This window comes from Peromyscus californicus, unplaced genomic scaffold, assembly GCF_007827085.1.
Source record: "Peromyscus californicus insignis strain IS unplaced genomic scaffold, ASM782708v3 Scaffold_4__1_contigs__length_199733344, whole genome shotgun sequence".
In the NCBI taxonomy this organism is placed as follows: Eukaryota; Metazoa; Chordata; class Mammalia; order Rodentia; family Cricetidae; genus Peromyscus; species Peromyscus californicus.
In genome coordinates, this window is record NW_026294562.1 from 149,363,832 (window position 1) to 149,467,577 (window position 103,746).

Here is a 103,746-nt window from a genome sequence, read left to right on the forward strand (position 1 = left end):
GGGCGCTGGGAAGGATGCAGAGAGTCTTACTTTTAAAGACATTTTTGCCAAGCGGTGGTGGCGCACGCCTTTAATCCCAGCACTCGGGAGGCAAAGGAAGGCGGATCTCTGTGAGTTTGAGGCCAGCCTGGGTTACAGACCAAGTTCCAGGACAGCCAGAGCTGTTACACAGAGAAACCCTGTTTCTGAGAGGTGGAGGTGGGGGAATTAAAATTACTTATTCAAGTGTGTGAATTCATTTGAGAGAATGAATTCAAAGGAAAATCAACTGGACAAATCTCAGGCATACAAGAGAAAAAAAACTTCAAAATGTTTTTCTATGCAAGTGTTAGAATTGGGATGAAAATAAAATGTAAATATCTCCTTTAATAGTATTATGAACTTAAATAAATGTTTTGATTAAGAAAACATCATTTAGCCAGACAGGTGGCATATGCTTTTAATCCCAGGACTCAAGAGGCAGAGGCAGGCTGATCTCAGTGAGTCTGAGGCTAGCCAGGGCTACCTAGTTAGATGCTGTTTCAAAAATGGCATCATTTTTAACAGAAAAGCCACGCCAACAGAAATACATCCGTTATAATAAAGAAGTCAGATCACAGATTTCATTTCATTATGTGCACGTATGGGGTATGTTGACACAAAACCACAGCTTTTATCTTAAAGGGAAGAGGATGGTTTATTCTGGAGCCATTTTGAGCCGTGTCCCAGGAACGCAGATTTGGGTCACCCCAGATTCCATCTTCTGTCAGTGTTCTGAGATATATGGGACAGTTGAAGAAAGAGAGTCACTCCAAGATGAATTTAGGCCTCACAGGCAGCAGGGAGGTCCAGCCTAGACGAACTGAACCTCAAAGGGCTGTGCAGAGCATAAAAGTTGTTTGTAGAGTAAGACAAGTTCCTCATCCCAAAGGCCCTGATCTAATCTGTGTTTTGTGAGGGAAAGCATCACACCCTGCAGCTTTGGTCCTTGTTGTGCACTGTTTGAAGTATTCAACAACGCCAGACGTTCCAGGGCCCTCTTGTGGCTGAAGTCATGCAATGGCTGTAAAGGTCCTTCAGAAAAACAGCGCGATAGATATCAGAAAACGGTCACTGTTTTCTACGGTGGTTTCTTCAAGGTCTAAATACCGCCAACAAACAACTATTCATTCTGATGTTGGCCCTAGACACAATTGACTCTGCTAGATTCTCACTACGGTCTTCCAACATGCAGTTTCACGAAGTTTTTATAGTTTTACAGAACAGAGAAAGTCATAAATTAAGGCAAGTTTAGAATATGTTGATGAGCATATCAGAGAGGCAGGTGCAGCAAGATGGAGGAGTCTTTCCTGTAGGCCCAAGATGCTATCTGAGGACGTTCTTCAGCACAGGGAGGGGGAAGGCACAGGGGATGGTGTGGCTGTCCCAGAGGGCCAGAACTAGCCCAAGATAAGGCCATTAGCCTCTGGGCCTGCAACATTCCAGTCTCTCCACTACTGACATTCTAACCAGCCAGGTTCTTTCCAGGAGTTTTTGTTCACAGGTGTACACATGCATGCAGAGGGCAGAGGACGGCTCTGTATCATCCTCAGGAAGGTGGTCCACAGCCTCTCATCGTTCTGAAGCTTACCCATTAGACTAGACAGTGAGCCCCAGGGTCCTCCTGTCTCCACCTCCCCAGTGCTGGCCACCACAGCTGGCATGGTTCGGGGATCAAACTCAGATCCTTAGGTTGCCAGGCAAACACTTTACTGACTGTGCCATGGGCCCAGGACACTCCCTCAGCGCTCGCCCCCACCCACAACCCCTTATTCTCTGGTTACACTGGTACTTCCTGTGTAACCCAAGCAGGGCTTGAACTCATAGAAGTCCTCCTGCCTCAGCCGCATGAGTGCAGGGATTGATTATAAGCCACATTCAACGTGCACGTGTACCAATGCTGGAAGTGTCTTTAGGGCCTTGCTAGGCATGCACTGAGCTATTTCCCCAGCCCTTTTAAGTATTTTACATTTTATTTTCAGACAGTGTCTAAGGATGTTCAGGTTGCTTTTGAACTTGCTCTGTAGCTCAGGCAGGCCTTGAACTTGTCTGGCTAAAACAAGATTTTGTTATAGAATTAAGGTGTTAATGCAGGAAGGAGAACCAAATAACACATGTCTAAAGGGCTTTTTGAAATTACAACTGACTTGTGAAGTATGTGAGTCAGAAGATTTGGGACTTGTTGACTACGTCAATCAACCACAAAGCTCTCAGTTGTTGACACTGAATCTGAAGTGGAAAGCCCGTCTGGGCCGCTGCTTCCAGAGGCTGCGCGGAGTCCTCCAGGACGCCAGAGGCGCAAGCGGCCGCGACTCCTGGCGGAGCGTGCGTCGTGGCGGTCTTTCTTGGGGGGCGTGGCGCAGGGCCGCGGCGCGCCTGCGCGGAGCGGCGCCGGGGCGGGACCCGGGCTTGTCAGGCCAGCGAGGAGGAGGAAGGAGCCGGCTGCGTGCGGTGTGAGGGGCGGGACCGGGCGGGCTGCGGAGGGTAGGCACGCGGAGGCCGGGCCATGCGTGCGAGCCGGGGTGCCGCGGAGCTGCTGCTGCTGCAGCTGCTGCTGCTGCTGAGCGGCGCGGGGCGGGCGGGCGGCTCCGAGGACATCGTGGTCGGCTGCGGAGGCTTCGTGAAGTCGGACGTGGAGATCAACTACTCGCTCATCGAGGTGAGCCGCCGCGCGTGGCGGGGCGGGCTGTGTGACCCCGGGCCAGGCTCTCGGTGGCTCTGCACCCTTCCCCAGCCGCGCCGAGGGGCGGCGACGGAGAGGGCCTGCTAGACCCCGGCTCCCCCAGACCAAGACCCCTGAACTTCTGATCTGCCCGACCCATATTGTAGAACCTGGAAACCACACGTGTCACTCTCTAGTCTGCAAACCCCGAGGTTGGGACCCATCGTTCCTTCATCCTTCCTGGGGTGCCTTTAAAGAGGATCGATTCCTATCTCCAAGTCCTGACATGGAGCAGTATAGCAACCTCTGGGGCTGTGAAGCCGCTTCCCCTTCCCCACCACTCCTTTCCTTTTCAAAGTGCAGAGTTGCTGTAATTACACTAGAGGTTTGTGAAGCTATTTTTGACTGAGTCGAAAGTTCTGTGAAATGGTTATCAGCCCAGTGGGATTCTGACCCAGAAAACCCGTGAGAAGAAGAAGGGGGTGGGCAGAAGTAGACATAGGGGACCAGAGAGAGAGAGAGCTAAGCCTGGTTTTCCCAAGAAGACTGGTAGTGGGGCCGGAGAAGGGAGGGAGAGGGGAGGAGGTAGACAGGTGCCCATCCAGGAGGAGAAAAGAGGGGGTGCCAAAGAGAAGGGTATGTGAGGCCCCTTTGAGCTGTCCCAGTGCTGGCAATGGCCACCTTTAACATATCACTTAGGACTGGGGAAAAGGTGAGAAGCCGTCCCCACCCTGCCTTCCCTTTGGTCTTTGTCCAAACCCCAGTCTGTGTAAGATGGTGTTAGAAGTGGTAGAACCTAGAAACATGATTTCCTAAGGCGGAGAATCAGTTGTCCTCTTCCAGGCTTTCTGTGTGTGCCTCTCTAGTTGGTTGGCTGATTTATATTTTATTTTCCAATTTTTTTGAGACAAGGTTCTCATATAGCCCAAGCTGGCCTCAAGTTCAATATACCCAAGGCTGGCTTTGAACTCTGGACTTTCTTGCTTCCAAAGGGCTGGATTACAGGAGTATGCCCTGGGTCCTTCTACCCAGGGCTCCTTGGGAACTGCTGGTGACGTGTTACCAGGTGCCACTGCCACCTCCTGGCTTTGTAGCATTGAGCATCTCAGAAGCTGCTTTGGATAAGGCTTTCCAGTTGGGCCTCCTGCAGCTTTGGGAGGAAGGAGAAGGCAGTGGGGTGCCGTCACCACCATGCACTAACAGGGATAAAGAGAGCAGAAAATGGGTTTTGTGGCCCATTGTGAACTGTGCTTCTCGAGGCCTAGGGTTCCTTGTCCACTGTGTCCCTTGTCCAATAATGCCTTGAGCAACCATCCTTTTGCAATCTCTGCTTACGACATCAGACATTTCATGTATGTAATCCCCACGTAGATGTATGTTGCCCTTTTCTGATCTGTACTTTATGAAAGATGTACTGTATGGTCCAGAGAGTGAAGTATGGCAGCCATACTTTTGATTTTGAATGAATGGGCTTCTTAAATACACAGCAACTAGCAGGTAGCAGGTGCACAGATAGCAGTGCGTCCATCATTAAATGGAGCACTTAAAACATCTGGCAGAAATTGACTGAGGAAGTCAGCTGGAGTCCTCAGTACAGTAAAAGAACATTACACCGTATAGAGATGACACCGTCAAGTCAAGGGCTTACAGCATCCATCAGAAACGGACTGGGGAAGTTGAGGCATCAGCTGAGTCTTGCTTGAGCTTTTTCTCCATGTTTGAGCTTCCCATAGCTGAACTTGTGACTTCCCCAGGCACTTTTGTGTCATGGGGTGGACAGTAGTGACATCTGTTAGGAATAGTTCACCTTCCAGCTGTTCTCGATGACGTGATGTTTTACTCCTGGGGTGTTTTGCTGTTTTCTTCCCTCCCTGTCACAGGGATGGGACCAGTCCTTGGAAGACACCTTTAGACAAACATGATTAGGTCTGAAATGGGGATGGGACAACACTACTCCCAGAGCCAACTTCTCAGTGAATTCAAACAGCACGTGACAGTTGACCCATACAATGTATTTTATAACATGTAAGTAATCTGGGTTTTTCAGTCTCCCCTTTTCTCCTCCTTTTTTTTTTTTTTTTCTTCTTCTTTTGAGACATGCTCAGGTGGTCTGGAACTCCTGATCCTCCTGCCCTGGCCTCCCAGATGCTGGACCTGCAGAGGCTGCAGCCACACCTGGCTGCTCTCTCATCCTTCTTTCCAGCCTTTTCCCCTCTGTTTCTGCCCGGGGTGCCTTCCTTCAAAGAAACTATGTACTGAGCATATACTGAAGGCTTGTCTCAGATCGGGGGATCTCACTGCAGAGAAAGGACCAGACAAAGCCCTGGACTTGACATTCTGACCTTTAATAGTAGCCGCTACAGCTGACAAGAATTACAGGGGCTGGAGAGATGGCTCGGTGCTTGAAAGTACTTGCTGCTCTTGTAGAGGACCAGGGTCAGTTCTCGGCACTCTCACGATGGTCTACAACCATCTGCAATTCCAGCCCCAGGGGATCCAACTCCCTCTCTGGCCTCTGTGGATATCAGACACCCATGTGATGCACAGACATCTATACAAAACACTCATACATAAAAATAAATAAATCTTTTAAAAAATGATACGTTCTGGTGGTTTAACAGTCAGAATTGACATCAAAACCAGGTTCTTGGACTTGGGGAGGAAGGTTCAGTCAGTGAAGGGATTGCTGTGCAGCGTGAGGACCCGAGTTCCCTCCCCAGAACCCATGTGGTTAAAAACAGGCCAGCCTAGCCTGCTTGGTGAGGTCCAGGCCTTCGAGAGACTCTTGTCTCAACCACCAAAGTGGACAGCTCCTAAGGAGTGGCAGCTGAAGTTACCTTTGGCTTGTACACACACACACACACGCACATACACACACACACACACACACACACACACACACACACACACACACACACACACGCATGCACGCACCACACCCACAGTGTTTCTCCTGATAAGCAGCCATCTTCAGGTTGCAGGGCATGGCTTACGTGGAGCAGGGAGGCAGCGACTCTCTTGGCTGCTGCCTCCCTGGTCCTCTAGCTAGTGTATATGCAGTGCATGCGTCTGGATTTCTTTATGGCCTAGAGCAAATTTGTTTTCACACTTAACTGACTAGTCGGACTCTAAAGTCAATAAGTCGGTGTCTGGGCTGTGTGGAGTGTAACCTGATTATTGCCCATGAGTGCTACAGTCCATTCCCTACTTCACACTGCCCGTTCCAAAGAGTGCTGCTTATGTGTTTTCTAAGACTCCACTGGATCATATCTGTATTTTTGCCACAGAATACTCTTTTTTAAAAAAATGCGTTCATGTGTATCTGTATATGGTTATGTGCACATGAATGCAGTGCCCTTAGTGGCTGGAAGAGGGCATTGGATCCCCTAGAGCTGGAAATGAACTCTGGTTCTCTGCAAGAGCTGCAAGTGCTCCTAATTGCTGAGTTTCTCTGCAGCCCCGACATTCATATTTTAGAGGTGAGGCTCTTTGATGTCATCTGACCCGAATGTGTCTTTGCAGATTGGGACACTGAGGTTGAGAGTCATTGAGCCACGCAGGCCGGCTTAGGGAGTTTGCCTGTGACCCTCTGGTGTGTCTCTGCCTGATGGTGCTGAGTGGCTTTCCTTCAGAGAGGTGTTACATAGAACACTCTTCTTTTTGAGTGTGTACTCTGTGCCTTCTGCTTACCACACCACTGTGAGTAAGCACAGCCATCCCGAAGCAGGGTGTCTCTATTTTACCATGAAGAAACTCGGCTTCTGGAGGTACCATGATTTTGTCAAGGTCATCCAGTGTAGGGGAGTCCCTGATACGGCTTTGTGCCTTTCAGCTGAGAGGTTTGTGTCTGCAGAGGCTTAGGGTGCAGCAGTTGTAGCGGGCCTTGGAAGTGAATGCATTGGATGTCTTCCACATCAGTCTTGGTTCTGATGATGGCAGTGGAGGGCTTTAGGGGAATATTCTTCTAAGCATCTAGAATCATTTGGGGCCCCAGTGCTCATCCTAGACCTGGGTAAAGCCTTTGGGGGGCAGCTCAGGAATCTGCCTCCTGACTTGCCTTTATGTCTAAACTGCAGTGCTGGGGGAACTGAGGGGCAGGCAGTCATGGGTTTAAACACATATTATTGTGTGTGTCCAGGGTTTAAACACATGTTATTGCGTGTGTCCACGCGTGCTGTGTGAGGTCTGAGAGCGACCTCATGGAGTCGGTTCTCTCCTTCATCCTTGACGTGGGTTCCAGGACTTGAGTGCAGGTCTCTAGGCTTGTGCAGTAGAGGTTCAGCCTGTTGAGCATCCTGCTGGCCTGGGAATCTGGGTTTTCACTGGTGCCTTGCCAACAGCAAAATTAGAAAGTTTTAGACTCGGAAATTTACACAAACTAAAGCTGCTACAGCTACTTAAGCAAACTGAAAAGCTTCAAACAAGAAGACTTTGGGGGTAGGCTGAGGTGGTTTCAATAAACGAATCATGAATAACATTATTTTGGGGTGCTTGGTCTTCTTCCCCTCTGTCCCCAAAGCTGTTTTAGCAGCTAGCGTGTAGCAGGCACTCAGCTAACACGGCCGATAGACTGCATTCAGGTGTCACATGCTGACCAATTCTCTAGACAGGATTAGGACTTTCCCTTCCTTGCTTTCCAGATAAAGCTGTACACCAAGCATGGGACTTTGAAGTATCAGACGGACTGTGCTCCCAACAACGGCTACTTTATGATCCCCTTGTACGATAAGGTAAGAGGAAGAGGGACTTCAGTCTCCATCAAGTGGCTCTTATGATAGGAAGTAATTAATTAGCATCCCCAAATGACTGTGGTGGCCAGGATCGTGGCCTTCCCCCACGTGCAAACACTTACTTGTATTGTAATGATCAGTGGAATGCAGATTTCTCACGGGTGGGTGGATTCAGTGGGCCACATTTGGCAGTATCTCCAGACATTCCAGCCCTCACAGCCTCACGGGGATGCTGCAGGCAACTTAGCAGAGGAGGGCAGGAGCGAGCTGGACGGCTCTCCGCGCTGCGCTTTACTCCAGCCGTCACACGGGCCAGGATCGAAAGGCTCGGACCTCATAGAGCCTTGTGTTTAATTTTCAGAAACATTTATTTTCTGTGTAGGGTGTGTGTGTGTGTGTGTGTGTGTGTGTGTGTGTGTGTGTGTGTGTTTAGATCAGAGGACCACCTCTGGGAATCAGCTCTCTCCTTCTACCTTTTTGTGGGTCCCAGGAATCGGGCTTGCATGGCAAGCTCTTTATCCACTGTGATATGTTGCCAGCCCAAGTCTTTACAACTCACAAATGGGCTTCCACATTGGCAGTCTCCTTGTTGCTAGATGGAAATTTCTGGGTGTCCAGCTTCAGCTGGCTGCCCCTGGAAGGGAATCCAGCTGCCACCATTTAGCAGAGCCTGGTGTAGGGTTTGTTTCAGATGGCGCTGTTCAGGTAAAGTGATCACAGTATACTCCATCCTCCAGGCCCTTCAGGTTTCCTGCCTTCACCTTTCATGGTTTGCCTTGTAGGGGGATTTCATCCTGAAGATTGAGCCTCCCCTGGGCTGGAGTTTTGGTAAGTGAGCTGAGTAACAGAACACTTTGCAGGGGGACCACACTGCACGCTGACTATCATTTTCTTAAAAAGGCATCCTTTGTGGTCTGTACCTCTTTCTGGAAAAGCTGCCTTGGCAGCTTCAGTTCATTACACAATCTAGACAAGAACTGGGGCCTTCTTCCTGTCCCAGGACCAGGGCTATTTATGCTCTTGGGTCTCACTGTGCAGCCCAAGCTAGCCTCAGACTCAGCGTCTTCCTCTGTCAGCCTCCTGCAATCGAGGCTACAGATGTGTGCTACAGTGTCTGGCTCCCTCCCTCCCTCTAAAATAAGGGAAGTGTTTAAACATTGTCAGATTTGCCATCAGAATCCAGATGTACATGGGACTGGAGTTGATGGCTGTGTGGAGGGGAGACTTGTCCTGGGGCAGTGGATGAGCCTAACTGTAGCCTGGGCACGAGAGTGGCACCTGAGGGCTTCCTTACCATGACAGAAGGGCACCTGCAGCTCCTTTTTCCAGGGGAGCCCTATTTCAGGAAAGTTGGGGCACCGGTTGCTGCATCCCAGGAAACTGGAGGGGACCAGCCAGCCAGATGATGGGAGCAGAGGTCGCTTTCCTGGCCTCTGAGGCTTGTTTCTGCTCCCTCCTGTCTGGGCTTCTTACTGGACTATGCTTCCAGATACGGGCAGGGACTGTACAGAGTCACTCAAGTTTTCTTCTCTCTCTCTGTTTTTCTTCTTCTTCTCCTCCTCCTCCTTCTTCTTTTTTTTTTTTTTTTTTTTTTTTTTTTGAGACAGGGTTTCTCTGTGTAGCCCTGGCTGTCCTAGAACTAGCTCTGTAGACCAGGCTGGCCTTGAATTTACAGAGTTCCACCTGCCTCTGCCTCCCGAGTGCTAGGATTAAAGGCATGCCAGCTCTTCTCTCTTTTTTTTTTTTTTTTTTTTTTTTTTTTTTGGTTTTTCGAGACAGGGTTTCTCTGTGTAGCTTTGCGCCTTTCCTGGGACTCACTTGGTAGCCCAGGCTGGCCTCGAACTCACAGAGATCCGCCTGGCTCTGCCTCCCGAGTGCTGGGATTAAAGGCGTGCGCCACCACCGCCCGGCTCTTCTCTCTTTTTTTAATGGAGGGCGTTTTTACAAAGTGCACATACCTGCCTAGTTACCGGATAATAAGATAGAACTGTCAGACCCCGGAAACGTGCCACAGTGTCCACCGACCTGCAGTGCTCACCGGTGAGCATGTCCTTACCTTCCAGAAGGACGGGTGCTCTGTTTTCTGTGTGGTAAGGGTTGAACCCAGGGGTCTTGTGTATAGGATGTTTCCAACCCTTTAACAGTTTTGCTTTCTCTCTCTCTGTGTGTGTGTGTGTGTGTGTGTGTGTGTGTGTGTGTGTGTGTTTTCATTTTGCTGTGGGGTGACACAAGTTTTCCAGGCTGCTCTTGAACTCTTCATTGCCCATGCAGGCCTTGATCTTACAATCTTTCTGCTTCAGCCTCCCAAGTATCTGGGATTAGAGCCTGAACCCCCATGCTCTGTGCATTTTGTTTTGAACTTGAGCTAAAGGAAGTCATGTAGGCTGCTTTTCGTGTCTGGTTTCTTCTAGTCTTGTTTATGATATCTGTCTTTATTGTGTGTGGCTCTAGGTCATTTCCTTTGCTGTATAGAATTCTTTTTGTATGTGTACCTGAGTGTCTTAGTTAGGGTTTCTACTGTTGTGATAAACACTGTAACCAAAGGCAACTTGGGGAAGAAAGGGTTTATTTCAGCTCACACTCTCAGGTCAATACTTCACCACTCAGGGAAGTTGAGGCAGGAACTTGGGGCTGGAACTAAAGTAGAGACCATGGAGGAAATCTACAAAACGGCTTGTTCTCTGTGGCTTGTTCAGCCTGCTTTCTTATACACCCCAAGACCATCTGCCCAGGGGTAGCATCACCCACAGTGGGCTGGGTCCTCCTGTATCAATCATTAATCAAGAAAATGCTCTACAGACTTGCCCATAGGCCATTTTGATGGAGGCATTTTCTCAAGATTCCCTCTTCCCAGATATGTCTAAGTTTCTGTCAAGTTGACAAAAACAACCAGTAACCCGTGTGCAACTCCCCCCCCCCCCCCCCCCGTGTGTGTGTGTGTGTGTGTGTGTGTGTGTGTGTGAAGTCCAGATGTTGACGTCAGGCGTCTTCTTCAGTCACTTCCCACCTTAGTTTTTGAAGCAAGGTCTCCCACTGAGCCTGAAATTCACTGGTTTTGCTGATCAGGCTGGCCAGTGAGCCCCAGGAACCCCGCCTCTGTCTCTTCAGCTCTGGGGTACAGATGCATGCTGCTGTGCTGCTTCGGGGTCCTCGTGTGTATGGCAAGCGCTTCGCTGCCCTGGCCGTCTCCCCAGCCCTTTTCTTGTGTTCTAAAAACTCAGCTTTAATTTCTATCGCGGTAAGCCTGCGGTTTTCTCAAGAACACGCATTGGGTTGATAGTGAAGGACCACATGGTCTCCCTCAACCCCCAGGTTTGTGAGGGAGGGGTTGGGAGCGAGGTCAGACAGGTCGGTGGTGTGGTGGTGAGTCAGGGCTGCCTTTCCCCCTTGCCATTGTCCCGTGGCCTGCAGTGCTCATGTCCTCCCTGTGAGCTCCTGTTGCCGTGGAGGTGATGGTCCTCTTTAGATCTGGAGCTAGTGTGTGAGACTGGAGTTGTGTCACACACTCTGGAAAGAGCCTTAACCTTTTCATGACTCAGTTTCCTTCTTGGTAAATTCTTGTATCTTTGAAGAATGCACTGGACTTGGTGCCTGGTCCATAGTGAATTCTTTGGGGTTGGAGAATGACTCAGTGTAGATGTAACAGTCTTATTAAATAAGAAACACAGAGCCAAATGCAGAGTCAAAAGCCCAAGAGGTCAGAGCAGTAGCTGAGAGCTGAGACTAAAAAACCTTTCTTACCCTTGGCTGCCACTATCGTCCTTCCCCTCAGCAAGAGACCTACTTCCTGTGTATCTGTCTTTTTATTGACTTTCTGTTCTGCCTTCTCATTGGCTGTAAACCCAACCACATGACCTCCTCGTCACTGCCTGTCTGTACAGACCTCCAGGTCTTCTATGGTTGGTATTGAGATTAAAGGCGTGTGTCTCCATGCTGGCTGTATCCTTGAACACACAGAGATCTGCCTGTCATGTGATCAGGATTAAAGGCATGCGCCACCACAGCCCGGCTTCTGCTATGGCTTGCTATTAGCTCTGGCCCCCAGGCAACTTTATTTATTAACATACAAATAAAATCACATTTCAGCACAAATGAAATATCACCATACCTCAGTTGGTAAAGTGCTTCTTGTGTAAGCCTGAAGATCTGAGTTCAGGTTCACGTCAAAGCCAAGCGTGGTGGTCTGTGTCTGTAACCGTAGAGCTGGGTGTTAAGAGACCAGAGCATCCCTGGGCTGCTGTTCAGTCAGCCAAGACAAACTGATAGGTCCAGACGCAGTGAGAGGCCCTGCCTCAAAAGTAAGGTAGGAGCTGTGGAGGAGGAGAGCCAAGGTTGACAGCTCGCCTCCACATGCATGTGCACTTACCCACAGGATCATGGACCACAGACACATACATGCACCAGCAACACGTCTGCGCTGCGGTACTCGGGAGCCCGTTCCTTCCCCGGCAGAGTGCTGGGGGGCAGGTGGGGTAGGGGGAGACTTGTACCTTTATTTTAGTTCTGATCGTGTAAGGGCATTACATGTAGAAAACACTAGACGCCGTCTGACTGGGAGGTGTGTTCCCAGCCCTCATGCTGCCTGTTGTCTCTTGTCCGATTTGCCCCAGAGCCAACCAGTGTGGAGCTGCACGTGGATGGCGTGAGCGACATCTGCACGAAGGGCGGGGACGTCAACTTTGTGTTCACCGGCTTCTCCGTGAATGGAAAGGTGTGGCTCCAGGCTCTGTCGTGTGCCACCTCCTCTCAGCCGTACACGAGTGGGGCTCCTGTGCCCTTAGGTCACCCACAGTGAGCTTCAGGGGTCTGGGCTGTGCGGAAGCCTGGGGTCAGCTTGCTCGTGGGGAGTGGCCCGTGGTGGGGGGCAGGAAGGGAGGGGCGCGTGCCCAGGACCTGAGTTGTTGCACTGCTGTGTGAGAGCTAAGTGCAGTCCCTCGAGGGGGGCTCCTGCCAGAGGGGCCTCCTCCTCCTGCGGAGTCTCTGTTGTTAGGAGCTGCTGGGGAGGGACTGGGGACCAGGTAGTGACTGGGGTGTTGACGGAAGAGTGCCTGCCCCCAGCTCCGTTCTCATTAGAGCCCTCAGTCTTCCCTCATCCAGCCCTCAAATAGAGATGAGGTCCTGTGCTGGTGCTTCTAGTGTGTGGACTTACAAGTATGCTTCTGTGCCGAGAGGGAGGCCACCAGCTGTTTCATGTGTGGGTTTCTTACCGGAAGACGGGGTCTTGGGTAGTTTTCATTCTTAGAGATTTGTAAAATAGTGATGTATTTTTAAAAAGATTTATTTTATTTTTAACTATGTGTGGGTATGTATATTTGAGTGTGGGTGTCCTTGGAGGCCAGAGGCATTGGATCCCCCCTGGACCTGGAGTTAAAACAGTTACAGGCTGCCTGATGTGGGTGCTGGGAACTTAACTGCAAGCCTCTGCAAGAGCAGTGTGTGCTCCTACCCAACCGCTGAGCGGCCTCCAGCCCCATTGTGATACATGTTTTGTCATAAATTCAGTGGTGCAGTGTTTGACTGTCCCTCCCCACCCAGCCCTCCTCAAAGGTCTCCTGACTACATGGTCTTCAAAGAGGCCCTGGCCCAAAGGAAAATGTTGTAGGTGTCACTTGTGGGCAGAAGCGTGAATAGAAACTGCCTGAGCTGCCCGTTGGGTCCTAACGTCCTCCTCCTCACAGGTCCTCAGCAAAGGGCAGCCCCTGGGTCCTGCAGGAGTTCAGGTGTCCCTGAGAAGCACAGGCACTGATACGAAGATCCAGTCCACAGTCACGCAGCCTGGCGGAAAGTGAGTGCTGTCCTGGAGCCTAGTCTGGCTGCTAGGCCAGGCTGTGGCGGGCATGGGGAGCTTGGGTTGAGGGGGCTGGGCTCAGATCCTGATCTGGCCTCTTAAGCAAGTTCATGCTTTCTGAACCCATGTTCCTCTTGAAGTGGGAGTCATCTGACCCATGGTGCGGGAGGTGGGTGATTAATTACCAGCTGCTATCTGTGAAGGTAGCGCTCCAGGCCTGGGTTTGTTCCAGGCCTGGGTTTGCTCCAGGCCTGGGTTTGCTCCTTGGCTTGGGGGGACAGCTTACTTTACCCTTCTGCTTGCCTTTCTAATTGACAGATGAAGGTAATTAGAGGTCACTGGGAAGATCAGTGTTTGCTGACTACAGGCTAACACAGTTGGGATTAAAGACGGCATTTTAGCCAGGCGGTGGTGGCGCACGCCTTTAATCCCAGCACTTGGGAGGCAGAGGCAGGCAAATCTCTGTGAGTTCGAGGCCAGCCTGGTCTACAAAGCGAGTTCCAGGAAAGGCGCAAAACTACAGAAACCCTGTCTCGAAAAACCAAAAAAAAAAAAAAGCATTTTATCATTTACATGGAAACCATTTAGTAGTTGGACCTGATGGTTGTTTAGTTAACCTTGCAGAATGAAATATAAGGGGCTGTTTAATTGAACTGTGCAGTCGGGAGAGCTCAGCTGTAACTGTTAGCATATATATTGGGATAATACCGGAATAATCAGAGCTGATACTTTTGAAAACATTTAGAGCATTATTGCTTCAGTACACAAAACCTAACCAAAATGGTAACTGAAGTTGATAGTCAGCTCTAGTGTGTTATCCAACTTAAAAATTACTGTTGTTGACAGGGTTGTGCTTCTTCCTGGCCCAGCCCAGGCTGAGTGTCCTTCAGCCAGATTCTTGGGACCAGAAGGGCCTCAGATGTGGGGTTTTCCACAATTTGGAATGTTTTCATACATGCAGTGTGTTAGCCTTCATGTTTCTGGGCCCCCTACCCCAGTGAGGCACTTCCTGCAGTGAGGCCCTACCCCCCACCCCAGTGACACACTTCCTGCAGTGAGGCCCCCCCCCCCAGTGACACACTTCCTGCAGTGAGGCCCTACCCCCCACCCCAGTGAGGCACTTCCTGCAGTGAGGCCCTACCCCCCACCCCAGTGAGGCACTTCCTGCAGTGAGGCCCCGTCCCCCACCCCAGTGACACACTTCCTGCAGTGAGGCCCTACCTCTCACCCCAGTGACACACTTCCTGCAGTGAGGCCCTACCCCCACCCCAGTGAGGCACTTCCTGCAGTGAGGCCCTACCCCCCCCAGTGACACACTTCCTGCAGTGAGGCCCTACCCCCCACCCCAGTGACACACTTCCTGCAGTGAGGTTCCCCCACCCCAGTGAGGCACTTCCTGCAGTGAGGTCCCATCCCCCACCCCAGTGACACACTTCCTGCAGTGAGGCCCTACCCCCCACCCCATTGAGGTACTTCCTGCAGTGAGGTCCCATCCCCCACCCCAGTGAGGCACTTCCTGCAGTGAGGTCCCATCCCCCACCCCAGTGAGGCACTTCCTGCAGTGAGGTCCCATCCCCCACCCCAGTGAGGCACTTCCTGCAGTGAGGCCCCATCCCCCACCCCAGTGAGGCACTTCCTGCAGTGAGGTCCCATCCCCCACCCCAGTGAGGCACTTCCTGCAGTGAGGCCCCATCCCCCACCCCAGTGAGGCACTTCCTCCTGTGAGGCTCCTCCCTCCATGTTCCCTACTCCCTCCCAATAGTTCACACTGTCCTGAATCCATCAACAGGCTGATCTGTTGGTTAGGCCAAAGCCCTCCTGACCCAGTCACTCCCCAGAGTTCCACCTCTGAACACTGTACCGGAGAACCAAGACTTCAACACATGTGCCTTCAGGGATGGGACTCATATCTGAACATGAACTTCACTTATGTGTGCTCCGTATCTTAAGCATGCAGGCTGAAAGTACTCATACAGAATTTTAAATAATTATCACACTGAACAGTTTCATGGTATAGAGTTTTCCACGTTTGCGGCATTAATAACTCACAGAGTTCTAGAGCGTGGATTTCTTATGTTCAAGGAAGGATGCCGCAGCTGTTGTTTGCTGCAGACCTTGCCAGGAACTACCTTGATCCTTCTGAGCTGCTTTGCTCAGAGCACATGTGGGGCCCCGGGGAGTAGAAAGGCTAAACTACCAATGCCAGAAGCCAGTGGTCCCGTCAGCTCTGTTGTAGCAAAGTGGTTCTGAAGCCCTGTCCAGACAGCATTTGAGAGACCGCGGGAGAAGGCAGATACCGCCCGTAGTAAGTTCCTGTGGCAAAATTAGCTTTGGATTGGCAGGTGCCTTGTTCAGGTTGAGCCTGGTAGGGCTCTGGCTGTAGTGTTTGCAGCCCCAGCTCAACTGGCCATGGCCTTAGCTTACCTGGAGTCTCTAGAGTCCTGTGTCTGTATGGGTGCCTTGCTTACATGTCTGCCTGGGCAGCACATGCACGCTTGGTGTACGTGGGCAGCAGAAGAGGCATTGGATCCCCTGGAACTGGAGTTATCTACAGTTACAGAACCAAACCTGGGTTCCCTGGAGAGCAGTCAGTGCTCTTAGCTATTGAGACATCTCTCTAGTGCCTACCTTGAGTTTTTAGCTCTCCTGTCTCAGCCTCCTGAATACAGGAATTGCAGGTGCATGTCGTCATGCCCGGCTTTAGGGTCGTTCTATGTGAGCCATCCGCCCCAGCCTGGGGCTTTGCTTTCTCCTCCCACATAACTCCTCCCTTCCCACTTCTCAGCTTGTAGCTGTTTTTTTTCTCTCCTCTGCTCTTCTTCCTGTTCATGCCAATCAAACTGCTGATTGTGAGCGTATGCCAGGACTCCTGGAGACGCTGGGCATGTTGGCCCTCTGTTTGCCAGCAGTGTGCACAGTGGCTCCTTGCTTCCTGGCACATGGGGAGTGTTCAGGGAGTGGGTTTGGACAGAATTGGATTGAGTAGCTACTGGAAGCCTACCATAATTCCCACATAATCCCTGTCTAAAACCTGGTTAAGTGATGTGCTGTTTTGTGTTTCTCAGGTTTGCGTTTTTTAAAGTTCTTCCTGGAGATTATGAAATCCTTGCGACTCATCCTACCTGGGCTCTGACGGAGGTGAGCTTTGGCCCATGTCTGTGTGTGTGTGCTATAGTTTGGAAACAAATGTGGAGATGAATTTAGGATGTGAAATGAAGTCACAGTTTCTCCAGATTCTGGGAGAACTGGGGTGCTGAAGTGTAGGTGTTATTAGGGTGAACTCCCCGCCTCAGCAGATGCTTCTGCTGCTGGTTTCTTCTTTAGGTGAGGGTTGTGAAGTCCTCATCCACTATCACCATATTGAGCTAAGTCAACACCAGAAATTCCCAGTGAATTTATTCTTTTTCTGTCCCAAACAGAAAACTATACATATGCTAATTCTTCTAGAGGCCTGTTGCCCATGCTCCCTGGGGATGGGAGATCTCAAACAGCCTTGTGATTGTTAAGGACAGAATGGGCTGCATGCCATCACATCTGAGTGTCAGGAGCAGCAGTGAGGCGGCTGTGCAAGCCAGAGAAAACTCCTTGTTTCAAGGAAAGAAAAAGCAGTGACTTCCTTTTTGGTTTACATTTTCAACTTTATTCTGCTTTGTATTTGAAAATTTAATCAAACGTGGTTGAGTGGTAGCAGCGTTCATTGAAAGAGTGTCTGTGCAAGGTGTGATGACTTGTACCTGTGATTCTAGTACTTGGGATGCTGAAACAGGAGGATTGCTGTGAGTTTTGGCCAGCCTGGGATCCATAGTGAGTTCTAAACCAGCCTTGGCTATAGAGTGAGGCCTTATCTCAAAACAACAATAACAAAAAAACAATCAAAAAGCCCAAAGACTGTTTAAAAGGTTATAAACGTTTGAAATGTCAAAGAGTGATTTATAAAATATTATAGTAATTAAATATTCTTGAATACAGACAAACAATAAAGCAAAGCGTGGTGTTGTAAGTGAGGCTGACAGTCATTTGGCAGGGGTCAGTGCCTGTGGCCCTGGTTCTATTTTGTCATCGTGGGGTGTTGGTTACCCTGAGGGAGCAGGGGTTCTGGCCCTCGCTTTGTGTCTGTCAGGTTTTGTTAGCATTGGCATTGCTCGGTTTCTGGGAATTGCATTCTGTAGAAAGCCGCACTGCAACAAAAAGGGGGAAACGGTTGGAGGGGCCAGAGAGAGGCTCAGGGTGAAGGTGCTTGCTGCCAAGCCTAAAGACCCGAGTTCAATTCCTGGGACCCACGTAGTGGGAGGGGAGATTCCTGGTTGTCCTCCAACCTCCATGTGTGCTCTGCATGGCCATCCCTCAGTAGATAAATATTTCAGATGTAGGAAGGCGGACTGTAAGAAGAACATGAAGGAAGGGAACTGTCGGTGCCGAGTTGCCACACACACAGGCAGTTACTTCTATTCCCCCACACTTCTTGTCATCCACTTTGCATAGGAAGAAGCATTGCAGGGCTGGGAGATGGCCCAGTGGGTAAAGACTTGCCATGCAGACCTAACAATTTGAGTTTGGATCTCAAAACCCACGTAAAAGATGACTGGTGGGTGTATGTAATCTCGGTGCCCCATGGGGAGATGGGAGGCCAAGACAGGAGCATCCCTCACAGCTCCTGGGCACCAGTCTGGTGTGCACAGCTGGAACCACAAGCCACTGCCTCAGACAAGGTGGAAGGCTGGGACAGACACTGGCCTTGGCCTCTGGCCCTCCACGCGCACTCCATCACATGCCTGTCTGCATCTCCAGAGCAGCTGCAGCGTTCTCTGCAGCCAACCCTCCTTGGCCAGGGGCTCTGTGTTCATTGCTTCAACCAATCTCAGATTCCACCAGCTGTGGATTGGACATACTTGTGGGCATTTTTCTTATTCTTGAGTCCTAAATGGTAAGTATTGCTTGTTTAGCCTTGGCTTGTGTTGGGCACGGTAACTATGGAGGTTTAGTCTTCAGGGGATGTGCATAGCCTCTGCACACACAGTGTGCCATGAGATAAAAGAGACATGGGCACCTGAGGATGTCTGAGTCTGGAAGTCCAGGGTCAGTTCCTGTGGCTCTGGAGGGATGCCTGTGTCTGTAATTTTATTAGGAACTGTGTGTTCATACTGCTTTCTTAGTTAAAAATGTTAGCATGTCCTTGTGCTGTTGGATATTCTGAAAGGATTTATTTATGTCTATTTCTTTTTGAGATTGTCACACTGTAGCCCAGACTGGCCTCAGATTCACAATAATCTTCCTACTCTAGCTTCCTGATTGCTGGTGTAAGCCACTGTGTCGGGCCGTCAGGGTTTAGTGTATTGAAGCTAAGACCTCTTCCTTTTTCTAGGCAAGTACCACGGTGCGGGTGACGAACTCCAATGCTAACGCAGCTGGTCCCCTCGTAGTGGCTGGCTATAATGTATCTGGCTCTGTCCGCAGTGACGGGGAGCCCATGAAAGGGGTGAAGTTTCTTCTCTTTTCTTCTTTAGTGAGCAAAGAGGTAAGCAAAGAAAAATGAAGAGCCAAGATCGGGGGCGGGGGCGGGGGGGTGAGGTGTTGGGGAGTGGCAGGCTGGGGCTTACTGTTGGTTTGTGACCTGGATGTTTAAGAGCACAGTCTCATGGACTGTCTTCACCACGAGGCTGTGGATTAGGGAGATGCTCAGGCTTTTACCAGGTTCACACAGTATCAGGTTCTAACACCTGCTGCTCTGTGGCTTCTTGGGGTGTCACTTCTCTTCCTTGGCCAGTTTTCTTATTGTTGGAGGGAGCCTCACCATTTTTCCTAAGAAGAGTGCTCATTTTTAACTCTGAGGCTGGGTGTAGAGATTTGGGTTCCGTTTGCCTTCATTGACCCCCTGCATTGACCTTGTAAGAAACCCATGCATTGACCTCTGCAGGTTGGCCTGGCCTTGTGTGTGGCTGTTGGGTAATCAGAACATGGAAATTTCTTCTTCCCCGACATAGGACGTCCTGGGCTGCAATGTGTCCCCAGTGTCCGGGTTCCAGCCCCCGGATGAGAGCCTGGTTTATCTGTGCTATGCGGTCTCCAAAGAAGATGGCTCATTTTCTTTCTATTCCTTGCCAAGTGGGGGCTACACTGTGGTGAGTGAGTGGGTTTCTATCTGTACAGGACACTGTGTGTGAGAAGAGCCTATGCCCTCTGGGAGTTGGGTGAGTCAGCATTCAGTATGATGACACACTGCTTGAGGTAAACCAGCCTAAAGGAATGAAGGTTTCTCTTGGATCATGGTTTCAGTTTCTGGCTGATTACCCTCTTGCTCTTGGGACTGAGGTGAAGCAGTAGCTGTGGTTGAAGCCTGTGGTAGAGGAAATCTATTCACTTCCTGGAGGCTGGGGTGACAGAATTGGGGAGAGCAGAAGAGCTGGGATTCTGACTGGTCCTCAAGGGCACACTGCCAGTGACCTGACTTCCTTCCGTCAGGCCCTGGCTTCGACAGGTGCTACCACCTCCCAGCGGTGCTGACAAGTATGCCTCCAGCACAGGAGTTGACATTGCAACATGACCCTGTTATCTCCAGATGTGTTGGGCCACAACCGTAGCTATCCTGGGACACACGTGGCACATGGCTGCATGTTGGACATGTCTGCTAGTACATGGGCTTTTGGGGGCCTTTAAGATCCAGATCAGTAGTAGATACTGAATGGCCAAAGGGTGGGCCTCTCATTCATGAGCACTTGGCCTAGTAAGGAGAGGTTGAGTGTCCCTAAAACTAAAAAAACCCATATCTAAAACACTCCAAAATCTAAATAACTATTGAGTTTGCCATCAGCCTCTGTTTGTCTGTAAGGTGTGTGTGGAATGTAGTGGATCTCAGGTTCAGACTTGGACCTGTCCACAAGGTGGACCTGTCCACCTGCAGTTGCAAGCATGTTCGCCCTGGTGATCACAGCCTGTACTGAAGATGAGACATGGGCTCTTCGGTCACAGTGTAGTGCAGGGCTTCCCCTTAGAGCAGCAGCTGGAGTCACATTCCTCTGGGTTGTTTTGGCTGCTAGACTTGGTGAACACTGATTTAGGACTGTGCTGTACACGCTTCCTAATCACTTGACCCCTTCTCCCAGGTGCCGTTCTACAGAGGGGAGAGGATCACCTTTGACGTGGCACCTTCCAGGCTTGACTTCACCGTGGAGCACGACAGCTTGAGAATCGAGGTGAAGCTCTGGAGGCGGGCGTTTGGGTTCCCAGCCCTGGGCACAGATGTCGCAAACACGTCCACCTCAACACCCTGTCCAGATGGCTATTGGAGGAAGTGGGACTCTGTGGCTTAGCCTGGGGTACACTGGATCTACCACCTCTCTTCCACAGCATCTCCATCTTGCCGAGCTAGCTAAGCCCTGGTCGGTGCTGCTCCTTCAGTGAGATGTGCCCACAGAATGCCTGTGGCTTGTGTTTTGAGTCAGTTCCGCTTTGGCTGTACAGTTGGGGCCTAGTGAGTCAACAGTCTTTCTGGACGTTGCATTTTAGTGATGGGAAGAGCCAGTGCCTGTTTAGATAAGCAAGTTAGTGTGTTAGAAGCGGTTAAGTGCTCTCTGGAACAGAAGAAGGTCTGTGCAGGGCAGGGACACAGGGCTGCATGTTATGTCAGGAGTCCTCTCCCTGAAGGTAACACTGAGCTACCGTCTAAAGGGGAGCAGGTGTTATACCCAAAATTTGTGGTGAATGCAAAGGTCTCAAGGCAGGAGTATGCCTAGAGAGTTCGAGGCACCCTGAGGAGAAGTGGAGGGGAGGATGGAAGCTTGGAGAGGTGATGGCGTACAGCTTGGCTGGCCACTTTCCTCTTATGCTGCTGGGAGTTGGGTACTGCTGAGGAGAGGTGTGATGAGGAAAGCTAGCCTGGGCCATAACCGTGTGAGCTCAGGAGAGCATGGCCCATGTGGTAGGAGGGGATGGTGAGATGTTCAGAAGACATGGAAAATGTGTTTTCATCATTCTTCTGAGTCTTTAATTACAGAAATAGAATTACAGAAAGCTGGCAGCTTGCAACATAGAGGAAGTGCCCAAGGGTCCCTGGCGGTGGTGCTAGTGAAAAGTTATTCTCTGGTTTTTATAATGCACTGAAAAGCAATCCACTAAAGCAGCGCAGTCAGGGGAGCTGGCCCCACCTTCTGAGGTTGCGTAGGACACCTAAATGTAGGCCAGGAGGCCAGGAAAATGAGCACTGAGCCTTTATTGCCTGTACAACCTTGCAGGAAGGGTGTGGCAGGTACTTGGGCGAAGTACCCAGATGGTGGTCAAATGCAAGTTTTAACCTGAAGTGTGTGGAGTTTAGTGAGGGCCTAGAACATTCCATCACGCCAGGGAAGCCTCCCGTTTCATCTGTGTACTTTAGCACCTGGCACGTAGTGAGTGTTGAAAACGTTTGTTGGATATGTGAGTTAATAAGAGGACAGACAGCCAGTTCAGCACTCCCTTCAGGAGGACTATCCCCCAATAAAAAGGAGGCCATTTTCTTACTCCCCCTCTCCCTTCCCCTGCACTCTTGCCTTTTTGTTTTGAGGCAGTACCACTGGCCTTAAACTTAGGATCCTCCTGACTTAGCCGCCTGAGTGCTGAGATGGCAGGTGTGTGCCACCGTGCCCTGTAGTCACACCTGGTGCTTGCATTACAAGTATGTTGTCATGCAAGGCTAAAGTTTTGCCACTTTCAGGCTCTCTTTCAAATAATTCCTACATTCATTCATGCGGGAGGCACTTCCTGAGTGCCTGCTTTGTGGCAGGGAGCTGGGCAGGACAGGCTCCATTGAGCTGCAAAGTCACATTTTAATGAGAAGGGGGGCAGATATAGGGAATCAGTCAGGCTTGTCAGACCCTGAGGAGTTTGATGAAGATATAATTAGGTTGGTGATGTCTCACCCAGGTAGCTCAGTGCCTCCCAGGAGAGCCCAGGCTTGGTGCTTGGAGCAAACAGGATGCACACAGACAAGGCACAGGGCTGTGTGGTGAGCGACTTTCCAGAGGAAGGGTGGATTGGAAGGAATCTGCCTGGCCCGGCCTCTTAGGTGAGGGAGGGCTCTTGGACTTTGAAAGGGGAGGGTAGGTCACTGATCTTAGGTGGTAATGGTGGAATAGGTTGGGGGTTCCAGGTGGTACTGAAGGGACATGCTGCAGGTGAAGGGGAAAGCCATGGGTCCCAGGCAATGTTGGGGGTGACAGGTCTGGGGTCCCAGGAGATGCTGTGGGACAGGCTGGGGTCCCAGGTAATGTGGTGTGTGTTTAAGAGGCTGGAGACAGGTGGGATTCACTAAAGTGGGGACATACGGATGGAGCCAGGGAGGGAGCAGGAGACGGTAAGGCGGGGTAACCCCACAAGCCAGAAGCAGCAACCTGTGAGTCGGGGAGTGAGTCTGCAGGCTGTTTTTATTCAACTCTGACGAGCATTCCTGCATTGGAAATGCAGCTGAGAAGATAGAGGCTATGAGAGAGAGGGAGAGGGGCCAGCACGTGAGCCATGGTGCTGGACAGGAGGGGTCTTGGTGACATGAGCGTGTGAACACCTGTTCTTCACTTTGCAGCCCGTGTTCCACGTCATGGGCTTCTCAGTCACTGGGAGGGTCTTGAACGGACGTGAAGGAGAAGGCGTTCCGGAGGCTGTGGTCACCCTGAACAACCAGATTAAAGGTGGGCAGGCATGTGGTCCTGAGCCTCCTCAAGGGCTTGTTTTCAATCATGGAATGATATAGACACAAGTGACAAAATCTCAGTGTGAAACCTTGTGAAAACACTGCATCCCACGTATCTGTTGGGATGCAAGCTTTGGGGCCCATCTTTTATTCACATGCTTTGGTTTCAGTCAAAACGAAAGCTGACGGTTCCTTCCGCCTAGAGAACATAACGACAGGGACATACACCATCCATGCTCAGAAGGAGCATCTCTACTTCGAGATGGTTACCATCAAAATCGCACCCAACACTCCGCAGCTGGCTGACCTCATTGCTACAGGGTAAGTGTGCTGTCTGTCAGCGTGACGATTGACCATGACCAAAAGCAACTGGAGGAAGAAAGGGTTTATCTGGCTAACACTTCCACATCACAGTCCATCACTGAGTGAAGTCAGGTAGGGATCTGGAGGCAGGAACTGAAGCAGAGGCCATGGAGGGCTGCTTACTGTCTTGCTCAGCCTCCTTTCTATAACTCAGGACTACCTGTCTAAGGGTGGCACACTGTCCTCGGTGAGCTGGGCCCTTCCACATCAGTTATCAACCAAGAAAATGCCCCACAGGCCAGTCTGGTGAGAGCATCTTCTCAGTTGAGGGTCCCTCTTCCCAAATGACTCCAGCATGTGTCAAGTTGACATAAAACTAGCCAGCCCATGGACTATGTGCAGTCTTGGGTACATCCCGGCTCCTCTTGGCAGCAGTGGAGAAGAAAATGAGCTTTGACCCGACCATATTTCTGTCCAGGATTCACATCCAGTTCTAATAGCTGTTGAGAGCCAAGCTGGCTTTCCTTTGGAAAGATGAGTGCTGAACCTTTTTCTTTTCTTTTTTTTTTTAATTTTTTAAAGCCAGGCAGTGGTGGTGCATGCCTTTAGTCCCAGCACTTGGAAGGCAGGGGCATATAGATCTTATGAATTTGAGGCCAGCCTGGTCTACAGAGAGAGAGATCCAGTACAGGCTCCAAAACTACACAGAGAAACCTTGTCTTGAAAAAAAAAGAGAAAATTTTTAATTTATTTTACATACCAACCACAGATCCCTGTCTCATCCCTCCTCCCACTTCTCCCTAGTCGACCCCCCCCCCAAACCCTCCCATCACCTCCTCCAAAAGGGCAAGGCCTCCCATGGGGGATCAGCAAAGCCTTCAGTTGAGGCGGGACCCAGTCCCTCCCCCGGCATCAAGGGTGAGCAAGGCATCCGACCCTAGGTAATGGGCTCCAGAAAGCCAGCTCATGAGTGCTGAATCTTAGTAGCTGAAGGCACTTACATGTTGGACACTTAAGATGGTTTTCTTTTGCTTTCAGGTTAAAATGGGTTTGTTAAAGTAGAAAAAGAAGATGATGGTATATGTGCTTTCTCCAAACCTAACAACTTGAGTCTGATCCCTGGGAGCCACGTGGTGGAAGAAGGGAGCAGCTTGTACAAGTTGTCCCCGACCTCCACATGTGTGCCAACACAATAAATAACCATGTCTGTCTGTCTGTCTATCATTCTATCTATCATCTGTCTATCTACCATCTGTCTATCTGTCATTCTATCATTCTATCTATCTATATCTGTCATCTACCTGTCTGTCTGTTTATCTATCATTCTGTCTATGTATCTATCTATGTATCTATCTGTCTATCTATCTATCTATCATCTACCTGTCTGTCTATCTAATATCTATCTAAATTAGAAAAAGATCTTTGAGGTTAGCCCTCCTCTGGGAGCATTTTCCTTGTCTGATCCTAGAGGGCTTTGCTAGGTTCTCTGATGGTGTGGAGGTGTGCTTGGAGATGCTTCTGGTCATTGGCAGAGTTAATCATGTCGTCACTGATGTCAAGGACGGAAAGAAAAGATACTTAAGGGTTCTCAGCCTACTAGAGGTATTGCTGTGGACAGGTGTTGAGGGTTCAGGTTTGGCGTCACATGACCACTGGTGGCACACTCTCCTAGATGTTTGGATCTGTGTCCATCCTGATTGACACTCCTAGGTGACTCGTCAACTGGAAGTGGAATGCCAGCATTGTAGGGGTGGGCTGGGGAGCCTGAGTGGGTGAGGTCACAGGAGGGACAGAGGTGGTTGCTGACACCAGAGCTAGGGAGCAGAGCCCCGGCAGACAGCCATCAGCCTAGTCACCAAGTCACCTAGTCACCTTTCAGCTTTGAAAGACAGGACATCATTCATTCTTAGAAAATAACTCTCGGGTTGAAGTCCTGTTCCTGTCCCTCTGCTTTTGTGCTGGAACATCCGTGCTAGGTAAGCAGATGTAAGTTCCTCACCCGTCGGTAAGGCGCAGTGCGAGGGCTGCACGTGTAACGAGGAGCCGAGCCCAAGTGGTAAGGACAGGGTTGTTGGCTCTCAGCTTCTTGGGGAGGTGGCACAGAGAGAGGCCTGCAGTTTGTGTCAGGAAGATATTGGGGAGAAGACCTTGGGTAGATTGGGGTGGGGGTGGTAGTCTGAGGCCTTAGGAGGACCAAGGGAAGAAGATGCAGGGCAGCGTGTTCAGAGGGGAGGACACCGAATGGAAGGGGCTGAGCCAGTGTGTCCAGAGGCCGTGATGAGGTCAGCAAGCCTTTGATCATGTACCTGAGGTGCAGAGACAGACAGCCTTGCCACTGAGACCAAGGGCACGATAGAGATGCGCTTTTCTGCCTGCTGGGTGGGTAGGGATTGGTGGGAAGCCAGGGTGTTGGCAGACGGTGCAGATAGGGGCCTGTGGCAGTTATCTGGAGGAGATGATCGGCTGGGGGTGCCTTAACGCTGGGTGCTGGCAGGAGAGGAAATGAGAAACAGATGGATTTGATAAATGATTCGATGCAGAAAGTTAGTAGGCACATACTGCCAGACCCCAGCCTCTTATTTGAACAACTGATGTGTGTGTGTATATCTGATAATTTTCTTATTTAAAGTGAAATATTTGAACCAAAGCAAGAAAAAATGACATTTGAGCATCTTTGGAAAAACTCATTACTTTCTGAAGGGGCCCAGGGACATTTACATTATTTTTGAATGGTGTTGGGGATCAAACCTAGAACTTTGAGCACACAGGCAAATGTACTGCCACTGAGCTTCACCCCAACCCACATCTGCCTCCTTAATGCATTGGTGTTTCTTACCTTTCTTTTTAAAAATTATTTATAAAAATATATTTTTAATTTTTTTAGAGTTTCTTCTATTTATTTTATGAGTGTGTCTTGCCTGCCTGCATGTCTATACACTCTGTCCGTTCCATGCCCTTGGAGGGCACAAGAGGGTGTCAGATATCCTGAAACTAGACTTGCGAACAGTTGTGAGCGCCATGTGGGTGCTGGGAGTCAAACCCAGGGCCTCTGCAAGAGCAGCTAGTGCTCTTAGCTGGCCGTCTCTCCGGCCCCTATTTTATTTTTAAAATTTTATTACACTGTTTTTTTTTTTTAAACTCTTTTTGGGGGACCCACCACCCAGCTCCCAAATAAATCACACACAGAAGCTTATTGCTACTTATGAATGTCCGGCCTTAGCTTGGCTTAGTTTCTAACCAGCTTTCTTTAACTTATCTTTAACTGATCCTGTCTACCTTTTGCCTCTGAGCTTTTCCCATTCTCTTAATTCTGTATCTTACTCTTACTGCATGGCCTGCTGTGTGTGTAGCTGGGTGGCTGGCCTCTGGAATCCTTCTCCTTTCCTTCCAGATTTCTCCCTCTATATATTCTCTCAGCCTGCCAGCCCTGCCTATCCTTTCTCCTGCCTTGCTATTGGCCAGTTCTTTATTAGACCATCGGGTGTTTTAGACAGGCACAGTAACACAGCCTCACAGAGTTAAACAAATGCAACATAAACAAAAGTAGCACACCTTAAAATAACATTCTACAACATTACACTTACTCATTTATTTATGAGTCAGTCTCTTTCCCTCTCTCTTTCTCTGTGCACGTGTCGGTGTATGTCTTGTGGCATTCACATGGAGACAGCTCTCTCCCTCCACAACATGGGTCTTGGGGATTGGACTCAGGTTCCTCAGGTTTGGCAGTGAGTGCCTTTACTCACTGAACCATTTTGCTGACCCAAGATTTATTTCTTTTCCTTTTAAATTAATTTTTATTTTTGGGGTGTGTGTGTGTGAGAGAGAGAGAGAGAGATACCAGACAGTGAGCACATGACCACTCCTAGGTGTGGTTAAGGAGAAGGTTTTATTGCAGATGTGAGGGAGAGAATAGAAGAATAGACCAGACCTCAAGAGGAGAGAGAGCAGAGTGGGGTGGGGGAGAGATGGAGAGTAGGAGAGACAGAGAGAGCAGAGTGGGGTGGGGGAGAGATGGAGAGGAGGAGAGACAGAGAGAGCAGAGAGGGGTGGGGGAGAGATGGAGAGGAGGAGAGACAGAGAGAGGGGGTGGGGGAGAGATGGAGAGGAGGAGAGACAGAGAGAGCAGAGAGGGGTGGGGGAGAGATGGAGAGGAGGAGAGACAGAGAGAGCAGAGTGGGGTGGGGGAGAGATGGAGAGGAGGAGAGACAGAGAGAGCAGAGAGGGGTGGGGGAGAGATGGAGAGGAGGAGAGACAGAGAGAGCAGAGTGGGGTGGGGGAGAGATGGAGAGGAGGAGAGACAGAGAGAGCAGAGAGGGGTGGGGGAGAGATGGAGAGGAGGAGAGACAGAGAGAGAGGGTGGGGGAGAGATGGAGAGGAGGAGAGACAGAGAGAGAGGGGTGGGGGAGAGATGGAGAGGAGGAGAGACAGAGAGAGAGGGGTGGGGGAGAGGAGGAGAGACAGAGAGAGAGGGGTGGGGGAGAGATGGAGAGGAGGAGAGACAGAGAGCAGAGAGGGGTGGGGGAAAGATGGAGAGGAGGAGAGACAGAGAGAGCAGAGAGGGGTGGGGGAGAGATGGAGAGGAGGAGAGACAGAGAGAGAGGGTGGGGGAGAGATGGAGAGGAGGAGAGACAGAGAGAGAGGGTGGGGGAGAGATGGAGAGGAGGAGAGACAGAGAGAGAGGGGTGGGGGAGAGATGGAGAGGAGGAGAGACAGAGAGAGAGGGGTGGGGAGAGGAGGAGAGACAGAGAGAGAGGGGTGGGGGAGAGATGGAGAGGAGGAGAGACAGAGAGAGGGTGGGGGAGAGATGGAGAGGAGGAGAGACAGAGAGAGAGGGGTGGGGGAGAGATGGAGAGGAGGAGAGACAGAGAGAGAGGGGTGGGGGAGAGATGGAGAGGAGGAGAGACAGAGAGAGAGAGGGGTGGGGAGAGATGGAGAGGAGGAGAGACAGAGAGAGCAGAGAGGGGTGGGGGAGAGATGGAGAGGAGGAGAGACAGAGAGAGAGGGGTGGGGGAGAGATGGAGAGGAGGAGAGACAGAGAGAGAGGGGTGGGGAGAGATGGAGAGGAGGAGAGACAGAGAGAGAGGGTGGGGGAGAGATGGAGAGGAGGAGAGACAGAGAGAGCAGAGAGGGGGCCAAGAGAGCGAGTGGCCAGAGAAGCTGAGGCAATGGAATGGAAGCTGAAGCTCGGGCTGGAGAGATTGGGCGGGCTGGGGGTGGGGATGGGGGTGAGAAGTGCTGAGAGGAACCAGAACTCTGGAACTATGCTGGGGGAGCCTGTGTGGAGAGCCTGGTGGCCAGCATCTCCTTTGATATGTTAAAGTAGGCACCTCAGCCATTTGTCCTGAAGTTCTCTGGGACCTGACAGGAATTTCAGGTGGTTGTGGACCCTCTGAAGTGGGTTCTGGGAATTGAACCCAGGTCCTCTGGAGAGTACTGTGTGCTCTTAACCACTGAGCATCTCTCAAGCCCTGATCCTTTTTTAGAACCTGTAACCAGTTAAGAATGTAGAAACCTTCGAGGCCAGCCTGGTCTACAGAGTGAGATCCAGGAAAGGCGCAAAAAAGCTACACAGAGAAACCCTGTCTCGAAAAACCAAAAAAACAAAAACAAAAAAAAAAAAAAAATGTAGTGTAGATGTAACCAACGGTCTTATTAAATAAGAAACACAGAGCCAATTCAGAGAAGAAAGCCAAGAGGTCAGAGCTAAGAGCTTCACCCTTCCTGATTCAGGGATCCTCTTCAGCCAAGAGAGCTCTCCGAAAAGGACCTACTTCCTGTGTGTATGTCTTTAAAGTCTTCCTGTTCTGCCTTCTCATTGGTTGTAAACCCAAACATGTGACTGCCTCATCACTGCCTGAATGTACCGCCCTCCAGGTCCTTAAAGGCGTGCGCCACCGCCGCCATGCACTTGCTATGGCTCTAATAGCTCTGACCCCCAGACAACTTTATTTATTAACATACAATTAAAATCACATTTCAGTACAAGTAAAATACCACCACATTTCCCCTTTTCTATTTTAATAAAAAGGAAAAAAAAGAAAAAGGTTATAACTAACAAAAGAAAAACTATATACAAAAGTACAATGACTATATACAATATATACAAGTAATAAATGTCTAAACAATGTCTAGTCCATTTGTATTTGACAAATTCAGAGAAAATAATTTCATTATCTATCCTATTTTGTTAAGTCCAAAATGTATCTAACTCACTTTCTATCCTAATTAATCTTCAACTATAACTAACTAACCTTCAACTATAACTCACTAATCTTCAACTCCCTCAGAGACCCAAGAAGGAAATAATATTAGCTAACAAAAATAAAAACAGAAAGTGCATGCAAGCAACTTCCAAAAAATTTGTGAGTTGACAGAAACAGCCAGCTGCCTGGACAGTCACCTGAGGTTTCTCCGCAATGCTGGGGCATCATCTTCAGCCTATAGGCTTAGCGTATCTGACAGACTCATTTGTGAAGTAGGATGTACACAAGGTCAACAGTTCAACCTCACATTGGGTGAGAGCAGTCCATGTACCAGAAACACCTGAATTCCACTAGTGTCATGTCGTGATTCAGGATTTTAAATTCTGGAAATTGTTGTTGGTTTTTTAATTCAGCTGTCCATTCTTCTTGGCTGTGTATATATGGCTTCATCTCAGCATCCCGTTCTTCTCCACATCCCTCTGTCAAATGCCAGTCTACTATTGAGGGGCATGAGCTTAGTTACTCTTCAAGAATAACTGTTTCAGCTGCTGTTCCATTGCACATCAGAAGCCATCGGCCCACTGCCTGTTTAGCTGCCTTCGAAGAAAAGGGCACTGTACCTTTTCCGAATTGCGAAGGCCATTTCAGGGATGGTGCCATATTGTCCTGGCCTCAGAAGATGCCTTTTGATAAAGCCATAACCATACTTGTTTTGGCAAGAATCAGTAGTTTTTTGTTTCATGTCCTGTCTGTCCATTTTGTCAGCAGTTGATTCGAGGATACTTTGTTGTCCAGTGGCTAACTTTTGCCACAATAAAAGTTAACTCCATATGCAGTTTCTTCAATGCCCGTATTTTCTCTGAAGTAGATTGGTACTGCCAGGAGCCGACATGTCTCATAATCATAACAAAAAAGAAAAATTTTCTAAGTTATTAAAACATTTTAAATGCCATATTCTGTAGATCTCTGAAGGGTTTGAAGATGACCTGTCTAAAATATATCTGCTCAATTTTTAAAACATATCTAATATGACTACAAGTTCTATTGTAATGTCTAACTACTAACTTTCATTTCTTTATATCCTAATAGTTGGTAATAATAACATTCAAGGATCAGAAAATTGCATTGTTAAATGAACAGTATAAGTACAATTAGAAATATACATATAGCATTTTCTAACAATATCAATTTCAGTATATATATAATTTGTATACAATATAAAACAGTCCAATCCAATGTAAAGTACTTAAAACTAGTAATTGTCTTTTTCTTCTTCTTTCTTTCTCTTTTTTTTTTTTAAACAAGAACCTTAAATCTAATCTCTTTTGCTTAGCCTTTTTCCTAACCCTTGACAACAACTTGTAACCAACCCCCTAAACAATGAAAATTATCCCAGACCCATTAAAAAGACCAAAAAACCACCCGCCCCACACCACCTCTTTGGGAATGTGGGCGTCGTATTCTTAAAATTGCTTCCTGCTGGGTATGGGCGAAGTTATCTTTATCCTGAAAGAAAAATTTTAGGTTAATTGTCAAATTCTAGGAAAGGTAACTATGTCCTTCATTATCCAGTCTGTGTATAATGCCAAAGTTCAGGGTTTATCTCAAGTCTTTATTCAAGTAGTCTTTGAGACTGGATCATCTCAGCTAGTCATCTCAAAATTGCTCTGAGCACCTTGTAGTTCAAAGCTGATCTGTAGATGATGTTTGTCAGCTTAGTGATATTATTATTGTCCACGTGGAATTGTTGTTGTTGTGGGGCCCCAACTTCTTCCTGGAGACTTCAGTTGATGTTAGGCCTGGCCGTGATTTCCTGCAGAAAACTGATAAGAGACTCGAACACAAAGACATATATATATGCAGCTAATTGAAGCCTTTTTTCTAGAATTAATTAGTACTCTATATGACCATTCATATCTTAAAGTTTAAAATGTATATATAACTATATATCTATATATATTAATCTTGTAAATTTTGATATAAAATTTATACTTTAAGAAAAGTTTTAAAGAATCAGAATAGAATCAAAGAGTTGAGATTAGTAATAGAATAGTCCCTTACTTAATTTGGCTTTTCTCCTGTCCCACAGCAGAAGATGGCTCTTTTATTCTGGCATGATACAGGGAGTTTGCATTTTCCTTTTAACAACATGCTTGAGTTTAAAGAAGGAGAGAGCCATTCTCCAACTCTAAAGTCAGCTTTAAATTTCAATTGAACTGGGACTATTAGAAGACCAATAGTGTTAAATTTTTAGAGAAAAGCAGAAACAAACCTTTAGGAAGACATAAAATTTTTTAGATAACATACCCATACGCCGTTTCACTCTGTTTCCTGGGATAGATGATTTGTCCCTTTTCTTCAGTTGTCTCATTTGTCCAGTGTTCTTCAGATTCCTTAACCTTCATTCTCCTAAAAGACAAAAACAAAAACCTTTCCCCAAGACTAATTTTGGGGATGTTCCTTTTTGGCAAGTTATTATCTGATTAAATGAAAAGACATGTGTTACTGGTAAGTTAGTTTAATTTGGATGTTCATGCTGGTTGATGAACTATCACCTCCTCTAATTAAGAGGTTTCTCTTGTTCAAATTGAACCTTTATCAATTTTGATGGTACCCACAGCTTATCTTCTCCTGTGGAAACAAAAGCAAAACCTCGTCCCCAACGTAACACATACCCTGGTTTCCATTCTGAGGTCAGCACATCCTTAAAGTATATAGGCTGATTTAATTCTGTAGTTTTTTCTATTATCCAATGTCTCTCTGCAGCTGTTGTTCCTTTCTCATTGGCATTAAGAAAATTCAAAGTTAATAGAGCATTATGAAGTCTGTTTCTGGGGGTTTTTGTTACCCCTTTCTGTTTATTTAACATATCCTTTAGAGTTCTGTTTGATCTTTCTATAACTGCTTGACCTGTAGGATTATGTGGTATGCCTGTAATATGCTTTATATTGTAATAAGCAAAAAACTGTTTCATTTTAACAGAGACATATGATGGAGCATTATCAGTTTTGATTTGTGCAGGTATACCCATGATGGCCATAACTTCCCCATGAAATGATGGCCATAACTTCTAGCAAATGAGTAATTACAGAATCAGCTTTTTCAGAACTCAAAGCAGTTGCCCACTGAAATCCTGAATAAGTATCGATAGTGTGGTGTACATATTTCAGTTTTCCAAGTTCTGCAAAGTGAAACACATCCATCTGCCAGATTTCATTCCTTTGAGTACCTTTTGGGTTACATCCAGCTGGTAATGGCGTTTGATTGTAGAAGGAACAAGTAGGACATTTCTTTACTATTTCTTTGGCTTGTTGCCAGGTTATGGAAAAATCCTTTTTTAAATCTTTACTATTTACATGATGTTTTTTATGAAATTCTGAGGCCTCCAGTACATTTCCTATCAATAATTTATCAATCTCATCATTGCCTTGTGCTAGAGGGCCTGGCAGACCAGTATGGGATCGAATGTGAGTTATATATAAAGGATGACTCCTTTTCCTGATTGTATCTTGTAATTGAATAAATAGTGAAGTTAATTCTGAAGCATCAGGGATAAATTCTGCAGTCTCAATATGTAATACTACTCTTTCAGCATACTGAGAGTCAGTTACTATGTTGAGAGGTTCTGAAAAATCCATTAATATCAACAGAATAGCATACAATTCTGATTTTTGAACTGAATTATAAGGACTTTGATCCACTTTACTTAAATTTCTGATTTGTAACCTGCCTTTCCTTGTTTGTTGGCATCTGTATAAAATGTACGAACTCCAGATATGGGTTTTTCCCGTACAATTCGAGGCAAGATCCAATCAGCTCTCTTTATAAGATCAATTCTATCGCTTTTGGGATATTTGCTGTTAATTTCTCCCAAAAAATTACTGCAAGCTCTTTGCCAAGGTTCACTTTCTGTCCATAATTTCTCAATATCCTCCTTAGTTAAAGGTATGACAATTTCTGCTGGGTCTATTCCTGCTAATTGACGAAGTCTCAATTTTCCTTTCCAAATCAAGTCAGAGATTTTTTCCACATAAGTTTTTAATTTTTTATTTGGTTTATTTGGTAAAAATATCCATTCCAATATAATATCTTCCCTCTGCATTAATATTCCTGTAGGAGAATGCCTAGAAGGTAAAATAACCAAAATGCAATCCAGCTTTGGATCAATACGATCCACGTGTCCTTCATGTACTTTCTTTTCTACCAAGGCCAATTCTTTCTCAGCTTCAGGTGATAATTCTCTTGGACTATTTAAGTCCTTGTCACCTTCTAAGGTTTTGAACAAATTATGCAGTTCATCATTTTTTACCCCAACAATAGTTCTTAGATGAGAAATATCTCCAAATAATCTTTGAAAGTCATTAAGAGTCTGTAGTCTATCTCTCCTAATTTGCACCTTTTGGGGTCTAATTTTTTGTAGCTCTATTTTATATCCTAAATAATTAATAGAATCTCCTCTTTGTATCTTTTCAGGAGCAATTTGTAATCCCCAGCAAGGCAAAATTTTCTTTACTTCTTCAAACATTCTTTCTAAAGTATCTGCATTTGAGTCAGCTAATAAAATATCATCCATATAATGATAAATTATAGATTTAGAAATTTTTTACGTATCACTTCCAATGGCTGTTGTACAAAATATTGGCACAGAGTTGGGCTATTCAACATTCCCTGTGGGAGGACCCTCCATTGAAATCTTTTAACTGGTTAAGAATTATTATAAGTAGGCACTGTGAAAGCAAATCTTTCTCTGTCTTTTTCTTGTAAGGGTATTGAAAAGAAACAGTCTTTTAAATCAATAACTATGAGAGGCCATCCTTTTGGTAACAGAGTAGGCAAAGGAATTCCAGATTGTAGAGAGCCCATTGGCTGACAATCCACACAGAAGCAGGTGGTGAGCCTGGGCAACCTCCGGGTGCAGGGCGATGACGGCAGCTTTGCTCGCTCCTGAATGACACAGCCATCCTCAGCCATTCCTGATCTTGTCCCTGATTGTCCAGTTGGGGCAGACATGCTTCTCCAGCGTTTTATTTGGCCCTGATTGTCGGAGGCAGAAAGTTCTTTAGTGTGGTTCTGTCTGAAGCAGCAGCTGACGTTTATATCCCGTGATTTTTGAGGATAAGAAGATTGGACCTTTAGTGAGTTGGAGAGATGGATGGCCTCCAGATGGTGTCTTAGCTGTGGCCACCACAGATGGAACGGGTGCTGTTGTTGGTCCCCTCTGGGAGTAGCTGGGCCTGCTGTGTGGTTCCTGAAGAGACCTCTTTCGTCTGGAAGCTGGAGTTCCAGTCATTCTCATCCGTAGGGTTCTGCCTTTATGAGAGGCATTTTGTGGCTCTCAACTCCTAAGGAGTTCAATTTCAACTTTGCGTTTGCTCTTACACCCACATGGCATCTAACCACAAATGGGGAAGACTCTGGTGGTTTTATGGCTTGGTTAATGGTACTGGGTTTGTGTGGTTTTTTTGTTTTTGTTTTTTTTTTTGCAGGCAGCTGACAGCTCTTCCGTTTTTAGGGTTAGCCCAAGTTATATCAGTAGTCCAATTACCTGAAATGTTTTTATTACTTGCAAATTTACTTCAAATGGCTTCTGTGGAGGTGGGGTGGAGGGTGGGAGTATGTTACCTAGAGAACACACAGCCCTGCCCTGGGCCCAGCTGCAGACTTTTGTAGACGGGTCTCTAAAGGGAAAGTCACCAAGTCTACCCGATAGACAGTATTGTCTCAGGGTTGCTGGGGGCCTGCTCTGCCGCACTGAGTCTTGCTAGAATGACCAGACTTCTCATTGCAGGTTCAGCATCTGTGGCCAGATATCCATCATCCGCTCCCCTGATACTGTCAAGCAGATGAGTAAATACAAAGTGGTCCTGTCCTCTCAAGACAAGGACAAGTCTTTGGTCACCGTGGAGACGGATGCTCATGGATCATTTTGCTTTAAAGCGAAGCCAGGGACCTACAAAGTCCAGGTACGTGAGTTATGTTTGTCTTAGAGTATATGGGGAGGGTGGCTCCGTGTGTAGACTGTCTGCCCTGCAAGCATCAGGACCTTTGACCTGAGAGTCCATATCAAAAGGCAGGTGTGCTGGCGTGAGCTTGTCATCCCAGTGCTGGGCGGCAGAGATGGGCAGACCCCTGGGACTCACTGGCCGGCCAGACTTGCCTGCTAGGTAAGCTCCAGGCCACTGAGAGATCATCTCAAAGACCAAGAAAGATGGCTCCTGAGGAAATAACACCCAAGGTGACCTCTGGCCTCCACACACTCAGCCCTGCAGCTCGAGAAAATGCAAGGGTTTTCCAGAGTGTTAGGAGCTGCAGTGGGACACAGGGAGGAGCCTTTCGGGTCCTGGCTCCTGACTTTGAGGTGTTCTCATTCTACATGGGAGTGTTGTGAATAGACACAGGCCTGTCTTTTCTCCTTGGATGTGTGTGCAGGGTTAGGAGCACGCTGTGCTCTCCTGTTCCTTCCTTGCTTCTGGCTGCTCTAGGATGCCCATGAGGCCAAAGCAGAGCAGAGCCAGTTCTTCAAGCCGTTCAGAACCTCCCAGTACCGGTTTCTGAGAGCCCAGACCAGGGAGGAGCTTCCCCACCCTGACTCCAGGACAGCCAGCAGGCCCCAGGGAGCCTGCCCACCCAGGCCCAGAAGCAGGGCAGCCCCTGCCTGGAGTCGCCTGCGCACAGCTGGGCCAGCGACAAGGCAAGCAGAGGTCTGCCCGCGTGGGAAAGGCCATGTCCCTGTAGCTGGCAGGACTTGCCAATCGAATCAGCTCTGCTCCCAGCTTTAGTGAGGGAGGACTGGAGTGTCCACAAGCCTGGGTTTTCTAGGTTGGGACCTTCCTTCTGTAGGGACGAGTGGAGGTATTTGGTGGGTGACAGCTCTCATTGTGAGCCACCTGCCCAGCTTATCTGAAGATGGCCACATCGACAGCTCTTGAAGTTCTGTCGGAAGCTCACAGTTGGGCAGTTCCTTGCTGGGAATAAAGTAGGGGACCTCTGCCCCCTTCCCCATCCTTTTCTGAGCTTGGGAAAGACACACAGAAAAGGAGCCGAGAGTGATAGCACAATGCCTGTAGTGCCGGCACTGGGGAGTTGAAGCAGGAGGAGTGTGCCTTTCAGGCTAGCCTGAGCCACACGGTCTCTGTCTTAAAATAACACACAAGAAAATAAGTACTTGGAAAAAGAAAATGACCTAATTCTACAGGTGCCTCTGGGGAGGCATCAGACAGTCTCTCTCTCTCTGTCTCTCTCTCTCTCTGTCTCTGTCTCTGTCTCTCTCTCTCTCTCTCTCTGTCTCTCTCTCGACTTGGTTTCACAACAGCCCAGGTTGCCTGGGACCTTGCGGTGTTCTTTCTGCCTCAGCCTCCTGAGTGTGGGATTACAGGCTGCTGCTGCCATGCCTGGCTTAGTTATTACACTATGACTGTGTTACTATAAAAATATCACTTCTGGCTGGGCATGGTAGTGCACGCCTTTAATCCCAGCACGCAGAGGCAGGTGGATCTCTGTGAGTTCCAGGACAGCTAGGGCTACACAGAGAAACCCTGTCTTGAAAACAAACACAGTTACTTCTTAAATTTGTTATGATTACACATCTGGGCTCAAAGTGAACCTTCACCCTTCACTATCTGCGTACCTTGAGGCCCACATGAAGGTTCTAGTGCCTCATAGGCTGGGGAGATATGCTCTCTGCAGCCTCTAGTGCAGTAGTTCTCAACCTGTGGGTCACGAACCCTTTGGGGGGGACGTCACACATCAGATATCCTGCATATCAGATACTTACATTATAATTCATAACTAGCAAAATTGCAGTTACGAAGTAGCAGCAAAAATAACCTTATGGTTGGAGATCACCACAGCCTGAGGAACTGTTAAAGGGTCGCAGGGTTAGGAAGTTGAGAACCGCTGCCTTACTGTCTCATGTTCTCACAGGTGGTGGTGCCTGAGGCCGAGAGCAGAGCCGGGCTCATGCTGAAACCACAGACGTTCCCTCTCACCGTGACCAACAGGCCCGTGATGGATGTGGCCTTTGTGCAGTTTTTGGCGTCTGTTTCTGGAAAAGTCTCCTGTTTGGGTGAGGTGTCCACTGCATGGGAGAGCCTCTAGTTCAGAGAACTGGACAGTGGGAGGAGCTGGGACCAGGCCTTTCTGAATGGGGTGGCAGTAAAGGCAGTGCCACTTCCGGGGAAGGGCTGCAGGATTTGAGGTGCCTTTTTGTGAATGGTGATTTCCCAGTAACTGCCAAGCTATCAGGCACCTGGTATTATTATTTTCCAACGGTTTCTTTTCAGGCTGAAATCAGACCCTGCTTTCAATATTAGCTCGTGTGTAGGTCAGGGCGCAGTGTGTATGGACATGCTGCACATGTGTGCCTGTATGTGGAGGCAGAGGTAGTATTGGATGTCTTCCCTTGATCCCTCTGCACTGTTTTATATATTGGAACTGAGACTCGTCGGTTCAGCTAGGCTGGCTGGACAAAGGGCTCCCAAGCACCTGCCCATCTCTGCCCACTCCAGTGCTGGGGCTGCGGATGCACACTGTCATGTCAGCTTTTTGTGTGGGATTGGAGAGCCAAACTCAAGAGTCTCACGTTTGTGGTGTAGGCAGCTCACCAGCTGGGTCATCTCCCCAGCCTCCTGTGTGTGTGTGTGTGTGTGTGTGTGTTTTATGTTTTTTTGAGACAGGGTTTCTCTGTGTAGTTTTGGTGCCTGTCCTGGATCTCGCTCTGTAGCCCAGACTGGCCTCGAACTCACAGAGATCTGCCTTCCTCTGCTTCCCAAGTGCTGGGATTAAAGGCATACGCCGCCACCATCCCACCTTTGTGGGTTTTTTGAGACTGGGTCTCGTGTAGTTCACGCCGGCCTCTAACTTGTACAAGGCTGAGAATGATCTTAACTTTCTTGCCTCCAGGGCTTATTGCTTAGGCTAAGCACTCAGAAACTTGTCAGGGCTTGTGATGACAGTCATGTGAGGTCCTCTGGCCTTTCCTCTACAGATACCTGCGGTGACCTGTTGGTGACCCTGCAGTCCCTGAGCCGCCAGGGTGAGAAACGCAGCCTCCAGCTCTCCGGCAAGGTCAACTCCATGACCTTCACGTTTGACAAAGTGCTGCCTGGGAAATACAAAAGTAAGATGGAGCACGATACATCCGTGAGCTACCCAAGCCTGCTCCCCCTTTGTGCTTATTGTAGGCCTTTCCATGGGCACTCTGTCCTGGGACCATGACCTGCAAAGGCAGGCCTTGTCAAGAAGGTCCCACTCCATGCATCTGCTTTGGGGAGGGTGCCCTGACTAATACCTTAGTTTTCAATGCCAGAAAGAGCGGGCGGATTCTACTCTGATGTCTGCACCTTGCTCTAGAGTGACCTGGGGCAGTCACTCTTTCTCCTCGCCAGACTCTTTCCTCATCTGTGGAATGGTACAATAGCCTTTCGCAAGAAGAGACTAAGCAAAGCGCAGAGCCTGGTCAGCAGGGCAGTGGCCCACGCAGGTGCCCTTCCTGTCCTCAACAAGCCAGCTCCTGCCTCCTGTTTGGACTAGACTTCTGGCTGGTGGAAAGTAGGCTTCTCTCTCCAGGGTTCTTTTCTGTCTCAGAAAGAGCTGGCAAACTGCACTTGGAGCTGCCTGCCTGTTTTAGAGTTTCTGTGGAGTCCTGCCACGCCCGTGTGCATGTACTGACCATTGCTGCTCAGAGTCCAGACCTGCCAGGCTGACAGGAAGCCTGGTGCTGGGGAGGCTGAGGAGTTCAAGGTCAGCCAGGACCGCATGCCGTATAAACAACAACAAAAGTTGAAAGTATTTACACTAAGTCTGGTGACCCCTGGGTATCTTGTAGCCTGGCATCTTCAGCCTATGTGGATTTCTTTGTGGGCAGCCACGTAGTCAGTTTTTCTTTGGCAGTGACCTGTCCTAAACATTGTTGACTGCCCAGGTGTTTTTATATAAAGAGCATTTTCCTTTTAGACAGGGTCTCACTCTAGAGCCCAGGCTGGCTTTGAACTCTTCGTCCTCCTGCCTCTGCCTTCGGAGTGCCGGGATTACAAGTGCACAGCGCCGTGTTCCCTCCTGTGCAGTCTGCAGCAGCTAGGCAGCAGGTCCCTGGTGTTTGTTTTGCAGTAAGCATCATGCATGAGGATTGGTGCTGGAGGAACAAGAGTCTGGAAGTGGAAGTTCTGGAGGACGATGTGTCTTCGGTGGAGTTCAGGCAGACGGGCTACATGCTGCGGTGTGCGCTCTCACACGCCATCACTCTGGTACGCACTGCCCCTGAAGGGTCGAAGAGAGAGTGCCTGGGGGGCTGGCAAGATGGCTCAGTGCGTAAAGACACTCGCTACCAAGCCAGATGGTCTGGATTTGATCCCCGGGGCCCACACAATGGAAGGAAAGAACCAGATCCTGCAAGTTACCCTAGACCTACACATACATACACTGCACACATGGACACACACACACACACACACACCCTTTGACCTACACATATATACACTGCACACATGGACACACACACACACACACACACCCTCTCTGTCCTACACATATATACACTGCACACATGGACACACACACACACACACACACACACACACACACACACACACTAAAAGGAATGTCTGGCTTAATAGCAGTTGCCAGAGCCTGGCACAGCAAGACTTCATAATGGCAGTCGAGCCAGGCTCCTTCTCTGCCCTGAGTTCCCGCCTGCTAGAGGGGTGTGTGTGTGTGTGTGTGTGTGTGTGTGTGTGTGTGTGTGTGTGTGTGTGTGTGTGTGTGTCCATGTGTTCCTCATCCTGTGGGCAGAGGGGCCGCTGTGCTGTGGTGCTTCTTCAAGCCCCTTGTTTTTCCTGCAGCTTTGAGATCATGTGCACACTTTGCGGGCTGTGGGGAGGCTCAGCAAGCTGTGTTGTATTTAATCTCCTAGGCCCAGCCAGGGTGCTGTTTACTAGGTAGCTGCGCTTCTCTAGGCTGTTGCTTCCCACAGTGGGAAGAGCTCACTCGCTTACTTATTCTCTAGTGTTTTGTTTTTATTTGCTTTTGTACTTCTGGGAACTAAACCCAGGGTTTCAGATATACTGAGCAAGCACTTATCATTGAGTTGTAGTGCTGGCCCTTAAAACATTTTTAAGTTATTATTTTATTTATTGTTTTTTGAGATCTGGTCTCTATGTAGCCCTGGCTATCCTGGGACTCACTATATAGACCAGGCTGGCCTCAAACTCAGAGAATCAAATTCAAATGCCCATGCCTCCCTAGTGCTGGAATTAAAGACGGGCAGTACTGTGCCCAGCCTAAACTATTGTTATTTTACGTTGTGTATATGGGTGTTTTGCCTCTCTGTGTCTGTACTGCTGCCCGTGTGCAGTGTTCATGGAAGCCAGCAGAGGGCACTGGAGCGCCGAGGACTGGAGTTGAGTGGTTGTGAATCTCCATGTAAGAATCAAAGCCGGGTCCCTTGGAAGAAAAGCAGTGTTCTTCACTGCTCAGCCGTCTCTCCAGCTCCCTCTTTTCACTCTCTGTTTTTGAGACTGAGTTTTACTGCGTTGCCCAGGCTGGCCTTTGTGTCCTCCTGCTTCTCTCCCAAGCTGGTGGGATGTAGGCCGGTGCTTGTCTACTTGGCTGTGGTCCCAGGGTCTCCAGGGAAAGGATTATCTCTGTAGTTTCCGCAGGGGTAGTAACAAATGTCATTGTCAGATCCCAGTGAGAAGCAAATGACAGTGTCATGGCTGCTTGTGACACTGGACCTCAGCTGCTGACACTGAAGCACCCACTTTAATGCATTTTGAAGGAAGATGGCAAGGAACCTGGGCTCGCCTCACCCCCCCACCTCCTTGTCCACTCGTGCTGGGCCCCAGCAGCACTTGCCCCCCAGTTCACCCGACCCTGTTGTCTCCGCTGTTGATGGCCTCTGCGCATGTTCATCCCTCTGCCCAGAGAGCTGAGCCTTCCCCAGAAGTGCAGGTATTCTTCTTGTCTCTCACGGAGGCCGCAGCAGTTTCCTGTTGAGAGGGTGGTGCTGCGCCGGGCCCCAGAGCTCTAGTGCTCTTCTCCGTGGTAGGTGGTGATCCGCTCACTGCATTTGCTTCTCTGCTCTGTCTCCCTACCTGAAACCACCCGTTCATTTGTTGATTCGTCGGTTTCCCAAGCTGAAAGGCCACCCCACCCTCGTCAGAGCAGGGGCCGCACGATGCCTCCCGGGACCCTGACCTGAGTCTGTCCTGAAGCAGGTGCTCAGTAAATAGGAGCTGACTGAGTGCAAATAGCACATTTCAGAAAGTTTGGAGGTTTTCGGTTTTCCTGTGGCACCCAACAGCTCAAAATGATTAGTGGGCCAAACTGATGACTGGCTCAGAAACAGAAATATCACTCATCACCGCACTATCTCTGTCTCCCCACAAGTCACTGTGTTGACTTTGGCCCCACAGGAGTTTCATCAGGACGGAAACGGCCCCGAGAATGTGGGGATTTACAACCTGTCTAGAGGAGTCAACCGCTTCTGCCTGTCCAAGCCTGGTGAGCCTGGGAGGCAGGAGGGTGGGGCCAGGGTGGGCCTGAAGGGCAGAGACCCTGGGTCCGTCCTTTCGCCTTCAGAGCTGTTAATGAGGTGGCTGGCCCATGGCCTGTCCTCCACTGACTCTCTTAGCTCTATTCAGATAGAGTTTACAGAGCATGAAGTTCACCTGCTTGGGAGGTTAGTGGTGAAGCACCAGCCAGTGTGCTCCTAGGGCCTGGGCGTACCCCAGGGCCACACAAACAACGCAGTTCATTGGGGTGAGACGTGTGCTAAGTGCTGTCTGGTAAGTTTACCAGCTTGTGCGGTCATCACTGCAGGCCCCACCCTGGCAGTGGCTCAGTCATGCTGGCCCGCCGAGCCTGACTTCGTGCTTGGCTTCTTATATCTAACAGTTTTGAAGGTGGGCCACACTGTAGTGTACCAGTGCTTTGTTCTTTGTTGAATAATATTCCACATTCTGTGTGTGTAGCCATTTGCCATTTGAGGTGCCCTGAGATGGCTTCCATTTGGGGTATTAGGAAAACCATGGCAGTGAGCCGTGTGCATGGTTTTGTGCCTGTGTATTTTAGTTTTTCTTATTTAGGTTCCTAAGAATGGGGCCTCTTAATTACATGGTAAATTTATATCTAACTTGTTAAAAAACAAAAAACTGCCAGTTGGTTTCCAGAGAGACCACACTATTTGGCGTCCACACTACCCTGCCTAAGGCCTGTTTGTGATCTTTTGTTGTGTTTTTGGAACCACCCAGTACTCTCTGGTTGGTAAGCCCAGTGGAGGCCGGCCCAACCTGCTGCCCACCCCAGTGTGGTGCCCACCCCGTGTGGTGCCCACCCCGTGTGGCCACCCAGTGCAGTGCTGGGCTGTAGTCGGGGTCAGTCAGTGTCTGCTGACGAATGTGGAGTAGGGGAGCTAATCATGACCCTCCCCACCCCCCCACCCCCCACCCCCCCCACCCCCCCCACCCCCCCCCACCCCCCCACCCCACCCCCCGGTGCCCGCTGCGCTGGGCCTGCTGTGCAGTGAGAACAGGAAGGGGCTTGAGGCTTCTGCGAGAGTCTGGTCACCCGAATGAGCTGAGAAGGGTTAAATGGTTCACTTTGCTCATCCTCAGCCTGACTGTGTTCCTCCAGCAGGGGGTGATTGTGCCCTGACCAAGGCCTCACTCTCCCCAGGTTATGCCGAGAAGTGTGTGCTTGCTTTTGCAGGCCTCCTCTGCCCCCCACCCCCACCCCTTCCTTTTCAGAACCACATGCCTGGTTACCCTGAGGCTCCCTGACTGAGTCTTCTAAGTTGAAGAATTCTCCTCAGTCTGGTTCACAGGAGAGATCTGCTTTTCAATCCTTGTTGGCTATGTGCACGTTAGCTGCGTGTGAGCACGTGCAGCTACAGGGAGTCATTAAGTCCCAGACGGTGAAGGCACACTCCTGAGCAGGCTGTGAAGGGAGGGGTCTGTGGCCCAGGAAAGCAGCCTGCCTGGTGTTTCCAGTCCCATTAGCTCAGGTTGTGATACGCTTGAGCTTTCAAAGAGGCGTGCTGCCTTCTGAGCACACGTGTTGGAATTGGAATTGCCTGACATAATGCATTCTGTTGTCAGCACACTGCTTTTGGTCTTCTCTGTGTAGGTGTGTACAAAGTGACCCCTCGTTCCTGCCACCAGTTTGAGCAAGCCTTCTACACCTATGACACGTAAGCCTGGAGGCAGTGCTTTGTGGTGGACTGTTCTGGGCGGGGGGAGGGCATTTACCTTCCTCGTCTCTGTCCCTTTGTGTCTTCTTCATGTGAGCACACAGGTGTATTTCTGTTGGGTTTTTGTTCTTTTGGAAGAGGTAAGATTAGGCATTAAGGTGAATTTCTAGATATGGGTTTTATGATATTTAGATGTTACTGAGGAAGTGGAGCAGGCTGTCTGTCCTTCCTGAGAATTCTGTAAACTCAAGGGCTGACAGACAAGAGGGCGCACTGGGTAAAGATGTTTGCCGAGCCAGACTGGAGACCAGGGTTCAACACCTGGAACTGTGGAGGAGAGACTGGACCCCACAGAGCTGTCCTCTGCTTGTGCTTGGGAGGCTCCCTGAGTTGTCTTACTGCAGCCTGTGGACTGTTTCTCAGCGTGTCGGGGTGGGCGGGCCCAAGGCAGCACGCCACCGCCTGGAGTCTCTGGGTTGCTGCTAGCAGCTTCTCTCTGCTCTGCTTATAGGTCTTCCCCCAGTCTCCTGACACTGACCGCCATTCGCCACCACGTCCTGGGGACTGTCACCACGGACAAAATGATGGACGTCACCGTGACCATCAAGTAAGATGGGTGTCCTGTGTGGGCGGGGGCCAGCTGGTGGAGAGGCCCTGGGAGACCCTCACGGACTCTGGGATGATTGGAACCCTCATCTCTAAGGGTGTACACCAGTGGCCTCCCTCTCTTAACTCAGGTGACACAGTTGTCAACCCATAGCAGTGAGATCCCTGACAGCTGGGCTCCGCGCCTTAAGTCTGTTTGAATTCTTGATGCTTTTTAAAAAGGGGATTTGTTCATTATAGTTCAAGTGTTTTAGTGACTTTTAAGAATTGCTTCTTTTCTGGAGATCTTTTCTTGAGGCCTGGAGGAGTGGAGGTGGTTCCTGTGTAGGTTGGAGGAGGTGCGTGGGAGACAAGCCTTGCTGAGGGGTGTGCTGTGCTGGGGTGTGTCCGACGTCCCAGCTTTCTCCGGAAGTGACAGACTTTGGGAGCATGGCTGTCTCACACAGATGGAATTCTGAGGAACTCGCTCCCTCCCCTCTCCAGTCGAAGTTGGCTTTGTCTCCATCCAGTTCCCATGTTCCTGCCGTCTGCCACGGATGCTGAGAACACTCAAACACACAGACACGTGCACACTCGTAGATATGTGCACACAGACACACACACAGACAAGCTCACATGCACAGAATAATTTATTGTTCCGAGGGATTGACCTGGAACCCAGGGCTTTGCACATGCTGAGCAGTCGCTGTGCCCTGAGCTGCACCTCCAGTCCGTTCTTCCGTTCTCACTTGGAGACGGAGATCAGCCAAGTTGTCCAGGCTGACCCTGAACTTGCCGTGTGATCATTCTCTCTTAGCATCCTGCAGAACTGAGATGACCAAACTGTGACTATCCAGAAAATACGATTGAGAATTGTCAGGGTGCCGTCCTGGGCTTCCTAAATACCCATGTGGTACTGGCAGTCTGGCGGGGAAGCAAACACGGGACAATAAATTTATGACCTTTGAACATGTGAGGAGGAAGGCTGGCAGGCCTGGCCGTGTTGAGGGTTTTTGCCTTTGACCCATACACACCACTGTCATGGTTACATAGTGTGATCCAGGCCTGTTGAGTGGAGAACATACCGAAGAGGCTTAAGAGTGGGAGAAGCTTGAGGCACAGGGAGGGCCTCTGCAGAGGCCCAGTGAAGGGACAGGGTCTCAGCCAGCTAAGGCAGTGGTGCACAGGGCAGGGGACGTGGAGGCTTGGTGAGGAGGCCGGGGAATGGGGAGCAGACAGCTGTATTAACCTGTGTAGCTTGGGCGTGGCTGCCTTCCTGTCGTCAGCTTGTGTGACTGGAGGAGCTGTGTTTCTGCCTGGACCCTTCCGGAAGCTGACCTGCTAGGCTTTACCCGTCTGCTGGCTCTTGGACCCATGGCCCTGCTCTGTATTGTGTTCTCTTGTTCAGAAGTGCAGCTTCCATCGTTTCCTGACCCTGGTCATTGTCCCTCGCTCCCCTGCTCCAGCCGGCCCCTCAGCAAACCTTTGCCTTTACAGTGAAAGTATTGCCGGTCCCAGCACTCGGGAGGCAGAACCAGGCGGATCTCTGTGAGTTCAAGGCCAGCCTGGTCTACAGAGTGAGTTCCAAGAAAAGCTCCAAAGCTACATAGAGAAACCCTGTCTTGAAAAACCAAAAAAGTAAAAACAAAAAAAATCCTCTAATACAGTAAAAGCATGTTCAGATGTCTTTCTGGTCCAGTGCTCGACTCTCCGCCCTCTTCCCACTCGCCATAGCTTTGGGGACCCAGTGGTCTCCAGTGGTCTCCACACAGCCTCCTGCCATCCTGTCCCGGCTGTGCCTCATGACCCAGTGGTCTCCACACGGTGGCCAGAGTGGTTCTGCTGGTATAGAGATCGGTCTTTCCTCCACTGAAAACCCAGCAGTTTCCCACCCAGACTCATTTAGAGCCCACACAGGACTTTGAAGTATGTGTGACCCCTGTTTCCCCTCTGACCTTCCTGACCCGTCTGCCCTCCCATGAGTCTCCCACCCAGGCTTTTGATCTTGCCATCTCTGGAACACCCAGTGAATGTCACCCTGGACATCACCCTGTCGTCCACTTTCCTAGCTCCTCTCCACCATGACCTCAGGTCAGGTCCTCCCTTCCTGCCACCCTTTGCCCAGGGTCACAGGACCTTGACTGTGCACCGTGCCCTCCACTCACTGTGTCCCACAGCTGCTTTGTCTTCTCCGTGCGTTGTATCTGGGGGGCCTTTTCTGCCAAGGTCCTCTCCTGCCTCCTAGAGTGTGATTTCTCAGGGTCAGGGAGTGTGGGTTGGTCCTTCAGCCTGGGGATCCCACTGCTGCATCTCTTTATTTTCTGTTTGGTTTTTTCGAGACAGGCTTTCTCTGTAGCCCTGGCTGTCCTGGATCTCGCTCTGTACACCAGGCTGGCCTTGAACTCAGAGATCCGCCTGCCTCTGCCTCCCAGTGCTGGAATTAAAGGCGTGGAGCATGCCCAGCTCCTCATTTCTTCAGATTTGAGAAAGGTGTGAAAGGGCGGAGGTCTAGAGCATGAATCCAGGCGCCATGTGGACGCAACAGTTTTCATCAAGTTGTAGGGTCTTGTGCTCCAGCCAGTTCTGCCAGCGTCTTCTGCTGGGACAAACCAGAATGTTCAGTTTTTATTTTTTTATCATTTTGTTGTTCACGCATGTAGATGCAGGTCCATGTGTAGAGGTCACAACAGTCAACCTCAGGTGTTGTTCTTCGGAAGCCATCTACCTTTTGTTTGAGACACGGTCTCTTAGTGGCCTGGAGCTTGCTGATCAGGTTAGGCCATCTGAGCAGGGAACCCCAGGGGTTCACCTGTGTCAGCCTCCCAGACACTGGGATTATCAGCACATTGCCACCACATGTGGCTCTTTGAAAATGTGTGTTTGGGGGCTCAAACTCAGATCTTCGTGTTTATGTATCAAGCAAGCACTTTCCTCAGCTCCATTTTTTACTTTTTGCTAAACTAATTCATGTTTATTATGATTTTATTTTAGTTTCTGTATATGGGATGTTTTACCTGCATGTATGTCTACCATGTGCATGTAGAGGCCAGAAGAGGGCCTGGAGTCAAACCCAGCTCCTCTGGGAGAGCAGCCATCAGCTGGGCCTTCTCTCCAGCCCCAGTTAATGATTTGAAACTGAAAGATGGGGCTACTGTGGTGTCACTGAAGGTGTCTGGCCTTTACTCGTGAGTCCCAGTTGTGGGACTGCCAAGTTCCCATTCAGTGCGGGATGAGCACCACGTCCCATAGCCAGCCTCTCTTCTCTCTCTTCTCCAGGTCTTCCATCGACAGCGAACCAGCCTTGGTCTTGGGCCCTCTGAAGTCCGCCCAGGAGCTGCGGAGGGAACAGCAGCTGGCAGAGATTGAGACCCGCAGGCAGGAGAGGGAGAAGACCGGCAGGGCCAGGCCTCCTGGGCAAGAGCTGGTGGACGAGTTACAGGGCCCCTTCTCCTACGACTTCTCCTACTGGGCCCGGTAAGTGCTCGTGCTCTCCACTGCGCTCTCTCTTCTGTGGAGAGAGCCAGCCAGCCAACCGGAGCCATTCTGCCTCCTTCAGGTCTGGAGAGAAAATCACGGTCACACCCTCATCCAAAGAGCTCCTCTTTTACCCCCCGTCCATGGAAGCCACAGTCAGTGGAGGTATGTGTCCACTCCACGAGCCAGTGTCCTGCCTTCGTTTCTCTTTGCATGTGTTTAAGTGAGTTTTGTTACATTTGCGCAGCCATGTCTGTGATCCACCCAAAGCCTCTTTGTACTTGGTGTCGCTAGTAGATAGACCCCATGGACGGATGGTCGGCTGCATGGACAAAGAAGTGAATGGGTGCCGGGCGGTGGTGGCACATGACCTTAATCCCAGCACTCGGGAGGCAGAGGCAGGCGGATCTCTGTGAGTTCGAGGCCAGCCTGGTCTACAAAGCGAGATCCAGAACAGCCAGGGCTATACAGAAAAACCCTGTCTTGAAAAACCAAGAAAAAAAGAAATGAATGGTCTAAGTAAAGGCAGCATCTGTGAGTGTAGGTGAGGTGTTTTCTGGAGAAGAACCTGTCTTCCTTTGATTTGATCGATCCAAAAGGTAGAGGGAAAGCCATACCACCAGTTACCGAACCCGCTTGAGCTTGCTGCTTCTGATCGGTTTGGGCAGTTTGGGTCTTCCTTTTCCTAGGTGTGGAGGGAAGGTCTTCTCCAGGAACAGTTACCGCGGTGCTTGTCTGTGGATCATTTGTGTGGTGTGTGTGTAGGGTTGAGTATGCCGGAAGAGTGAGTTTCTGGTGTGTCCACCCCACCCCTTCCATCTTCCCATGGGTCTGAGGTGAACAGCACCCTCCAGAAGAAGATTTCAGGTGTCTTGCTCTGTCCCCACCTTTCTCTCGTGAGATAGGGTCTCACTGAACCTGGAGGCGGACTGGCAGCCGTGTGTATGCCCCAGCCATCCATCATCTGGCCTTCGTCCTCACCCCCTCCCTCCCCCACCCCAAGGTTATAGGCACATGGCTGAACTTGGCTTTTGACGTGTGTCCTGGGCATTCAAACGTGTGTCCTCACCTGCAGAACCGCACATCTCCCCAGCCAGAGCGTCCATCTTTAATGTCTCGGGTCTAGGTCCTCTTTCTTCCGAGAACTCTGGCAGGTGCCTCTCCTCCCTCCGTAGCACCGGCCCATCCTTTTGTTTCCTCCTTAGAAAACTGCCCAGGGAAGTTGATTGAGATCCACGGGAAGGCAGGCTTGTTCCTAGAAGGCCAGATCCACCCAGAGCTGGAGGGAGTCGAGATTGTGATCAGTGAGAAGGGAGCAAGTTCACCCTTGATCACTGTCTTCACTGATGATAAAGGTGCCTACAGGTATGTCCCCAAGGAGAACCCGCTTGCCTGGCCCCAGCAGGGAGCCTCCTGAGGCAGGTGGGGCTCTGGCTTCCTGGGGAAGGCTACCCTTTCTCTGCAGCTGCAAACAGCCATTTGTAGTGCTTGGCTCTCTTTCCTGCAGCGTTGGCCCCCTGCACAGTGACCTGGAATACACTGTGACCTCACAGAAGGAGGGCTACGTGCTAACTGCCGTGGAAGGAACTGTGGGAGACTTCAAGGCTTACGCCTTGGCCGGCGTGAGCTTCGAGGTAATGTTTCACAGGCCACTTCATTGAGGGTAATGCACATGGTGATAAACCACACAGAAAGTGCAGTCAGTTTTACACATGCTCACACATATTGCAGACACCACCACTGTCAAAATAGCAAATTTCCTGTCCCCATTGCCCTTCACGCTGATGCTGATGTCACCTGTTTCTGTCAGTGAGTTAGCATCTTTCGGAGCTTTTATATAAGTGGAATTGTGTACCATGGTTTCCTTCACATGGGTACACTGTGGAGAGACATGGACTTTCACATGCTTGTGCATGTTTCCGCTATCACTTTTTTTCTTTGGAGGCAGGGTGTCTAGCCCAGACTATCCTCTAAGCCTCTAACTCCCTGTGTTGTGGAATGTATCTCTGAACTCCTAATCCTCCTGTCTTTCTCTCCCAAGTTCTGAGATGACGGGCCTGCACATCCACACCCGGTATAGTTGGTACTGGGGATGGGGCCCAGAGCTTTGCGCATGCTGGGCAGGCGCTCAGCCAGTCACGCCATCTCCCTGGGCCCTAGATTATCATTCTCACTTGCTCTGTGTTCCCATGGTGATGCCTAGTGTCTGTGTCTTGTCTGCTAGTCCTTTGTGCAGTGTACTGTACAGCACAGGCTGTGAAATGGTTGAATGTGACTGTAAAGTACATCACACACAGCCTGAAGCACCGTTGCTGAGGGTGGCTTAGACCAGAGTGAGGAGGTGCAGATGTGCAAGAACTATGCACCGTAGATGATATCTGTGGTTTATAAGACACTCCTAGAGTGACCAAGAACACACAACCTCTAGGAAAAGAAGAACAACACAGACGGGCCTCCATGGAAGTAACTCGATGACTAGGAAGCTGGAAGACACACTCTGCTTGGGCAGCCACTGAGGAAACGCTCTCTGTGGGGATGGCCTTGTAATAATTAAGTCCAGTCTGTAGTTTGGGGTGCACCTGTTTTGCCATGGAGAGGTGATTTATGGACTGCTGTGGCAAGGACAGGAGGACTTGTTGAGGGTCAGTCTATGTGGGTGGGGGGAGGCCACTGGCTCACAGCTTCATAGATCCCGAGGCCGAGGAAAGGTAGCAAGTCCCATCCTCTGTCATGGCCCACCCTAAGTTTGCACCCCCTAAGTTTGCACCCCCTAAGTTTGCACCCCCTAAGTTTGCACATCCTCCTAAAGCATCACCTGCCAGTTGGGGAGCAAGTGTTCAAGCATGAGCCCTCTGCTCTAGAGTTCTGATCAGTTAACAGCTGCAAGGTGGGACTGTCAGAACTGGGTGAGCCATGGAGGAGAGCAAGTTGCAGAGCTCCATGCACAGCCTGCCATTTCTGCCCCCACCCCCACCCCCAGCCCACCATACCCCAGCCCCTCGATATACCAGCATTGTGAGTATGGGCCATAGAAAGAGTTCTGGAAGCTTCCACAGCATCTTACCACTACTTGTGGGAGGAAGAGAAGAGCCCCCTGTCCTTGCTCCCTTGGGAAGCACTGCTTTTGTGGTTATTCAGTTTGACCTTGTCCTGTTGTTACTTCCTCCCCAGATAAAAGCTGAAGATGACCAGCCCCTCCCTGGGGTCCTCTTATCCCTCAGTGGTGGTGTGTTTCGTTCCAACCTCCTGACCCAAGACAACGGCATTCTGACCTTCTCAAACCTGGTAAGGCTGTGTTCTACAACGCCCCAGTGGGACACAGCACAGGCATGTGCTGGACAGTGTAAGAACAGACTCGATGTGGGGTGGCTTAGGCTCCAGAGGTGCACCTGCTACAGCCCGGCGTACTTAGGACTCACTGCTGCTGATCCATGTTGTCTTACACGTGCACTGTCACCAGCCGATAATCAGTTGTCTGACCACAGCAGCGCCTCCCTAGACAGCCCTTGGTTTTTTGGTTCTTGTGGGACAGTGGCTTGCTTGCCTGTGTTTCTTCTCCAAAGACCAAGTTTTCATTGGAGGTGGGGTCCAAGGCCAGTGGAGTTGGGGAAGTGCACATGTGTTGGCTTCGCTCCTGGAGTGAAGTGGGCTAGCGTGAACCTACTCAGGACACCTAGACGGTCACAGGTTTTGCACGTCCAGCCGCTGCTCACTCCCTGCTACTTGTTTGCTGAGTCATTTCCGGCTCTTCCTGTCGGTTCTGATTCTTCGTAGTTCGGGTGTGGCTTCTGCTTTGCTGAGGTGCTAAAGGTGGTAGCAGCAACTCCCTGTCTTCATTGCAGAAATAGGGCGGCCATTTCTGTGTGTCTGGAGGCCCTGACGCTCTGTCCTGATTGTAATGATAGGGCGTGTGGGAGGCCAAGATGCCCCAGTGGGTGAGGGAGACATGCCATGCAGACACGGTGGCAGTCAGTGTGGCACGGTGGAAAGTTACTCATACCCCAGGCACAGCATCCACATCCACATAGAAGTTATTATAGTAGAGAGAGAGAGGGAAAGGGGGAGAGAAGGAGAGAAAGAGGGAAAGAAAGAGGGAAAGCAGAGACGTCCACACCTCATGGCAAGGAAGGGAGGAAAGGGGAGAGGAAGAAGAAGGGAGGGGTCTTTCCCCAAAGGAGGCCTTACAGCAGGACTCTCAGGGCGGGTCCCCAAGGCGTGGGCCAGAATGCCACCATTCCTCTGTTTTGATTATTGTAAAAAGGTGAGTTATGGATAGCAAGTGAAGGAATAAGGACGCTGAATTCTCGAGACTGCTTCTTGCTGACAAGGAGTGAAGTGGGAGGGGGAAGTTGGGAGTCGGGTCACGCACAGTGGGAGATGTGAGTGATGAAGCATTCAGTTGACTGTCATCGTGAAGACCTCGGGCGTGGAGACCTCAGGCATCTGTTCTTCGGGGAGCGGAGAAGGCAGGTTGCTAGGAGAAAAAGCAGATTGTTATCTTTGGCCACATGAGTGGGCCTAGCCATGGGAAGAGTGGTAACTGCCAGAAAGAAAGGAGCAGAGAAGTGCCCTGGTTATACAGGGGAGGCAAGGGTGAGTGTGTAAGACACAAGATGTCCCTTTATTTATTGGGACATCTTGGAAAACCATGTTCTGGTTCCTGGGTAGGTGCATGCTTGAGCCTGGAGAGGTGGTACCCACAGTGAATTGAGGGATGATGTGTTCTTTAAGAGTACATGAACCATCACATCTGTTGTTTCTTTGGAGGTGGGGGTGCATCCATCCCAGTTGGTGTCCTCAGAGCTGGTGCAGGGGCTAGTGTATCTAGAGGACCCTCTGTGGATTGGCCTTGGCCCAGGCAAGAGTGAAACTGCAAATTATGCTGGATAATGGGTGGGGTCAAAATGGGCTCTGGAGACTGTAGCAGAACTCTTCCCAGGAGCCTGCAGGTATCTGTCAGACATCTGGAACAGATTTACATCCTGGTGTCATAGCAAAAGGATTAAAAATTCATAGAAATTTAAGGACTCTTAAGAACTGTTTGTAGTCAATGCTGTATCAGTTTATTAAAACTGCATTTATCAATATTAAAACTTTGAACTTCCAGTTACATCTGAAACCAGTCTATCCTGTACCGTGAAGTCTGTGAATGAGGCACACCTGTCTGTATTTTTAACAGGAAACTTACTAATGAGCTGTCAAGGTGCTTGTAGTCTTGGGATTGGGACTGTTAAACTGGTACCCTAGTCATCAAGCATCGTCAGATCTAGAAGGATAAATTTAAGAAGTGAGACAGCTTTCCAGCTACCTAGGCAGCAATCCCAAATCTTTGTGTAGTCTTTGGGGGACAGAAGCCCCCAAAGCATCACCTGTTCAGCTGCTAAGACCAGATCTGACAGATTATTGTTTGTGGAGTAGGATTTTGGGGAGACTGACCCACCTTGACTTTGTAGCATGGGGCAAACCGGTCCTCCATTGTTCCACTTATTTACAGTCTGGACAGATCTCAGCTTTTTACTGCATGGCCAGCCTTGCCATAAGCCTCCAGGTGGAAGTTCTTCTGTGGCCATCTATCTTGGAGAAGATACAGGATGCTGCCAGGAGCTGACATGTCTCTCTATCATTAAAAGCTTTAATTTTAAATGCCATATTCTCAGATCTCCAAAGGTGTTTGAGAACTTGGGGAACAAAATCTGTTAGGTATATCTAAATTAACTCTGAGAGCATATATAAATTAAATCTGGATGTATAGTTTTCCTAATCAGTTACAACTTACCAATGGTAGCAAAGACAAGGAGGCTAGACATACATTCTGGTACTGTTATTTTTTAAGGCCCAGTAGTTTTGGTCTTTGAGTACAGCCACATTATAATCCTGAATGATTTATATAGAAATAATAATTTCTTAAGGTCATATAATACCTTTTTGGTTCTACATAAAGGTCGTGTCTTATCTTATTGCAAAACTATTTTAGTTAATAAATCTATTAATTGACAACTCTGGGCCAAGTTTTTTAGGATATCAATGGGCATTATAGGTAGACATTTTGTCCCCTATACCAGGGAGTTTTTCTTTGACATAGCCTTTTAGCCTGTTTTGGGGGGCTGGGAGGACGATATACTCTCTTCTATAACTGCTTCAAGCTGAAATGAGGCACATACGATCAGAGCCTAAGGAGGCCAAGAGCCTAGTCAAACCCAGGCAGTGGACTACTCTCAGAAGTATGTGGTCATCTGGCCTGGCTGTAGAGACAGGGAACAGTTATGTTTGGTTGGACTGGTCCCCATCATATCAGCCTTCAGCAAGTCTAGAGCTTGTGGTCCTCTGGGGCAGATTGCAGTCAGTGATTGATGCTTGGATGTGTCTACCAGCCTAGTGGAAACCTGCTGAAGCAGACAGACTAGAGGCAAAAGTTAAAAATTATGAACTTATTTGGAACTTTTAGGCCACAGCCTTAGTATTGGGAAGGGGAGGAGTTTGGAAACTCAAACTGTACTGTTGTATTTATGTGGAGTCTTTTTGACCTCTGTGAACTGGATCCAATGGCTTCTTTTGAAGGCTTATATGAATTCTTATTTTATAAAAGGACATAAAACATATTAAATAAAATAAAATAAAAGGACATAGATATATTAGTATTACCAATCAGTATTGAAATCCAAATTGTAGAAAAGCAGACAAGGAGTATTTAGGCTCGTACCTTTGAGTCTTAGCAAAATTACAGATTTGGGTTAAAAGATATGTATATTTTTTGTTTAGAGAGAGCCAGGTACAAGTTGGACAGACTGTCTTTGGCCTAATGAGAAATTTAAGTTTATATTTATAAGACAACCAAGAAAAATCCTGAGCTTGTCACCCAAGCAGTATCAGAATTCTATTAATGATAAAATCTGAACTTTTGAAATCTTAATATAACAATATCATAGAATGGGAAAGTAATCTGAAGCATTTAAATCTCAAATGTCTTCTTGCAATATCAAAAATAAAGTATTCTCTTTTATTTTAAAAGGAAGAAAATATGGCATAACCATAATCAAACCATTATCATCTGGGTGACTTTTAAATTATAAACTTTGGTTGCCAGAGCAAATTATATTCTTGTGTATAAAAGCATTGAGGTGGGTGCAGCTTTAATATCTTATTAAATAAGTATTGTCTTATTTCCCAGTGTCAATAGTTTTAATTTTTTTTAATTTTAACAGATTTTTAATCATATCTAATAAAATAAATTTATAAATCTTAAGGTAGCACCAGTGTGTGTTGAGAAGGTCGAAACTAGCCTCTTCATTTCTTACTCACATGTTGTAGCAAACTGTAAAGCTGCAAGAAAGCAATCAGAAAGTTTATTAAAATAGACAGAGAAAGAAAGAGAGGGAGAGAGGAAACAGAAAGGGAGAGAAAGGGAAAGCAGAGGCGTGCACACCTCATAGCAAGAAAGGGAGGAAGGGAGAGGAAGAAGAAGGGAGGGGTCTTTCCCCAAAGGAGGCCTTACGTCAGGACGCAGGGCGAGTCCCCCAGGGGCGGGCCAGAATGCCAACACTGATTGTGCCCCATTGTGACTTAAGCCATCTACGGTGTGGAGCCATCTTGGTTGTGCCTGTCTCTTGGCAGAGCCCGGGCCAGTACTACTTCAAACCCATGATGAAGGAGTTCCGCTTTGAACCGTCCTCGCAGATGATAGAAGTTCAGGAGGGGCAGAACCTGAGGATCACCATCACTGGCTTCCGAACTGCCTACAGGTACGTGCCCTCCCCCAGGCTTCACGTTGACTAAATTTGGGGAGGAATTTGAGATAAGGTAGAGACCAGAGAGGTGACTCTTCTTCCTTGCAATGTATAGGTGACTGCTGTGCCTCCTTCCAGTGTCCCCCCACTTCCCGCCCCCCTCCCAGTGTCCCCCCCACTTCCCGCCCTCCTCCCAGTGACCCCCCACTTCCCACCCTCCTCCCAGTGACCCCCCACTTTCTACCTTCCCAGTGTCCCCCCCACTTCCTGTCCTCCCAGTGTCCCCCCCACTTCCTGTCCTCCCAGTGTCCCCCCCACTTCCTGTCCTCCCAGTGTCCCCCCCACTTCCCACCCTCCTTCCAGTGTCCCCCCACTTCCTGCCCTCCTCCCAGTGTTCCCCCACTTCCCACCCTCCTTCCAGTGTCCCCCCCCACTTCCCACCCTCCTCCCAGTGTTCCCCCACTTCCTGCCCTCCTCCCAGTGTCCCCCCCCACTTCCTGCCCTCATTCCAGTGTCCCCTCCTACTTCCCGCCCTCCTTCCAGTGTCCCCTCCTACTTCCTGCCCTCCTTCCAGTATCCCCTCCTACTTCCTGCCCTCCTTCCAGTGTCCCCCCACTTCCTGCCCTCCTTCCAGTGTCCCCCCCACTTCGTGCCCTCCTTCCAGTGTCCCCCCCCACTTCCTGCCCTCATTCCAGTGTCCCCTCCTACTTCCTGCCCTCCTTCCAGTGTCCCCCCACTTCCCGCCCTCCTTCCAGTGTCCCCCCACTTCCCGCCCTCCTTCCAGTGTCCCCCCCCACTTCCTGCCCTCCTTCCAGTGTCCCCTCCTACTTCCTGCCCTCCTTCCAGTGTCCCTCCACTTCCCGCCCTCCTTCCAGTGTCCCCCCACTTCCCGCCCTCCTCCCAGTGACCCCCCACTTCCTGCCCTCATTCCATTGTCCCCCACTTCCTGCCCTCATTCCAGTGTCCCCTCCTACTTCCCGCCCTCCTTCCAGTGTCCCCTCCTACTTCCTGCCCTCCTTCCAGTATCCCCTCCTACTTCCTGCCCTCCTTCCAGTGTCCCCCCACTTCCTGCCCTCCTTCCAGTGTCCCCCCCACTTCGTGCCCTCCTTCCAGTGTCCCCCCCCACTTCCTGCCCTCATTCCAGTGTCCCCTCCTACTTCCTGCCCTCCTTCCAGTGTCCCCCCACTTCCCGCCCTCCTTCCAGTGTCCCCCCACTTCCCGCCCTCCTTCCAGTGTCCCCCCCCACTTCCTGCCCTCCTTCCAGTGTCCCCTCCTACTTCCTGCCCTCCTTCCAGTGTCCCTCCACTTCCCGCCCTCCTTCCAGTGTCCCCCCACTTCCCGCCCTCCTCCCAGTGACCCCCCACTTCCTGCCCTCATTCCAGTGTCCCCCCACTTCCTGCCCTCATTCCAGTGTCCCCCCACTTCCTGCCCTCCTTCCAGTGTCCCCCCCCACTTCCTGCCCTCCTTCCAGTGTCCCCTCCTACTTCCTGCCCTCCTTCCAGTGTCCCCTCCTACTTCCTGCCTTTCTCCCAGTGTCCCCCCCCACTTCCTGCCCTCCTCCCAGTGTCCCCTCCTACTTCCTGCCCTCCTTCCAGTATCCCCTCCTACTTCCTGCCCTCCTTCCAGTGTCCCCCCACTTCCCGCCCTCCTTCCAGTGTCCCCCCCACTTCGTGCCCTCCTTCCAGTGTCCCCCCCACTTCGTGCCCTCCTTTCAGTGTCCCCCCACTTCGTGCCCTCCTTCCAGTGTCCCCCCCACTTCGTGCCCTCCTTCCAGTGTCCCCCCCACTTCGTGCCCTCCTTCCAGTGTCCCCCCCACTTCATGCCCTCCTTCCAGTGTGTCGCCGGCTGTCCAATCACCAGCATGCTTTTTGAAAACTAGTCTGTGGAAGCCTAGTGCCTTACTACAAAAATGCATGTTTAAAAAAATGTTTTGTTTTTTTTTTTCTCGAGACAGGGTTTCTCTGTGTAGTCCTGACTGTCCTGGATCTCACTCTGTAGCCCAGGCTGGCCTCAAACTCACAGAGATCCGCCTGTCTCTGCCTCCCGAGTGCTGGGATTAAAGGCGTGCGCCACCACAGCCCGGCTTCTATGATTACATTTTTAAAGAGGAGGAAATATAACTCAAGTAGAACTTGCAAATGTTGGAAAAGGGTAGACAATGGAAATTACCTTTCTTGGCTGGGCATGATGGTACACTCCTTGAATCTGAGACATAGGCAGGTAAATCTCCAAGTTTTGAGGCCAGCCAGTTTGGAGTTCCAGGACAACCAGGGCTACATAGAGAGACCTTGCCTGAAAGCATCCCGAGTCAAACGGAACCAAAACAACAAGAAGAAATCCCTCCAAATAAACAAGTAAATAAATAAATGACATTTCTATACTTGCCTCCTTGATCCCCAGCTCCCTTCCAGGAGACACCCAGAGTTTCCATTTCTTCTCAGTACTCTCAGAGGCGATGTATGCAAATCCTAACTACAGTTGAGTGGATGGATATTCACTAACTATGTATAGATGGACAGGATAGGTACAGACTATATACATGTACACACACATATATGTTAACATGGGTTTACAGAAGCACTTGGGATGAAGGATAATCAGAAAGATTAGGTGTAGAAAATGGACCATTTCAACCAATTATGTGGTATGAAAATCCTCGTGAGTTATTTACATCATTGACTGCTTCATATTTAAATTGAAGATTAGCAAGGATGAAGACAGTTTAGCCCCTGTGTCATAGCCTCCTGGAGTGGACTTCCAGATGTACAGGAGCAATGGATTACAGCATGTCCGGCTGCTGGCCAGGTCCTGCTGCAGAGCCTGGCTGTGGACGTGTCCCCACAGAGCGGTTCTGCCCTGGAACCCTAAGTAAACAGTCCCTTGGTGCATCCGAGGACTGAGGGTGCCATGTGCCGCTTCTTCTCTTGTCGCACCAGCTGCTACGGCACAGTGTCCTCTTTAAACGGAGACCCAGAGCAGGGTGTCGCGGTGGAAGCCGTGGGGCAGAAGGACTGTAGCATCTACGGAGAAGACACCGTGACGGATGAGGACGGAAAGTTCCGGTTACGTGGACTGCTGGTGAGGGAGGCTGTGTTTTGTTGGGGTTTTTCCTCTTGCTGTCAGTGGTGTCCCTGTGGGACAGTGGGGGCCACAGGATGAGGTGGGACTCTAGAATCCCCAATTGGAGCTGACACTGTGTTTAGCCAACATGGCTGCTTTGGTCTGTGGGAAAATAAGGCCTCTAAAGGGGGATTGGTATAGCTTTGCCCGGTGCTGAGTGCTTGTGGTGTTTGCCAGGGCTATGAAACCGAGGGGCACTGTGAGTGATGGGCTAAGGTGCTGGAAGACAAGTGGTCAGGACTGGAGGGCAGGGCGCAGGTGAAGGCCCGAGCCTGTTGCTCTGCTCCAGGTTACGCTGACTACGAGTATGAACAGTGTTGCCAAGTGGTTAGAACTTTTAAAAGAGAAACCTCCCCATCATACTTTGTTGAAAAAAATTCCTTAACTACCACCTCTACACAGTCCCAATTCCTGATTTTTAAACGTTAACTAGTTAAGGAAAAATAAAAACATGGCTTCACTGTGTGGCACAAAGGAGCCACTTGTTCCTGGGGCCACCGAGCCACGACTCTTGGCTTTGGGACTGTGGCGCCTTTATCCTGGAGTTTAAGTTGTTTACACGTTCATCTGCTCGTGTGGTGTTTGCAGAGTCCCCGACAAGGACTCTGTGCTGTGTCCGCTCTGGCCCCGACAGCATGGCTGCCTGTCAGTAAATGGTAATGGTGCGGGACTGAGCAGAGCCTGCCTCGGGGGGCCCTCCCTGCGCTGAGCAGCGCTTGTTCCTGTTCTTGGCTGCCCCCGCCCCCGGTACGCTCGGCTCTCTTCTTTCTCTGGTTTTAGAGGGAGAACTGTGTATCACCTTTGCTCCCCCGGGGTCCTGCTGGCCTGGTTTGCTCTCAATCCCAGTTAACACATTTGATTTAATTAAACTGAACATGGCCCCTTCTCCGTGGTGGTAGTTCCTGCCGCCGCCGCTGATGCTCGCCACAGCTGTCTTCCCCACCGCGTTAGTTGGTTGGCACTCCTTCAGGGACTGGCTCATGGAGGCGGAGTGTGCTTCCACAGGGAAGTCTTCTCCAGAGCGGGGCAGGCTGGAGATGCCTTCTCAGGTGAAGGATTTCAACTGCACTTAGGTGGGGAGCTCCTGGCTGCGTTTGCTCGTTTCACCTCGAAGGCCAGAGTGCCTGTGGAGGCATCTCTGGAAGAAAGCTGCACCTTTAGACATGGCCGCTCTCTCAGTCAGGGTTGTTTCATGACCAAAATGAAGCTGAAGAAGAAAGCGTTTATTTTGCTTATATTTTCACATTACTGTTCATCATCAAAGGAAGTCAGGGCAAGAATTCAAACAGAGCAGGAGCTGATCAGAGGCCATGGAGGAGTGCTGCTTACTGCCTTGCTTCCCTGACGATTTTCTGTCGGCTTAGTGGCTATACCTTAGTGTACTGATCTTTCAGCTACCAACTGCGGCCCCGTGGTCCTGCAGACAGTGCCCTGCCAGCCACTCAGACTCACAGCCTGGAGGGACTTCCAGTCCCATGGCCCTGGCTCTGCTGCTGTCATGAGATATAGGTTTAAACTAAGTCTCTGTCATATTAACAACAAAGACTCGGAAGTCAGATGTGGGGGTGAAAACCTGCTAGATCAGAGAAGCCGAGAAGCAACCAGCTGACCTTCCTTTTTGGACAGAGACCCAGCAAGAGACATGTCTCTCCATTCGTGCCAACCCAAAAAGAAAAACTCGAAACTCCAAGTCCCACCCTACTCTGTCCTGTGTGGCTCTCTATCCATATTTCTGGCTCCTCTGGACTCTCTATGGCTAATTCCAGTCAACTAGTTACTGGCTCTACCCCCTGAACCAAGGTTGATTTTACTTAATTAATGCAAATTTGGGGTTCACAGTGTGATTGAATCTATCCCACAACACTTCCCTCTGGCTTGCTCAGCCTGCTTTCTTCCAGTGTCCAGGACCACCAGCCCAGGGATGGCACTACCCACCTTGGACTGGGCCCTCCCCATCAGTCACTAAGAAACTGCTCTGCAGAATAGCCTGCTGGCTAATCTTATGAAGGCATTTTCTCTTCCTGAATGACTCTAGCGTGTGTCAGGTTGATATAGGTGGCCAGCACAGCTGCCAGAGGCTGTAGGCACATCCCTGGGACAGCTAGCCAAGGGTTGAGAAGGATTATAGCCTAGCCCTGGCAGTGGCAGTGGCCACTATTTCCAGATTTAATAGTACCATCTCTCCTCTCTTTGAGTCTCTTCCCCTCAAGATGCCAGTAACTGGGGGCTGGAGAGATGGCTCAGAGGTTAAGAGCATTGGCTGTTCTTCCAGAGGTCCTGAGTTCAATTCCCAGCACCCACATGGTGGCTCACAACCATCCATAATGAGATCTGGTGCCCTCTTCTGGCCTGCAGGTGTACATGCAGACAGAACACTGTATACATAATAAATAAATAAATCTTTTAAAAAAAAAAAAAGATGCCAGTAACTGTTTGACTAGAACTCCTAGGCCTAATTGAACACATGTCTAATTGTGGTCTTGCCTTTAACTGGCTTCACAGTGTTTTATTTTTAATTATGTTTTATTTATTCTTTGAAAGTTTTATACAATATTTTGATCATATTCTTTCCCTCCTCCAACTCCTCCCCGATCCTCTCTACCTTCCTACTCACACAATTTTATATCGTTTCTCTCTTCAAAAAGACTCCCAAAAAAGCTGAAATAAATTATGGGATTCAATTTGTGTTGGCTGACTACTCCTGGGCACAGGACATGACCTGGAGTATGGTTGATGTACCCAGTGTCACTTGATTAGAGAAACCTGATTTTTCCTTGTCCCCTAAAGTACCAATTACAAAGAGCTTCTTGGTAATGGGTGGGTTTTTGTCTGGCTTATGCAGTAGGTCTTACGAATGCTGTCAGTCTGAGTTCATATGCATATCTACACTATTGTATCCAGAAAACTGTTTCCCTGAAGTCATGTACTACCTCTGGCTCTTAGAGTCTTCCTACCCCTTTTCTCCATAGGCCTCTGGGCACTGAGGGAGGGTGTGATACAGACATCCCAATTAGGGCTGAGCACTCCGAAGTCTCTCGCTCTGCAGCTGTGCAGAGGTGAACTTCCATGCTAATTACCGACGGCAGGAGGAAGCAGCTTCTCCGGTGTGGGCTAGTGAGGCCTGACCTGTGACTGCAGCAGTGTGTCATCAGGAGTCATTTGACTGCCGTGTTCATTTACCTTATAATAGCGGTCGGTTTCCCCAGGCCATGACTGTCTCCTGTCAGGTGTGGGTGCCAGGTTGTGGAGCAGCCCCTAAATCCAGAAACAGTAAAATAAAGTAAAAGGTGACTGCTTACTCCTACTTGCAGGGCTTGCAGTTAGGTGAGACTGAGAATTACCTTTCTCCTCTGGTACTGTGCACAGCACCTTCCAGCCCTAATAATGCTAGCCTGTAGAACGAAGTCTTAAATGGTCTTATTAATAAAAAAAAACCTGGAGCCAGATATCAGGGTTAAAACCTGAGAGATCAGAGGAATAGGAAAAGCCACAGCTAACCTCACCTCACCAACTCCTCAGCTTCCAAAGAGACCTACTTCCTGTCTACCCACACCTGCATGCCTTTCTCTTCTGCCATCTAACTTCCTCTCCGCCCAGCTACATCTCTTCCTGCCCAGCTCTGTCACTTCCTGTCTGTCTGTACAGACCTCCAGACCTTTATGGTTAGTGCTGGGATTAAAGGTATGTACCACCATGCCTGGCTCTGTTCCCAGTGTGGCCTTGAACTCACAGGGATCCAGACAGATCCCTGCCTCCTGAGTGATAGGATTAAAGGCATGTGCTACCATTGCCTGTCTTTTATGTTAATATAGTGGCTGGCTTTTTCCTCTGATCCTCAGATTAACTTTATTGGGGGACACAGCCAGTAGGGGTGATGCTTCCAGGTAAGTACCAACTAGATTTCTCCGTGTTCTGTGACCATGGTGACCATGTAGGTGGTATCTTAGCAGTAGGTTCTTACCATCAAGTTGTAGAAGGTAGCCATTAGCAATGGGGTTATGTCTGGGGGTCTGTGGGACATCTTTGGCATAGTATTTTTATTTTTTTAAGTAAGATTTATTATCTTTGTAAGATCTCATGTGCTCTTTGTAGAATTCAAGCAACATATAAAAAACTTGACCGTAAAGGGAAAATGGCCTAGAGGCTGCTGTGGGCTTGAGGCCCCTCACTCCGCCTGCACACACAGCAATGCTCAGAGCTGCAGAGCTCTGCTATCCAGTCTGTGCTGGTTTAGAAATAACTGTCCACCCTGGGTTTTTCTCCTCCCAGAGGCCCCCAGACACCTGAGGCTTAACCCGTGCTTCAGGACTTGACCCTAGAGCTGTGCTCTTGGTGGCTGGAAGCTGACACCAGAGCCTTTCCAATATTCTGGTCCTGTAAAATTGAGTAATAAAACAGACATAAATAAGAACATTTACTTTATTTTTATTTTTCTAAGAAAAAAGCCTCAAATCCTGCTTGCCTGAGATCTTGTCTATTGTAAGGATCAGCGGTGTGGTTCCAGTCACCACTGGACCCGTGTACAGGTCGGGGTGAGCACAGAGGAGGAAGAGTCTAGGAGAATAAAGATAGATGCTTGAAATCAGGAACAGGCCACGTTTCGTCCTCTGTGAGTCAGGACGTGTGGGTGAACGACTGGAGAGACCGGAAAGTGGAGGCGGGGGGCGTGCTGGGAAGTGGGGACAGAGATGTCCTGTGTGCCACCTGCAGCAAAGCCACCCTCAGGTCGTGTGACAGGCTCTGTAGAGAAGTAACAACCAGTGTCTTCGCAGCCAGGGTGCATGTACCACGTGCAGCTGAAGGCAGAAGGCAATGACCACATCGAGCGGGCGCTGCCCCACCATCGGGTAATTGAGGTAAGTACCGCTCCTGCCGTGACTCGGCCTCGGCTTCCCTGATCAGAGACCCTCCAGTGCTCCTCCGGGGTAGGGTTGGAAACCCCAGTTCAGAGAGCATCCGCGTGAGTAGGGCTCTTTCTTGTGTATGTGTGTGGATGTACACATAGGAAGATGTGTGGGGAAGCCACAGGTGGATGTCAGGCATCTCCCTTGATTGCTCTCTGTTTACTGAGGTAGTGTCTCTTGCAGAACCTGGAACTCATGGATTCAGCTAGCTTGGCCAGCCAGCTTGCCCCCGGGATCCCCTGTGTCCCCGTCCTGGGTGCTGGGATTACAGGTTGGCCACCACACCCACCTGTCTTCTACGTGGATTCTGGGAATCCAGACTTCAGTCCCGACACTTAGAAAAGTGTCATCTCCACAACCCTTAGGAGAGGGTCTTTTTAAAAACTTTTTAACATTTTTATTTTTGAGAATTTTGTGCATATGTACAATATATTTTAATTATATCTGCCTCCCTCCTTCCGTCCTTCTAACTCCCTCCAAATTCTCCTCCGTACCCCCTCCCAAATCCTGTCTTTATTTCAATGGCCCACTGAGTCAGTGCTGTCCACACACCTACACACTGTGTGGCCGTCCCCTGGAGCAGGGCTGCCTGTGGGTGGCCACACCCCCAAAGGAAAGTGACTCTTCCTTCCCCAGGAGCCGTCGGCGGGCCGCAGCCCCTGAGCTAGGTCTTGGGCTTTCTAACTCCACCCTCCCGTCTGCGCTACAGTTTTGACTGGCTTGTTGCGTGCAGCTGTTACAGCTGCTGTCCTTGCATCAGGGCATGGCCGTCTCACGCCAGAAGATAGCACTTGACAGCTGTCCATCTTCTTCCATCCTCCCAGTGTCCCCTGAGTCCTGAGTGGCGGTGGGACTTGAGGCAGATGCTCCTTAGGCAGGAGCACTCACAGTCGCTGGCTCTCAGGACTGTGGTCAGTTGTGAGTCTCTGCATTAGCCACTGTCCACCACAGAAATACGCTGCTCTGGCCAAGGTTGAGAGCAGCACAGATCTATGGGCCTGAACAGGTATTTGGAAGGCAGTTTGGCAGCATGACTACTTGGTAAAACAACAAGAGCAGGGCCTCCCAGCTCTGGGCTTTTGACCCAGGTCATTCACAGGAAGCAGTCAGACACCATGAAAGTGTTCTTCTGCCCTCTGGCTAGACTGGAGGACTTCTGGGCCCAGAGCCGCCTGTAGAGGCCTGAAGGCACTTGGCATAGGGAGTGGGCCCTGTGGGACTTGCTCGTCTGGGAACAGGGGTGATGGCATCTGCCATTGTAAACAACCGGACAACTGCTGCTCACACCAGAGTGCTTCATGGTTGGACTTTTCATGGTGGCTCAGGCCAGGCTCTCGGGCAGCAGTGTAGACTGTAGTCAAGCGGATCTGAAAGAAAGGTGAGCTCTCTGGACACCACATAGCGTTGGCATGGACAGCCAGACAAGCTTTGAAAATGTGTTGGCGGGTAGTAAAACCTTAGAAAATAAACACCACACTCGTGTAGTACCGCTGTGTCTGTGGGCCAGGCAGAGGCTGCTGCTGTGTGTGACCGTGGGCAGACCCATCCCTTCCCTAGGTTGGAAGAAGCTCCTATGGATGTTAAGTGCCACCCTCTCTCTTCAGGTTGGAAACAATGACGTGGATGACGTGAACATCATAGTTTTCCGGCAGATCAACCAGTTCGACTTGAGTGGAAATGTGATTACTTCTTCTGAGTATCTTTCCACTTTGTGGGTAAGACCGACACCTTCAGAGGCAGAGTTTGTCCCCTCAGATTCAGTGGGAGACATGTTTGTCCCAGCTGGCTCTGGCTTTAGAGGGAGCTGGCCATACAGCTGCCACACCTGGATTTGGAGCCGATTATCGAGTGATGGGGGGGAGTCCAGTTTGGGGTGGCAAAATGTCAAGTCTTTAATCTGGCAGATTGCAGTAAAGCCCCACGAAGGCTCAGCACAATGGAGTACCCACTGAAGGATAATTTTAGACAGTGTACCTCATACAGTTCATTCTCCTAGTCTGGGTACTGAGCATGGCCTAGTCAGGCAGACTTGGAGCTGCTCATCTTGCTGTCTTGGCTACACATATCACTCCCATGTCCCTTGGTTCTTTCCTTTAAAACCAGAACCCTGGACACAGTGGCCTGAACCTTTCTCCCAGCTCTGACGAGATCCCTGGGAAATGAGAATTTTTGTAACAGGCCTATGATCTCTGGGAGGTTAATGGTTTGTCCCTGGTCTGGGCAGTACACTCAACACACAGTGAAAGATTGGGCCTCTCAGCACCCTTAGTCGGGACTGTATGGCATCGGTGTGGGGTGGGTGGATAGTGTCAGAATGCCCTGGAGGTGAGTGTGAACTGAATTGTCACACTCCTGCAGGGGAGGGGCTGGTGCAGGGTGAGGATGGCACCACGGCCTCATGCCACCTGGTTGTTGCCACGCTAAAATTTTGGCTCAGGGTTCAAATGACTTTCAAATTTTTTTTTGTTTGTTTGTTTTTTGTTTTTTTTTGTTTTTCGAGACAGGGTTTCTCTGTGTAGCTTTGCGCCTCTCCTGGAACTCACTCGGTAGACCAGGCTGGCCTCGAACTCACAGAGATCCGCCTGCCTCTGCCTCCCGAGTGCTGGGATTAAAGGCGTGCGCCACCACCGCCCGGCTGACTTTCAATTTTTTAGAAAAGCTAGAAATCAGAGTCGGCTGAAATCACCTAAAGTTTTAATGTAGCCAATGAATTAAAATTTACCTGTGGTACTGAATGCAGCCAGAGAGCACAGACATGGTCTTAGGCATGGCCTGGAGGCAGGCAAGGATGGAGTCCTCATAGCCTCTGCTGTGGGCCAGGACTGTGGCTCCCTCCTGCACCCCAGTCACGGTAGAGAGGATGGCCACTGTTCCTGCAGATCAGTGCAGAACCGGAACCTGTCTGGAAGCAGCTGCAGAACCAAAGGCACAGCACACTCTTGGAGATCAGGTCCCAGTGGGTTAGGTGACATGGTGAGATAAGCTGGGTGAGGCTGACCCCGCCTCAGGATAAGTCCTTCAGCTCTCTGGAGCTCGGTGGAGGGGTGCTCCTCTGTCCTCAGGACTGGCAGCATTGTTTATAAAGCGCTTGTTGCACACTCAGCACATGGAAGCCGTTCCTTTCGCTCTTTGCCATGATGGCGTTAGTGGCTGTTGAAAATCCGCCTGAACTCACCATCTCTGCCCTGCTCACACTGGAGTCTTGGGGTTGGGAGGGATTGCTCACGTCAGCCACATTTTCCCATCCTGCCTGAGAGAGGCTGTCCGGTGGGAACGATGTCCGCTCAGGGTCGTAAGCACTGCCCTCTTCCCTTCTGCCCCAGGTGAAGCTGTACAGAAGTGAGAATCTTGACAACCCCATCCAGACGGTGTCACTGGGTCAGTCACTCTTCTTCCACTTCCCACCGCTGCTCCGGGACGGCGAGGTATTGCCAGGCCTGGGCCACCCGGGCCTGTTAATGACTCAGTCTAAACACTGCTGTCTGCCTCAGGGATGAGTCCTCAAGTCACTGTTTTTCTATTTCTAAAAGCAATACGTGTTCCTAGCAGGAGATTTTGGAAAGAATTTAAAACCATCAGACATAATCCCAGCATCCAGAAATCAGAAGTGAGAGGGTGTTGATTGGTCTGAGTATTTTTCAGTGTGTGTGTGTGTGTGTGTGTGTGCGCGCGTGTGTGTGTTAAAAAGTACAGTTGTGCCAATTCAGAGCTGCCTCTGCTCTGCCCGTTTTTGTAGTCTGCGTTTCAGGGAAGAATCTGTGGTACACCCGCTCCCTGTCCTCAGCCCCTCCATCACGTGCTGCCCAGTGGTTGCTCACGGCCGCTGCTGGGAAGTATCGCAGTTGAAGCAGGGCAGCCCCTACTCTTAGCACTGGACCCGCTGCCCATCTTTCTCTTGCACTTCTTGGTCTCATGACGGCTCTTCTTTCTCTCCTGTGTGGCAAGTCTCTTGCTCCCAGGTTTCCCCTGTTGCTAAGTATCGTACCAGGGCCTCACATGTCTGGCAAGCTCTGTGCCGCCGAGCAGCATCCCATTCTCTGTGTGGCAGTTACAGTGTGTCTCTTTTCTACCCATTTGGCATTTTCTGAGCTTCAGCCTGGGGGTCTGTCCTCCACCTCAGAGTTGTGAGTTACTGTCAGTTCACTTGACGGGCTTTGCAGAGAACTTGCTTTCCATGGTTTTAGCTTGAGGCTCTCCTCTGTGAGCCTCGGGTGTGGTGCTCTCTCCTGTAGCTCCTCACTCCCCAGGCGGGGCTGCTCCACAGTGCCCCTTTGTGTAGTCTACACTAGTGGCGGCTGTCAAGGAACTTGAGGTTGTCGTCTGCTCTCCCTGCCTGGGAAATAGAGCGCTCACCCTGGTCTCCCTGCGTCACAGTCAGGATGCCTGAGTTTGGCACAGGCCTCGGTTTCCACCACGACCATCGTAGAGATGCCACTTTTCTAGAACTTGCCAGTTATGAGCCAATTAAGTCACATCCCGAGCACTCAGCCTCGTTTTACGGCACTGCCGGCTTCCACGGCTCCATCACACCCCTTCCATCGAATCACCTGTGAGAACTTGTGTTTCTTGAAGCCGGTCCTTGAAGGACTGTAATTACCCAGATTGAATATGCATGAAGAAGGACCGAGGCCCATCTGTCTAGTCTTAGAAGAAGCAGGCTCAGAGGCACTGGAAGCCCACGGCTGTTATAGCCTGAAAGTTAGTGACCTTGGTTAGGTTAGATGCAGAGACTTGGGGCTTCTTTACAGAACGTAGAGTGTTGTTTGTGGTTGCATGTGTCCCCTGCTTCACCTGAGCTGTCTGTCCTACACCAACAGAACTACGTTGTGCTTCTGGACTCCACGCTCCCCAGATCCCAGTATGACTACGTCCTGCCGCAAGTATCTTTCACTGCAGTGGGCTACCACAAACACATCACTCTGGTTTTCAGTCCCACGGTAAGTAAGAGTGTGGAATTTAAAAAAAAACAAACCCAAAATCCATGGCTGGAGGGTCTGAGCAGAGCCATCTGCAGGGCTCCTTGACTCCCCGCTAGGCCATTTTTCCCATCTTGGATCTCCCTGGACACCTTTCTTCCATTCCCTGCACTGATGCCTGTTACGGGAAACTGGTCATGGGAGGGCAGAATTGCTCGGGTCAGTGGCTTGGGATTTGAGGGAGAGGGACACTGTTTCCCTGTGACCGGTGGCTGGCATTCCTTCATCAGGACACCAGTGTGTAGCAGCAGAATTGCTCGGGTCAGTGGCTTGGGATTTGAGGGAGAGGGACACTGTTTCCCTGTGACCGGTGGCTGGCATTCCTTCATCAGGACACCAGTCTGTAGCAGCAGAATTGCTCGGGTCAGTGGCTTGGGATTTGAGGGAGAGGGACACTGTTTCCCTGTGACCGGTGGCTGGCATTCCTTCATCAGGACTCCAGTCTGTAGCAGCAGCTGCAGCTTCACAGGCAGTGCAGAGGATAGTTTGTAAATGTCAGCAGGTGTGGATGTAGTACAGCCTGAACAATTAGACCAGTGCACACTGCAAGAGAAAACAGCCGCCAGGTTGACAGGATGGCCACGGGAGAAGAACCTGGTGGGTTTTGCAGCCCCTGTAGTAGGTGGCTTCACTGTGGCCAGCAAAGCTGGTGTGTGTATTCTACATTCAGAGACCACTGGGGTTGCTTTCGGGAGCTTGTGTGTGGTGGAGTCACTGTGAACTTAACCAAGACGTCAGTGGTGGGTTCCTGGCCCAAGCTCAGGTCGGGGGCCTGAGAGTGGAGCCCCGGAGACTGCCTTACAAAAGAGAAGTACCATTGAGCAGGTCAGCGGGTAAGGGCACTCACCGGCACACTGGACGGCCTGAGTTCAGTCCTGGAACTCTCGCGGTGGAAGGAGAGAACCAACTCCCACAGGTTATCCTCTGAGCACACACATGCGTGGTCCATGCACACATGGACTCGAAAACACACACGCTTACACTGAACAAACGCAAAACACTGTTGTAGAAAAAGAAAAGCCTCACTTTACAGCTGTGGAGCTGGTCGTTGTTGTTCACGGTGGTTTCTGCCATTTTGGGGGGCCGCCACCCAGCTCCCAAACAAATCACACAGGCCTTGTCTTAGGTATGAGTGCCTGGCCTTAGCTTGGTTTGTTTCTGACCAGCTTTTTTTTTTTTTTTTTTTTAACTTAAATTATCCCTTCTGCCTTTTGCCTCTGGGCTTTTCCCGTTCTCTTACTCTGTATGTCTTACTCTGTGCCTGGCTGTGTGCCTGGGTGGTTAGCCCCTGCAGTCCACTTCCTTCTCTGGCTGCTACTTCTCCTCCCAGATTGCTCCCTCTGTATATTCTCTCTGCCTGTCAGCCCTGCCTATCCTTTCTCCCACCTCGCTATTGGCTGTTCAGCTCTTTATTAGACTATCGGGTGTTTTAGACAGGCACAGTAACACAGCTTCACAGAGTTAAACAGATGCAACATAAACAACAGTAACACACCTTAAAATAATATTCTGCTACACGTTGCTTCTGGGAAAAGTAAGAATTCATGTTTCTTCGAGATGCCTAGGGATCACTAGATTTCCTAGTTACACGGTCCTCATTGAAGGGAGGCACCGTGTCTCTCAGTCTGTTCAGGGTACTAAAATTTCCACTGTAGACCAGGTAACTGGCAAACAGCAACTGCTCCTCTTAGTTCTAGAGGCTGGGATTCGAGACTCCGCTGGCAGATAGTGAGTGCCCAAGTCCCTCTGCTCCGTAAATGGTGCACTGTGGCTGTTCCCGCACCACAGATGGCGAACTGGTTCCTCTCAGCCTGATCTGTGAGGGCGCTGACCCCATTCATGAAGGCTCTTCTCTCATTACTTAATCACCTCCCGAAAGCGGTGTCCCCAGCCCCTTGTGTCAGTGTGTCACACTGGTTCAGATGGGACAGGCCTCAACAGAGGAATCTGGGGAGACAGTGTTCCTAACCACAGCACACAGCATACCCAGCCCATCCCCTGGTGTGGACATGCAACCTGCTGCGGTTTTCTGCTGTCATGCATGCTTTTGAGTGCTTGTCAATCAAGGCTCTGCAGGGCTGGGCATGTAGCCCTGCTGGTGCATACAGAGCTCTGCATTGGATACCCAGCCCACAGCAACCAGGCAAGTTGGTATACACCTTTAATCTCAGCACTCAGGAGGTAGAGGCAGGAAGGTCAGAGGTTCAAGATCATCCTCAGCCAGAGTGAGTTCATTTGTAATAGTAAGAGGGAGTTCTTGGTCACTGGCGTCTCCTTGTGCCTGGGTTTCAGATCTGAGTCAGGATATTCACACCCACACCCTGGTTAGTGTCTCTTTGGTATCAAGGTATTATGGGTAACTTTGGTGCCAGTGTACTGGTGGCTGAGTGGGTTGAAGCTCTGGGTAACAGTGGTTGACGTCATCACAAGGAGTCATGGTTCTCTGTTGCAGAGGAAGCTGCCTGAGCAGGATATTGCCCAAGGCTCCTACATCGCCCTGCCCCTGACGCTGCTGCTGCTGTTGGCGGGCTACAACCACGACAAGGTGGGGGCAGGGGTCGGGAGACAGCCCACAGCAGTGTGCCCTGTGTCTCAGAAGTCAGAGAAGGCGGAGGTCGAAGGGGCCCCGCAGCTGTCCTGGGGTCCCTATGTCTCCTTCTGGGCTTATTAACTCCAGTGGCATCATTTCTAACCCGTAGGCCCAGCCCATCTAGGGAGGTGTTGCCCTGGAGAGGTCACACCCCTGGGGTAAAATCTCCCCGCCAGCGTTCTGCAGGCCCTGGAGTGTCCATAGCAGAGGCCGGTGCCTGTGAGGGCAGAGCCATCCTGGTCTCACGGTCTCTCTCATTCCAGCTCATTCCTTTGCTGCTGCAGCTGACGAGTCGTCTTCAGGGAGTCAGAGCCCTTGGCCAGGCGGCCTCTGAAGGCAGCGGCCCCGAGGACATGAAGAGACAGACCAAGAAACAGAAGACCAGACGCACGTGAGGAGGAAGGAGGCTTGTTCCCTGCGATGGCACAACCAGGGCTGCCACCCGCCAGGGGACAAGGGCACATGCTCCCTCGCTTCAGGCAGGCCCTGGGCCCTGTGACCCCTGTTGGTGTCCTGCCTGCCTGTCCTCTCCTGTGTAGCCCTGTGGTGCAATGCGACGAATGGACCCTCCTGTCACCCTGCTGAACACAATTTATTTTCTGGGTTGAAGATAATTTATTATTATTTTTGTCAGAGAAGTATTTAAGCCGAGCTGGTGGCGTGAGAACGTAATTCAAATCTTCCACATTCGTTTGCAAAAAGAGTCCAGTAAATTTGGCATTTGTCTGCGTGGTGAGGTACCTGCTGGACGTTTCCCAGACTCCCCTCTGCACTTGGCCCTCTGGAAGCTGCAGAGTATCTGTCCACACAGAAGGATCTGTCGAGAGCCGGAATGAATAAAGTCACCCACTCATGTGTGTTGTAGCTCATCTCAGATCATCTTCAGGGGCTTGGCAGAGTGCTGGGTGCATGCAGAGCGGGGGCCGTTCAGCCACAGCGACCACGCAGAAGACACAGGGAACAGGGCACAGCCGACCTGTGGCTGAGCTTAGGCTCACTGTGGCCCCCTGGAGTATATGTTCTATAGAGCCAAAAGACTTTGTACTGCTAGGCTCTAAAGTTACTTTACTTCTTGATGTGTGTGTCTGTGTATGTGTCCATATCAACTGGCCACTTGACACAGACCATTGTGTGAGTTTGCTTGCTGCATGGGATGGTGAACCACATGAGCCTCTGGGACAGATGAGACATCCTCCACATCCAGTGTGCTTCTGACTCTCACTCCAAGTGGACACCGCCCTGAAAGTTTAATGGTGCTTTTTATTGACACACTGTAAAGGTTAAAGGCTTGTGAAAGACCATTAAGTGTCAGTGGGCTCCGTCCAGCTCCAAAAGTGGTCATCATGTAGCAGCTTCACCATGTCACTCATGGGTCACCATTGATCTTGGTTCAGCCCCCTTTCTCAGTCCATTTGAAAGCGGGCCTTGCCCTGTTCTGCCTTCCTGCATTTGTTGGATCGATGGGGCCGAGCACTAGTTCCCCTGCAGTGAGTAACCATTTCTGTCTGGTGAACGATACAAAAGTTCTGACCCACTGTTCCTGAGACACTTACTGTGTTCAGCTCTTGGAGGGGGGAAGCAGCTCAGTTGGCAGAGTGCTTGCCTGGCATTCACAAGGCTGAGCAAAAAAGGCCTGGTGGTGCACACCCTGTAATCCCAGGACGTGGAAGGTGGAGGCAGGAGGATCGGAAATTCAGGGTCATCCTTAGCTATTTAAAATTTAGCGTTTGAGGCCAGCTCGGGCTACATGAGAAAATGCCTTGAAAACAACCCTCTCCCCCAGCTGGATAAGGAAGGACACCTCAGAAAGCTGGCCGGCGCCCTTCTAAAGCCATGCCACACATTTGCCTTCTGCTCTTTCCTGTTTGTGGGGAAGGGGCCATCCTTGTGCCTAACTCTAAGGCCCTAATTTGGGGAAGGAAGATGAATGAAGCAGAATGAAAGAGCGGTATCCCTTCCTGGCTTAACACAGGCTCATTGTGACCCCAGCATTGATGAGGCTGAGGCAGGAGGATTGAGAATACAAAGCTGTCTTGGCCTTCAGAGGGAGTTCACCAACCTAGGCGACTTAGTGAGACCCTGTCTTAAAAAGAGGGCAATGATGTAGCTCAGAGCACTCCTATCCAGCGCACTTGAGGCCCTGGGTTCTGTGCTGGACCGTGGTGTGTGGCCTCCAGGGACCTTGATTGTCATCAGCTTGTTCTACAGTTAGAGATGGGAACTTAGATCCAAGAGTCCCTGACCACTGTGTTCTGCCTCTGCCACATGGAACATAAAAATGCACTTGTGTGCCAGTGTCTAAAGTGGGTGATGTGTGCAGGTAGGTACAATGACAGGTGGGTTACAGCTGCAGGTGGCCAAGGACCTTCCTTCCACTGTTCCATTGGCTTTGCTGTGGGAGCAGTCACATGAGTGAACACCCAAAGACAGGAAGAGGTGCATCCCTAAAGGTCAGAGTAGCCCAAGAGAAAGTTGGACAAGTTCAGGGGACAAAGCTGGCTTAGTCACTGTGATGGTTTATCTTGATTGTCAGTGTGATGGGATTTAGAATCCCATGGAAGCAAGTCTCTGGAGGGCCTGGGTCAGTTCCCAGCACCACATGGTGGTTCACCGTATTCTGTAACTCCAGTTCTCTTCAGGGACCAGCAGTGAATACATACTGCTCTTCCAGAGCATCCCAAATTCTGTGCCAGTACCCACTGGGTGTGTGTGTGTGCACGTGCAAAAACCACAGCCAGCAGAGTGTTATTCCAGAGGAGGCAAGAAGGAAATCCAGTTCAACACAACTCAGTAGCCAGTGTTGGTTCAAACCCAGATTCTGACCCCAAATAGGCATAGTAAAGGACACAGTATGTTGTTGGAGTTTTCCTGTCCCAGGAGCAGCTCCCAAATTACCACATAGAGGCTTATATTAAGTGTAAATGCTCGGCCAATAGCTCAGGCTTATTACTAAGTAACTTCTACATTTTAAATTGACCCATATTCCTTCTTTACACTCTGCCACGTGGCAGTACCTTTATTACCATGGCACGTTCATCTTGCTTCTCTGTGTCTCCTCTTGGCTTTGACTCCACCCTCCTTTCTCCCTTATCCTCACTTTCATCGCCCACTTATACTTTTTGCCTGGCTATTGGCCAGGCAGCTTTTATTAGTCAATGAACGTAATGCATATTCATAGTGTATAAGAGGATTGTTCCACAGCAACAGTACAATTGGGAAATGTTCCTGGTGATAATGAACATGATAGGCTTAGGACATGACTAAGTACGGGTGATGACCTGTCAATTAAGGAAGGAGGCTCAGGGTAAACACGCTCATAAGTGTCTGAGGGAGAATAGCCCCATAGATAGATTGAGATGAACAGGCTCAAGATAAGCGTCTGGGGAAGCTGGTGTGGCCTGGCCACCACCTCTGCTCCCAGCCTTCTGGGTGGAAAACAGGTTGTACATCTCTCCCTTTGAAGGGACAACCTTGTGTGTTTAACATTCCTGATTCCCCTAGTGCTTCTCTGTGAGCACAAGGACCTCCATACATCGTACAAGTATCACATCTGGTTGCCCAGCCAGGGAGGGAATCAGATGCCTCTGAGGGCACCTGCACTCATGTACATGCCCACACACAGACACACATAATTAATAAAAATGGAAGCTTAAATCTTTTAAAACCGTTTTTAAAAACAGTTCTTTGAGAATTTCATACAATGACTTTTGATTGTATGCACTCCCAACTTCTCCCAGAACCTCTCCCACTTCCTGCCTCCCCAAATTCATGTCTTCTTTTTTAAAAAAAAGTCTCACTGGACCTGTAGATAACCTAGTGTTTCCTTCCACCAGGGTGGGGTTTCACCATTGCTGAGCCTCCTCACAGTGAGATCAAAACCCTTGTAACTGTACTGTGAAGTGGCTGTGAGTATTGGAGTACTGGATGTCTGTCAAGACCGTAGCAGCCAGTGAATGTTATCTTAGCTATTACATGACAAAGTGGAGGTGGTTTTTGTTACTTTTCAAATGTTGCCTTTTTTTTGTTTTTTGTTTTTTTTTTTTTTTTTTTAATCGGTTCAGGACAGAGTGGCTTAGTTAAGTATGCTGTGCACCAGCTGCCGTGGCCCTCCCTTCTCCCCCACCCTTCATCGCCTGAGGAAGAGGCTGAGGAACTGGGGCCCAGACATTGTATACTGGTGCTCTTTCTGTGAGCATAACTAATCGTTTCAGGACATTTCTGCAAAGCCACCATCCAGCATCCAGCTAGCCTGGGTCTTTCCTAGCTAGGATAGGGACCTGTTTTTCCAACAGCGGGAGCCTGCCTCTGTCCCAGGACTGGGAAGCAGCAGCAGGGCTTCTCTTAAAATGCCACAGGGAACATACTACCTTGATGAAGCCAGACCCAGATTTTGTGAGGTCTGAAGGTCAAACAGTTTGAGATCTTTCAAGAAAATGGTCCCAAGGGCTTTAGAGAAAATTCCGTTCTGATCTCCAGCACACACATACGATACTGGACATGGTGGTGTGCATCTGAATGTGCCTCCGTGCTAAGGATTCCCTGGGTTAGCAATGCTGATCTTTTCCCAAAGGGCAGCCCACCCAGCCTTTGCCCTGGAGGGAGGCCTTGCAATCTGAGGCAGTGGGTATGCCTGCACCCATCAGCCTGGGCTCCAGACAGCTTCGTCAAGATGCTGTGGGACAAAATCTGACATAAAGGAGTCAGAGATGCAAGAGGAGAGTGGAGAAATGTCCCCAACAGAAAGACTCTCCCAAGGAAACTGAACTATAGGAACATGGTTTATTTATGATACAGTAAGAGTCCAAAAGTATTAGGGGGAGAGGTCAATCAGATTGCAGTTGGACCATCTTGTCACTTCTAAGAATGTCCTGGAAGATCTTGAAATGAGAAAGAAAAGATGTTCCATGTAAACTGCAAATTGAAATAATTTACATATTTTTTCTTGTGTGTGTGTGTGTTCACGTGTGTGTATGTTTGCATGGAGAGGCCGGAGAACAACCTCACCCTTCATTCCTTAGGCTCATTCACTTTAACTTTTGGAGACAGCACCTCTCGCCAGCCTGGAACTCACCTATTAGAATAGGCTGCCTGCCTCCCCAGCCTAGTACGAAGTGAACACGTTGCTTTTATAATAGGGTAGAGGGAGGTCGGGGGAGGGTGTTGGGGGACAGGTGCTTGAGCGCAGTCCTGGGAGAGAGAGAGGCATAAAAGCAAAGCAGGACAGCTGAGTAGAAACTGGCTGGAAGCTGGAAACTGCTGGGACCTAGGGGAGTGGGAATAGTGCCTGGGGACAGCGGAGATTGTTTTGGAGTTAGGAGACTTCTGCTTTCTTGGGTTAGAAAGACGGGATGGGGACCAGCTGGGGAGGCGGTCCACACTTGTAATCTCAGCACTTGGGGGGCAGAGCATGCCTGGCTTGTGCTAGCTGGAGCAAACCAGGGTTCAGGTGGAAGCTCCCTCTCAGCCCCCCTTCCCCATCTCTCTCTAAACCCTGCTTCATCTCAGAAAGCCCGCCAAACACGACTCCTCCCCCAGAGATGCTCATGATCAATCCTACAGGGTGTTTAAACTGCCCCAGAGAGAACAGACACGTGGTTTTTCGGTCTCATCTCCTCTCTGGGTGCTGGAAAATCATCCGGGAGTGTTTTACTCATTAAACCTGGAATTTTTCTTAATTTGGTTTGATTTGGATTACTGTGTCGGTGGCTGGGCTTAATGTCAGGGTATGGAAACTTTTCACCCAAGGCTTCAGGTACTCTGGGAAGTATTCTATCAATTATACCACTCTTCAGCCCCAGCCTTTATCATAGTAAAGAATGCCAGGCATTCTCTGAGGAGACGGCTCACTGCGTATACCATTTATTCCTAAGGGGGAGAGGATAACTATATTTTTTAACTTTATGGATGAAGATCTGGGCTTATGATCAAGGTTTATGTAGCTGATCATTGTAGTTTCTCACTAAGGTCTTTTCTTGGCATAAAACAAAAAGTATGACTGTAACACGCAAACTCTATATGGGTAACATTTCTTACTGCATGACTAGAATTTATTTTAAATCGCTGTAGTCCTTGTAATAGAATATGTATGTTGTGGTTTGAATGTGATGTGCTCTGCCACAGGCTCACATGTTTGAACTCTGGATCCCCAGCTGGTGGCGCTGTTTCAGAAGGTTGAGGAACCTTTAGAGGGTGGAGCCTGGTTGGAGAAAGTGGGTCGCTGGGGATGGGGCTTGAGGTTTTATAGCCTGGCTGCTCTTCCTGGCTGTGGGTGCAATGTGACCAGCCACTGCATGCTCCTGCTGCTGTTCCCCCCTCCCCTTCCCCCCCTCCCCCATGGACCCCTTCTGAAACCGTGAGCCTGCCTTCCTTGAGTTAAAGCCTTCCTTTAGTTGCTTGTCTGGTATTTTGTCAGAGAAATGTAATGAGTACAATATGCTTCAGGATTCTATTTTGAGTGTGTGTGTGTGTGTGTGTGTGTGTGTGTGTGTGTGTGTGTGTGTAAAAGGAAATAAAAGGAGACAGAGGGAGCGTCCAGTCAAAGGTGACTTTATGAAGCACAGTCTCAGAGAAGTGGAGCCGGAAGACAGCCTGAGGTAAAATGAGAGGGAAAGAGGGACCAGTCTATAGAGAAAGGAAACTGACTAGAGCAGCACGTCATTCTCCAGTGACAAGTTCCTGAGAGGGAGGACCAGGAGAAATAATGAAGACAGGAAGTTTGGGATCACCAGGTCTTGCATAAGCTCATGACTCATGCAAGGTTGGGCAATCCCAGAAGAGAGGCCTTGCTTGCCCTGCTGTGGCTGTGGGCCTATGAACTGTGGGCAGGGCTGAGGAGGGCGTCCCTCTGCAGCCCGAGGCGTCAGGTGCTTTCCACTGCTCCTTCCGAATGAGGGAACCTGTGTTTTCTTCAGGGTAGATGGCAGGAGCAGATGCAGGACCCAGAGCCGTATGAGATCCATGGGCAAAGGGGGTGCCCACTGGCAAGGACCCATCTGAAACCATCAATTCCAGGCTGATGCTCAGCGCCCCCAGCACCACGGAAAAAAAGCTAGGCCCAGGGTATGTAAAGCCAGCATCTCCTGCTTCTGTGGAGAAAACGTTCATGCCAGCCATAGTATAGTTGGCCCCAAAGTGACAAGTTAGGCGCAAGAGGAGCCCTTTTGTTTAGGGGAAGAAATAGATGTCACTTTCTTGTTGCACCTTCTAAATGTTAACTCAGTGGGTTGATGTGGTTGCTGTAGCCCAGGTTGCCCTTGAACTTACAGAGATCTGCCTGCCTCTGCCTCCTGAGTGCTGGGATTAAAGGCGTGCGCCACCGCCGCCCGGCTTTGTATATTCTTTCAGTATCCTTTTTGTTTGTTTGTTAGATTAAGACAGAATAGACTCCGACCCCATATGTAGCCCAGGTTAGCCTGGGTCTTGCAGCAGTCCCGAGTCTCAGCCTCCTGAGTGCTGGGATTACAGATGTGGACCATGGAGGCTGGCTCTCAGCATGCTTTCCTTGAAGCTGGTTTGTGTCACTAAATACAAAGTGCAGTGAAATCACAAGGAGGCAATGAGGACCCTTTTTAAACCAGTGCTCGTTAATTCTGGGCGCTATTTCCAGTGCCTGTGTTTCAGGTCCCAGTGTCTTTGCAGACAAATGAGAGAATAATGTGTGTTAAATTGTGTTCTGCTTTCTAAGGACCTTTTTGGGGCTGGTGTCTACAAACGATGTCTTTTGAGTATTTGGAAGCCGGAAGGACCAAGTGTCAGTTTTTAAAATGTATTGAAGGAACAAAAAGATGCTTGCTGCCAGGCCTGATGACCGGAGTTCAGTCCCCAGGATCCATGTCAAGTGGAAGAGGACTAACTACCCCGAGGTGTTTTCTGTCTTCTACTCCAATGTTGTGGAGCTCTTGTGCACACACATGGAGTAAACAAATAAGTAAAACTAAAAGAAGAATTCTTGGAGATGATACTCCGTGGGCAGGGGAGCTGGCTCAGCAGTTGAAAATCCTTACTGCTTCTCTGAGTGCCTGTATCCAGCAGCTCACAGGCACTTGTAACTCACTTCTAGGAGATCTGACACCCTCTTCAGACCTCTCTACACAAGTGACATACACACACTCTCACACGCACGTGAATAAATACATTTTTTAAAATGTGTTGAAAATAATTTATACTTTTTAAATTTTTTGAGCGTTTCATGTAGCCCAGGCTATCCTGGAACTCACAATGTAGCCTGGGTTGGTCTTAAACTTCAGGCAATCCCCTTGCTTTACCCTTCTGAATTCTGAGATTTCAGGTAGGAGCCACCGTGCCCAGCTTAATTCAGTTTTACAGTTAGGAAAATCAAGACTCAGAAAATCAAGTGGTGGACTCAGGATGCTGTTCAGTAGTTGACTCTTACTTAGCATGCATTGAGTTTTGGGCACTAGAAAGAAAAATGGAGAAAGTGAAAGAAACTGGAAAATAAAGGAAAGAGGCTAGGGTTCAATGTGCTGTCTCTCTGTTTGTTTTTACCATGTGGTACCGATGATGTCGTGTACAAAGGGCAGCCTGTACGGTTTCACTTCTCTGCATAGACATCTTATATCAAATACACCACCTAAAGAGAAATCTGTCGTTAAAATTTCAAGAGGCTTGATTTTCTTTGCAGATTGCATAGAAATACCTATGTTCAGCATCAGGTTTAAACATGTGTGTCTTGTCTGATGTAGCAAGGTTTCAGAAAAGGCTTTGAAAAACATTGATTTTGATATCTGTGGCAGGGGCTGGAGAGATGGCTCAGCGGTTAAGAGCACTTGCTGCTCTTGCAGAGGACCTGGGTTCAGTTTCTGGAATCCACGTCAGGCTGCTCACAACTTGCTGCAACTTCCATTCCAGAGGCTCTGATGCCTTGATCTGGCTCCCACAGTCACCTGCATGCATGTGGTGCACATACAGAGGAGCAGGCACATGCACATGAAACCGTAGCACATCTGTGACAAACTGGGATCGAGTTAACTAAACATATTCTTTTGTCTGTTTGTTTTGTTTGTTTTTTTCAAGACAGTGTTTCTCTGTGTAGTTTTGGTGCCTGTTCTGGATTTCGCTCTGTAGACCAGGCTGGCCTCGAACTCATAGAGATCCACCTGCCTCTGCCTCCTGAGTGCTGGGATTAAAGGCATTAGCCACCACCACCCGAGAAAAAAAAATTCTTAGTATTTCTTTCTGTGTGAACCATGGCATGCATGTGGAGGTCAGAGGACAACTTTCGGAGTTACTTCTCTCCTTCTACCATGTGGGGCAGTGCTGTGGGATGGTCTGTATGTTAAATGTGTTGCTCTGATTGGTCAATAAATAAAACACTGATTGGCCAATAGCCAGGCAGGAAGTATAGGTGGGACAAGGAGAGAGGAGAATTCTGGGAGCTGGAAGGCTGGGGCAGAGAGATGCTGCCAGCCGCCCGCCATGACAAGCAAGATGTAAGGTAATGGTAAATCACGAGCCACGTGGCAACTTATAGACTAATAGAAATGGGTTAATTTAAGATAGAAGAACTAGATAACAAGAAGCCTGCCACGGCCATACAGTTTGTAAGCAATATAAAAGTCTCTGTGTGTTTACTCGGTTGGGTCTGAGCGGCTGCTGAACTGGCAGGTGAGAGAGATTTGTCCTGACCGTGAGCCAGGCAGGAAAACTAGCTACAGGGCAGTAACTTTTTCTTTTTTTTTCTGTTTGTTTATTTCTTTTTTGTTTTTCTAGACAGGGTTTCTCTGTGTAACAGCCCTGGCAGTCCTGGACCTGGTCTTGTAGACCAGACTGGGCTTGCTTGTTGGCGAGCACCTTTACCCACTAAATCATCTCACCATCTCTAAGTTCATTGTTTTAAGGTAGTAGTAAGTATGAAGAAAAGTTTAAGTCAAGAATTAGTTACTTAGAGGCGGATCTCTGTGAGTTTGAGGCCAGCCTGGTCTACAGCTCAAGTTCCAGGACAGTAAAGGCTACACAGAGAAACCCTGTCTTAAAACAACAACAATAAAAAAATTAGCCGGGCGGTGGTGGCGCACGCCTTTAATCCCAGCACTCGGGAGGCAGAGCCAGGCGGATCTCTGTGAGTTCGAGGCCAGCCTGGTCTATGGCGCGAGATCCAGGAAAGGCGCAAAGCTACATAGAGAAACCCTGTCTCGAAAAACAAACAGACAAACAAAAAAAAATTATATTGATGTAGAGCCACACGCTGGATCAGACAAGGAAGAAAACCGGGTTCCCACCTTGCAACTCCAGCTAGTTTCTCAGCAGAGAGGGTGGGTACCAGTTGGCCAACCTTGCTGAACATCCTGTCTTGGAAGTGAGTCCTTCAGCCTCAGTCCAGGATTACAGAGCCCGAGGCCAACCCCGGGGGCCCAGCTGCCAATCCTGCGGAGGTGTTGATGAGATTGACCTACTGATCAACCTGTTCAGTTAAGATCCATTTGGGAGAGGTTTCAGAAGCCGGCAGCCTTCAGTCTGACGAAACAAGATCAGCTGAGGAGTTCGCGAGCGAGCAAAACTCAACCTGAGAACACAGGAGAAGAAGCTGTCCAGCCACCGAACCAGATCACCAGAGTCATAAGCCCACCCTACGCCGACTGGGAACAGGTAAGGCCCCATCTCCGGACCAGCAGACCAGGTCTCTAGCCCCTAGGCCCCACCCATCAGAGCCCCAGGGACCAAGCAGCTACCTTTGCCTGCTCCCTCACCAAAAAAACAAAAACAAAAACAAAAACAAAAAAACAAAAAACAAAACAAACAAAGAAAAACCCCCAGCCCCTGCAAACCCAACAACCACTGGAGCCATAAGCCCATCCTACACCAAATGGGAACAACTGCTCCCTGTGACAGAACCCACTAACACTGATTGGACTAAGCTGCTCCCAGAGAAACAGAGCCCATCAGCACAGATTCAACCAAGAACTCCTAAGTGGACCAAGACTATCAATTAGAACAAGAGAAGCACCTTCAGACACAGACACCGTCTGCACCGAGCAGAGGAAGAGATGAGCAGACACCACTGCAAAAATACAGGCAACAACATACAGACCTATATGACAACATCAGAACCTAGTGATTCTACACCTGCAAGACCTGAACATACCAAGGCAGAAGAAGAAATCAATCCTAAAAGTGACTTTAAGAAGATGATAGAGGCCCTTAAAGAGGAAATAAAAAATTCCCTTAAAGAAATGGAAGAAAAAAACAAACAAAAAAATTGAAGAAATCAAAGAAAGCCAAGAAGAAGAATTTGTTATTGATTGATTGATTATCTTGAGGGGACGTTCTCATTTTGGCCAGGCTGACCTCAGACTTGCTATACCACCAAAGATAGCCTTGACCCTTCTGCTCCCGGGATCCTCTCAGGTTGGGTCACGGGTCCACACTGCCATACCTGGTTCCCAGCTAAGAATTTAACAGAACAATTACTCTTGGGGCTGGAGAGCTGGCTCAGAGGTCAAGAGTATGCTTTGCTGTTTCAGGGGACGTGGCTTTGGTCCCAAATACCCTCATGGTGGCTCATAACTACCTAAAACTCCAGTTCTGGCCTCCAGGGGCACCAGGCATGCAGGTGGTGCACATGCGTACTTACAGGCCGGCACTCACAAATGCACATAAGAGTAAATACATTTTCTTAAAGAAAAAGCTGCAGGGCATGGCGGCGCACACCCTTAATCTCAGCACTCGGGCGCAGAGGCAAGCGGATCTCTATGAGTTGGAGGTCAGCCTGGTCTACAAAACCAGTTCCAGGACTCCCAGGGCTGTTACACAGAGAAACACTGTCTGGAAAAACAAAAAAGAAATAAACAAACAGAAAAAAAAGGAAAGAAAAAGGAAAAAGAAAAAGTTACCTTTTGTCTTAAAGTATCTTTGCCCAGAGAAACAAATGTTTGCCCTGAGTTTTGCCCGGCCAGTGCATCTTGGGCCCTGTGAGCAGGAGCTGTTTGCTCTGGCTTTGACTGTTTGGTTTCACAGTCTCCTGACAAACCATGAACTTGATACTGTTCTTTCACACTAACTTTATACTATGAATATAAATGCACACTGCCTTGTGTACTAGTCCCACTAAATAAGGGTACATTTATAATTCATCGTTATATTTAATCTCCCTCTTCTCTCCATTTAGAGCCCAAGAATCAGTTTTTCAAGGGAAAAAAATGGGCCAGGAGCCAAGCCCTGTTCTTCACAAGTTTAATATTGTGTAAGGTCATCTTATCTCAGTGGCCTCATCTGGAGATAGATAGATGGATGGATAGATAGATAGATAGATAGATAGATAGATAGGCAGGTGGGTCTGAGGGTAAGTGCTCAGTGAAGAATTGTGTTTTGTGACAAAAACCTATCACAACAGCAATAAAGCAGGGAAGAAAACCATAAAACAGACATTAGAGTGAGTGGCTCAAAACTTGTTTTCTCACTTAAAATAATTCTCTTTATAGTGTGTTGTGGGGGGCCGGGCAGAGACAGTGTGCTTATGTAGCCCAGGCTGGTCTAGAACTCACTGGGGTCCAGGCTGGCCTTGAGCTGACAGCAATTCTCCTGCGGTCGCCTGCCTGTGATGGGATCATAAGCTGCAGCACCATACTCAGCTTAAAGTCATCCTTTTAAAAAAAGATTTATTTTACTTGTGTGTGTGTGTGTGTGTGTGAGTGTGAACTTGGGTGCCCCCAGAGGCCAGAGGAATCCGATCCCCATGGAACTGGAATTACAGGTGGTTGTGAACCACCTAACATAGATGTTGGGAATGGAGCTTGAGTCAAGAGCAGTATGTGCTCTTAAGCACTGAGCCATCTTTCCAGGCCCTAAAATAATTCTTTTTTTTCAATTTAAATTTTGTTTTATCTTGTGTGCATGAGTGTTTTGCCTGCATTCATATCTGTGCATCACGTGTGTGCTGGTGCCCTCAGACACACTCACACACATGCATATACACACATGCACACACACACACATTCTCTTATACACATATGTATACACATTCACACACACATATAAAAAGCACACATATGAATACACACAAGCTCACACACACCCACACGCATATACACACTTGCACACACACACACACACACACACACTCATGCATGCACACAGTTTGTACTCCTAACTGGACACCTATTTCAGTGATTCCACAGCTGAGAAATCCGGCTCTGTGTGTGGCTCACAGCTTTGACTTGTTTTATCAGAATTTGGGACTTGGGGGGCTTGTTTATGACTTACTGGATACACAGGGGAGAGCTCTGATGCCTTCTGGACCTGTGCTTTTCATGTTGTCTTATCGTGGGGCTGGGAATTTAGCTCATTTTTCCAGCACTTGCCTGGCGCGCACCAAACCCTGGGTTCAGTTGCTGGCACTTTATAAACTGGTGTGGAGGTACACACATGCCTGTAATCCTAACTTAACCCAGGACATGGAGGCGAGAAGATCAGGAGTTCAGGGCAGTCATACTAGACTTGATGGCTCCTGCCTGTGATCTCAGCATTGTGGAGGCCGGAGTGCTCTGAGTGAGGCCAGCCTGGCTGTCGAATGGACTTCATGTTATTCTGCCTGAGAGCGTCATCGTCACCTGTATTGTCTGGTTCCATCTGCTGTTTCAGCAGTTGGTGCACTGTCCCTTTTCCAGGCCTGTCTTGTTCTTAGGATGATAAGGAAAGATGGCTGGAACTCCCACTGACTGGGTAGGAAAGGAGGTGTGTAACACCTCTCCTTCCGGTCCTCTCCTCCTTCAGCTCTCTGGTTTGGTTGTCTCTTCATGGCAATAGAAACCCCAAGACAGTAATGGTCAGTGTTTATTGAGTCTTTAGTAAAGACCTAAGCAATATTTAAGTTGATTGTCCCAATTATGTCTAGAGTGAGCCAAACCTGATGACCTGAGTTCTGTTCATCGACCCAGGGGTGGAAGGAGAGAGAACTGACTTCTGCAGGTTTCCTGTGATCTCCACATGAAGTAGGAAAGGAGAGGCAGTGAACACTGAAAGGCAGGTAAATAGAAAGTCCTGAAGAAGATGATAGATTTCATGCTTACGATTCCTGTGTTTCACTGATAGGACACACAGCTGTAGGCCAGGTAGAAACAAAACAAAACAACCCCCCCCCCATGAAAACTGGGGAAACCAGCTGGGCGACGGTGGTGCACGCTTTTAATCCTAGCACTTGGGAGACAGAGGCAGGTGGATCTCTGTGAGTTCAAGGCCAAGGCCAGCTTGGTCTACAGAGTGAGTTCCAGGTCAAGCAGGGGTATACAGAGAAACCCTGTCTCAAAAAACCAAACCAAATCAACAAAAACAAAAAAACCCAAACAACAACAACAAAGAAAACCACACACACACACACACACACACACACACACACACACACACACACACACACACACAAATCTGGGAAACCATGAAATGCTGTATCACATACAGTTCCATTTTGCTTACTGGAAGAACTTTGAAAGAGTAATTTAGACATACGTATTTTTCACAGCATTTAAAAAAAAAGATTTATTTTACACTGGGTGGTGGTGCACGCCTTTAGTCCCAGCACTCAGGAGGCAGAGCCAGGCGGATCTCTGTGAGTTCAAGGTCAGCCTGGTCTACAGAGCGAGATCCAAGACAGCCAGGGCTACACAGAGAAACCCTGTCTTGAAAGACCAACAAACAAAAAAGATTTATTTATTTTTATTGTGTGTATGATGTTTTGCCTGCATGTGTGCCTGTGCACCGTGGGCAGGCAGGGCCCAAGGAGGCCACGGAAAGGCGTTGGAACCCTAGAACTGGACTTGTCCATGGCTGTGAGCCTGCTGTACCATCCCCAGCTCTCTTCTGTGTTTTCTTGTCAGGTCCCGATGCCTGGGAGTGAAATCCCGTGATGTGGATGTCACAAGCTTTGGAGCTGGGGCGTTCTTGAGCTTAACAGAAGCTGGAGGAGGGATCTCAGATTTGTGTTCTCTCCTCAAACTCTTTAAATGGTTTGAGCCCTGATGGCTTCCAGCTGTAGAGGAACGCTGCCAATCTGTGTTCTCGTCCTTGTTCCTTAACTGTGCAAGGAGCCAAGCTAACATGCTCTCTGCTTGTCAGGCTGGGCACGCCAATATTCAAAGCAGATTTGTACCATTGCCCACCTCACCAAGAGCATGCAGTAATGTCTTTGGGAAGCCGCCTTGTCGTTTAAAATGTGATGAATCAGCAGCTTTGACCTGCTGTGTTTCTGATAGACCTTCAGTGGAGTGCTCTAAAAACCCATGTGTGGCCGGGCGGTGGTGGCACACGCCTTTAATCCCAGCACTCGGGAGGCAGAGCCAGGTGGATCTCTGTGAGTTCGAGGCCAGCCTGGGCTACCAAGTGAGTTCCAGGAAAGGCACAAAGCTACACAGATAAACCCTGTCTCGAAAAAACAAAAAAAAAACAAAAAAAAAAAAACCCAATAGTGGACTGGAGATGCCGTTTAGTTGGTAGTGGGCCTACTTGGATGCAGGAAGCCCTGGGTTCATCCCAGCATGTGGACCCACTGAATTCAGTGTTCTTGCAGAGTCTTGCATTGTGGGCATCTTCTCAGTGGTCACTGAAATGTCTTGCATGGGCTGATGAAATGAGCATTCCAATAAACAAATCTGCAAGAACCCAAGGGAGCGGGCTGGAAGTGGCTCAGTCTGCAGAGCACTCGCCTAGCATGCACAAAGCCTCGGGGTCAGTCCCCACCTTTGCACAAACGGAGCATGACAGTGTACATCCATCATCTCAGCACTCCAGGAGGTAGAGGCAGGAGGATCAGAGGTTCAAAGTCATCCTTGGTTACCTAGGCCAGCTTATCTCAAAAAAAAAAAAAATCGCTGGGCGGTGGTGGCGCACGCCTTTAATCCCAGCACTCGGGAGGCAGAGGCAGGTGGATCTCTGTGAGTTCGAGGCCAGCCTGGACTACCAAGTGAGTTCCAGGAAAGGCGCAAAGCTACACAGAGAAACCCTGTCTTGAAAAAAAAAAAAATCAATAAATACACATATACAATAAATACACATTTCAAAAAATGAAAACCATTCTGAAGCATACTGTAATCTCAACATTTCGGATGGTGAGGCAGGAGGGTGGCTGTGAGTTTGATGCCAGTCTGAGCTATGTAACCTTGTTTCAAAAGAGCAAACGCCCATTCTCTTATGCCGGTCTCCTTCTCACATTTAGTGTTAGGTATTCTCTTGAGCCATGGGCGAGAGCATCAGAAGCGTGTCAGTGTGTCCTCTGACTGAAATCCGCTTTGCCCTCTCCTCTCCCCTCCCGCTGTGGTGCTGTGATCAAGCCCTTCCCCTGACGCAGGCTAGGTAAGCACATACTACATCAGCACTCTGCCGCTGAGTTAGATCCGCAGCCATGCTTTTCTTATGGTGCACGTGGCTAGAATCAGGAAATGCCCGCTCAGTGTTAGGAAGGTGTTCCTGACAGTTGGTGTTTACCTCAGTGATGGGCACATTGCCATATCAGCCCAGCACTCGGGAGAACACTTTGGACCCGTCGTCCGTCTCTGCCGCCCTCAGCTGTGCTCTGTGGCTGCCTGTAGGTAACCCCGTGGTCTCAGAACAAAGGGTGAGGTGGCTCTTGTAGCAACTTCCAGTCCAAAGTCTGGTAAAGCAGTTAGTGCTCGTAAGTGAGGTCAGGTTGTCCCTCACACGGCCGTGTTTGCCTCGTCCATGCCAGCTGCTTCGTTTCTCTGCTCACAGACACGGGAATGCATTTACAGCCATTTTTTCCCCTTGTGGGTCTGGAGATTTGAGTTTAGGGCTCCATGCCTGCCAGGCACAAAGCCCACCATTGAGCTTCATCCCAGCCCTCTGTTTGCAGTCCAGGATGGCTTCAAACTCTCCGCAATCCTTCGACCTCAGCCTTCCAAGCGCCAGGGTTGCATGTGTGCACCACTGGGTCTGACTTAGTCCTTTTGAAGATCAAATGGCCAAGAAGACGTAACAATGATGCAGTGCGGGGCGTTTACCCCCCCCCCCCCCCACAGTTCCCCAGAGTTTTCTTGAGTGCGAGCAGCAGGAAATATTAGATAGAAGGATTTATTGTGGAGAATCTTGCAGAGATAAACAGATAGAAAATAAAGGATAGCCTCGAGAGGGCCTGGAACCTTTTCCAACGGGCCCCGACTGTCTCTGCCCGAGGGTTTTTATAGAGACGCCAAGGGGTGGAGCAAAAGACCCCCTCCCCCAGCACAGCCAAGTGCAGACCATCTCAGACACCTGCACTCAGGCCCGTGGTCTAATCATCCTCTATGCGGACCTGCTGGGTAAAGCCACGAGGAACCCGAGAACGGGCTCCCACAATGCAGGAAGTCCGAGGTTATGACGGTAAGAAAAACTGCAATAAAGTTTATGGCATGAGGGTAGTAAAGCCCGTGTTGTTGCTACCAACTGGCCAATCATTTCCCCCACAACTAACTGAAAGACAATCCCTGATTTTATGATATTAAGCCTAAGGGTCATGTATTAAGTTGATTAAGTACAGAATCGGTAATCTGAGTAAATGTAAACAGGAAATACTTGAATGAGAAGGCAGATGGGGCTGGAGAGATGGCTCTGTGGTTCAGAGCACTTTTTGCTCTCAGAGAGGACCCAGGTTTGGTTCCCAGCACCCACACGGCAGCTCACCACTGTCTAGAACTCCAGTTCCAGGGGATCCGACCTCTTCTGACCTCCTCAGGCACTCCACGGATGTGGTATACATGCTGTCCATGTATGTCCATGGTGTACATACATGCAGGCTACACACACACATAGAATAAATAAATGTAAAAAATTAGAAGGAAAAGAGTGCAGAGATTATACCCACATTGTGGAAGGAGAGAACTGACTCCCGAAAGTTATCCTGTGACCTCCTCACACATTCACTGTGGTCCATGGGCACACATAGGTACACACACACACACAAAATAAATAAAGCGAAAGGAAAGAAGACAGGGTTAAGCTATACACAACGATGCATATGTGTGCATACATGTGCACACTTACGTTTTAACACACTCAGAAACACGACTGGCTCAGCAGGGCTGGCTTCAGATAAAATAGGCCCAAGGCAAGCTGAGACACAAGGCCGCCCAAGTATAAAGTGAGTCCGCCAGCCTTAAATGTCGGTGACCTCATTGTCTCAGTCGCTGTTCTCTTGCTGTGGCCAAGGTAATCATTATAAGAGGAAGTGTTTAACTGGCCCATAGCTTCAGAGGCTTAGTCCACCATCATCCCGGCAGGAGCATGACAGGCAGGTGCTGGAGAAGGAGCCCAGAGCTTCCTCCTGATTCAAAAACGGAGAGGGACTGTGGGCGTGGCGTGGGCTTTTGAAACCTCAAAGCCCACCCTAGGGATGCTTCCTCCAACAAGGCTGCACCTCCTAATCCTTCTAGTCCCTCTCAAGTGGGTTTACTTCTGCTCCCTGATGACTAAGCATCCAGATGTATGCGCCAGGGGGGCCATTCTTATTCAAACCAACGCAATCATACTTCAATAAAAATCGGCAGAACTATCAGGAAAATTATAAAGAAAACAGGTCATTTTTTTCTGATAGTGATAGAACAAAAGATGAAATGGTTAAGCATATAAAATTTGGATGATGGAAAATTACAAAGCATGGCTGTTATAGATGTTAAGCATGGGCTATGAGTTGTATCTCTTTTTCTTCACATTAAAAACATCTAGCAAAAAAAAAAAAAAAAAAAAAAAAAAAACCCTTTCGGCCGGGCGGTGGTGGCGCACGCCTTTAATCCCAGCACTCGGGAGGCAGAGCCAGGCGGATCTCTGTGAGTTCGAGGCCAGCCTGGGCTACCAAGTGAGTCCCAGGACAGGCGCAAAGCTACACAGAGAAACCCTGTCTCGAAAAACCAAAAAAATAAAAAAATAAAAAAAAATAAAATAAAAACATCTAGCTTTTTAGCCGGGCGGTGGTGTTGCACATGCCTTTAATCCCAGCACTCAGGAGGCAGAGGCAGGCGGATCTCTGTGAGTTCGAGGCCAGCCTGGTCTACAGAGAGAGATCCAGGAAAGGCGCAAAGCTACACAGAGAAACCCTGTCTCGGAAAAAAAAAAAGTTTTAAAAATGGGGCCTGGAGAGAGGGCTCAGAGGGTAAGAGCACTGGCTGTTCTTCCAGAGGTCCTAAGTTCAATTCCCAGCAACCACATTGTGGCTCACAACCATCTGTAATGAGATCTGGTGCCTGCTTCTGGCCTGCAGTCATACATGCTGTGTACATAATAAATAAATCTTTTTTTTTTTAAAAAAAAAAAACAAACAAGCATCTAGCTTGAGTTTTTTGCTGTATCCCTTTTTGTAAAATTGAAAGATGATTTGATATCATCTACTTCACACACACACACACACACACACACACACACACACACACACACACACACGCCATTTTGCTATGTAGCCTAGGCTGGTCTCAGGCTTGCCATCTCCTGCTTTAGCTGCCAGAACCTGGAATTACAGGCATGTGTAACCATACCAAGCCACAGTCCGTCTTGATTTAAAGTATCCAGTTGACTGGTGTTTAGTACACCATGTTTTCCAACTCTCATAAATATCTGAGTTAGTACATTTTCCTCACGCAAACAAATCCTCTCCTCATTGGCCATTATTCCTGCTTTCCCCTCTCCCAGCCCTAAGCAGCAGTAAGCTGCTTCTCGAGAGATTTTCCTATCTGGGGCATTTTACATACATGGAATCCTATAATAAATGTTAATTTTTGTCCTTGATTGTTTATTATCGTACTTGACTTTAAAACCACAGATCTCTCCTTAAAAATCCCAGTCTTTGGCTTTTTAAAATAAAAGTAAGATAGCCTTTGTTTTGAATGGCATTTAGTGATGAATTCTCTCATCATGTAAAAGCTAAAACTAAACTCAGAACAAATGAGCCCAGGCCGTCAATGTCTCGCCTGAGCATCATTTCTGCCTCCTGAAGCAGGGGTTAGGGCAGAGCCTCGAGCTGCCCGAGTGTGGGGCTTTCGCGGGCTTGTTTCAGTGGTGTCTAGATGAGAGCTTCCTTCGGTAGTCAAACTGTGCTGTTGTCTCTGTTGGCTTCTAAGTCTGAGCACTGGGACCTGCCCATTGTGTTACCTGTATGATGTTAAGCTTGCACAGGAAGCCCTATTCAACTAGAGGTTTAATTTAAAGACATTTATAAGTTGTTTAACTTAGTAATTTTATACAATTGGTTTGAGCACAAGCAATTAGCATTGCTAATTAGGGACCTGGAGAGACCTCTACTTCACCTATAAATTGGATGGTGGGATTTATGAACTTAAAGAATACTGAGGTCGAGCTGGATGTGATGGTCCAGGCAGGCCTGTGAGAGACAGGAGGACCAAGAGTTCAAGGTCATCCTCACAGAAAGTTCGAAGCCAGCCTGGGCTACATGACACCTTGTCTCAAAAAAGACAGAACAGGCCGGGCGGTGGTGGTGCACGCCTTTAATCCCAGCACTCGGGAGGCAGAGCCAGGCGGATCTCTGTGAGTTCGAGGCCAGCCTGGGCTACCAAGTGAGTCCCAGGAAAGGAGCAAAGCTACACAGAGAAACCCTGTCTCGAAAAACCAAAAAAAAAAAAAAAAGAAAGAAAGAAAGAAAGAACAGTGGGGTCTAGAGAAACCTCCCATGTTAATAAAAAGTTCAGTGACTGGCTTGTGATGGCACAGCTACAGTGTGACTAATTACAACTAGGTATTGGCACAGAGACAGACCAGTGGGGAGGGGAGCTTGGTTGGTAAAGTGCCTGCTGTTCACGAATGAGGACCTGAGTTTGATCCCCAGAACCTGTGTGAAAAGCCAGCCATGGTGGAGAAGGCTTGTCATCCCAGGCAGGAGCTGTGAAGACAGGTGGACCCCTAACCAGCCAGCTTAGTCGACAGCTCCAGGCCCCGTGAGAGTCCTTGTCTCAGGAAGCAAGGTGGTGGGCTGCGCTGAAGCCTCTGGCCACCACATGCACAAGTACACACATGCATGTGCACCCCCTCCCCCATCCACACTCACACACACACACAAAATGGAAAAAGAAAAAACGTAACCGACATAAATTTGATTCTGCTGTACTGTAGGTGTAAACTCATTTTCTGTTACATTTGGACCAGCACTCTGCTTCCTATACTGATGCTGGGGTTGGAGTCCAGGGTCATGCCAATTGGTCAAGTGCTCTAATGCTGAGCCACGTCTCCAGCTCCAAACTACCTCTGACATAAATATTCTAAACACTTGAGTGAGTAGATGAAGGCAAGGTATCAAGACAGAGTCTGTCCACACAGCCCTGGCTGTCCTGAAACTCACTATGCAGACTGGCGTCTGACTCACAGAGATCCAGCTGCCTCTGCCTCTGAGTTACCATGATGCCACCACACCCTGGGCAGTGGTTTCTGATACATCAGAATTAGCTATAGGACTTGATAAAAGAGATTGTGGGATCCTTCCCAGGTCTCTGCTTTCCTAGGCCAGTGCAGGCCCCAGGAATTTGCATTTCTGCCAAACGGTCCAGGATCCCCCTTGAGAACCACCTCTCACAAGCAGCTTTGATGTCAATCACTCCAAGTCTCAACCCTGCTGCTGTGTAACAGTTTCCTAGGAAACTGAAACATTCTATCGTGCAGGAAACTCCTTAAGAAGAAAGATAAACAGTAAAAAGTGGCTTCAGAAAGTCCCTCCCTGCCAGAGTAAACAATAGACGCTGTCCCCACAGATAGAAGGAAGCCAAGCTGTCTGGAAGAGAAAACATTTTAAACCAACTGCCGGGGAAGGACAGTCTCCAAGCTATTGCTCTGCCTGCAGGCTGTGCAGTGGGCTCCAGGCTCCCAACTGTGTGAGCTGTCACCCTTGCTGGGGTGGGCCTGGACGGTCAGCTGTCTGTGAGTCATCTCTGCTCTTGTAAGTGACCCCAATAAAACTCATTGGTTCACCAGGTTGGACTTGGGTGGTATCTGTACTTTGGTCTATTGTGGTCTGTTTCGGGATCTGTTGTGGTCTGTTGTGTGGATCTGCTGTTGTCTGTTGTGTGGATCTGTTGTGGTCTGTTGTGTGGATCTGTTGTGTGGATCTGTTGTGGTCTGTTGTGTGGATCTGCTGTGGTCTGTTGTGTGGATCTGCTGTGGTCTGTTGTGTGGATCTGTTGTGTGGATCTGTTGTGGTCTGTTGTGGGATCTGTTGTGGTCTATTGTGGGATCTGTTGTTATCTGTTGCAGATCTCTTGTGAGGTGAGTGGATGTGTGTGTTGCACTTCCCCAGGAAACCTTTTGTTACTCAACACCCGCCCATGGCTTTCTGAGCACTGTATCTGTCTCCTGTATGACTTCCTCCGTGCTGCCCATGTTCTTAGCATTATTCGTGACCTGAACCCTAACAGCCTATTTGTATAAAAGCGTGCAGTGTCAGATCTTAATCCTTTATGATCTTGCAGAAGACCTTGAGCATCATCACGGAAACGGAATAAAATCTGAACTATTGTCCTCAAAATATTTGAAATATCTTGCTCTCTCTCTCTTTTTTAACCTCATTACTTCCATTTGTGAGAGGTGAACATGGTAATCACTACACTACAGAAATCTCTCCAACTTCCTACTGATAGACACACACTTTTTCATTGTTTTCTTTTTAAAATAGGGTCTCTCCTACAAGCCCTGGTTGGCCTGGAACTTGCTGTGTAGGCTAGACTGGCCACAAACTTAACTTGCTGTAATCCCCCTGCCTCTGCTTCTTGAGAGTCCTGTGATTAGAGGTGGGTGCCACCATACCTGGCCATTTGTCATTTTTTGGTGTATTTATTTGAAATCTCATTGACCAGAAAGCAACGTGTCTCAGGGTTTATTGCTGTGAATGGACACCACAACCATGGCAACTCTTTTGAATTGTTGTTGTTTTTAATATTTTAATTTTCATTTGTCTGTGTGTCAGTACACTTGCATACAGTGCCCCCAGAGGCCGAAGGAGGGCGTCAGATCTCCTGGGACTGGAGCCACAGGTGCCTGTGAGCTGCTAGAGCCCTCGGGCAGAGTAGCACCACCCTCAACTGCTGCACTGCAGCCCACTTGTCTGACTTGGTTACTTTTAATTTGATGTGTAAGGGTGTTTCGCCTGTGTCTGTGCGCTGCACGCATGCCTGGTGCCAGAGGCCAGAAGATGGTGTCAGGTTCTCCTGGAACTGGAGTTCAGATGACTGTAAGCTGCCATGTGGGTGCTGGGAAGGGAGCCTGAATCCCCTGGGAGAGCAGCCAGAGCTTTTAACCAGTGAGTCAATCTAGCTCCTTTCTTTGTTTTCTAGCACAGTTGGTAGAATGCTTGATTCACCTGACTGAGTTCCCTCCGCAGCACCGAATGCCGCTGGATATGATGGCACCTGTCTGCCCTCTCGGCACTTGGGGTGTGGAGGCAGGAGAATCAGAACTTCACAGTCTGAACTATATAATGGCTATAGAATGATAAGGAAGGAAGGAGGGAGGGAGGGAGGGAGGGAGGAAGGGAAGGAAAACAGGAAGAAGACAGGGTCTCAGTGTTGGTTAGGCTGGCCTCTAACTCACTCTGTAGCTAAGGATGACCTTGAACTTCCGACCTTCCAGCCTTCATCTCCCAGGTGCTGGTATTGTGGGTGGGGGGCATCATGAGGTACAATTGGGTAATTTAGTAAGGATGACAGAATATTTGTAGTTAGTTGTTTCTTAATCACATGATATTCAGAGAGCAGTTTATTATTTAATTATCCTAATTAGCTTGAAACTTAATTGAATGTGCACATTACAAATATGGCTCCCTTAGAATTTTCAATGAATATGTGTAGATGTGTAAATAGATATACACACATTTATAGTTTTTTCTTCCTTTTTTCTTAATCTTTGATTTAAAAAAATTAGTATTCTCATTACCGTTTTCCACTGAAGTTTGGGACTTTAAATTAAAAAAAAATTACGTGTATATGTCTGTGTGAATGTCGGCCTTGTGTATGCAGTGCCCATGGAGACCAGAAGAGGGCGTCAGATACACTGGAGCTGGAGTTACAGACATTGGTGAGCCATCTGATGTGGGTGCTGGGAACTGAACTTAGGTCCTCTGTAAGAGGAGCAAATGTGCTTAACCACTGAGCCATCTCTCCAGTCCCTTTATTGAGATATTTGTAATTTTTTTCCTCTTCTGCTTTTTTTCCAGTTAAACTTTTTGGTTAGTGTATAAGATAACGGGTTTAACTGTGATATTTTATGCATGTCCATCATTGTGTTTTGCTCATGTTACGCCCCCACTGCCCTTCCCCTCCCTTCTTCCTCTCACTGATCCCCTCCCCCATAGCTTCCTTTCTGGTTTTATGTCACATGTGCATACATACATGTTTTTAAATAGAGATTCCTTATATAACATTAAACAAGCAATGCCTTCTCTCCCCCCTTCCACCCATAACCCCATGTTGCCCTCCCCACCCCCCCTTTAGGCCCCTTATTTCCCTCATAGTCTAAATGTTTGCCTTCTTTTGTTTGTTTTTGGAGACGGAGTCACTGCACCCAGCTTGACCTAAAACTCACTAGGCTAGCCTTTGCTAATCCTCTTTCCTCAGCCTCCCAGGTCCTGGGATGTAAGAGTGAACTGCCATGTCTAACTCCAAAATGTTTTCTTACATAAGCAGTTTAGAAGTCAAAGCTTTGTTTCTTGTCTTTTTAATCTTGGCTGGAAAACATTACTCCCTCATCTACTCCCTGCCTCCTTCCCTCTCCTCCTTCCTTCTTGGTTTTTGAGACAGGATCTTGCTGTTACCCTGGCTGGCCTGGACCTTACTGTGTAACTCAGGCTGGTCTCAGAAGTGGTTGGTCTCCCTAGCCTAGCCTCCCAAATGCTGGGATCAAAGCTGTGCACCACTACACCTAGATCTGTCTGTCTGTTTTGAGGCAGAGACTCACCAGATAGCCCCTGCTGGCCTAGGACTTCAAATCCTCCTGCCTCAGCTACCAAAGTACTAGGATGATAGGCCCATGCCAACTCATCAAGCTCTCCCCTGTTTTCTTACGTTTATTTATTTATGTATTTGTTGTGCATGTTTGCCTTTTCCCACTGAGCCATCTTGCCAGCCGTCCCCTGATTTTCTTTGGTGATTTATTTTAAGCGTCAATTTTGTAAGTTGTAATCTATTCTCACCCCATTTCCTAGAGGTTGTTTTTCTTTTCCTTTTGAGAGTGAATGTGTGATTGAAGTAGCACTCGGAATAAGCCAGAAGAGAAATGCTGCTATTTTTAAAAGAGAGAGAGAAGTATGATCACGGGGGAGAAACCATTGGTTTTTTCTTTCAGAACCCCATCCATACTGTTGTGTTGCTCTTTCTCAACGGCATAGAAGGGCCCTGGAGCCTGTGCATTCTTGGCAAGCCCATCACCACTTAGCTAAAAACCCAACCTTAAAACTTCCCTTTCTAAACCACACAGGACATTTACACTTATTTGTGATAGACCATGATATTGGTCCCAATTCAAAACTGCTTGACTGGTGAAGCTATAATCAAAGAACGTTCTGTCTTGGTGCCATTTTGCTAGAAGTTGCTTTTCAAGACTCAAGTCCTTCTGTTCAGACCAAGGCACACTTTCTGCATTGTGACTGCTTGTTTCTGATGCGAAGGACTTTATGAGGAAGACTGTCTTTTTTTTTTTTTTTTTTTTTTTTGTTTTTCGAGACAGGGTTTCTCTGTGTAGCTTTGCGCCTTTCCTGGGACTCACTTGGTAGCCCAGGCTGGCCTCGAACTCACAGAGATCCGCCTGGCTCTGCCTCCCAAGTGCTGGGATTAAAGGCATGCGCCACCACCGCCTGTCCTGGAAACATCAACATTTCAGAGAAAAGCTCCAGAAAGGCGACATAGAGGAAATAAGGGTGAGTCCAGCAATGGGCATGGTAGACTCTCAGCTAAATACTGGAAAAACAACATGAGCGCTTTCTAGGAAAGGTGGGGGACAATACACGGAGAAATAGACGGGATGGATGCGTCTGCGCTGTTATATTACAGAGATGTGCAGCAGACAGACACGTGGCTCATATGAGGTGAAGGGAAGAGGCAGGAAGTCGCTGTCCCCAGAAGAGCTGAACTATAGAAGGAAGAGGGAAGGGCTGGATGGTGTAGGAGCCAAATGTGCAAGGATCGTGACTCATACCAATTTGGACTTGGACTCTGCCTTTTGGAATTCTGGGAAATGGAGTCTCCTTTGGGCCTAACAATCAGCAGTAAGTATTTTGGGGTGCTAAAAAACATGGCGTTTAATAGTTAACACTTTAAAAACCTACATCAGCTTTTATGTGTTGAAAGCCCTAATCAGAAATCTCATACCCTCCAAAATCCAGCACTTTTGGATCACTGACAAAGATGCTGGAAGTGGGAAAAATCTATGTCACGAGTTTTTATGTTTCATTCACCAACTTATTTCTACACACACACACACACACACACACACACACACACACACACACAGCCTTTGGGCTGTGGATATCAGTTGTCTATTTGAAACATAAATAAATTTTGTTCGGGGCTCCGTCCCCAAAGATGTCGTATTATATCTGTGCAAATATCTCAAACCTTTTAAAACATCCAGAATTCAAAACCATTTCTGGTCCCTCACATTTTTCATAAGGGGTGCTCGCCCCACACTAAGAAGACCCCCCAAGTCTCCATATGTTAATGGCCCTGATATCAAGTGTTTGTACCTCCCTCAGGCTGTCTCAGAAGCAATGCTGAGCTGGAGGCCCGTATGCAGAACCCCATTACAGGACGGATCGGTCACTGCAATAGCAACATGAAACATCACACAGACCTAAAATGCAGGTCTTTTAGAACAACTGACCTTTTTTTAGACTTTGCTTGTTCAGTGAGTTTTCCCCCTGACTTGGGTCTCTGGAAAAAGAGGGACCCATCTTCCTTGTAAGGGACAGATGTAAGTAGGACAGTTACCCCAGCACAGTGTTCTAGTGTGCGACCCTGCTGTACCCTTCTGTACTGGAGCAGAGGCATGCAGCTGGACAGTAACAGAGGCATGCTAGCTGGCCTCACTGGACGCTGGCTGAGAGGCCAGATCTCCAGCAGGTCTGTGCACTCACTAGCCCAGATCACTGGCAGGCCTGTGCACTCACTAGCCCAGATCTCCAGCAGGCCTGTGCACTCACTAGCCCAGATCTCTGGCAGGCCTGTGCACTCACTAGCCCAGATCACTGGCAGGCCTGTGCACTCACTAGCCCAGATCACTGGCAGGCCTGTGCACTCACTAGCCCAGATCACTGGCAGGCCTGTGCACTCACTAGCCCAGATCTCTGGCAGGCCTGTGCACTCACTAGCCCAGATCACTGGCAGGCCTGTGCACTCACTAGCCCAGATCACTGGCAGGCCTGTGCACTCACTAGCCCAGATCACTGGCAGGCCTGTGCACTCACTAGCCCAGATCACTGGCAGGCCTGTGCACCCACTTTCCCATTCCCAGAGTCAAAGCTCATCTCTGCTCTCCTTGAGACCTCAAGATGCCCCTCTTCCTCTTCCTCTGCCTTTTCTTTCAGTTTCCTGCAAGGACAGGGAAAACCAAGCCAATCACCCTGTCTTTTCCCACCCAGTCTCCAGTGAGTCTTCACTTACCTTGTGTCTGAGAAGCAGGGCATCATGGCTGAGGCTCCAGTTGAAGGTCTTCTCCTCCATGGGCTTGGCATCCTGCTCTCTCTCCTCTTCAAGGACATTCTTTCCGTGTTGACCCCCTTAACCTCTTAGGTCCAGCTTCATCTCTCTCCTGGATCACTCCCACTAGAGGGTAGACAGGGTCTCCTCTCTTCCACCGTGGGAACCAAACCCCACCCTTAGCCATGGCTGAATTTTATTCTTTCACAGCCAGGCTGTTCTCCGAGTCCTGTCCTTCCTGTTTGTCTCCACCTTTCATCTTCTCCACGGCCTGTGCTGCCTGTGCTGTGGCCTCCGCCATCCCAGTGCGACCATCCTATCCTGTCAGGGGACCTCTGTCTAGCCAGTGCTCTGTGGCCTCCTAGTGCTCGGCTTTTGGCACTCTGAGACTGTTCACACCCTCCTCTTCAAGGCTTCGGAAACCTCTCCCTGTCCCTCCTCAAGTCTGAATGTGACATGTCCTTGGCCGTGCTCACCTTCCCGCTCCCATTCTTTCCTAGGATGACATATGACACCCTGTATCAGTATAACCCTCTACAGACCGGGTAGAAGCTCAGGCAGTTGTGAACCACTAAGTGGGATCTGGGAATGGAACCCCAGTCCTCTTCAAGTGCAGCAAGTGCTCTTAACTGCTGAGCCATCTCCCCGGGATGGCTGTTTGGCTTCAGGGGTTTCCATGGGAAGATTTGATCTGTCAGTGTGAGTTGGGGTCCGTAGGTGGACTTTTCTATCCCTCCGGTCAATTCCCAAATAACCACACAGAGACTTAATGTTAATTATGAACGCTTGGCCGAGAGCTTAGACTTCTTTATAGCTAGCTCTTATAACTTAATTTTACCCATTTTTTTTTTTTTTTTTTTTTTTTGGTTTTTCGAGACAGGGTTTCTCTGTGTAGCTTTGCGCCTTTTCTGGAACTCACTTGGTAGCCCAGGCTGGCCTCGAACTCACAGAGATCCGCCTGCCTCTGCCTCCCGAGTGCTGGGATTAAAGGCGTGCGCCACCACCGCCCGGCAATTTTACCCATTTCTATTAATCTATGTACTGCCCTGAGGCTCCTTTACCGCATGTACATACTTCCCATCCTGCTCACTCTATGTCTCATGGCATCTCCTCAGATCTCACCCTTCTTCCCAGTGCTCTCTCTGCCCTGAAAATCCTGCCGAGCCGTCCACCAGTCAGTTCTTTACTAACCAATGAGAGTAATATATATATCACAGTAAACAAAAGGATGACTCCACAGCAGGGGCCCTGTGGAGTGGAGGCTTTCCAGAAATCCAGGCACCACCTCTTTTTGCTCCTGTTACTGTTCCTTCCAATCAGCATATGACATTTGTCAACTGTCCTGGCACTAAGACCATTGTTCTTTACCATGCCGATGGCATGATAATGAGGTGAGAGGTTGTGTAACATTGCTCTGGCAGCTATCTTGGATTCAGCCAGTTTTGCCAGCCTTCCTGAGGGAACTCTGGCCTACACATGCTCTCTCTCCAAGATAAACAAGATTAGGTTAGGGTGATAATTCATCTGGGTCCCTTAGGCAGCACTCAGGGTAATAAAATCCTCCGTATCAGTGACTCTCTCTGTTGCTATGACAAAATACCAAGGAAAATAAACCATTATAAATTGATATCCATTTTCATTTCAAACACTGTCCACCTTCAGATCATTAGAATTCATGTTCTAGGTATTTGAAGAAGTAGAGAAATTTACATTAATGAAAATTGAAAAGTTCTCCAAAATTTTAATGAGAAAACATTTTTTAAATGCCACATAATTAGATAACCATCATTAAGGTGTAGTTATTTATTTTAAAATTATTCATAATTCTTTATAATTATTTATATTGATCTTACTATAGAATGTTTTTAGATTGTAATCTATGACCAGTTAATCATAGTTTTAAAAAGTAATGGCCGGGCGGTGGTGGCGCACGCCTTTAATCCCAGCACTCGGGAGGCAGAGGCAGGCGGATCTCTGTGAGTTCGAGGCCAGCCTGGTCTACAGAGCGAGATCCAGGAAAGGCGCAAAGCTATACAGAGAAACCCTGTCTTGAAAAACCAAAAAAAAAAAAAAAAAAAAAAAAAGTAAAATAATATATCTGTAAGTAAAAGGGCACTCGGAATAAAGGAATGTATGTTTAAGCTTCAACTGTATTTCTTGGAACAGACACGTAAAGTCACGAGGTCTGCCAGAACTCGGAAGAAAACTGTTAACGAACATGTTTCACCTTTCAACACCCTTTCCTTTCTCTTCATTCAATAAATAACTTAAAGCATATTTGACATAAAGGAAGAGACCTTTAAAATGACAATACTTTTTTTTGACACATATGTTCAAGAATTGAAATCCAGCAAAACCAGGACAAAAACAAAGCCAGCCACCCCTCCCACTGTTCCTCATTCTCCCTAGCTGACTTTGGGATGCTGGGATGCTCCAGGAGTGTGCCCAGGTGTGTGTGCTCCAGGAGTGTGCCCAGGTGTGTGCCGGAGGGTCTCACTATCAGCTGTGGCTCTGGTGCTGTCCTCAGGACTGCGCTGGAAGCTGCCTGGTCTGCTTGTCTGAGCACTTCTCCCTTATCCTCTGTGCATCTCTTGGAGGTGTTCTTTTGGTTTCTGTTTTTTTTTTTTTTTTTTTTTTTTTTTTTTTTCCGAGACAGGGTTTCTCTGTGTAGCTTTGCCCCCGTTCCTGGATCTTGCTCTGTAGACCAGGCTGGCCTCGAACTCACAAAGAACAAAGATCCGCCTGCCTCTGCCTCCCGAGTGCTGGGATTAAAGGCGTGCGCCACCACCGCCCGGCTGGTTTCTGGTTTTAGAAGGTTTTTTTTGTTTGTTTGTTTGTTTGTTTTTTTCTCGATTTTAACTCCCTTTCTTCTTTGGCTGGTCACTCTGAGCTCTGTGACACCCTTGAGCTTTGGGGGCTGTTTTGGATCTGTTCTTAGACCTCCACGGCCCAAGTCTACAGTTGACTGGACAAATTGCTTAGATTTTTTTTTTCTCAAATCACAGATCTCAAAATTAAACATAGTAATTTAGATGTGGTGAATGCCTTTAATCCCAGGCCCTGAATTTGATAACCTGCATCCCTCCCCCTAAAAAAATGAGTTGTAAAACAGTTGTCTGACACACAGGTGTACATTATTTTTTGTAAAATTATTTTATGCTAATTGGGCAGATTCATAATACTGTAAGGCTAAATGCAAACCTGTTTTTCATGCACAAAATGCTTGTGAATGATAATGATTTTAAGATTATCTTAATGAAAGATTTTGAGGAGCCTGCTTCTGTTCTGTGCTTGAGGTTTTTTTTTTGTTGTTGTTTGTTTGTTTTTCAAGACAGGGTTTCTCTGTAGCTTTGTGCCTTTCCTGGAACTCGTTCTGTAGACCAGGCTGGCCTTGAATTTACAAAGGTCCGCCTGCCTCTGCCTCCCGAGTGCTGGGATTAAAGGTGTGCGCCACCACCACCTGGCTTCTGTGCTTGAGTCTTGATCCCTGTCTTGCAGCTGTCCTGAGCAATCAAGACCCTGACAAGGAGCCAGAGTCAGAGGTGAACCCCTTCATGTTTACACAGATGCTCATCCCCAAGGGCCTGCAAGAGAAGTCTCCCCTTAACCTGAACCGCCTCAGCGGGAGCCGAAGTCCCACAGCCCAGGCTGACTTTGACCTTGCAGCCCACTTACCCCTCTGCTGTCTGATTTGCTGTAGGCATATTCCTCCACGCCCAGCTACAGCTCAGGATTTTTAACTTGTTAGTGCTTGGAGACTGAAGTCTAAGGTGTATTGAAAAGACAGTTTGCTTTGTCATTTCTGAGGGTGACATGGTGGAAGGACAACTTGGAAGTGTGGCGTTTGAAGCCAATCAGATCTTTTGTTTGTTTGTTTTGTTGTTTGTTTCTTTTGTTTTGTTTTCGAGTTGGGGCCTCATGTTGGTCATCCCCCTGCCCCTGACTCCCTAGTACCGGGCTTACAGGAACCCTCCATGTCCAGGGTCCCTAACTTTTTCAAAATTTGTTTCCTAAATGAGCGGTTAGCTATGAGTTCATAAGCGTTCTCTCTCTAACTGTAGAATTGAGGCAGAACCAGCAGTCGCCATCAGTGCTGCTGCCAGCACCAGTCAGAGGGATGCGAGCCTACAGCTTCAGCCCTGTCGGCTGCCTGATGAGAGAGCAGCCCCAAACCAGCCAAGTTTCAACTGAAGAATTAGAGCCTTTCAAACACTGCCTATTGAACTATGTAGAAAACAATAGCCTCTCATGAGGACAGATGCTTACAGGTTTTGGTGACAGATGTTTACAAGTCTTGACTGTAGTCAAGGGGTTAACTGATGTGATCCTGCACTTGCTGGGGAGAAATGTCCTCGACCAGCTGGGTGTCAGCTGCCTTGACGGCGCACTCTGCCTGCACGCTCGTCTTTCTGGTTACCCTTTCTGCAGCACGGCTGTGAGATGACTTTGGTTCTGCTTGTGATTTGTTTTTTTTCCTGCTAGGAATTGAACCGAGGGCCTGGCACATACTATGGAAGTGCTCTACTACTGCCTAGCTGAATGCCCAAGTCTTTTTTTTTTTTTTTTTTTTTAGGACTGTAAAGCTTTATTTATAAGTATCTTCATGACAAATTTGAAATCTAGGGAAGCATTTGATCTCTAGGATTCATAGGCTTCACACTTTGATCCCAAAGCATTCATAAATATGGACTGTATGACAGGTCTTTCTTTTAAAAAGATCCCATTGAAAATGGTAAATGATGATGGTCACAGGCGTTAGCCCCTCTCCCCAGAGGCAGTGACATCCTCTCAGCCAAGTGCGTCAGGGCTGTCAGTTGCTGCATCATCCAGAATTTATAGCTTAATTCCTACACTGAACAGGAAGTTTTATGGTCCAACTGTTAGGTCTCAAACCTGGGACAAATGGCTGAGGTGCCTATTTAACACACCAAAGTGGACCTTGCTGCCAGGTTCTCCCAGCATCCTTCAGTCCCTACCTGTTACAGAGTATGGCTGACGTGGTAGTTTGAATATAGTTGGCCCCCATAAGCTCATAGGGAGTGGCCCTATTAGGAGGTGTGGCTTTGTTGGACTGGGTATAGCCTTGTTGGAGGAAGTGTTTCACTGTTGGGACGTGGTTTGAGGTTTCCTATGCTCAGGACACCTCTCAGTACACTTCCTGTTGCCTTCTGATCAAGATGTAGCCAGCACCATGTCTGCCTGCATGCCACCA

The 103,746-nt window shown here is 48.9% G+C and overlaps 1 protein-coding gene across 2 annotated transcripts; it reads left to right on the plus strand.

The window, feature by feature from the left end:
- The first annotated feature begins 2,480 nt into the window (after positions 1-2,480).
- LOC128124403 (nodal modulator 1) lies at positions 2,481-71,787 on the plus strand. Of its 2 annotated transcripts, none has more exons than XM_052760601.1 (31): positions 2,481-2,677; positions 7,321-7,410; positions 8,193-8,238; positions 12,021-12,121; positions 13,089-13,195; positions 16,264-16,336; positions 18,561-18,713; positions 19,180-19,317; positions 20,299-20,388; positions 22,749-22,854; positions 23,027-23,177; positions 35,154-35,328; positions 37,289-37,430; positions 38,352-38,483; positions 39,473-39,609; positions 41,776-41,863; positions 43,487-43,550; positions 44,062-44,157; positions 47,412-47,609; positions 47,692-47,774; positions 48,815-48,974; positions 49,117-49,243; positions 50,781-50,894; positions 55,221-55,348; positions 58,270-58,411; positions 63,226-63,309; positions 64,962-65,072; positions 66,681-66,782; positions 68,175-68,294; positions 70,786-70,878; positions 71,208-71,787. In XM_052760601.1, exons 1-31 carry the CDS (start codon positions 2,525-2,527, stop codon positions 71,316-71,318), a joined length of 3,615 nt encoding a protein of 1,204 aa, XP_052616561.1. In that variant the 5' UTR covers positions 2,481-2,524; the 3' UTR covers positions 71,319-71,787. The 2 variants fall into 2 exon arrangements, with proteins under 2 accessions (XP_052616561.1, XP_052616560.1); XM_052760600.1 differs by having other exon boundaries at positions 2,482-2,677; positions 71,187-71,787.
- The last annotated feature ends 31,959 nt before the right edge of the window (positions 71,788-103,746 follow it).

What these genes read in the sequence shown, in the direction of transcription:
- LOC128124403 (XM_052760600.1), top strand. Translation starts at nt 2,525, where the DNA reads ATGCGTGCGAGCCGGGGTGCCGCGGAGCTGCTGCTGCTGCAGCTGCTG. An exon ending in CAAGTGGGGGCTACACTGTG is followed by an intron (nt 19,318 to 20,298) that starts GTGAGTGAGTGG and finishes CCCTTCTCCCAG; the next exon opens with GTGCCGTTCTACAGAGGGGA. An exon ending in GACGTCACCGTGACCATCAA is followed by an intron (nt 44,158 to 47,411) that starts GTAAGATGGGTG and finishes TCTCTTCTCCAG; the next exon opens with GTCTTCCATCGACAGCGAAC.